The 104,063-nt window shown below is 34.6% G+C and overlaps 9 protein-coding genes and 2 pseudogenes across 13 annotated transcripts; 5 read left to right on the forward strand and 6 right to left on the reverse strand.

Moving 5' to 3' along the window:
- Positions 1–13,550: 13,550 nt before the first annotated feature.
- Positions 13,551–23,640, forward strand: LOC131801549 (uncharacterized). The gene is given in 13 exon segments (XM_059120321.1): positions 13,551–13,687; positions 13,690–13,740; positions 13,743–13,880; positions 13,883–14,241; positions 14,287–14,445; positions 14,448–15,129; positions 15,132–15,796; positions 15,799–16,488; positions 16,569–16,695; positions 16,773–18,036; positions 18,098–18,284; positions 18,354–21,471; positions 21,474–23,640. Coding segments are annotated over 13 exon segments (8,559 nt in total). The 5' UTR covers positions 13,551–13,557; the 3' UTR covers positions 22,463–23,640.
- A 2,288-nt stretch (positions 23,641–25,928) lies between these two features.
- Positions 25,929–28,366, forward strand: LOC131801540 (vesicular integral-membrane protein VIP36-like). The gene is given in 6 exon segments (XM_059120308.1): positions 25,929–26,438; positions 26,508–26,623; positions 26,687–26,747; positions 26,750–26,883; positions 27,365–27,694; positions 27,762–28,366. Coding segments are annotated over 6 exon segments (972 nt in total). The 5' UTR covers positions 25,929–26,314; the 3' UTR covers positions 27,969–28,366.
- Positions 28,367–30,115: 1,749 nt separating this feature from the next.
- Positions 30,116–31,487, forward strand: LOC131801541 (TBC1 domain family member 7-like). 2 transcript variants are annotated; one of them, XM_059120309.1, is made up of 3 exons: positions 30,116–30,814; positions 30,871–31,189; positions 31,313–31,487. In XM_059120309.1, exons 1-3 carry the CDS (start codon positions 30,264–30,266, stop codon positions 31,400–31,402), a joined length of 960 nt encoding a protein of 319 aa, XP_058976292.1. In that variant the 5' UTR covers positions 30,116–30,263; the 3' UTR covers positions 31,403–31,487. The 2 variants fall into 2 exon arrangements, with proteins under 2 accessions (XP_058976292.1, XP_058976293.1); XM_059120310.1 differs by having other exon boundaries at positions 30,871–31,099.
- On the reverse strand, positions 31,399–32,226 carry LOC101894771 (small ribosomal subunit protein uS3m). The gene is made up of 3 exons (XM_005188557.4): positions 32,083–32,226; positions 31,814–32,012; positions 31,399–31,752 (listed from the first exon to the last, which is right to left on the reverse strand). The coding sequence occupies exons 1-3, from the start codon at positions 32,098–32,100 to the stop codon at positions 31,463–31,465; spliced, it is 507 nt and encodes a 168-aa protein (XP_005188614.1). The 5' UTR covers positions 32,101–32,226; the 3' UTR covers positions 31,399–31,462.
- Positions 32,227–32,480: 254 nt separating this feature from the next.
- LOC101895391 (unconventional myosin-Ib-like) lies at positions 32,481–41,449 on the forward strand. Its single transcript, XM_059120312.1, is given in 18 exon segments — positions 32,481–32,587; positions 33,422–33,616; positions 33,697–33,812; positions 33,880–33,950; positions 34,175–35,271; positions 35,331–35,394; positions 35,784–35,797; positions 36,100–36,184; positions 36,237–36,331; positions 37,376–37,523; positions 37,581–37,679; positions 37,750–38,918; positions 38,975–39,324; positions 39,391–39,429; positions 39,431–39,524; positions 40,743–40,895; positions 40,968–41,095; positions 41,169–41,449. Coding segments are annotated over 17 exon segments (3,951 nt in total). The 5' UTR covers positions 32,481–32,587; positions 33,422–33,511; the 3' UTR covers positions 41,293–41,449.
- A 5,914-nt stretch (positions 41,450–47,363) lies between these two features.
- LOC101894054 (uncharacterized) lies at positions 47,364–54,122 on the reverse strand. Of its 2 annotated transcripts, none has more exons than XM_005188552.4 (5): positions 53,910–54,122; positions 50,888–51,024; positions 49,408–49,615; positions 49,016–49,343; positions 47,364–48,390 (listed from the first exon to the last, which is right to left on the reverse strand). In XM_005188552.4, the coding sequence occupies exons 2-5, from the start codon at positions 51,014–51,016 to the stop codon at positions 47,424–47,426; spliced, it is 1,632 nt and encodes a 543-aa protein (XP_005188609.1). In that variant the 5' UTR covers positions 51,017–51,024; positions 53,910–54,122; the 3' UTR covers positions 47,364–47,423. The 2 variants fall into 2 exon arrangements, with proteins under 2 accessions (XP_005188609.1, XP_058976294.1); XM_059120311.1 differs by lacking the exon at positions 53,910–54,122 and adding an exon at positions 53,865–53,909.
- On the reverse strand, positions 51,921–52,336 carry LOC101893880 (large ribosomal subunit protein P1-like; annotated as a pseudogene).
- A 1,479-nt stretch (positions 54,123–55,601) lies between the features above and the next one.
- LOC131801542 (splicing factor Cactin-like) lies at positions 55,602–57,698 on the reverse strand. Its single transcript, XM_059120313.1, has one exon. It carries the CDS (start codon positions 57,615–57,617, stop codon positions 55,686–55,688), a length of 1,932 nt encoding a protein of 643 aa, XP_058976296.1. The 5' UTR covers positions 57,618–57,698; the 3' UTR covers positions 55,602–55,685.
- Positions 57,699–58,725: 1,027 nt separating this feature from the next.
- Positions 58,726–62,573, forward strand: LOC131801543 (uncharacterized). Its single transcript, XM_059120314.1, has 6 exons — positions 58,726–58,938; positions 59,979–60,729; positions 60,794–61,252; positions 61,307–61,718; positions 61,781–61,940; positions 62,006–62,573. Exons 1-6 carry the CDS (start codon positions 58,880–58,882, stop codon positions 62,190–62,192), a joined length of 2,028 nt encoding a protein of 675 aa, XP_058976297.1. The 5' UTR covers positions 58,726–58,879; the 3' UTR covers positions 62,193–62,573.
- A 3,237-nt stretch (positions 62,574–65,810) lies between these two features.
- Positions 65,811–99,189, reverse strand: LOC131801544 (two pore potassium channel protein sup-9-like). 3 transcript variants are annotated; one of them, XM_059120315.1, is made up of 9 exons: positions 98,796–99,114; positions 85,706–86,704; positions 78,058–78,340; positions 76,352–76,542; positions 76,078–76,265; positions 73,173–73,205; positions 72,460–72,620; positions 69,878–69,913; positions 65,811–69,784 (listed from the first exon to the last, which is right to left on the reverse strand). In XM_059120315.1, exons 2-9 carry the CDS (start codon positions 85,830–85,832, stop codon positions 69,580–69,582), a joined length of 1,224 nt encoding a protein of 407 aa, XP_058976298.1. In that variant the 5' UTR covers positions 85,833–86,704; positions 98,796–99,114; the 3' UTR covers positions 65,811–69,579. The 3 variants fall into 3 exon arrangements, with proteins under 3 accessions (XP_058976298.1, XP_058976299.1, XP_058976300.1); XM_059120316.1 differs by lacking the exon at positions 73,173–73,205 and having other exon boundaries at positions 98,796–99,106; XM_059120317.1 differs by lacking the exons at positions 69,878–69,913; positions 73,173–73,205 and having other exon boundaries at positions 98,796–99,189.
- A 3,766-nt stretch (positions 99,190–102,955) lies between these two features.
- LOC131801550 (26S proteasome non-ATPase regulatory subunit 9-like) lies at positions 102,956–103,866 on the reverse strand (annotated as a pseudogene).
- Between the last annotated feature and the right edge of the window lie 197 nt (positions 103,867–104,063).

Below are 104,063 nucleotides of genomic sequence, written 5' to 3' on the forward strand. Positions count from 1 at the left end.
GTGTGTGATGAAATGGGACACAAATGTTAGCCTAATTTTATTCCGAAAAAAAAATTTTTTCATTTGAGAGAATTGCCAACATTTTAAACTTTAAATCCATCTGTAATACTCGCAGTTGTTAAGAGTCTAAAATGATTATTAAATTGAAATCCCTTCCCATAATATTTCTTAAACCCGTATCCATTTGCTCATTTCCCTTATCCCTTTGCTCATTTCCCGATCGCCGTCAATCGTGTCAAAAGACATCTCTTTAAATTCATTGTTTATTAAATCAGCTGTACTTGTAATTTTTACAAACCTTGAACAATGCCACTGTTTTTTTTTTGGGAGAAGAAAGAGATGTCATCGTTGCATGTTACTGCTCCATTGATTTTGTTTAACATGAATTGCAAATTATTGCCGTGTGCAGTTTTACCTCCTGCCTCTATCCTTTATTTTAGGAAGTTGCCAAAATTCGTCTATGACAAAACAAATTACTTTAATAAATAATTTGTACGGACAGAAAATAAAAAAAAAAAACAACTTTCTCAATGCTACTTACTACCCAGCTGCGGATGAAGTTATCAATTCCAAAAAACACACACACGTGCACAATGAATAGAGGAAAACTCCAAAAAGAAATGGTACGAAATGTTACGTTTCAGATTAACATAAATCGTAATGTTACCACTTGTAAACGATAATTTTTTTGCTTTTCTATTATTATATATTTTTTGTATTAAAACATGGGAATTTTACGGTCTCCATATTCAAGTCAAGAAACTCTTAATGTTTGTAAAAATTCAACACATGGAAATCGAGAGTTGCTCAAAGCTGGTTATGTGTAAAATACTTGGTAAGAATAAAGTTTTATCGACCTGAAAGATTCCAAACCACTGCCTGCCCAGCAAAAGAAACTCATTACCAAACAAGTAGAAAAACAATGAGTTCGGACGGGCCAAACTTAATACCTTCCACCATTGGTAAAGAAAACATATTTATGTAAAAGTATCTCAATTCAAACGTGTTCCACTATAAACTAATAAGACCGTTTGGATAATGCTGTTAACTTTTCAAAGAAAGCATAAAGTAGACGAGGCCGTTATGGGGCCCACCAAACAGGAACCTCCATAGACAATGTTATACTTCAAGGATTGTCATCTACTTAATCTTATTAAATATCAATTAGAAACTGTTTCGTGGGTAAATGTGACTAGGATTATCAAAATAGCGAATATCGGTGGTTATCGTTATATGTGCGCTATAGGAAAAAGTGAACCTAAATATTCAATGTTCGGCCACCGGAGCCAGAACCCATTATAAATTACAAATATTAATTTTCAGGCAAATACGTGGAAAAAGTTATGAATCACGAATATCGGGAGATACCGTTATGGGGGGGGGGGCTATAGCAAGACGTGGACCCATATATACTATGTTCCGCCACCGGAGATAGAACCCATTACAAACTACAAATAAATGTTTTAAACAAATCCGTGAAAAATGTGGCAAATATCATAAATATGGATATCGGGAGGTACCGTTATATGGGGGCTATACAAAATCGTGGACCTATACATACAATGTTACGACACCGGAGCTAGAACCCATTATGAACTACAAATATCAATTTTTAGACCCAAAGTGGAAAAAAGTGGCGGGAGGTACTATTTATGGCGGCTATACCAAAGCGTGAACTGATATATCTCATTTTCAATACAAACCATCCTAGACACCATACAAATTGTTCTGCCAAATTTTGAAGCTATACGTCAAATAATGTGGGCTGTATCGGGATTTCAACCACGGACAGACAGACGGACATCGTTAAATCGACTTAGAGTTTTATGCTGATCATACTATTTTTTTAAGCTAAAACAAGTAAAAGAATATAATTCGGCCGGGATGTACTTTCAATATCCTCCACCATTTAATGAAAACGTTATTAAATAAAAATATCCAATTTCAGACTTTTAACTGCAACTACCGGTGACATTATAATAAAGTTGGTGGATCCGTTATATTAGGGCTATATCAATTGGTGGACCTGAATCGAATATTTTTCAGAAGAAAAGAACAGACCTAACCCCAATGTAAGTTCCAGCTAATTTGTTGGAATTGTTGCAGAAACCTTCAAAATACAGAAAACCTGGAGGTATCGATTTATGGCAGCTACAGCATTTAGTGAACCTGTAGAGAATATTTTTCGCAGAAGAGGACAGACCCCAAAAACCCTAATTTTCAAATTTCAGCTAATTGGTTGGAAATTGTGGCAGAAATCTTCAAAATACCGAAAATCAGGAGTACCGTTGTAATGGGGGCTATACCAATTGATGGACCCGTAGTGGATATTTTTTCCAGGGAGAGAACGGGCATGCCAAAACCCCAAATGCATAGTTTCAGCTTATTTGGTTGGAAATTTGGGCAGAAAACTTCAAAGTAACAAAAATCTGGTGCTTTCTGATTTATGAGGCTATACCTAAACGTGGACCAATATAGTCCGTTTTAATACCAATCAGCCTGAATATAATATAACAAATTTCAAAGCTCTAGAATAAATAATGTGGACTCTATCGCGATTTCAACAGACAGACGGACATTGCTAAACATCGCTTATAAGTATAACCCCTCCACCATGGTATGGAGGCTATATTAAGTTTGTCATTCCGTTTGTAGCACTTCGAAATATACATTATAGACCCAACAAAGTATATATATTCTTGATCGATCTATATCAATTTAACAATGAAAGTCCGTCTGTCTGTCTGTGGAAATCACTCTAGCATCCGAACGAATTGAAGTAGGTTGATAAATTTTACTCAAATGTGTGTTTTGTCTGACTTTTGGTATTGGAAATGGGCTATATAGATCCACGTTTAGGTATAGCACCATATACTGTTCCTCCATATATTCGGACATTTTTCATCGGAATTTCATTCATTCAAACTTCGTATTTGCTCTTTGTAACGGGTAGTACAGCCTATGACGGAATATTGGCTATGTATAGCCCCCATATAGCGGTATCTCACTATTTTCGGTATTTTGAAGATTTTAGCGACAATTTTCACCGGAATTTCGTATTTGCACAAATTTCGTATTTGCACTTCGTAACGGGTACTACAGCCTGTGACAGAAAATTGCTTATTCAGGTTCAAATCTTCCTATAGCCCCCCTATATAAATGTACCTCCCTATATTCGGGTTTTATTTATTTTTTATTTTATTTTTCGTCTCCGTAATCGGATTTCAAGTAAAGTTTGTGAAAGCCAGCATATATTATATTCACTTACATTTAAGTCATGCCCTCAGTTTATTCAATTCTGTAGTACTTTTAACATTTTAACGAGGATTGTTCTATTATTTGACGTAGGTCAGAAAACCTACTGATAACACCAACTCTAAATCCAAGGTCGGTTCCACGACGTCATTTCTTTCAGTGTCTCTCTGTAATAGCTTTTTGCAACGGTATTCTACATTAGTTTTATATCACTTGAATAATAACTTTACTTATTTTACTTCTTTTTCTACTTTGCCTTTTTGTTTTTATTCCAATTTCACGTTTTATTTCGTGTCATGCACTGGAAACTCTCAAATCCAAACAAACAAACAAACGCACACTTGGATGAAAACAATCCAAGAAACTTTCTACAAAAAGAGTAAACACTAAACACGAATTTCCCGGCATTAGATGTTGTTGACTATGGGGTAGTTTAGTTGTAGAACTTTGAAGAAAAAAAATACTACATTACTATATTACACGTTATTTGAGGTATTCGAGTTGATTTGTGGAATTATTTGTTGGAAAAGAAAATGTCTAATGGAATTGTTGGTCATGGAATAAATATTTGTCATCATAAAGTAGATCCTGCCGTTTTTATACACACTTTACAACTGATTTCCCTTCAAATTCAGCTCTATTTCACATTTGTAGTTAAGCTAACTCTGTACCACCGCCTTACTCATTACTTGACAAAATAAATAATATTGTTTTCTATTGTAAATGTAATAGGAATAACTTATTATTTTATTAGCGTACTACAAATTCAGAGTATGTGTGTAGTTGTCATTATTTTTAGAATATTGGAATATTATCCAAATCTGAACCTATCTTGGTACCAAATATCATTCTTGTCGAATGCATATTACAAATGTCAGGGACTTAAACACCAAATCATATTAAACATATCTATGGGAGCTATAGCTATATCTGAACCGATCTTCACCAAATTTAATGTATTTACTTCTAGACTGAATTCGGTCGGGTATGCGAAATTCAGCACATTGGGCTGATATTAGCCATTGTGGTGCACAATTAACCCGAAATCGGTTGATATTATATATGGGAGCTTTCTAATCTAAATCTGATACACTTATTTTAAAATTTGTATCTGATATCTGGTACAAAAATCATTGTTTTGGAATGTATGTTATGAGTTTGAGGAACTTTCAACCCCAAACCGGATAAACATATATATGGGAGCTATATCTGAACCGATATACAAGAATTTTTTTATTCCATTTGCACTAATATTAGTCATTAGGTGCACAATAAACAATACAACATATATGGGAGCTATATCCTAATCTGAACCGATCTCGATAAAACTTGACAGAGATATTTTCGAGCAGTATCTGATGTCCGGTACCAAATATCATTCTTGTGGAGTGCATATTACGAATGTGAGGGACTTAAAACCCCCAATTCGGATGAAACATATATGAGAGCTATAGCTAATCTGAACAGATTTTCTCCAAATTGGATATACTTGCTTCTAGACTGAATTCGATCGGATGTACCAAAATTCTGGTCATTAGGGCATATATTGGACATTTGGTGCACAAATAACCCGAAATCGGTTGAAGGTATATGGAGCTACATCTAAATCTGATCCGATTATCATCAATTTCAATGGGTTCGTCCTTGGGCCAAACAAATATTGGTTGCAAAATTTCTTCTCAATCGGATATAAATGCGACCCTGCATTTTGTTCACAAGAATAAATGGATGGACGGACGATCGACTCAGAAAGTGATTCTATGAATATCATCAAAAGTAACTATACGTCTATCTCGCTTCCATCTCGCTGTTACAAACAAATGCACAAAAACATATTGCCCTTACCACTATGTGGTGTAGGGTATAAAAATCGCGTACTTTTTATTTGATTTAGCGACATTTCGTAGTTGAAGTTCGTAATGGGTACTACAATGTATGACAAAAAAGTGTCTTTGTAGGTCCACGTTTGGTATAACCCCACATAACGATACCTCCCAATATTCGGTTTTTTTAATGATTTTAGCGAAATTTTTTCCGGAATTGTTTAAAAGTTTGCATTTAAACTACGTGATGGGAACTACAGTCTATACCAGGTCGTGGTCTTCGTATAGGCTATATATGTTGGTACAATATTCACCGAAATTGTTTTATATACTCGTACCTTCCGTTATAAGCGTACCTCCCTATATTCGGTATTTCGATGATTTTAGCTACCTTATTCACCGGATTTTTTTCAAGTTTCGTATTTCAATATTGTAGTGGCTTATGACAAAAGTTGCCTATGAAGGTCTTCGTTATAGACTCAATATAACGGCTATATTCGGTATATTTTTTAATGTTAACAGAATTTTGAAAGGATTTATTTATTTATTTATTATTTTTAAATCCAAATTCGTTCCAAATGGTGGAGAGTATTCAAATTCGGCCTGGCCTTTTTTTAAATATTTTACCATTTATTTTTTTTTTTTTGCAATAAAGCTAAATTGTTGTACAAGTCATGTCGGTTTCTGTCTATTTTGAATTGAATTTAAAACATTTAAAAGAAAAAATTATAACAAATCTGAAACATAACTACATGTCCATACCAAACTTCTTCTGGGTATTTGTTCAGTTTTGACATCAATATTTTAATGCACTTCCCTACTCCAGACATCAGCCGACTTTTATTATTATTTTTTTTTAAAGCCGGTCATAGTAGTCATTGTACTACAACAATAAAGCAACAGTAATTATTGTTTATTGCCATTACCACCAGCACCACTACAACTACTACGACTACTCACTCAAGCAGTCTTTTTGAAGGGCAACACCATCATTGTATCATGAACGTAAAACTCTGAATGCTTGTAAAGCCAATATTTTACAGACTGATTATAATGACCTTGTTGTTATCTTTGCGTTTTACACACACACACAAACACATTTCAAGAAAACAATAATCATCGAAGCAGAAAGGAAAGATGAAAAGAAAATAAAGCAAAGCAAAAAATGGAAGTTGTGCAGAAAAAGTTAATAAACAAAAGAAATGAGTATTAAACACCGATTTTAAATGCATCAAAAAAAACTCTCATTAATGGTTATTGCAGTTACATCTGATAATGAGATCATGATTAAAAAATGGGAAAGATTCAGATACGTATGTTTACGGGGATAATTTGATGGGTGTGAAGTTTTTTTTAGAAAAAAATTTAGAGAAGTAAGGCTTTGCTAAACAACAACAATTTAAGCCTGTAGGAAAGGGAGCGAATTTGGGGTGGAGCCCACTATGCATTACCCTACACTTTTGTAGATAATTAGTGTACTTAACAAATTTCGGTATATGGAACAACTATAGTTTAGTAAAAACTCTTGATTTCAGCTGACCTCTTTGGCAAGTTTACATGATCATTTTGTTTACTTACAAACTGCTGGACAACGAATGTTTTGTCATCGGAGAAAACCAAATTCGGCAGTTCAATACTTTCGGCCAAGTGAAGCAATTTTCTAGCTCTTTTGAGTCTATTTTCTTTCTGTTCCGGTGTAAGTTCTTGCACTTTTAGGAATTTCATGGCTTTACCCCGAGTTCATTTTTTAATATTTGCCGAATGGAATATTGCGATATGTTCAGCTCACGAGCCATTTTTCGGTCACTGAGACGCGGGTTTCGATCAATTCGCTCCTTTACGTTTCGAACCATTTCTGTTGATGTTTGTTTTCTTCCGTCCACTTCGTTGGGCTAAGGTACCAGTATCACGGTAACCAGCGATGGTACAAGACACAAAAAAATATTCACATTTAAATACTGGAGTGCTCTAACGATATCCACTTTGAATTCCATCACGAATAACTTTTTTTTTCTGGAAAATTCTCACCAAAATGCTTCTGTACTCTTGTAAGCAATGTAATGAGCTGTCACTGGATAAATATTAACAGCTGTCGGACGTGTGGCTTAGAAATGACAGCAGTCTGAAGTTGGTTGCAGTTTTCCATCTCACCCTGTAAATCATTCAAGTTATCCCTTTTTCGGAAAAAAATAATAGGAAAATGTTTACTTTTTACACCAAAAAATCGCCAAATTTTCATTTGTTGATTTACCGAGGACGAGGATTAGCAAAACCATTGCACAATGGGCCCACATCCATAACAATATATGTAGTAGGAATTGAAGTGGCTAACAATTTAGCTCAAGGCGGATTCCAGTTGATTGATAAGACTGTTAAACAACCAATTAGCTTCTTCTTCAAAAAAGCTCTCATCGAAGAAGCTTGAAGACGATGGCACTTGGAGACCGTTGCAGGGTATCTAAGACCATCTGGCCGGTAATCTCAAAGAGAAGAACAAGCTCCCTTCTATCACTTAGTAGGTCTGATCTAGAAATAGTGTTGGGCATGCTGACTGGTCACTGTAATATTATATCTGACCTCAAGATGCGACAACAGTTTCCTGACTACTATAGACTATGTGAAGATAAAGAAAGATAGGGACGATTAAACATCTATTTTGCACATGTTCTATGTTATCCAAAAAAAAAAGGCATAGCCTCTTTGACGTTCTTCTCAGACATATATCCCATCATCATTTAAAAATTTATCAAAATCATTCCCTGCTAGGCAGGCCACACTCCTAACTACACTTTTCTCTGTAATTATTATACCCTCCACCATACTATGGAGGGTATATAATTTTGTCATTCCGTTTGTAACTCCTCGAAATATTCATGTCAGACCCAACAAAGTATATATATTCTTGATCAGCGTAAATTCTAAGACGATTTCGCCATGTCCGTCTGTGTGTCTGTCGGTCTGTCTGTCTGTCCGTCTGTCTGTCTGTTGTAATCACGCTATCTTTCGAACAAATTGAAATAGAAGGCTAAAATTTTGCACACATGTATTTTTTCCCAGTAGGCATTGCTTGAGGTGATCGACACTTTGGTATTTTAGTGCCATCCTTGCTTTACAAATGCTCCAGACGCAATAATCCAACGGATTGTATCCGGAGACTGTGGTAGCATTGTGCGCTGGAATAAAGCGAGGAACGTCATTTTATAACCATCTGTGTCGCGTGCTGAGTCCTATTGGAATGTCCAAGGTCTGCACCCTCCAGAATATTCCGCGATAATAGTCGCATTTATTCTGATGCCACGGTCCACTATCAGCTGTTATGGCGGCCCACACCATCACCATAGCGGTGCTTGAGTTCTGGTGGCCAACCAAAGGTGCACATTTTCAGCTGACCTCGTTGGCAAGTAAACCGTTCATTTTGTTTGTTTACAACTGTTGACAACGAATGTTTTCATCAGAGAAAACCAAATTCGGCAGTTCACCACTTCACTGGCCAAGCAAAGCAACCTTTTAGCTCTTTTGAGTCTATTTCCTCTCTGTTCCGGTGTAAGTTCTTGCACTTTTGGAATTTCATGGCTTACACCCGAGTCATTTTTTTTATATTTCCGAATGGTATTGCGATATGTTCAGCTTACGAGCCATTTCTCGGCCACTGCGACGCGGTTTCGATCAAGTCGCTTCTTACGTTTCGAACCATTTCTGTTGATGTTGTTGTTTTTTCCGTCACTTCCTTGTCGTTGGGCTAAGGTACAGTATCACGGTAACGAGCGATGGTACGAGACTCAAAAATGTATTTACATTAAATGCTGGAGTGCTCTACGTAGCCACATTGTGGTTTTCCAGCAAATAAAAAGAAATACGGCACTTTCACGCTTGAATTCCATCACGAATACTTTTTTTTTCTGGAAAATTCGACAAAATGCTTGTACGTCTGTTAGCAATAATGGAAAAATCCTCAAAATTGTTCATTTGTTGATTTACCGAGGACGAGGATTAGTAAAACCATTGTGCAATGGGCCCATATCTATAACAATATATGTAATAATTTAGCTTAAGGGGATTCCAGGCGATGATAAGACTGTTAAACAACCAATAAGCGATAAGTTAGCTTCGTCCAGAAGCTCTCATCGAAGAAGCTGAGACGATGGCACTTGGAACCGGTTGCAGGGTAATCTAAGACCATCTGGCCGGTAATCTCAGAGAAGAACAAGCCCTTCTATAACTTAGTAGGTCTGATCTAGGAATAGTGTTGGACATGCTGACTGGTCACTGCAATATTAGATATCTGACCTCAAGATGCGACAACAACAGTGTTATGACTATTATAGACTATGTGAGATAAAGAAAGATAGGGACGATTAAACAATATTTTGCACATATTCTATGTTATCCAAAAAAGGAAAGGCTCTTTGACGTTCTTCTCAGACATATATCCATCATCTTTAAAATTTCCAAAGTCATTCCCTGGCTAGGCAGGCCAAATTCTAACCACACTTTCCTCTGTAATTATTTTTATATGGGGGGTATAAAAAGGAAACATATTAGGCTATGCATTCAACAGCAAACGCTGTCCTTTGTTTTTTGAATGATAGCAAAAATGTAACATCTACTGTTATAGATTTCAAAAGAATCGCTATTCTAATAATCCGTTCTCTTTCATTAACGTTATGGTCATATCTTAAAATACGCACAGATACATGTACATACATACAATGCATTTCAAAGTGCCTCTGTATGCATTATTTTCCAATTATACCCCACTGGTCGTCCCTACTTCAATATTTGTGCTCTAATGTAGTAACATTTCTATTGTTGAGACTTTGGCACAGCACTCCCAATGAGTTTCCTTTGCTTTTCTTCATCCCCATCGTCATCATCATGTGGTGGCATTACTGAAAAATCTACGCACCCATTCGTCTATGGACTAAACACGTCTACACGAAAGCGGCTCGTTAACAGCAAATAATTGCAGCGTAAACACTTTAGTTTCTTTCTAATTTCGTTCGTTTTTCTGTTGCGGAGCATTGCAATTGTAAAATAATTGTATTTTGTTGTTGTATATGTAGCATGCACCAAGTCAGTCAGCCAGCTACCGACTTCGAATAACTCTGCTGCGCTGTCACTTCGTGCTGCGTACTTAGCCGACTTCTAAACATTTTCATTGTTTGCACCATTAGAAAGAGGAAAATTTAGTTCATTCTATAATATATATAGATATTGTAACGAGAGTGTGGAATGGTTCATTTCTTTCCCGGGTAAGTTGCAGGCTGCTATAGCTACCAACAGACATGACCCAGTACAATTGCCGATCACAAATCAAATCGAAATAGGCCGTCCCAAATAATGCCAAGATATTAGCATGCATGCAAAGAAAAATGGAGGAATATTGGTTTATTCACACGTAAGCTTCTTAAAATGGAAATTATGCACCTGGTTTTATTTTATTCAAGTCCATTTTTACACCCTCAGCCATATGGCTACAGAAAACAACAGCCATCACGGAAAAATACGTCTTTGACAATCATTTTCAAGACATTTGGAGCCGATCTAGGGGTGTGGTCTGTCTGGTTGAGTGGTGCGCTCGATACACTCTCAAACGTAGTATCCGATTAGATCCAAACTTCGTACATCGTAATATTATTTGCCAATTTAGAGCAAGTTCTAAGATGGGTATTATAGGCCATTCCTTCGAGACTCAAAGGGTCAACATTTCACAACTGATTTTCAAATTTCACAAAATCCCAATAGTTGTATCAGTGCTATGTCAGGTAGAAAAAATGGACAGTATCGACCCACTCCATCATGTACCTCCCCCACAAAGGGTCAATATTTTGAATAATATAACTCTATAACATAACGAATAAGCATCCGGGTTTCTTCAAAATCACACAGCTCCTAAAACGATTCAAACTTGATACATCGTAATATTATTGTCAAATTTAGATCGAGTTCGGAGATCGGTAATATAGTCCCACTCCTTCTGAGACTGTTGTTCAAGTTTCACAAATCAGTGAATTTGGTCAGTGCTTTGCCTGGTGCGAAAATGGACAGTATCGACCCACTTCATCATGTAACCTCCCACACAAAGGGTCGATATTTTGAATAATTATAACTCTTATAAATCCGAGGCATCCGATTTCTTCAAATTTCACACATCCCAATATTTTTATTAACAAAAGATTATTTAATGATTGCTCATCTCTTCAGGTACCACCCCTATAAAGGTGGTCAACATTTTGAGTAACCATGAAGCGCATAAAACGCAAGTTGAGCATCCGACTATTTTCAAACTGCACATTCCATAATTTCTATCAACAATAATCAGGTGTAAAGATGGTACCTCCCCCACAACCGGGTAAACGTTTAGATATATCTCTCATAAAATTCGTAGAAAGCATCCGATCTCTTCAAATTTCACACATCCTGGCACAGACTGAGGTCAGATACTTCTTTGAAACTCCCCTCATATAGAGTCAATATTTGAACAATCATAACACAAATCAAAATAATTAATTTAACGATGCAGTGACTGAGGATATACATCAGACAATGCTTTTAAACACAAATTACGTTCTTTCATAAAGCCTATGGAATCTGTGACCAAACTACAAACCTTTCAGGCATGTCTATGTCACTTCTCACTCTCCCACATTCCCAAAGCTGGGAATCCTAGTTATATGAGCGATTTAAGAAAACGTGGATCTATGCAGATTTATGCCACGGAAGGTAAAAAGCCAAAAAGCCACCCATAAAAAGGAATAGATACAGGGTGAAATAAAAAACTGCAACAAAGTCAAACACGCCATAATTTTTACATTTGTTAATTTTATTTATTAAATTTAGGAAAAACATCAAATTTTAGAATAATTTGAGATTTGTTCGAATTGGTCACCTTTGACACGAAGTATGGCCTTCAAATTGCCAATGAAACAGTCACACGCTGCCGAATGTTGCTCGGTGGTATTTTGGCCCATTCCCGGCGAAGCGCTTGCTTAAGGTGATCGACACTTTGGTATTTTTTAGTGCCAACCTTCCTCTTACTCCAGACACAATAGTACACAGATTGGTATCCGGAGGTTTCGGTGGCCATTGTGCGCTGGAAATGAAGCGAGGAACCTCATTTTTAAACATTCTTGGGTGGCCCGTGCTGAGTTCCTGTTGGAATGTCCAAGGTCTGCGGCCAAATGTTTGCGTGACCAATGCTTTAACACACCGCTCCAGAATAGTTTCCCGATAATATTCGGCATTGATTCTGATGCCACGGTCGATTAATACGAGCGGAGAGCGATCATCGGCTGTTATGGCGGCCCACATCATTACCATGGCCGGCGCTGAGTTCTGGTGGCCAAGCGAAGGTGCACTTTTTTAGCTGACCTCTTTTGCAAGTAAACACGATCATTTTGTTTGTTTACAAACTGCAGGACAACGAAACCAAATTCGGCAGTTCACCACTTTCGGCCAAGCGAAGCAACTCTTTAGCTCTTTTGAGTCTATTTTCTTTCTGATGCGGTGTAAGTTCTTGCACTTTTTGGAATTTCAATGGCTTTACCCCGAGCTCTTTTTTTCAATATTTACCGAATGGAATATTGCGATATGTTCAGCTCACGAGCCATTTTCGACCACTGAACCATTTCTATCTAATGTTGCTGTTTTCTTCCGTCCACTTCCTTGCCCGTCGGGCTAAGGTACCAGTATCACGGTAACCGAGCGATGGTACGAGACACAAAAGATTTATTCACATTAAATACTGGAGTGGTCTATCGATAGCACTTATGGTTTTCCAGCCAATATACAAGAAATCACAGTATCACGCTTGAATTCCATCACGAATAACTTTTTTCTAGGAAAATTCTCATCCAAAATAGCTTCTAGTACTCTTGTAAAGCAATATAATGAGCTGTCACTGGAATAATTTTAACAGCTTGTCGGACGAGTGGCTTAGAAATGACAGCAGTCTGAAGTTGTTTGCAGTTTTTTCATCTCACCCTGTATATAGCCTTTATGTTATGGTGGAGGGTATAAAAAAACAAGGTCATAGATCTATGTCTGAGAATCAGCCCCAGTGCCTTTTTAATCTTGAAACCGTCTGTGCTCCTTAAATATACTTAAACTGAGCAGAAAATTGAAGTGGCTGCAATAGCACACCATTCCTAAAATAAATTCTTATTCTTATTGCAAATATCAGCATCTCTGATTACTTTAACCTTTCGATACCTCTTCGGCAAAATGTCATCTATAGTTTTTGTTTCAATTTCCAACTATTCATTATTAATATTTTCTTTCATTTTCTTCTACTTGCAGAGTTCCAGCGTAAAATGAATATTTGCATTGTTCTGCATAGTGTGGCTTAATTTGGACTGCTGATAAAGGCAGACCCCATCTACACAACCACACCAGCACACAACAAATCCCTTTAGAGTGAAATTAATTGTCAGACACCGTCCTGGAAAACCTCCCCCAGAAAAACAAAAACAATAGAAAAATGTTTCGTTCATCGGCCGGTGAAAAGACTCAGTCACAAGCAACAACACCCGACTTGGATGACTCCATTAGTTTTTCCGATGATGCCAATCCTGATGTAGACGTTGTCGATGTCGATGTTGAATCGGTGGCCACCAAAAACCACATTTTTTAGACTATGATGCCATACCACCACCCGATTTTATAGAACACTTGACAGAGCCATGAATTTTGGCAATGCGACCAAATCCAGCAACACCACCAATCACCCTCAAAACACAAATAATTGCAGTGGTAGCGGCAGTGGTGAACAACTCAAAATGGATAAAAAATTTGAAAAGGATGGGAAATAAGTGATTACGAACTGGCTGCTAGTGGTTATACCAAGAAAGAATTTACCCAAGATGATAATACCCTGAATTTGAATATATCTATGCAAAGTTCATCGGCTTGTGGTAAACCACGTAAACATTTCTTAGATGAAAATCCCATACCTCCCGATTACATGATCAACGAACATCAGTTGCGCGAACATCGCAGTTTGGATAGAAACTTTGAACGTCACAATGAACAACGTTCTGCCCTGGATTTGCATGGCAACTTGCCAGGCTTCAGATCTTCCCGTGAACGTTACAAAGATGTACCGCCAATGGCACGATTACCCAAAGGCCTGGCATGGACTCAAAGTTTGACAGTCGCTATGAAGGCAATTTAAATGCTGGCAACAAATTAGATGATTTCGAGCCCAAAGTTGAATGTGTCTATTCTCTGCTGTCCATGTTTGGGTTCCAATGACCCGCTGGAAATGGCCAAGAAATTCCATGAGCTCTCCAAAAATCCTGAAACTTGTAATACCTTACGTAGATCAGGTTGTATACCATTGTTAGTGCAAATAATTCATGCCGACGGTGGACCGATGAACCGAGAAAATGGGCGGGCATGGCCCTGCATAATGTAGTACACTCACATCCAGATGAAAAGTCAGGACGCAGAGAGGCCAAAGTCTTACGGCTATTGGATCAAATAATGGATTATTGCAACTTTTTGCGTACGCTCTTGCAAAGTGGTGGCGAAGCCATTGCCGACGACGCGGACCGTCATCCTTTGGCTGCCATGTCCTCCCTCATGAAGGTTAGTTTCGATGAAGAACATCGTCATGCCATGTGCGAGTTAGGTGCTTTGCAAGCCATTCCCAGTTTAGTGCACTTGGATCATGCTGTGCATGGTCCAAAGCCAGAAAATCAATGCTGCAACTCGTTGAGACGGTTCGCCTTGATGGCCTTAACCAATCTCACATTTGGCGATGAAAACAATAAAGCCTTGCTCTGCAGTCAAAAGCTGTTTATGGAAGCGCTGGTCGCTCAACTGGACTGTGCACCCGATGATTTGCTACAAGTGACGGCAAGCGTATTGCGCAACCTATCCTGGAGGGCAGATGCTCAAATGAAGGCGGTACTAAATGAAATTGGAACTGTGACGGCTTTAGCCAAGGCAGCCATGAAGAATAAATGTGAGAATACCCTAAAAGCCATACTGTCGGCATTGTGGAATCTATCGGCGCATTGCAGCACAAACAAAGCAGAATTTTGTGCAGTCGAGGGGCATTATCCTTCATTGTGCGCATGCTAACCTACGAGGGTCCCAGTAAAACCTTGAAAATTATTGAAAATGCTGGTGGCATTTTGAGAAATGTCTCCTCGCACATTGCGGTGCGCGAGGATTACCGCCAAATCTTGAGGGAACACAATTGCCTGTCGATTCTGCTGCAGCAACTGAAATCGGAAAGTCTAACTGTGGTAAGCAATTCTTGTGGTACTCTGTGGAATTTGTCGGCACGTTGTCCCGAAGATCAGAGGTTTCTGTGGGATAATGGTGCGGTGCCCATGTTGAGGTCCCTAATACACTCCAAACATGCCATGATCTCTGAGGGCAGTGCCTGTGCTCTGAAAAATCTCTTGAATTTTCGTCCATCTGCACAGAATACCAACCATTTGGACCCAATTGCCAGATCATTAAATTTGAAAAAATTACCAACTCTCAATGTACGAAAGCAAAAGGCATTGGAGCAGGAGTTGGGAGCTGCTTCCAAGAAACACAGTGAAACCTGTGATAATCTAGATACAGTGAATCCAAAAGATCGGCCAACATATGATGCTACAGCTACTACCGGCTCAAGTGGTTCTTCATCGATGTTGCACAGACATCGTTTTCCTTTACATGCCGGGGCGCTGGGATCCATGGTAATGGGCGGTGGTGCTTCAAGTTCTGGTCGTTAACCCGCTCAGCTATGCTTACCAAGAGTGAAAGTCGTGATTCCGTCTTCTCTGCCAAATCAGATGGAGTTGTTTACGATCAACTTATGAGATCTCATTCGGCATCCGATGCCAATCGTAAATTGCACCATGCATCATCGGCAAGACCTCCTCCATCGGCCAGCGCCGTATATGCTCTACCCCGGGATGTTGAACCCGCCGAGGAACAGCCAATTGATTACGCCCAGAAATATACCGAACACATAAGTAAACATGGAAACTCCAGAGAGGATCCTGAAAATAATGCAGCTACATACCAGGAAACTGACTTAGACCAGCCAACAGATTTTAGTCTACGCTATGCTGAAAACCAATTGGAATCAGATATAGATTTGTCACCGCCATCTGGACAAAATGATAATGTACCGCAAGACGTTAACCCAGCTAATGCCGTCAACGGCCCAGCCCGTTCTAAAAACCAAACAGAAGGCAGCGAAATACTGCTTATATTGGAGGACAGTGTCAAATGCTATCAAACCGAAGATACTCCATATGTTATATCAAATGCAGCTTCCGTAACAGATTTAAGATCTGTTCAAACTTCTGATAAAAACGAGGAAAATGATTTACCCACAGGCCTGGAGAATCCGGAAACTCCAGCTTCAATGCAGGGGTGGGAGGTGTTGGTCATATGCCAACACGTAAATTAAGTAGAGGTCCTCACCAGCAACCGACTCACAACTCAAATCCATACGGATCAGGATCGTATACACCCGAAAAGCCAGTAAATTATTGTGAAGAAGGTACACCCGGATACTTCAGTCGTTATGAGTCGTTGAGCAGTTTAGATGAATCACCACCCCAGCCAGAGCACAATACAACAACCAAAGAAAGACATGAAGGATCGAGTGTTAAGAATACAGCTAGAGAAGAAGACACTGCTGTATGCGTTTTGAAACCCATAAGCAATGATGCTGATAATCAGATTCTCCACCAGAGCCACCATCGTCATCGACACTGGCTGGCCCAGCACAACCACAAATTAATTCCGCCTTAGAAACGCCACTTATGTTTTCACGGCGTTCATCAATGGATTCCCTGGCCGAGGAAGATGTTGGGCCCTTGGACGACAAAAGTTCAGTGGTTAGTGATTTCAGTCGTTTGGCTAGCGGTGTTATATCTCCATCGGAAATTCCCGATTCACCAACACAAAGTATGCCACAGTCACCTCGACGGAACTCAAATACCAGTAATAGTCAAGGGCAAGTCTGTTTCTCTGGCGGTGCTTCCCCCAATGTACAAAGAACTTCGCATAACCGCCCCGGCGATAATACCAGTAAACGTTGCCTGCGCAGTGTTTTTGAAGATGACATCAGCACATTTCATGTCGAAAATACACCTGCTCAATTCTCAACTGCCACGAGTTTGAGTAACCTCTCCATGATGGACGAAGAAGCATCATCCACCAACCTATCTCCACCCCAACCGCAACCAACAGCTGCCACAACAACCAATACCATATCAGAGGGTGAAGAGGAAGAGGATGGCAATACAAACAACAATGATGATTTATTATTGGCATCCTGCATCAACATGGGTATGAATAGAGCTGCAGCACCCTCAATGTATTCCCAACATAACGACAACAGCTCCTCGATAAATAATCCAGTTAGTGGTGGTATGATGGCTCAAGATGAACCTAAGCAATATTACACCGAGGATACACCAGCATTGTTGTCCAAAGTCGGCAGCAATACAAATCTTTCGGCCATATCACTCGGTTCCAGTAATAATGATGCCAAAGACGATACCGTCTACGAGACAATAGGTAATTCCGTTGCTAGAAATCATCACCAATCGATCAATAGGCGTTCTTTGAATTTATCCGATGACATGTCATCGAATGCCTCGGAAAGTGGTGCTGCTGGCATTGATATCCTCCAGCAATGCATTCGTGAAGGTATGCAAAAGTCTGCTTCAGCCAAAGAAAAACCTAAAATATCTGAGACACCAGCAGCCAGTCACCGATCATTGCCGCCCAGTGTCAATAATATCGATCCCATTGCCATGTTGAGACGTGGTGGTAATGTTTTGCCCCCCTATCTGACAGGCAACGATGAAATGAGCAAATACCGTGTTGAAGACAGTCCATGCAATTTTTCGGTAATGTCTGGTCTTTCCAATCTTACGGTTGGATCTAGTCTTGTCGGCCCGGCCTTACTTATACATGGCGGAAACTCAGGTGCAACGTAAGTGGGGACATTTTACCTTTATTAAATTTAAACATTAATGTCTTCTTTTACGTCACAGTTCCTCTGGCAATAACAACAACAGTGATAACTCCATGGCGCCCTTAAATGTAAGGACTTCCCAAAACTCCACGAAGCCACTATTAAGTGCCGTTGTAGAGGATGCTCGCAGAGAACCACAGTGGCAAGACGATTCGTTGAGTTCACTCTCAATCGAATCTGAAGATGATACCAACTTATTAAGTCAGGTAAGATTTTGTGGAATTTCAAATGTCTAAAAATTCTAATATATCCCATGTGAATTATTTCCTTGACAGGCTATTGCCGCTGGCTGCAGTAGACCCAAATCGAATTTGGGTTTTACCACCAATTTGACTTCTACGGGCAACCACAAGACCACCCCATCGTTATCGTCATCACAACCGATACCAATTAATGCCGCAACCTCAGCATCCTCTCTAACATCTCAAACAACGGCCCGTCAATTTGATAAGCCACAACCGCAGCCAAACGGTGCAAAACAACCAAACTATGGCCCCATTCTGGCCGGCAATGAATCATATAGTTCCGTAGACTCCAGTGATTCCAATGATAACCAATCGAAGTCCCTATTCGAGCTATGCATACTCACGGGAATGCATAAGAATCGAGAAAACAATATGGGTGGCGGCAGCAGTTCATCGTCGCGAAAACATACACGCAGTTCCCATTCACACCGGACTCATAAAAATGGTCATAACGATCAGAATACCACCCAATCGAATCCCAATTTGAAACAATTCGATTCATTGCCAATGCAAGGAAAGCAACTTACACCGAATCGTCATGTGAGGGAACGCGATCGAAGGGATGAGAAACTCTTAATGGAATGCATCAATACGGGTATTATGAAGAAGATTGGTGAATCCTGCAAACAACAAAATCCTCCCTCGTTACTGACCCGTGAAGCCTTGGTTTTGCATAACAACCAGCCAAAAAACGGGCAGGCTACGTCTGCAGCTGCTCAAATGGAGGAACTAATTCGCCCACAAAGTGCCAAATCCATGGACAACTCCAGTTTGTCCACAGCTACCAGCATCAACACCACCACCACCATCACAGCAGCTCCAGACGTAGAGAAGAACGACAACATTTCGAACAATCTGCAGCAAACGACCACCAGCAACATCATCAGTCACGACGAAGACATAAACGATCAAAGAAATCCCTTCAACTCGGAAGCGGCGCAGCACAGGAATCCAGCAGTTCCACCAGACGAAAATCTTCCAAGTCTCGCGAGCGATCCAGAGATAATGAACGGTATTGGGTGTAAATCTGATGAACCGGAAGATACTCAAAATGGTCAAAGTGATGAGTCTAATCAGTCATTTATAATGGAGACCACAGTGTCACTAGAATCACGAACAAATGATAATAGTCCAGAAAAACCTCAGGAAAATGAAAAGCACAAAGATCCGGACTTGATGTTGAAATCGGTGGAGAGGTTAACTCTAGAGTTTGTCTCCTCGGCCGAACAATTACGTACTAATAGCACTGGTCCAGCTATTATACATCATAACTTTATCAATGTCACTGTGGCCAATGACAGTGCTGGCGATTGTACAACAACAACAGCTTCGATTTCCAATGACACTTGGGATGAAGACACTTGCCCCAATGATGTAAGTTTTCCCAGTGTTAGCATATCGGCACCCAAGGTTATCTCAATCACCTATGACGAAGATGATGAAGATCAAGCCACCACAGCCGATTATAAGGAGCTAAACGATTTTGCCGAAAACACACCGAATATTGATGAATTACCACCTCCCGATTTATCTTTAGATTTCGACAATATTGGTGTAAATCAGGCCAATGGAAATGGTTACAATTATGATTCTCAGCCATCATCCATGGACTGTTATACTGACAAGACGTTGGTCAATGAAAACGTCTCGTCTACTAAAACAGACAATGGAGATGACGGTAAGAAAGACCGGAAAGATAACCCGGAATCCGAAATGGAAAACTCTTCGTGTGGCCTCAATTTTAAATTGGGTGGCATAGTGCAGACAGCTGCCGCTGCTCCATCTTTGTGCTTCAATGTGAATGCAATGACAAATTCGACTTTCATAGCCCAAGAAGCCAGAAAGCTTGCTAACAACTTGCAAGCGCCCGATACTGATGGAGAAGAGGAATTGACCTTTAGCATTAACAGTCTTGATCTGGATAATATTAGGCCGCCATCCGGAATGGATTCACTAAATATTTCTGGCTATTATCAGGATTCCCATACACAGCCAAATTCATTGCAAAACTCTCCGCAAATGTATTTCAAATCGCCTAAATTTCCACGAAAAACATTGCCTGCTGGTTTGGTAGCGCGAAGAGCATTGGGACAAATGCCTCCTCATCTAAGCGGAAGTGCCGAGTCGGTGAATTCTTCTTGTAATTTACTGCTGGATAACATAAAGCCGCCAAGTTTGATGGATGAGCTATTGGATTCGATGATAAGCGTTTCGAGTATACAATCTGAAATAGCTGATGACTGTGCGAGCATGGCCACAACAGTCACTGTATCGAATTATGAAACTGCTAATGGCGGTGTAACGTTGGGCTGTGAGGATGGTGATACCATTACTTTACGTAGCTACAGCGAAGATCAACTGCCCCGTGATGATGAACAGCATACCTATAATGATGGAACTATAACACCATTACCATCAGATTATGACTTCAGTTCAGCAGAAAGTACACCAAAAAAATCGTACTCGGCCTCTCCAAGTATGGGACTAAGAAATCTGACACCCAAACAAAAGCGACAAGTGGTAAAGGATCGCTATCGTACCTACACCATTGACGGAGAAATGAGTGAAGAGTTGAGAAGAAAAATCGAAGAATCACAAAAAGACGAGACCCTACAAATTGAAATAACAAGCTATGATGAGAGAAATGCGACAACCTCAGTGGAGAATGGAAAGTACGATGATGACGATGGACAGAAACAAGATAGTGATTTGCAAAATACACCACGTAGCCGAAGAAGATCCAGCCAAGAACGTTATAGAACTCAAACGATATCGTATTCCGATTTACAGGCTCATATAACTCAAGGAACCAATTATACGGACATAACCTCAAATTATACATTCACCAGTGATAATGTTGCAACATCAGACAATGAAACGAATACACGATTAGATCAAGATTTAACCAGTTTGGAATACGATCAAAATTCTGAAACCGAATCATGTCATAATTTTGAAACAAAACCACATGTATTGACCGATTGTGAGGAGGAACAAGAATTGGAAGATGCTGAAATGGAAATTGTCGAAAAACAAAGTGTGGTTAGGCCTAGAATTGTAATACCTGGTGAAAGTACGGCTATTAATGATGAGAGTACAGAAAACGGCGACGAAGAACATGCGTCTCCCGTCAAAACAATTAGAGGGGGTAAAAACCACAATATGTCTCTCCCTATAGTATGAAATTCCAAAAAACCATTGACACATCTAAGCCAACAAAAGCACAAGGGCCTACCACAGGCACAGCTACAAAACCTAATGGACAATTAAGAAAGCCTAATGGAGCCTCAGTGGCCTCAACAAATACAAAATTGGCCCAGAAAAAACCTCTCAAGGATGCTGCAAAAGATAAGGCCCAGGATGTAGCTGCACCTGTTCCACCTTTGGAACGTCAAGGCACATTTGTAAAAGATGAACCATCTGTGGATGCATCAACGGTGCCGGTAGTTGAAACTAGTCCAAAGAAATCGAAACTATCAAAGCTGCCAATGAAACGCCAATTGTCTTCCTCCAGCAACACATCGCCACAGAAGACAGCCAACACACGCAAGCTGCCAACATCAGCCAATTCTTCTTCTTCATCATTATCAGCCACAAACAAACGCAACTTTGGCGGTTCCATTACAAAACCTCAACGGGCAAATAGTAATGTCAACATAAGGGTAGCTACGAATGCTGCCCGCATAGCGGTATTATCAACAAGGGTTTCTACCACCACACCTCCATCGCGTAGCAATTCAACATTGAACTCAGCCAATGCTGCAGTTACAGCAGCTCAAAATGCTGCTGCAAAAATCAATCAAGCTCAATCACGTATTGCTGGCATTTGGCGTAGAGTGGATGAGGCAAAGAACAGACAACAAACAACGACAAAAATCAACAACAACAACACAAAAGGATCTCAGTTAAGTGGAAAGACAACAACTACGGCACAAGCCGCCTCATCGCCCCGGCCTGGTACGCTTGTACGTAGCACAACGTTTGATAACTCACCACCATTGACTACGGTAGTAGCGGCGAAACCCAAAGCTGGTGTGGGTAATGTTGCTGCTACTGGACCCGGTAAATCAAATGGTGGATCAGTGGCATCAACGAAAATTGCCATGGCACAAAGACAAATTTTGGGCATACGAAAATAATTTTTAACAAAGAAAGGTCACGAGGTGAGGGATTAACTTTGATTTGAAATCATTAATGGCTATTTTTTTAATGTGGAGTAGCATTAAATCAGTTTGTTTTAATCTCGTTAAGCATTTTTAACAATATCAATTGTGTTTTCTGAAATATTTATACGCAGGTTATTACAACCTTGTGATTCATATAAAAAAGTATTACTTGAATCCAAAGAATTTCACATAAATTGGAAGAAGCAAGCAAGAGCAATAAATAAAGTTAATGAATTTCTGGAAAAAATAACAATACGAATCATTTATCATTTGTGTAAAACAAAAGTAATTATTAAACTATAAACGTCTCTACATCCAAGCAACTAGCTGTCATAAAGATGTGGTTCAATGTATTTTGAAAAATTTTTTCACAGTCACATTGAAAGTATTTTAAAATTAAATTAAAATGCTGCTTAACATTTCCAACTGACTCTTGTATGCGACACAATTTTACAATTGTTTATAGTAAACACAAAAACTTTAGACCACCAACATTTCACTTACAGCTCCTCCACATAACAATAATCGTAAAATAAACCTGAAATTAAAACAAATTAAATCATTAAATGGTTACTAATTCAGTGTGGTAGTGAATATAAAACTTCTTATATACAAACTTATATCTATCTACAAACATACATATTATGCAACGCACATTTTATTAAGAGGTAACAATTACTCAAAGATGAAAAGACTTGGATTTTTGCATAGGAAATACTGAAGACAAAAATATATTAAAAAAAAAAACACAAGATAATGGCGGTAGGGTAGGATCTAACATGAAAATACAAACTTTTTAAACAATAAATATAAAATCAAAATATGTATATCTACTGGTCCCTCAGTCCACCCATTAAGGCCTTCAAATAAAATACAAAATGAATCAAATTTGATTGGTGAACTCCTAATACGAAAAAAACATGAAATGGAATCCTAACATAAACAAATTTAGAAGTATTATATTAATATATTTAAAAATAACAAGATGTAATTTGTAGAATATATATACGTAGAAACTGTGGATGATGGCCTCTATACTAGATCTTTGATGAGGCCCAAAAAATTATCCACATAAACAAAACAAAAAAGAAAACATTTATATATAACTTGAAACAATAAAGTCACATAGGAAGATATTTTTTCTTTGAAACTTCAGCCAAATGTATTTAAAATTTTTAATTATTAACGTTATTATTATATTGATTACATAAAACAACAACAAAAACTACTTAAATAAACAATATGAAAACGAAAGATTTATTATATCACATCCATCAATCACACACACACACAACATATGTAGGCAACATTACTAGTTTAAACATTAGTTTTTAAGAAACCCAATTTTCTATTCATAATCATTTTGATTTGTAAGTCTCACCAAAATATTTTAAAAGTCTGTTTACTGTTATTAATTTTTCTATACCAAAAAAAATCTACTTGTTTTTTATTTTATTTATGATTTAATTGCTGTTTTATGCGCTCATCTATATTCATTTAATTTGAAATGGTTTTTAATAATATTTTTTCTTTGGCTATTTATAAAATTGTTTGGCATTAAAAATAAAGTATTTTATTAATTACACACATATATCTATATATATTAAAATAGACTATAAAAAAGAGAAAATATTACAAAATAAATGAAAATGATTTGCTTATTATGAAATCTATTTGAAAAATATTGTTTTATTACAACATCTTTGTGGAATACATATTAAATAAAAGTGTGCGGTAAGTAAAAAATGTGATAATGCCAAGTGATCAGCAAATATTGCAAAGCTCTTAGTTTTCTTTTGAAAAACATTACTCTCTGTAAGAAATCAATAAAAAAAATATATAACATTAAAAGTTTGCGGCAAATATATAATATATCGGCTATTATGGTGGCCCACACCATCATCATGGCCGGCGCTGGAGTTCTTGTGGCCAAACCAAGGTGCACGTATTTACCTGGCCTCTTTGGCAAGGTAAATACTGGACAACGAATGTTTTCTCATCGGAGAAAACCAAATTCGTCAGTTTCATACTTTCGGACAATATAATGAGCTGTCACTGGAATAATTTTAACATCTGTCGGACGTATGGTAGAAGAATATAGGTAGATGCATCGACGCAGCTGCTGGGACAATGAACTGTCAAACCAATTTTGGAATATAAAATGTTGAATGAAAAATTGTTTAAACTTGTAAAAATTGTTGAAAAATGCGCATCTTTACAACCCACAATTTGTGTCGTATAAGAAAACATATAAAAATCTACTTATATTTGAAAAGAAATTTAAAAGTTCTTGACATATCAATGCTCCCAAGCGTTGATGCATCTACCTGTATTTTTTTACCATGGTCGGACGAGTTGCTTAGAAATGACAGCAGTCTTTTTTCCAGTTTTTTCATCTCACCCTGTATTATGAGTCATATGTATAAATTTGACATGCACACGGAATTACACATATATAATAAAAGTGACGGCGCATATGTAAAACCCATTCTGTCTGATAATGATTTAAAATATAGCTTAAGATTTGACTAACGTACCCTACTTGTATCATACTTCATTCTAACTGCTGTTATTAAAACGTGATAAACACATTATATCTTCAAAAATTAATCTTGAAAATTTCTTTTGTTTTAAAGAACAATAGATGCCAACAAAATGTTTATATATGTCGGTAAAAATTTAAATACATTAATTAGGAGATAGTTATATAAAACACATTTTTTAATGTAAAGTAAAAAAATACATTTTGTAGTCATCCCCTATATTATACACCTGTGTTTCCTTTATTCTAAATTCAATGGATTTCAACTGTCAATTCCATTGCATTTGCAGAGTCGACTTCATTTGACGTATACGCAATGGAATTGACAATTGATTTATTAAATGTAAACGTATTATTTGAAAGAAGTTCCTGCAGGAAATATAAAAAGACCATGCAATTTTTGGGACAAACATATCTTATTAAACAGTACATTTTTATTTTAAAATCTTAGTAGCAGGCATGTCTCTTATATACAAATACAGAATGGAGAATAAAAGATAAGAAACCATGGTAGAAAAATACAGGTAGATGCATCAACGCTTGGGAGCATTGATCTGTCAACATTTTTTAAATTTCTTTTCAAATATAAGTAGATTTTTATATGTTTTCTTATACGACGTCATTCGGAGGATATTATAATATATTGTTGAAAAACAATTTTTACAAATTTAAATAATTTTTCATTCAACATTTTCAATTGCAAATTTGGTTTGACAGTTCACTGTCCTAGCAGCTGTGTCGATGCGTAAGAAACTCTTAAAGTATAAATTCCAAATTTTGCAATATGTAACTGAACGCAGCCATCGTTGCCCCTCATATGACGGCGACGAATGACATACGTTGCTATTGAAGGGCGCCACTATCTTACATGCTAATAGTATTGCCATTTCTAACATTTTTCATCAAACATTTAAGACGTCAAATTGTTAACTTGATAAAATTTTAGAAAGACGGTCTATTTGCTACAGTTTCTGTTTTCAATAATTTTTGAGAAAAATATAAAGTACACCATTAATATTGTACCAAAGAACAGTTGCAATAACTTTAATTACGACAATAACTTAGTTTCATGTATCAAATTTAGTAACATTTGGCAAACAACCCTTACAGTACAACGGCAACTCTGTTTCATTTCAACAAGCCGACTCCATCATCAACATTCTCGAATATTTTCTCCAATGCAAACATTGATTTTGTGCGGCTAATTGTTATTTTGTGATAAGAGCAAAAGAATAGCAACAACACGCTTTTTTAATTAGTTACCAAATTGAATTGACTTCAAAATGTCTTTTGTGGAATGCATTAAAGCGACGCTTATATTTATTATCGGTGTGCTGGTGTGTGAGTGTGCAGTTAGCACCAATGAATACATGAAGAGGGAACACTCATTAGTTAGACCATTCCAAGGTAAGTTCCTCCCCAGATGCTATGTTTGAAATTTAAAAGTGAATTTGTCAATGCTACATGTTGTTTCAGGTGTTGGAGTTAATCTAGCCAATTGGGACTTCCTCGGACACACTGTGGTGACAAGCAACTACATACGGCTCACACCCGATTTACAATCAAAAAGTGGTGCGCTATGGAACTATTCGGTAAATATTATGACTCAGATGTCCAAAGTACAAATAATTTACAATGTATTTGGTTGTTTTTAGCCATGTTTGACCAAAAATTGGGAAGTTCATGTAACCTTCAAGGTACATGGCAAGGGCACAGAACTTTTGGTGATGGTTTTGCTATTTGGTATACTAAGGAACGTATGCAACCGGGTCCAGTTTTTGGCAGTAAAGATCACTTTTCTGGTCTAGCTGTTATATTGGATACCTACAGCAATCACAATGGTCCTCACAATGTAAGTATTGAAGAAAAATTAACATGTTAGTTTTAAGATTTGAGGGGTTTTGGGCCGATATTGTTTCCATTATTTTCAAAAGAAGACAGATATACATTTGTAAACGGTTCGTGAGAGATGTGTCTCTGACTCCCAAGTATATTAAAATTCCGTTTTCATTTCGTTAAAAGTCCTCATTGCCATATTATTTGGTTTTCCCGGATAAGTTGAAGTTCCCATTCCCACAATATATATTTGAATTAAAGTTTGGGTATTTTCTTACACTTACACTGGTGAAAAATAAATGTATTTTAAACGCCAAATTTAGATATCAGCTCTTGAGTAGTTTAAAATATTTCGAGGTTTATATTTTGTCTTAATTTTGTTAAGTATTCTTCGATAATACTAATCATCTATTATAAATAACAACTGTTGAATTTTAACATTTTCGGAAATAATTTTATCTACCAATAATACTAATGAATCATATTTTTTAAACTAGCATCAACATCCCTACTTGAGCGCAATGGTAAACAATGGCACATGGAGTTACGATCATGACCGTGACGGTACTCATACACAATTAGCCGGTTGCGAAGTGCGTTTCCGTAATGTTAATTTTGATACACATGTGGCGATCCGTTACGAAAACGATATTTTATCGGTATCGACAGATCTTGAAAATCGCAACGAATGGAAAAATTGCTTCGTTGTTAACAATGTTGAATTACCAACAGGTTACTTCTTTGGTCTTTCAGCAACAACAGGCGATTTGTCAGACAATCATGATATTTTGAGTTTTAAATTCTACGATTTGGACACAGATGTTACGGTAAGTTGAATTTCGCTCATTGAAATGTTACATTTGTAATAATGCTTAAATCTTTTTTTTTCAACAGCCCGATCAAATTATAGCCCGTGCCAACATAATTCCCAATGCCAAAACATTCGAGCCACCACGTGAGCATAAAGATGACCCCAAACCCAGCATGTCAAATACCAAGATCTTCTTCATTTTACTCTTCGGAATGTTGGCAGCTGTAGCTGTGGCTATTTTTGCCATTTCCTATTTCAAAGAGAAAAATGCCCGTAAACGCTTTTATTAGTTAATAGCATTTTTTCTTTAGATATTGAAGTCTTCGGCCGATCGACCTCCACCAAACACGACATCTTTTTGAGAGAAAAAGACATGAATATATTTTAAATAGCAACAAATTAAGGTTTTATAGTTTTTAATATCAGTCATTTTCTAACTAAAATATTTTTTCGATGTATTTTATATACCTACCGTGGTTATAGTTGATTTCATTTAATTATTTATTCGAGCAATTAGTATTTTCAAATATTTAAATTAGGTATAATTTCGCGTATATATACCCTACTCTGGCCCTCTCTATATTCATTTCTCAGTAGGTATTTGTGTTGAAAAATTATTAATTTGCAATTTTTCCAATGTGATATTACATCACAAAAATTTGTATAGCAAAATGTTAAGAGTGTTAAATTAATGAAAAAATGAAAATATTTAACAAAATATGCAAGCAAGCTATGCGGATTGGCAATGTGTGTAGATAAATTACAACAAATATTGTGGGGATATTGTAAATAAATAGTTTAATTATAAAAAACGTGTTGATGTCTTTTTATTTTAGTAGTATAATGTATTGTCGCTACATCCCACTGTATGTTGAATATTTGGGGTATCTACGAATAGATTTTTCCAGAATTTATCCAATATTTTCCAAAAACAAACTCCTGATTTACATTAAACTACTATAATTTCCGCAAGTGTAATTTTTTGGATGATAGATATGAGCATGGCACAATTACAGGTGGTAGAACAAAGCAACCGCCATGGTACAATGAAATAAAGGTAAACACATTTCATATTAGCATTCCCAGCTCTGCATTTTCTATAATTTACCTAGTCAAATTTCAATGCATAAAAAACAGTTCCTATCTCTGATTTTGTTTGTATACAATGGATTTATGAATATAGATTTTGACAATGAGATTTGAAAAAATTGTAAACATATGATTACATGACTACCTTCTTACCATGCTACCCCCCAAATACAATTTTTTTCTTTTGGTGTCCTTATTCTGTCAAAAAAACACATTTTGTTTATGTTTATGTATTGTTTTCAATAAAAAATTTGAAAATTTTTCAAATTCGGTTGCAAAACGAATGCCTATTTTCGACGTTAGTGGGCAACACATTGTAAAATTTTTTAATAAAACTATATTGTCCTACTATTTTAGATTAAATCTTGTGGAATAAACCCAAAATACCATTTTTGTTTCGCGGGTTTTTTCAATATAAGAATTTTGAAAAAATGAAAAATATACAAAACCAACAGTTTCATATTTTAAAGTCCATGGATATGAGGAAAATGGAGATATTTCTCAATAGCCTTTCTTCCTTTCAATTAAAGAAGTGGCATAAAAATCTTCATAACCAAGCACATTCCCTTTAAAGCTTAAAATCTACAAAAAGGCCTATATAAGGTCGGTCAGTAAGCGCAGCTAACTACCAAGTTTGCTGTTAAAAACACAATTAATTTAAATTTGAAATTTAAAAAGTCATATAGAGAAAAAAAGTAGTCTTCTTGGCCCACCTTATATAGGCCTTGATCTCCTACTTACTATCGGCAAAATTTGTAATTTCTAAGATTCTATCAAATGGTCTGCTCCAGAACTGCAAGAATGTAATAGTTTTTACTACGATAAACCATTATGATATTAAAAAAAGGCAACACTAGTAGATTATTGCAGGTACTGGAACGCAAAAAAGTTATTTCGTTTATTTAATATCATGGTAGAAGAATATATGTAGATGCATCAACACTCGCGAACATTGATATATTTTTTAAAAATAACTCCAAAAATAAATGGATTTTCTTATAAGACGCCAACCGGATGTTGTTGCGACATACCTTTTTCAACAATTTTTAAATATTTCGATATTTTTCATTCGAAAATTTCAATTCTGAAATTGGTTTGACAGCTCATTATACCAGCAGCTGTGTTGATGTGCCTACCTGTATCATTTTATCATGTTACATTTGTGAAAACTTTTAATTAAAATAATGTTCAATTACTTACCTTTTCGCCACTTATCTCACTCACAATTTTTATTTACGCTATACGTCTGTTTTACTGATTTTCCTTTCCAAAGAAAGTGAACGTATGAAATATAGATAAAAATGAACTAAATAACACAAAAATATGTGCATCTATTTCCTACAGTTCCTTTCAGTGAATATCTACAATAAACTTGTTTGATTAGAAACAAATAGGGCCCTACAAACCAAAACAACACAACCTCCAGAAGGGCCGGATCCACCCATATTTAGCTTAATGCAGTTTCCCTACATCGAATTATCTAAAATAATTAAAAAATGACTGCCGATGAACGAAATTTCCGGTCCAGTTATTATGAAAAAGTAGGCTGCCATAGTGTCGAGGAAAAGAAATCACTTAACAAATTGTTACAGGATAATATACGCAATCATGTCAAACTGAAACAATTCTGTTTGAGCTACACCGTTCCTACCACACATCGCAGCCTCTTGTGGAACATTATTTTGGGCGTTATGCCATTGCATAAGAACTCCACCGAATTCATTATGAATCAACGCAAAGCTGTCTATGATGATCTACTCAGAGCTGTAAATATAATGCAATATGGCTCTACAACAAAACCGAAAGTATTGCTAAGTATGTGGCAATTGGAACAAAATCGTCTTTTGCACTCAGGACCTGAGGATATAGCTGATCAGGTGTTTATGGAAATAGTTAAAGTGTTGCTACAGATATTCAACGATGATGTTGAGACATATTGGTTGGCAAAAGAATTCTATGCCTGTACTCTAGATATACAACAAGAATGTCCTAGACTGAAAGAGTTGACTCAGACACTACTTAAAAAAGACGATATGCAGTTGTATAGGTAATTTAAATAATATTAAAAGCGAATAATTAAATAAAACAAGTTGTATTTTACAGTCACTTGGAAAATTTGGATGTTTTCAAATCAGACCAATTATTAGATAGATGGTATATGACTTGTTTTGCCGGTGTCATCAATGAATCTACCTTAGTACGTGTATGGGACAAAATATGTGGCGGATCAAAGAAAATCGTCGTATTTATATTCCTAGAGATGGCCAAGGCTCTAAGCGATAAGGCAATGAAATGCAAAACCAGTAACGAGTTTAAAAATCTGATAGAGCAGGTGGGTGTGAGAGGTATTGATAACTTCATCTCTATTCCGAATGAGTTGTTTCCTAACGGGGAAACATTTATTCAAAATGGAATTGGGGTGGTGAGTTTGTAGTCATGGTCTATAAGAATTATATTCAAAATAGCTCTTAGACTGAATTTTCAGATTAATCTTCCGCCCATTTGGTATATGCCTTTTTGACTGGGTTTTGTCTTTTATTTTCAGGTCAAAGATCCGGATGCTCTAATTGTAAACAAAGCGATAAAAGCATGGCAAAACAGCAATCAACACAGTGAAAAAATAACTGTTCATTAAAGTAAAAATTACTCGTTTTATATTCATTAATAAACTAGCTTTACCAACAGAAATGTTAACTTAAATATACTTGAAAACAACATCATTTTTGTCTTGTACTGTTTGAAGTTCCAATGTGACCGGACATTGCATCCAATAGGACAAAAGTTCCTCAGTATAGCCAATTAGGAAATACATTTTACGTGCACTAATAGCCTGCCTCATAATGGCAGCTATACGAATCATATTATGCTGGCGCTTAATAATAACTTCCGAGCACACCAACGAATGCCAAGTGCCATTAATAAACTTGCGGATAAATAGATCTTCAATTGCAGTCTGGGAGGGACGTAGGCCATCCAACATTGTGGCTAAAATTGGGGGAAATAATTTAATATGCCAACGTTCTATTAATTTATCGATTTGACATACATGTATTCCACGAATTCCATGATTTCCGATGTGCAATATAATGTGGTGGATTGGCCATTTCGTAGGTGAGGGGTTTGTTACGTTTTGTGGTTATGCGGTATCGGCCCGATTGGGTTTTCTCGCACACAGACGTTGTGTGAATGAGAGCAGCAGCACATTTTGCATTTGCTATTGACTCCTTAAGTAGGGAGGATGATAACTGCAAATAAATTAAATAACTTCTATCAATTAATTCACAATTTCACTTCTTTTAAATGTTTTTTACAAACTTTTTGCAGGGCCGACATCGTTCCAAGACAAGAAACAAGAAATCACAGCTGTTAATGACATAACATTCAATGTTGTGTGTTCAGTCAAGCAATGCTCAGCGTTAAACCACAATCGTGAGAACGAACGCTTTGTACTCGATTACTAACAAAAGTAACATAATTTAAATTTTAATAATTCAAAAAGTTCTAAAAATAAGAAGATGCTGTAGAATTGTGATTTAAAAATGTTTCACCTCATTATATTTTTCATTGCTGTATTTATATTTTCCTTAACTACACAAATACCTTTGCATCTGAATCACCTTAGCAAAGCATAACGGTTATTTCGACGCCGTTGTTTATAAAAACTATTTGACTATGTCATATGTCAATTCTTCTTCTTCCTTCGAAGTCACTCACCGCGCTAGAATGTGTAGTATATATCAAGAAATAATAATATGTGTGAATAAAAATTAGAAACAAAAATAAGTAATGGGGAAAATCATTGTTTTTCCTTAAAATAATGGTACATAATGTTATATTGGAGTGAATAAATTGAAGATATTTACTGTGTTGATTAATATGTATATCAAATTTATGTAAAAACACACTCCTAACAGCAAAGAAAATCGATAAATTATCAATGAAAAGAAATAAAATCTCAAGTGTGTTGAGAACATTCATTGTCACACACGTTATTGTTGCTGTTGTATCTTGTTGCAGTGATCAGTGTAGTCTATTATGCGTATTTTATCACCGATGATAATAGATTTTAATTTTGTGAAAAAAAAAACTTTTTTTAAAAACCTAAATCTTTAACTTGCTCTGTATTCTGTAAGGAATATTTATGAAGAAATAATTAATATGAAAGCCTTTTATTCCAAAAATGAATTACAGAATGCAACGGTGAAGCTGAAGTATTTATCTTATAAATACACGAATAAACTAATAATTCGCATTTGTTCCCAATATTAGAAAAAGGGCTTCAAAATGAATATCAAAAATAAGATTATAGATCGACACAATAATTTTATGAATATTTTTGGTTTTTAAAATTTCATAGATTGAGGCTTATTTCGCTTTTTTAATATTTTAGTTTAATCAAGTTTTTGTTGTAACCGAAAATATTAAAACGAATTAATATCAATTTCCTGTAGTATGATATCTCTATTTTAAAACATTAAAAAAGGAAATCTAAGACATTTTACTAATTTAATTTTTTTCTGTTTCGGACCTTAACAGTGAAGTGTTTTTGTGACTATTTTTAACATAAAAATAATAATTATTAAATAATACAATTTTATTATATCTTCGTTATATTTTCTATAATATTTTTTTATATATTTTTTTTTCTTTACAGGTCTTTAAAATAAATAATTACAATACTAAGCATTCCATTTTGTAACCTGCAAGCCTTATATTATTGCCAAATTTTGTTATTTTTTCTACTATGGAACAAGAAATTGGTACTTGGGATTCTGTATTATTGGAAAATCTTTCTGAAGATAGTTTCATTAATAACATACATCAGCGTTACAAACGTGATCTCATTTATGTAAGTTGGATTGGATTTTGGATTTTTTTTTTTTGAGGAATTTTCGTGGAAATAATGGTGATTATTTTACAAATTTACAGACTTACATAGGCACTTCCGTGGTGGCTGTTAATCCATATCATCACATATCAGAAAATTCGTTGGACCTAATACATAACTATGGTAGTAAGGGCATATTTCAATTGCCTCCACACATGTAAGAAAATTGAGTAATAAATTCAAATTTATATCAATTTTATTAATTCAAAAATTCTTAATTTTAGTTATGGCCTTGCAAATTTATCATTTCAATCTCTTAAGGATAGAAATGAGGATCAATGCATAATTATGATGGGTAAATGAATTTGAATACATATCTACATTCAAAAATGAGGCATAGAGAACAATATTTATGTTGAAATAAAAAAAATAATTAAAATCAATTAATTCTTAGACATGGGATTATATTCAGAATGGGATTATATTCATGGGATTATATTCAAAATTGCACTCAGTGCTTCATGTAGCATTTTATTTTTTTGTGAATCTTTATTAATAAACGTTTTTTATTATTTACAGGTGAAAGTGGATCCGGTAAAACCGAATCTTTTAAAATGATTGTCAATTTCCTAACACATATTCAAGAAAAATCTAAAAGATCATCATCTCTGAGCAAACAATCTTCTGCTGGATCCAGTGGTACGCCAGCCACAGCAGCAGGAGCCGCTGGCTGTTCATCTTCCCACAGACATCGACGCACATCCAGTTCTTGTTCAATGGGGCCGACATTAAGCTATTTACAAAATAAAAACCCAATTACTGCCGCCAATTCAAATACATGTTTGGCAATGCAACAACAACAACGCAGACAGTCACCTTCTCCAGGACCACCAACACCAAAATACTGTGATGCAGCTGCCCAGCATAGAACGCGTGCCGAAAGCTCCGAACGGCAAGGGAAACGTAGTATGAAAGAGAAAATGGTCGACTTTGATTTTTCACATCACAAAAGTACGGAAAATATATCTACCCTAGATAGTTCAATATACACCACGGCCATGTCATCACATTGTGGCCAACAGTTGTCAACAACCTTTGGCATTACCTTATCACCTCATCCACCAAAATCCTGTTTCAAACATCATCAGTCAACACAAATTCCCCATAAATCTGCCTCAACCTCGAAATCTTCCTCCACCATCTATTTGCCTCGAAGCACATCGCCGAAATATTTGACATCTTCCGTTGGTGTTGGTGGCGGTGGTTGTCGCCAATGTGGCCACAGTAAATGTACTAGAGCTCAAAGTTTTGATAGAGATGATGGAGATATAAGTATATCCTCACAGCCGGGTAATTATAGCTTATCAACAATGTCCTCGTCACATTTACAACGTGGCAGTTGTTCAAATTTAACCAAGCAAAGTTTATCGGAATGCTGTAATCGCGATGAAAGCTCACATTTATCTGGTTCCATGCAACGCATTTCTTTATATGATGCTCATAAAATAAATCAATCGGCCATTAATGCGCTCAAATTGTGGCAATCATCTCCGGCAACGCCAAGAAGGCAAAAAAACCCTTTGAAGAGATTAAGAGAATGTGTTTCATTCGCTGATGTTTTCCTAGAGGCCATGGGAAATGCTGTAACGCTGAAAAACAATAATTCCAGTCGTTATGTATGCATGTATAATTTGACTTTTAAATCGTTTTGATTTTCAAATTTCATTCTTTTTTAGGGGAAACTTTTGATATAGAAATTGATTTTAAGGGCGATCCAATTGGTGTTCACATAACTCATTGTAAGTTGATGATCATATTTACTTGGTTTACAAGAGAGTTAATATTTTAACCATCAAAATACAGGAATTAAAAAAAAAATGCTGTAAGTTACCTTTAAGCATTAATGGAACTAAATCAAGCGACTTAGGACCTGTTTTTTATGACGATACACGAGTGATTTCGAACGAAAAATATTAATCCAAATATGATTTTCAAATTTTTGATTTAATTAATAGAAAATCAAAAAAAAAAAAAATGAAAAATTCATTTGAAATGCTTTTCGTATTGTCATAGAGAAACAGACCCTTACTTTGAAATTCCTGCATTTGATAACTATTTATATTAATGTTACAATATATCTGTATGTATTTTAATATATTAATATTCTTTTTATTTTCCCATGCCTCAGATATGCTGGAAAAGGTTTGACAACTATATGTGATGCTAAATATATGTGTGTCTTTTTCAAAAAAATCATGCATATTTTTTAAATATTTACATCCGAAAGGATACATAAGCAGCTTGACATCAGCGAGGCATGTTAATGTCAAATTATAAGAAAAAAACAACGGCAGGATTCTAGTGCATCTCTTGCGAAGACTTCAAGCTGCTTATGTGCCCACTGTTTAAATATTAACTTAAAAATATCCATCTATTTATACCTGCAAACATTTTAAAATTTAAACTACTCTAAAATTATTTAAATTTTGTGTTTACTTTTACAGACTCGTGTGACTGACGTTTCTTCCGGTGAAAGGAATTTCCATATATTTTATCAATTACTGTCTGGCGGGGATTTACAATTATTAAGTAACATGACATGTAATAAAAATAAACAAACATTTAAAACCTATCCTTTTAGAATCCTTAAAATTGTACCGTAATGTCGAGAAGTATGACATTTTAAAAAACACAACTGCCTTGGAGGAAGATCGGACAAATTTTCACTACACAAAAGTAAGTTGTACCATCAAAGAATCCCCTTTTTTATACCCTCCACCTTGAAAATGAGGGTACCTTAACTTTGTCATTCCGTATATAGTATGATCAGCAGGATCAGCATAAAATTCTAAGTCGATTTAACGATGTCCGTCCGTCTGTCTGTTGAAATCACGATACAGCCCTCATTATTTGACGTAGAGCTTCAAAATTTGGCAGAACTTCAAAACAGAACAGAACAAATGTTACCTCCCGGTATTCGTTATTTTGATGATTTTCGCCTGATTTTTTCACGGATTGGTCTAAAAATTAATATTTGTAACCCATAATGGATTCTAACTCCGATGGCGAAATATTGTATGTATAGGTCCACGATTTTGTATAGCCCCCATATAACAGCACCTCCTGATATTCCATATTTTGATGACTTCTGCCAAAATTTTTTACGGATTTGTCTAAAAAATGTTATTTCTAGTTTGTAATGGGTTCTAGCTCAGGTAGCGGAACATACTATATATTGGTCCACGTTTTGGTATAACCTCCATATAACGGTACCTTCCGATATTCAGTGTTTTCATGATTTTTGCCACATTTTTCCACGTATTTGTCTAAAAATTGGTATTTGTAGTTCATAATGGGTTCTGGCTCCAGTGGCCGAACATTGAATACTTAGGTCCACGTTTTCCTATAGCACACATATAATGATTGATAATCCTAGTCACATGTACCCACGAAACTGTTTCAAATTTGGTATTTAAGAAGACTTAGTAAATGACAATCCCTGAAGTATAAAATTCTCTATGGAGGTTCCCGTTTTGGTATGGCCCTCGTACAGCGGGCTCATCCACTTTATGGTTTCTTTGAAAAGTTTAATAGCATTATCTAAACGGTCTTACTGGTATTTGCAGTTTATGGTGGAACACGTTTGAATTCAGATACTTTTATATGAAAATGTTTTCTTTACCCAATGGTGTCTGGAGGGTATTAAAAGTTCGGCCCGACCGAACTTAACGTTTTTCTACTTGTTATTTTTAGTACTACTTGTTTAATTTTCTTTTATAGAAATCCTTAGATGTCCTTGGTCTATCTTGTGATGAAATAAATTCAATTTTTCGTATAATAGCAGTGGTATTGAAATTAGGCAATTTTGTATTTGTACCAATAACAAATATTGATGGCACCGAGGGTTGTCAAATATCGAATATTTACGGTAGGAGATTTTTATGCTTAAAAACCAATATATCTACATTAAAATTACTTTTCACAGAGGTTGAAGAAACTGCTCACCTACTCAATTTAGAAGCTCAAATTTTAATCAATTGCCTTACAAGAGCCTGCAGCTCAAGCAGCAGTTTGGAAGATGTCGGTAAGCATGCCATAAATTAAAATTAAAATGGAAACAAATTTGAAATTTCTAATGCAATTGTTTCCGTTAGGTTGCGAGCTAGATGCCCGCCAGGCATCAATGATACGAAACACATTGTGCCGCACTCTATACTCAAGACTTTTCACATGGTTGGTGAATAAAATCAATGATAGTCTTAAATCAACGCAGCGTGAAAAGAATTTAGCTCTGCTGGACTTTTATGGTTTTGAATCTATGGAATACAACTCATTCGAACAATTCGCCATAAACTATAGCTCCGAGAAAATTCATCAAAATTTTGTTCACAACATCCTTAGAGTGGAACAAGAACTGTATGTACGCGAAGGTTTGGAATGGTCTAGAATTGATTACTTTGACAACGAGTCGATATGTGAGCTGATTGACAAGCCCAACTATGGCATATTGAGTTTAATCAACGAACCACATTTGACCACCAACGAAGCCCTATTGACACGTATACAACAGTGTTGTGCGGGTCATCCATGCTTTATGATAGCTCAACCCAACTCGATGACATTTCGCATTCGACACTATGCCAATGTTGTGCAGTATTCTGTGCATAGATTTTTAGAAAAGAATTCCGATATGCTGCCAAAGTACTTAAGTTCAGGTTTATATCAAAGTAAACTGCCACTCGTACAAAGTCTCTTTCCCGAGGGCAATCCTCGGAGACAAGCCAATAAAAAGCCCACCACTTTAAGTTCCAATATACGCACTCAATTAAATACTTTATTAGCCATAATTAAGCCGCGATGTTCACGTTATATATTTTGCATAAAACCAAATGAATGTCGTCAATCGAGAACTTTTGATATGTCCTTGGTGCAACATCAAGTTCGCTACATGTCTCTGATGCCGCTGGTACATCTCTGCCGGCAGGGTCATTGCTTTCATATGCTTCATGCGAAATTTTTTTTACGCTACAAACTTTTAAGTGCCAAAACATGGCCGCACTATCGTGGCGGCAAATGTGTCGAGGGTATAGCTCTCATAATACGTAATCTTCCATTGCCATCAGCTGAATTTACGATTGGCACAAAAAATGTGTTCGTACGTAGTCCACGTACCGTTTACGAATTGGAACAATTTCGCAAAGGACGTATGCACGATTTGGCTACTCTGATACAGACCACGTTTCGTATGTATCGCGAAAGAAGTCGCTTTCTGAGACTGCGATCAAGTCAGATTGCAATTGCAAGGGCTTGGAGAGCGTGGAGGGTAAGTGAACCATAAAAGCAAAAAAAAAACAATAAAAAAAAAATGTTTCTTCCCAGTTTACATCATACTTCCATACACGTGAACAATGCGGTACCGTGAAATACAAACAAAGAGGCAATTGGGCAGTTGAAGTTATAACCCGAGCTTATATTCAATACAAAACTCGCCAATATCTTATGACCATACCTCAAAAATTACCACCAAATTCATTAAGTCCTCTGTCAATGGATTGGCCGGCAGCTCCATCATTTCTTGAAGAAACATCGCGTCTGTTGCGGGCCATCTATCATCGTTGGAAATGCTATTTATATCGTAGTTCCTTTGACCAGACATCGAGAAATCGTATGCGTGAAAAAGTTACAGCCAGCATTATATTTAAGGATCGCAAAGCTTCGTATGCTCGAAGGTATATACAAATGTAAGCCATATTGTAGTGGAGTAGTATTTTACATTTTCTGTTCTTCGTTGACAGTGTGGGACATCCTTTTATCGGAGATTATGTGAGATTAAGGCCAATGCCATGTGGAACGTATGTGTTCGGAAACAAATGATCAGTATGTTGTGTTTGCAGACATTATAAATAAGATAACAAGATCAAATGGTAAGGTAAGTAAGCGTATTGAAATGAGGGCCTATTTCTCTGTGACGACACGAAAGTGAATGTCATAGAAATGCACAATTCCAAATAATTTTTTCATATTTTTATACCCTCCACCTTGGATTTTCAATTAGTACAGAAACCTAGCCGACAGGGCCATGGACGGTTCAAAAAACTTCTATACATGACTACTCTAAACTTAACTTTGTCATTCCGCATAAAGTATGATCAGCATAAAATTCTAAGTCGATTTAACGATGTCAGTCTGTCCGCCTGTTGAAATCACGATACAGGTCACATTATTTGACGTAGAGCGTCAAAATTTAGCAGAACAATTTGTGTTGTGTTTGGGATGGTTGGTATTGAAATTGAGATATATCGGGCCCATACAACGTTGCCTCCATATTCGGTATTTTGTTGATTTTTGTCACAATATTCCACGGATTTGTCTTAAAATTGGTATTTGTTGGTCATAAAGGGTTCTAGCTCGGGTGGCGAAACATTGTATATATAGGTCCACGTTTTTGTATAGCCCCATATAACGGTACCTCCCGATATTCGATATTTTGATTATTTTTGCCATATTTTTTCACGGATTTGTCTAAAATCGATATTTGTAGGTCATAATGGGTTCTAGCTCGTGTGGCTTACCATTGTATGTATAGGTCCATGTTTTGGTATAGCCCATATATAACGATACCTCCCAAAATTTGGTATTTTGATTATTTTTGCCATATTTTTAACGGATTTGTCCAGAAAATGGTATTTGTAGTTCTTAATGGGTTGTAGCTCGTGTGGTGAAATATTGTATGTATAGGTCCACGTTTTGGTATAGCCCCCATATAACTGTACCTGGCGATATTCGATATTTTGATAAAAATTGGTATTTATTACTGGTATATGAAATTTAAAGTGAAACACGCTTGAATTCAGATACTAATATATAAAAATTTTTCCTTTAACATAAGGTGAAGGGTATTAAAAGTTCGGCCCGGCCGAACATATTGTTTTTTTACTTATTGAGTTTTGAGTTAAACTCAACATTTCTAAAACGCATTTGGAATGGAGGTTTTCTTTCGTTTTCGTCATACATAAGCAGGACCTTAAGTCTTGTAAAGTTGTACTTAAAACGGCTTTGGTTTTTCATAACCGCCGGACACAATGATTTTTGTTCAAAAAATTTGCATCCTTGATGTTTTTATATGTTGTTTTCAAATTTTCCTTAGATTGTGCCTATTTTGTTGGTCATATCCACTTCATCGTTATTACTACTGGATCAAAGAACTTTGCAAATAAAATATCGTGTGCCTGCTGCAGAAATCTATCGTATGTCACTAAGTCCATATCTGGATGACATTGCCGTATTTCATGTGAAAGCTGTAAGTTCTTAATTTTTCACATAAAACTCCCCAAAGTGTAACCAAATATGTCTATTTCTCTCATTTTGCTAGTCCGAATTTGGTCGCAAGAAAGGTGATATAGTTGTTCAAGCAGCACATATAATAGAAATAGTTACAAAAATGTTTTTAGTCATACAAAATGCCACAGGGAAACCACCTGAAATACACATTAGTACCGAGTAAGTATTAAAATTTACAAAAACATGTATGCCTTATTTATTTTTATTTAAATTATTATCTTCTTCTACCTAGCTTTGAAGCTAATTTTGGCCAACAAACAGTTATATTTAATTTTAAATATGGCGGTATGTCGGATCTTGCACAAGGACCACCAAAGGTTACTAGGAAAGCGAATCGTATGGAAATTATTGTATGATCCGCAACTAAAAGCTATCGTTGGACATCGTTGACATTTTTAAATGCCTATGAACTAGATGCAAGAGCCAATTAAAAATTGTCTCCTCAAATTCTTCCCGAATATTTTTCCACAAAACAAAACTCTAGAGTATCAGCATCTTAAAAAAAAAAAACAACACAACACAAAACCTGACAATCATACAAATTTAATTTCATCAATTATTTGATATAAATCTTTATATTGAAACATATTGCTTCAATTTTTGTCGCTAATTTAAGAATTCCAAAATATGGTGTATTGATATCGTGTGTGTATAGCTGTCAGTAAACACTGAGATCAGTTTTAGTATAAATTGTGTGAAAATGTCGAAACAGTTGTAGAGTTTTGATGGTAATTCTGAAGGACTTTAAAAATTTGGATTTAAATTACAGTGTGGAATATTTTTTTTTTTTTAGTTAAATTTAAAATTTGCAGAAAACATTTGTTTTTCCTTCGCGTTTTTAATATTACTGGCAATTAATTGTATTAATTTCACAAAAGGATACTTCTGCTCGATAATTATCATTTTAACATCAACATAATATGAAATCATTTATTCTTTTAAAATTGTTCTGCGACGCGTAATTTCTGTTCGGCCTTGCCTCCCTGCTACGCTTGTGCCTCCATTCTATAACTATTTTTATCACACTTTTCTTGTGCATTCAAATTGAATGAAGAAACCAATTCTTTTTTTGTCCGCTCTGCCATTGTTGATTTCAATTAAAATTACGTTTTATCAAATTATTTTGCATAGTATTCGAATACCTTTGATTAAAAGTGATTGAAGTGACATTTATCAGCAAGCCAAATGCATGATACGTGGGAATTGAAAAAATGTATTAATATGTTTAAAGAGATTTGCTTTTTATTGCTGTTTTTGCTTTTCCCTCCAAATACAGTTCTTACTTTGATAGCACTAGACATCGGATTACACAATTCCTCCCTTCACTGACGGCAACCCCGACTGATACTTTTTAATGTATCAATGCTTTTAAACACCCATTATTGAATTTCCATAACCATTGGGTTTTATTCATCCTAGAAGAATAAATCCGATCTATTAAATCTGAAATATCTTGACTTTGGCCTTCCGGTCTTTCATTTTGAGGAAATGAAAATTGTATTTTTTTCATTTGATAAATCAAAACTTCATTTTCAAAGGTATAATGATTAAAAAAAAATAAAAAATAATAAAAGTGCATTATTTTGGGATTTCACATCACTCTGCAACAACAACTGTACAAGTTATAATGCTTGAACGATTTCGAGCAACACTGGAATAGAGCCATGATGCCTCGTTACTAACACAGCTATGCAACCACTTTGTTTAATACACCTTTAGTATAAGGAAATAATGTTTTTTTTTTTTATTTTGACAAATTAATAACATAAATAACAACTTATCAAATTTATTACCAAAGAAGATGATTTATACATATTGTATAATACAAAATTAGAATTTTACATGTTAACATCTGCATTAGAAATCAGTTCGATAAGTTTAATATAAGAACTACTTATTTCATTTATTTATTAATTTGTATTTATTGCTATGACTATTTTTTGTATTCAACAGAAAACATTCTATATACATATTTAGATTTTTAGTTTTGGATCATATTTTTTTCTCCGATCGGTTTCAACAGATATACATATTTCAAGAGTCTATATCTATCTATATCAATAATCCAGTATGCTACAAAAATTGCAAATAAGGATATTATAATGATAATGTGGTGAAACAATATTACAAAATAATCAAACTTCATATTTAACAACAACCAACAAATTTCCAAAATTTTCTCTTTTCCACCACAATATTTTTATTGTACCCCCGGCTTCATAACAAACCTTTAATATTCAAATGTTTTTTCTACAGCCTCCTCGATCCCTCTTCCTCTTTACTAATGTACAGTCTAATATCGAATAATAAAATTACAATAATTGTAAACGGAACAATACATAAACAAATTTCAAAATTATATACAAACTGTTAATAATTTACCTTACAACCAAACAAAGAAATTAAGAAAAAAAATCTCTATTTATAAAAAGTTGAAATATTCACAAATGAAATATATTTATATAAATTAAAAAAGAAAGTTATTACACCAAATATATTAGCGAACCGAAACAAATGTGTTAATAAAACTAAAAAATTGTGTTGACATGAAAAGACAAGTAAAAATTTAAATAGGGACATTGATTTAAATTTTTCAATTCTAATAATTTTTATGGTATATAACCGAGCGGGTGCAAAAATTAAAAAAAAAACAATGTGAAAGTGCAATTGGTAGTTTTTTTACCCTCCACCATAGTATGGAGGGTATATTAAGTTTGTCATTCCGTTTGTAACACTCCGAAATATACATTTTAGACCCCATATAAAGTATATATTCTTGATCAGCATAAAATTCTATGTCGATTTAGCGATGTACGTCCGTCTGCGGAAATCGCACTAGCTTCAGAACGAAATGAAGTAGATTGATAAAATTTTACTCAAATGTATATTATGTCTACGGGACTTTTGGTATTGAAAATGAGTTATGTAGGTCCCCCGATATCCGGTATTTTGATGATTTTAGCAACATTATTCACCGAAATTGTTTAAAATTTGGTATTTGAAGTTGTATTGAATACTACAGCCTATGACAGAAAATTGTTTGTGCAGGTCCACGACATTATTCACCGAAATTGTTTTGAATTTGATATTTGAAGTTCGTATTCGTATTGTTTTGAAAAATAAAAACAAAATATCAAAATCAATGATTGGAAGAAACATAGATTGCGGGGTGCGCATTAATGATTTTAACCAGATTTGCCACGGAATTGAAAGATTGAACACTAAGGGTCATATTTTTGAGAGAACATCCAGGCATTTCATTCATCTTTCGCGCTATTTGACGCATTTTAAAAATGAACAAGAAATATAAAATAAATGAAAACAACTTATTGGATATAATTTGAAATAATTCTGACAGGAAGCGGGCATAGCTTCAGGGCTGTATTTCGTTAGTTTTACGAAGCTGTTCTTATTGTACCATGGGCATTATCCTTTTTATCTCGAGAGAATTCTGAATTGTTAAGAACTATCAAAGTCTTAAACCTCTAACAACCTTGCGATAATATCTTCTTCTATTCGGACTTTACACCTACCTTCATGCGAAATTTTGTTAGGATCGTTAGATAAATGCGACCTGTAGCGTGAATACAAATTACCATGGACAGACAGATGGACACATCCACACAGCTCGGTGAGATAGGAAGATCCATATGTAAAATCCTATGCCCAGGATATCCTCGGCTCAATCAAACTTATAATGCCCCCCAACTCATACGGGTATTGAAAAACAAAACTGCAAGACATGCAATTCTTTTTTCTAGATATTCTAGAATTATTGAATAAGCATTAAAACTTTAACTGAAGTGTTCATGTAAAATGCATTGTTATAGGTGGCACTCCTTCTCATTAGTCAGTCGATAACCTTTCGGTACACACTATAGCACTCCTTCTCATTAGTCAGTCGATAAACTTTAGGTACACAGACTGCAACTGGTTTCTGCAATTTCATTTAATATATTTATATGTTGCAATGAAAAGGCTATCAAATACCCAGCACAAATGCAAAACAGTATGCAAATTTTCGGTTGGGGTTTCGTTAGTTGTGATACTTATTGACCAAAAAGGCTTTTCAATTGCAACATACAGGGTGAGGAAAAAAAACGCAATACAGTCAAACATTTTTACATTTTTTTATTTTATTAAATAAAGTTTAGATTTGATTTCTTTTGGGACGAATTAGATTTTAGATTTTCCTTTGGGACGAATTATGACCTGGGACGGCCAATAAATTCGTCACAAGCTGCCCGAATGTTGCTCTGCGGTATTTTGGCCCATTCCCGGCGAAGCGTTTGCTTGAGCTGATCGACACTTTGGTATTTTTAGTGCCAACCTTGCTTTCCCAAATACTCCAGACACAATAGTCCAACGGATTGGTATCCGGAGATCCGGACTGCTTGTCAAAGAATGTTTTCTCATCGGAGAAAACCAAATTCGGCAGTTCACCACTTTCCGCCAAGAGAAGCAACTCTTTAGCTCTTTCGAGTCTATTTTCTTTCCGTTGCGGTGTAAGTTCTTTCACTTTTTGGAATTTCAATGACTTTACCCCGAGCTCATTTTTGCGGAATGGAATATTGCGATATGTTCAGCTCACGAACCATTTTTCGGTCACTGAGTTTCGATCAAGGCGCTTCTTTACATTTCGAACCAATTCTGCTGATGTTGCTGTTTTCTTCCGTCCACTTCCTTGACGTCGGGCTACGCTAACAGTATCAGGCTAACGAGCGATGGTACGACACACAAAAGATTTATTAACATTTAAATGCTGGAGTGCTCTAACGATAGCCACTTGTGGTTTTCCAGCCAAATATAAAGAAATCACACTACCACGCTTGAATTCCATCACGAATAACTTTTCTTCTTGAAAATTCTCACCAAAATGCTTTTGCACGCTTGTAAACAATATAATGAGCTGTCACTAATAATAATAATTTTAACAATTTTTAATAATTTTAACAGCTGTCAAACGAGTGGCTTGGAAATGACAGCAGTCTGAAGTTGGTTGTAGTTTTATCATACATAAATAATAAGAAATATATATTTTTGAATGATTAGAAGACTTTAAGAGCCATTTGACTGTCTTCATAGATATTCACTGTCGCGATATTTGTATTAATAGTTAATACATTTTCCTTGATTACACAGAAATTTCTATCCAGCCTAGTCTAGATTCATTTTTTTGATTTCCATGGCCCCTACCACAGTCTAAAAGGCTTCCTACATTGTTTTCAAATGTCGTACACAATACAATAACTTGGGCATTCTATAAAACACGAGCGGCTGCATTGTACCCGCTTCTTAGCTTTTGTCTACCTTGGTAATTTCTATCTTTAGATTTCAATTTATAAGAGATTTCAGGACAACCTTTTCCAGTTGAAACATTCCCTAAAGTTTCTTGATATTTCTTTAAATGTAGACAGAGCGGAGTTTTTAAAGCCTTCATCGTAACATATCCCATATTTAAGCAGTTTTCGATCATAAGCGATTATTTTCTTTTTACACATTAAATAATTCCCTGAAATTGATGTTTTATTGTTATTCCTTATTTGTATTTTAGAATAACAAATGCATAACTTCTACAATAATTCATTGAAAATTCGGTAATAATGGGTCAATTTTTTCATGTCACCAAGAACACAATTACTAAAGAATAAAAAAAAAACCAAAAAAACAAGAACGAACAAATGCTTCAATGTTATAACAATCGACGATCCTTTGGCGAAATGAAAGTAAAACGTTTTTTATTACAAATATGAAAAGAAAGAAAATTATACATACACACACATATATTATTTCCTGTAGGAAATTTCTGTTGTAACTATTTAGCAAAAAAATTAGATTAAATATTTAGTGCTAATTAAAAAAATATATTATATTGGTTAAAAAGTTGCAAAATACAACTAGAAAAATAATAGATTTATAATTCACAAAACACACACACGCAGCGTATTTATTACTTATATATATGTTTGTATGCATATTTCCATACAAACTCACGTTAACATTATCTTCATAGTTTAAAATCAAATAAAAGAACAGAAAATTATTAGATTTTATGTATTAACGAAGAGTGACGTCAAGAAAATGTACTAAATAAATGAAAACTTTAAATGAAACCTAAACAGACTATGTTTGAATGTATTGTTTTTTTTATCGAAAACACTTTTTAAAAGCAAATAAAAAGATTTTGACTTTGAACTTCCTGCGTATTAAGTTCCTACTCTCTTTTGAAATAAATAAAAATGCTTTTGTATTATTTTTTTTTAAAGTTACAAACTTTATTAAAAGAATTAAAATTTACCTATGGAAATTTAAGTTTAAAAATAAACCTTTCCATTCAGTTGTGTATTAGTTTATAATTTAAATTGCACCCTATTATTTAGCTAATCAGGTAAATTTCATTGAACCTTCCGTTTACTTTGGTTATCCATTTTGTTTTTGTTTTTTTTTTTAGAAAATATGTACACTTTTCAGAATTACGGCTATTAATTTACAATTTTGACTTGGGTTTCTTTTTGAGCATATCACGAAGAACACGTCTTAAAATCTTGCCACTAGGATTCTTGGGGATCTCATCAACAAAAATGACACCACCACGCAGTTTCTTGGCGGGAGATGCCCGTTCAGCCACAAAATCAATGACTTCCTTTTCACTTAAGTCAACATTGGCTTGCTTCACAACAAAAGCCAAAGGTAATTCTCCAGCTTCTTCGTCGGGCTTGCCAATGACTGCGGCATCTTTAATTTTTGGATGGGTTAACAACAAAGCTTCAATTTCAGCTGGTGGTACTTGGAAGCCTTTGTATTTAATCAATTCCTTGATGCGATCAACAATAAAGAATTCAAAATCATCATCAAAATAACCAATATCACCCGTGTGTAGCCAACCATCAATAATGGCGCTTTGAGTTGATTTGGTATCACCAATATAACCCTTCATAATACAATCACCCTTGAAACACAGCTCACCGCGTTGATTTGGTCCCAAAACTTTTCCGGTCTCCGTGTCAATTACCTTGGCATAAAGACCAACCTTCAATGCGCCAACACTGCCAGGCTTACAGGCATTGTCATTTTGTACAATCAAACTTAATGTAGACTCACTGAGGCCGTAACCTTGACGAATAATTGGCACACCAATGCGTTCTTTAATTTGATCTTCAGTTTCTTTACTGAGTGGAGCTGCACCGCACAACAGCACCATTAACGAAGACAAATCGTATTTCTCAACAATGGGATGTTTGGCAAGGAAGACCATTAATGGTGGCACCATAAAGGCCATCATGATGCGATACTTTTCAATGGCACTCAAGAAGAGATGATCCTCAAATTTGGGTAAGTAAACCAAAACAGCACCCATACAGCCAGTAGTAATCAATGTTAGGCAGCCGAAAGCATGGAACCATGGAATAACAGTTAACATTTTCATTTCTCCCAATGGCAGAGCAGTTGGTTCCCTGAAAAAAGAAAACATGGAAATATATTTTTTTTAATAAACAATTCTGATTTAGATATATTAATATTATTAAGAAAAATAAATGAATTACATAAGACATAAGAAGAAATTGTATTCAGTAGTGGGATTCTCTACCTCATTTTCGAGCTACCGACAAAAGTCGTTAAAATTTAAAAGCTTAAAATTGTTGTAATTGACGAAATTTTTGGGCAAGTTAGCGACCAAAATAAAGTAAGTTATCGGTCCCTCAAAAAATGAGTTAGAAAATCCCACTATAGGTGATTATTGTACCATGGTAAGGCGTATGTTTGTTTCGGTAAAAGGATTATAAATAAATTATTCATTTGAATTACTAATGCATAGTAAATAATACATAAATTTTTTAAACCTTTTAGGCATGTGTTATTCGACAGAAAAAGATTTCAAAATGTTTCAGAGAAACAGCTCATGTGTTATAATAACATAAAAATTAATGTGTAAAAGAGTAGAGTATAGGAGATTATTTTGCTTTTCGAATCGTTTTAAATATTTTAATTATTTCTAAGGTAGCTATTCGAATCTTCTAATTAGTTTTTAGGTATAAAACCTCGCCAAAAAACTATATTTTCTTTTCAATTTATACTTACAATTGAGAATCGATCGTGCTCAAAATATTTGATTGAGTTAACTGTACACCCTTGGGCAAGCCAGTAGTGCCAGACGAGCACACAATTAAGGCTACATCATCATCTTTATTGGCAATTTCACATTCGAATGTATCTTGCGAAGGAATTTTATCGCTTTTCATTAGTGCATCGAATGCAAGTACATGGGAGCTGGTGGAATCATTGCCGAAAACAACAAGTTTCTTAACAAAGGAATTATTTTTAGCCACCTTAGCAATACGATCGATTGTCATTTTTGAGGCGAACATTACTTTAGGTTTGGATAGATTAATGGCATGATGTACCTCACCTGAAAAGAAAAAATTATTTATTATTTAAATGAAATTTAATTTTAGAGGCAATTTTATACTTACGCTCAGAATATGTAACATTCAATGGAGCCACAGTAGCGTTTACAACAAAGGCAGCAAATAAAGTAATGGCATATTCCAAGCGATTTTCACTGGATAAACCGACAACATCATTGCTTTTAACACCAAGATATTTCATTACGTGGGCCAATCGTACAATCGATTTGTACATATATTCAGCCGAGTATTCTTGGCCTGTAACAGCATCGATCTGGAAAAGAAATCGATAAAAGGAGTCAAAAATATCAAGGTTTTGGGTATGATTTTCTGAGAAAAATAGTCTTTGCCTAGCCTATTAAAGCAGCATAATATGAAAACATTGTATTAGGTGGTCCTACCCTAAATCTTACAAGGAATATTTTTTAGTATAAATTGTAAATGTTTTAAGTTATTCCGTAAAAGATTCGTAATGACCATAAATCACATTGGCTGAAAAGGAAGTCAGATTTAAGAAAAATATAAATAAAACAAATACCACATAAAAAACATTATACAAGGTGAAATGAAAAAACTGCAACAAACTTCTAAGCCACTCGTCCGACAGCTGTTAAAATTATTCCAGTGACAGCATATTATATTGTTTACAAGCGTACAAAAGTCTTTTGGTGAGAATTTTCCAGAAAAAAGTTATTCGTGATAGAATTCAAGCGTGAAAGTGTGATTTCTTTATATTTGGCTGGAAAACTACAAGTGGCTATCGTTAAATCACTCCAGCATTTAAATGTGAATAAATCTTATGTGTCGCGTACCATCGCTCGTTACCGTGATACTGATAGCGTAGCCCGACGTCAAGGAAGTGGACGGAAGAAAACAGCAACAGCGTGTGAAGATTTCATTGGTCGTTTGATTTAAAAAAAAAAATGTAAATTGTAGTTTTTTTATCTCACCCTGTAAACCTACTTAAAATATAGGTATGGAACTAATATATTACGCAAACCTCCATCAAAAAATTACCCAAAACTTGAAAATTTTAATTGCATTTAAATTTGACGAATCTATTCTTCATTGCTTTAAAATACTAATTTTATGTCATATATATGTGTAACAAATTAATAAAAAGACTTTGATCCATACCTCAATAATTTATTGCATGTTAGTCCACCTGCATTTTGTTTATGCATATAATTGACATGACAATAATAAATATACACCCATACATAATTAAAATAGCACTAGCCAACTACCCCCATGAAATTATTAGAATTATCAAAACCATAGTTTAGTTGAAAGTACTTGCTTACAATGTTGCTCTTTGTTCATACTCTCAACTTTATCATCTTGTTGGTTATCATATCGCTCGGTTAGAAATTTTATACTTATTATCAGGTTCAAACTGCAAATGTTTTGATATTAACACATAAGGTCTTTCGTTATATGACTTGCAAATGTTTTCTTTCTTTCTTTATTCAATTCAGTCCAAATACTAAAGCCTCCAATGTATTCTAAAGTAAATATGTATGCATGCAAAATTAAATTAATTTACCAAAACGGTTTGGGTTCCAAAACTTTTATATTTTTCCATAGCATAGTGGCCCAATGACTTATATTGCTTGGTCTCTGTGCCAGTAACGGGTCCACCGTACAAAATATTTCCAGGTAATAGAGTTGCCATTTTTTGCACTGAAAGAAAAACAAAATTGTGTTAATAATATGAACCTGTTTCTGTGAGACGATACGAAGGCGGTATATTTGATGTATATTTGTGGTTAATGATTTTTCAAAATATTGACGGTTTTTGTGGACGTACCAAAAGAAGTGTACCGGTAATGTCCATATTTTAACTTAATCTAATTTTCGATAGAAAAGTTTCATTATACAAACTCCAGTATTTCAGGTCAAAATTATCTAGTTTTGATCCTTACCTTATAAAAATATAACGATGTGCCTGATATAGTTCAAACTTGGTACATCGCAATATTTATATAAGGCATAGATCGACTCTTAATCGACTTAGAATTTTACGCTGATCAAGAATATACATATATACTTTGCTGGGTCAGACATAAGTATTTCGAGGGGTTACAAATGGAATGACAAAGTTAAACAAGTAAAAAAGATGTAAGTTCGGCCGGGCCGAACTTTGTATACCCTCCAACATTTGAAACAAATTTGGCAATTTTCAAAAAAAAAAAAAAAAATAATAAACATAAAATCCGTTAAAAATGCTGTTATATTAAGTCTGTTATATTAGGGTCTACACGACGACGTGGAACTGCATGGGCAACGTTTGTCATAAGTCATTCCAATATTCAAATGCTAAAATTGCTGAATAATGTAGATAAAATCATCAATATAGGGAGGTACTATTATACGGGGGCTATACCAAAATGTGGACCTACACAGACAATTTTCTGCCTTAGGCTGCAGTATTCATTACGAATTTCAAATACAAAATTTGAAACAATTCCGGTTAATAATGTCGCTAAAATCATCAAATTACCGAATATTTTGAGGTACCGTTATGTGGGGGCTATACGAAGACGTAAATCTGCATAGGCAATTTTCTGTCTTAGGCATGTTGGTGGTAAAGAAAAACAAACAATTGTCCATCTAACCGAAGAGAGCGAAGCCCATATCATCATCGGACTCTTCGGGTTCTTCTTCCTTCTTATTTTCTTCCTTCTTGGCTTCAGCAGCGGGAGCAGCACCACCGGCGGCGGGAGAGCAGCAGCAGCTGGGGCAGCGCCAGCACCGGATCCAATGGCGGTGATCAAGTCCTTAACATTGACACCTTCCAAAGCCTTGGCGAACAAACCGGGCCAGTAAGGTTCAACTTCGACATTGGCGGCCTTCAAGACAGTCGAGATTTTTTCACCAGTGATGGCTACATCATCATCGACCAAGACAAGGGAAGCGTAGACGCAAGCGAGTTCAGCTTTGGTTGACATGTTTCTAGTTTGTTTTTATTTACCACCCCCAAGTATCAATTTCAAACTTCAAATACCAAATTTGAAAAAATTCCGGTAAATAATGTCGCTAAAATCCTTTTGGCTATACCAAAAGGGTGAGATACATGGCCAATTTTCAATACCAAAAGCCCTGCAGACCATAATATACATTTAAGTAAAATTTTATCAATCTACTTCATTTTGTTCGAAAGCAGACAGACAGACAAACGGACATCGCTAAATCGACATAGAATTTAATGCTGATCAAGAATATATATATAATTTGTGAGGTCTAAAATGTATATTTCGAGGTGTTACAAACGGAAAGACAAACTTAATATACCCTCCATACTATGGTGGAGGGTATAAAAATGAGCAATATTGGTCCACTCATTCATGTACATGTCCCACAAAAATCTTATTTTTAAATTATAATAACTCTCTTAATAATACCTCTCGATTTTCTTCAACTTTCACATGTCCTAACATTTCTGCCTATGTTAGATTATGTGTGAATAAATAATGGTACAATATTTCGGGTAATTCCCACCCCAAACTTCAGATTTTCATACAGATTACACAAAAGGCTTAAAGTACCCGATACAGTTCAAACTTGGTCCGCAGGCATATTTAAACCAAACTTAGGTCATGCGTGCGATAAGGGAAAATATTTGACCACTGATTCTCGATGAGGGTATATAACTGACGGAACACCGAATGAAATCTTCTAACTTGTTTAACTTAGACTTTATTTCAGGATAAAGTTACCAAATTGAACTCAATTCAAGTGTGTTTGGATCAATATATATACTATGAAGTCACGAAAACAGATCGGCAGTTCATTTTATTTTATACAAAGGCAGTTCAAAAGCCATAGGTAGCTGAAAGTATCATAGCTGAAAGAAACCATTTCACGTGCCATTCTTGACCATAATGGAGTCCAGGGATGTTGTAATATTCATACAATGTAGGTCTATTAAATATTTATATTACCATCAATTATGGGTGAGCTTTTGATAGCTTACAATGTTGGTCATAAACAACCTCATGGTATTTTGTGACACCCGATTTTATGTCATTGCGTTGTTTGACATTTAAGACACACGGACAATATTTTATTCTTTTGTATTACAATTCTGACCAAAATGGTATTCTCCGCATTTCCACTTAAAATACCCACATTAAGTCACATTTGCTTTTCTCCCAAGGGGAATTTCAAGTTCATCCAATAAAAATCAATTGTAACATGGAAATTAATATGCACATATAAAAATTTAATAAAACATATTAAAAACCAACAATGTTTACAATTAAATTAATTAACTTGCCAAAAATACACGATTTAAAGTCAAAACATTAAAACAGAATAATATTAAATGAAACCGGTTCAAAGTTCAAATTGCACTGATCACTTTGAAATTCGTTAATGAAATTTCTACATTAAACACCAAATTTGTTTTTTTTTTTTAAGAAAAAAAACCGAGATCTATTTCACCGGCCCATATTTTCCTAATAGCTATGTTTGAGAACATTAATTTTTTAATTCTTTTAAAAATATATTACTTTTATTACACATTACTCTTTTCTTCGTTTTGCTTTAACTTTTACTCTCCTTACCTTTACTATGATTAAACACTTAAAATAAAGTAAATGTTTACTTGGTTAATGGAACGAAGATAGCAAAGCGAACGCACCGACCGTCCCTCTTGGTTACTTGGCTTTCAAAAAACAACTGAACACTGAGATTAAAGTTGAAAATATTTTCTTCAACACCAATGCACCGTCGTCGTTTTTATTGGACTATTTGGACAATTTAGTATTGGTGATAATCTTGAGAAGGTGCTGCTATTTCCATAACGACAGATAAAGAAATTTTAAGTTGAAAGTTAACAAAAAAGATTAACAAACCATGATTATAATTTACTCTCTTTAGCAGTAAAAAGAGGGTGAGTGGAGGAGAAATCAGCTACCATTATCTCTGTGATCGACATTGGATTTGTTGTAGAAAACAAATTAGAAAGAGTGTTAGGTAAGGGGGTTGGAGAAAGTAAAAGGGGAGGTTTTGAAGAAAACAGCTGACCCGTAGTGTTTAGTTATAGAAACGTAACGTACACCCGTGACGTACAGTAGTTGTTCTTGTCAAACGTGATTTTTTTTAAATAATCCATCTTTTGTGGATTTTTGTCATTTTTATACCCTCCACCATAGTTTGTTTGTAACAACTCGAATTATAGATTTTAGACCCTACTTCTATGTAGATTTAGCGATGTCCGTCTGTCTATCCGTCTGTGGAAATCACTCTAGCTTCCGAACGAAATGAAGTAGATTGATAAAATGTTACTCAAATGTATATTATGTCTGCAGGACTTTTGGTATTGAAAATGGGGCATGTAAGTCCATGTCTTCGTATAGCCCCATATAACAATACCTCCCGATAATTTAAGAGAAAATTAATTTTCTGTTTTTCTTTATATTTTACGATTCCATTTGCCAAATTTGCCAAATTAATTTATAAAGCAGATGAATAAAAAATATTTGTATAAATAATGGCTTAAAACTGTTTTCTTCTTTATTTAAATAAGCAGAGAGAAATTTGTCTGGAAAGAGATATGTTTTCTTGAGCAGCGCTGTTCCAAATGGTGGAGGGTATTCAAAGTTCGGTCCGGCCGAACTTATAGCTTTTTTACTTGTTTCTTCCTAATTTTAGCAATATTTTTTTCAATGATGTATTTTTAAAAGCATTGTATCACTCGAACATTTTTTAATATTATTTATAAATTTTTTCTGCGTGGACTTTTTGAACACAGTTTTTTGATTGTAGATTTTCTTGAAATATTTTTTTTAACGGTCGTTGATTTTCTAGATATATTTTTATTAACCTGTTATTCGTGGATTTTTAAAATTATTTTTTCAATCATATGTTAATTTTTTTACATGTTTTTTGGACATCTTTTATCAAATAAACGCGGATTTTTTAAACTATTTTAAAATAAATCTGTTAGGAATCGAATTTCTTACAACCAGACTATCGTAGATTTTTTTAAATATTTGTGAAACTATTTTTCAAGACTGTACTTTTCTATACTACTATTTCAAATTCTTTAGTAAAATTGTCGTAGAGGAAATTTTAACAAAAAAGTTTCAATCGTGAATTTTATTTATTTATTTTTTTTAATGATGTCTTTAAGAAATACTTTTAAATGTGAAAATCGTATCCTCTTTTTAAAGGAAGTTTCTGAGTCAATTTTTAAAACTATTTTTCATTTCACTTAAAAGGTCTAGTGTCTTAAAAATAAATGGAAAACACTGTTACATTTAAAAATATTTTATTTGCATTTATACATTCAAATAAATTAAAAATAAACACTGAATAAAGTTGTTAAAACTGTAAACTTATCTGCGATATCTATAACGTTTGAAATGGAACCACAACTGAAATATATTGTTATGAAACTGGCAACGAAAACCACGTTTATAGCTGAACTCCCACTCACGGTGGACAATTTTAAAGGCAATATCCTCGTAAGGTGGGCCGGCACGAAATCGCAAAATTGCAAAATCCGGATTATCTTCACATTGTGTGAGGAAATATTGTGGAGTTTTCGATTTGTCAATCAAATCGGGGTAGAATATATTGAATTTATAACCTTGTACAATTTTGGGTGGCGGATTATCCATATCGTAATGTGTCTGATTGTATTTATTCCATTCGAATCCGGTGTGTACTCGATTGAAATATCGAGGCTTACGCGGTCGATACTTATCTGTTGCCAATTGTATGGCCAATGAGTTGTCGCATGGCATTTCAACAGAAAACTCAACTTCATCATTGGACATTCCCTTACGCGCCTCCTGCCGCATTTTTGCCAACTCTTGTGTCATGCTGGACTCTTGGTTTATTTCCAGTAGCTGTTGTCTTAATGTTTTCAAATTAATTTCATCTTCCTCTTCGTCGATAACATTAAGTGATCCTTGCGACTCAAATGGTATGTACGTAGGGCTATATCCACCTTCATCGTACAGTGCGAAACAATCACTTTCGAAAAGTTCTGGCGCAGTATCCTCATTTTCTTCATCTCTGACGTCTGTGTTGCGGGGAGACTCAGTTGAACTAAGTTCTTTCGCTTCTTCTTTGATCGATGTGGTTTTCAGCAGGTCCAGTTTCTCTCTCAATTTCTTTTGATGATGATCCCTAAGTCTTGCCCTGGCCATATGAGCTTTGAGTTGAGATAGAATATTTTCCCAATAACTTATATCAACGCCTTCAGTGCGGGAATCGATTTTGCTCTCAATTTTGGCCCTTAACTCATCTAGTTGGGTTATCGTCTTGTTGCGGAACGTGGCCGAGACGTCCTTAACCACACTCTCGTGTATTCCTTCCCTGCGCGAACTCACGGCCTCGTCATGCTCTGCTTGTTTCCTTTGCTTATGCAGTTCATCTTCAACTATGATGGTCATATCATTCCAAAAATCAATGTGTTCGCCCTTTTCCAGTTCAATGTAAACTTTTATGTCGACCAAGAGATCTTCTAAATCCTTTATGTTCAATCCATTGAGGATGAAGTAGGGTTCATGCATTTGCATCTCAATGGCATCTTCTAATTTTGAATCGTTGATATATTGAGCAAGCAGATCAATGGGCTTTGCCCGACCGTCTTGAATACGTATTTCGCTCCGCAAACGTGCTTGTTCCAAATGAAATTGATCTTCCTGCTTTTCCCATTCATGAAATTGGGCTGCCTCCTTTTCTCTTTGTTGTAAGATCATTTCCTCCTCCCGTTGTTGTCTTTCCCTTTCTCTTTCCAAGCGTCGCTTCTTTACTTTTTCCAGCTCAATTTTATTTTCCATTTGCTTTTGCCGGTTAATGGCTTCAACCGTTTGCAGGGGAGCATCTTTGAGACCTTGTTTCTGCAACTTTTTAGACCATACAAAAGTGGATGTCAGATTTGAATCACCAAAAGGATTGTCCTGGTCGGTGTATGTTTGATATTCATTGTCCCAGCCCATGCGTTGTTTACGTCTCAACTCCTTAGCTTCCTTTTCTCGTAAACGTCGTTCACGTTTCTGTTCGGGAGTTTCTTTTGCTTTCATTTCTTCCTTCATGCGTTTCTTCTCACGTTCTTCCATTAAGCGCCGCTCCTCCAAAGCTTTCAGGAGTTGAATGTTTTTAGGCATAGACTCGTCTTCTGACGAGGAAGATGAGGATGACGATGAAGAGGAGGAGCGGTATTTCTTTTTTGATTTGGATTTATGTTTCGATTTATGCTTATGGCTGCGATGTCGATCTCCATGGCTATCTTTCTTGTGCTTCTTTTCTTTCGGCATTATTCTTGTGTGAGTCCTGTGAAAATGTAAACGTTTCACCCACCCGCAAGTTCCAAACAATAATGATGGGCACAACTAAATTACAAAGCTCATATAAAAATTTCGCCGCCGTTGAAATAAGGACCAAAAGAGTAGTGATAAATACAAAACTCAAAACAAAAGTAACATGCCTTCAGAGATATAAAGATCGAAAAGACTGAAAGACGGCTGTGGCGTTCATTGAATGAGCGACAGAACTAGATAAAATTATTTTACTGACGGCGACGTAGGCAGTATATGCTGGTATTAGCAATTATGTAATGTAGACTACATGGTACAAGAATACAGGTAGTCGCATCGACACAGCTGCTGTACGGTTGGGAACATTGATATGTCAAAATTTTAAATGTTTTTGACTGGCTAGCTTCTCCATCGGCTAGCTTCTCCATCGGCTAGCTTCTCCATCGGCTAGCTTCTTCGTAGATCAACAAAAGAGTTTTAGGTTGATTAAGTTCGATTTTGGGCCTACTTTTTTGTTCTTTTCGAAGAAGCCAGCCGATGACTTAAGCTAGTCAAAAAAGCGTTTTATGTACTCTCACCTTAAACCAGAATAAATAAACGACTGTACTCTTTTACACTGACTTCTCGGTGACAATGCTTTTCTCAAGAGTATATCTTGAGCTTGGGCGTTAATTTTGCTTTGCCATTTAAAGCTTTCATAATAAGTTAAAAAATGTCTAAATGAAATCCCATTTCGAGGTTCGCAATAGTTACCAATACCAATTCTGTCGGTATCCCCCAAATAACAGCACCTAGCCCTATTAGGTATTTAATTCGGTTTGTATTCAGGATTTTTAATGGAATTGTCTCAAATTTGGTATTTGTATTTTACATCGTTTTCGACACACTTATAACATAATGTTAACCAAACAATAATATTTTGACAATTAAGGATCTGCTAGGGATATATTTTCTTAACTTAGACATCACATACTATAGCTATTGGTAAGTGTAAACTTAGCTTTAAGAAAATTGAGGAAATACCGCCATAATCTGTGTTGGATTTATTGTCAAAAATAAAACGGCGTCAATTCGCAGCCGGGTCAAATATCGACGAAAGTATCCCTATTATTAATATTCTTCCCGCGCACTTCTTCTGTTGACATCGTGGAGTTCTCAATATCAAAAGATTACAACTATACTTGTTGAATTATTTCAAGGAAACTAGTCGTTTGTTGCTTTGAGTAATTTCCTTCAAACAAAGCAAAAAAATTATTAATAAAATGAATAATAAATTAACAAAGCCAAAGGAAAACAACGAAAATTTGTGTCCAACAACGAGGTAAGAAAAAATAAAGTCGCAATAGAAAGAGTTTGTTCTCTTGAAACGTGTCATGTTAAGAGAGTGGGTATGTCAGTGAGATACGGGAGAGTAGACAAACAAACAAAAAATGCAATGTCAATTCGTGTGTTGCTGCAAAACAGTGTTGGTTAAAAAATAATTTATTAACAAAACAAATGAGTTTTTGTGCATAAATCGCGTTGCTAAGTGTCAAGTGCTACAAACCAATGAAGTGAAATTGTTTAGAACATGAATATTGTTCAAGAAGTATTGACGAATTAATATTGACTGAAATAAACTTCCCCCAATCTGCTGTTGCATGTATGTATGTACATATCATAGCTTGTTGTGTTTGAACAATTAATTTACGAGCTTTTAGTTAACATAAAAAGTATTTTCTCCCATATTTGTTGAATATATTTACGTTGAGGTCGCCGATTAAATAAAATAAATTCTTATGTGGCTTCATCATTTGGGGTCAACAAACGTACAAACAGTGGGTATGTGTGTGCAATTGTTAACGAGCAGCGGCATCGACATATAATGGGCGTGGATTGGGGGTTTGCATTTGTTTCCCTGCTCCAACAAAGTTCCTGGGTCATTGCCTTTTCACAGATTTCATAGTTACTTTAAAGCCGTAAACATCTTCGTTATCTGTTGAAAGTAAGTTACCTATATACATAAAATATATGTTCGACCACACACACATCTTTTTAGGAAACAATTTTTCATGAATCTGAAAAAATTAAGGAATATTAAAAGGAAAATATACCCAGTACACGAATACCACTTTAATCGGTTAGAATTTTTACAATAGACAAGCCTAATTGTTCTGATCAACACGATAAACAATTAACACATTAAAAGTGGGCTTTACTTTCGAATGGAATCTTAAACTCAGAGTTGAATTGTAGCTAGATCGCTATTTAAAAAAATGACACGTTTCCACACCTCTTGAATTCCTTTTTTACATTTTGTCAGCATTATTATTGTTTTATTACACAATGCACCTAGTTATTAATGAACTTTCTCTTTTGCAGAAAACGTTTATCTAGCAAAAGTGCGACACAAACCCCATCGTGGAAATTAGCAAAACTTGAAAGTACTTCATCGCCATCAGCTCTTACAAACGAATATTTAGAAGAGATGGGCATTGGAATGCTAGATTCAGAGGAGAGCTCCTCATCAGCGGCTTCCGCCATAGCATTAGCTGTGGCTAGTGCCGATGAAAATTCCAATGAAGCCACCCCAAATTTGGATGCACCAAAATTTTGTCATCAACAAAGGCAAATTTACCGAAATATGGACACATCCTTGCTAGATGCAACAAATGATAATGCTAGCAATCACAGCTTTTTGGATCCCAACGATACATCCACCTCTTTACAAAGTGGAAAATCTACAAATGGACAACATCAACATCAGCCACATCCTTTGAAACAACATCCGTTAAATATAAACAACAATTCAAATTCATCATCATCTTTTGACATATATACAGATGAACAAGGACAACATACAATACAGAAGACAAAGATCAATGATAAGTTTCACATGCCAAATAATACCGCACTTGCTGGTAGTCAACAAAAGAAAATTGCCATCTTGGGAATGGGAGCAGGAAATGTTGCGGCGTCAGGTGGGTCGGCCAACAGCAACTCACCCTCGTCAGCTGGAAAAAACACTAGAAGTCCTTTGGCCACCGTGGCTTGCAACAGTTTCCTCAGAAATGCCCAACTGCAGCAACAGCTTTTATTGCAACAACAACAGCAGCAAATGCAATTACAACAAGTATGTATTTTTGTATAATATAAAAATATTTACATTAAACGAAAATTTTATTGTCTTTTCTTAGAATACCTTTAATAATTCCATGCCACAGAGGTCACAGTCTCCCTCAATGATGCCGTCTACTAGTCAACAGGCAGCTATTTTAAAACAACAGCAACAATTGCAAAAACAATATATTCAACAACAAATGCAGCAACAGAGCGTTCATATGGTGGCCCAGACGCCACGATTCGCTCCCTCCGACACTTTCTTTCTATTTCGCAATCAAACCATGCGTGAACGCAATCCCGATGGCAAGGATCATTTCAATACACTTTCTGATGAGATTATATTGCAAATATTTAAATGGTTACCCAAAAAAACTTTGCTTCGTTGTGGCTATGTATGTCGCCGTTTCAATCGTTGTGCCAGCGACGAATCTCTGTGGACACGTTTGGATTTGGGCGGCCGTTCTATCAAAGCAGGTGCAATGGAAAATATTCTTAAAAGAGGCGTTGTCATACTGCGATTGGCTCAAGCAGAGGTAGGAAACGTTTATCAGTATAATTGAGAAAAAATAAAAACGTCTTTATTACAGCTCAATCATCCAGTTTTCGAATCTCGCTTTCTAGAAGCCGAAGCCAATTTTGAATCAAAACTACAGTATTTAGACTTAAGCATGATCACCATAACGAAGCCTTCGCTTAAAATGTTACTGTCACGTTGTCGGCAATTAAAGAAACTAAGTCTAGAGCATGTAGCTCTCAACGACGAAATATGTAATGAGATTGCCAAAAATACTGGTTTAGAGGCCTTAAATTTAGCCATGTGTTCGGGTCTGGAAGCCTGGAGTGTTAGGAAAATTATGGAGGCCTTGAAACAGTTGAACAGTTTAAATATATCATGGACGAATTTATCGGTTGATGCGGTTACATCTCTGGTAACAAATGTAACGCCAAATTTAATGAGACTCAATGTGGCTGGTTGCCGTAAAACTATGTTTGATTCACGTAAGTTGAAATGACAAATATTTGTTTTTACGTTGATATCAATCAAAATTTTATACTTCCAGATTTAGCTAGTTTAGCAAAACGTTGTACTCAACTGCTGGAATTAGATTTATCCGATTGTACTGGACTAACTGGAAATGCCATAAGTATTATATGTAAATTTAAAATGCTCGAATACTTATCATTATCAAGGTGTTATCTAATACCTGCCACTGCATATATGTATGTTTTGCTACGATGCTTAGTTACATTTGAATGCAACAATTAATCAATCTTTTTATTTACAGAGAATTGCGCAATATGCCCACACTAACTTATTTAGATATATTTGGAATGCTAACTGATTCAGCTTTGGAAATGCTGGAACATACATTTTCAAAAATTGGCATAAACAAATTCATTCATAGTTCTGTAGCACGCCCCACTGTTGGTACCCGGCGAACCTCCATTTGGGGACTACGTACACGAGATTAGTTTTATAATCTTTTGTATAAATAAAAAAAGAAACATTAAATATTTTATCGGTAATGTTCATTTCTTTCATATTAAAAAAGTTTAATTACATAAAAAAAAAAAATATTTTATTTCCACATATGTTTCAAGTATCTTTTTCCCTTTGAAAGAATTCATAATTATCTTCACAATCGATTCATTATAAAATTTTAACAAAACTAAATTGTGGAAATTTTATTATTTTTTATTATATACCGAAATCCCTTTTTTTATACAAACTAGAATAGTATACTAATGAAACCTACAGAGTAACGGCTTAGCTCTAAACAACTGTAATTCTTTATTTGTGAATGAAATCAAATTTTAGTTTAAGAATTGTGTAAATAAAACAGTTAAAAATGATTCTATGGTGAATTGTTATATTTGGATGCACATATCTCCTTGATAGGGAGAACTTGTCTTTTAGTATGTACCTTTAAGCATACATGACAGCGACACTTCCGCACACCATGGCGTTGACTACGAATTTATTTTTTTAATAACATATAAAATGTCTTCTTAACATGACGAATAAAAAGTTTAAACCAGATGAAATGTCAAAATGTTTGGCTTATCTCTAGTTTAGGAAAAACTCTTCAATTTTTCCCAGTGGTAGGCATTCCGGGAAACTATTTTGGGGGGACTGACCCGGGACCCCATATTTTCGACCGAAAATCCGGGAACCACTTACTCGATATAGACAATGTATCGTTTGAAGGCTTATGAAAATACCTGTCCAACAAGTGGTCCATGGTAATGGGGTTATTTTCAAGCGATTCGGAAGTTATAGTCAAATAATCGATTTTTTGGACCCGGAATTTTTATAAAACCTCCAAAAAGTCGAAAAAAGGCTCATAATGGCTGTCATCCAAATTGATGTCAAACTATTGCTGACAATATTACCTTTCCAATATGCAAGAAAAAATAGTTTCTTTAGTTTATCTATCTGTGATTGCAATCACAATAATGTATTTTGACATTGCATTTGGTAATCAGCTGTCTTGGCAGGGGGAACTTATATTTGGACCATAATTTTGAGGTTACGCTCCTTTGTTTTTTACGAAGAAACCAGCCGATGGCTTAAGCCACAAAAAAGCCTTTTAGGTATTCTCACCACGGTGCAATAACAAGGTGTTCCTGCAAATTTAAAAACCCAGACGTAGTGTCAATGTTTGTTTACACTTTGCTGGCAATTTCTTTATTTTGTTCTGTGATTTTTTTTAATTACAATAATACATTTTGGCATTAAATTTGGTAGGCAGCTGGCTTGGAAAGGGGGCCATGGTTCTCGCCATAATTGTTTTGTTGTAAGATTTGAATATTTTTGTTATTTTCTATTTTATATTTAATGAAATACAACATTTTTACATGGTTTGGTTTTTTAATGACAATTTGTTTGCCTTAAAAAATCAGATGATTGGTTGCAGTTTTAACAGGTGAACGTCTGTTTACTTTTAACGGTTTGCATTTAGATAGAATGTATACGGATTTATACACCTTATCAGTATTTATAGCTTAATTCGGATTTATTTAATCATATTACCCATATAAAAATAAGCTTCTGTTTTAGTATGACGAAAGGGAAGAAAAACTACATTCCGAATGTATTTTTTAAAATATGAATTTAAATAAAAAAAATTCATTCGGACAATAATATCCTCCCAAGACCCATGTTTAAACCAGTTCTATTAAGCCGAGTGGATTAATCTGTAATAGTATAAACGCACTATTACTCTCTGAGAAAGAAGATGCTGGATAATTTCTGCATTAATCTATATATAACATGATAGAAGAATATAGGAAGATGCAACAATGCTCGGGAACATTAATATGTCAAAAATTTTAAAGTGTTTAGTCAAAAATAAGAAGATCTTTATGTTTCTTTTTAGACGACGCAATTTTTAAGAATTTCAAAATATTTTCATTTAAGATTTTCAATTCCACAATCGGTTTGACAGTTTATTGTCCCAACAGCTGTGACGATGTGACTACCTGTATTCTTCTACCATGATATATAACAAGACATATAAAAATACTTGGCGAAAAACTTGAAATAAAACAATATTGTTTTTCTTTATTTATTATATAAATTTTTTTAATTATTTTTATTTTCATTCATTAGTTCATTGTTAATATATTACAAAGTCTTATTTAAATTCTTGTTTTTTAATTAAATTTTTAAAATTTTCCTGGTTTTGTTTTATATTTTGAAAAAATCTATAATAAAGTTGGTTTTATTTTATTCTTTAAAGTTTTGTTTGTGTTTGTTGTTGTTATTGTAATATATTTAAAACGTAACTATATAATTGTATTTCTTTTAACCTATCCAAACTTTTGGTTTGCATTAGCTGTTTTTTTAATTTTTGAAAATAAAATAAAATGTCGTTCTATTTAATTTATTTCTGGAATTTACAAATGGACTGAAACAATTGCAAAAGTTGAAGGAAAAAAATCAAAATAATAATAATATTATTATTAAATAATAATATAAAGGCATGATTGTTAAAGCATGTTTCCATATATAATGATAACAATTGTTAATTACATTGCGTATACACCATGGTAGAAGAATACAGGTGGTCGCGTCGACACAACTACTGGGACAATGAACTGTCAAACCAATTTTGAAATTGAAAATTTTAAATTAAAAATTTTTAAAATTGAAAAATTGTTTGGTTTCGTATAAGAAAAAACTTATTTTTAAAAAAAAATTTAAAAAAAACTTTGGCATATCAATGTCCCCAAGCGTTGATGCATCTACCTGTATTCTTCTATCATGACATCCAGATGGCATGAAATTATATCGCGTTTACATACAAAATTGTTAGCCGGGGTTACAGCAATGAGTGACCAATCACAATAAACTTGATATATATTTTCCATTGTCAAATTTATTGAATTGTTTATCACTGTTAACCCGGACAAAGATTTGTACGTAAAGGTACTTTTATAAAATGTAACTCAATGACCCGTACCTAGCCGCTTCATAAAGTACGTTTACATACAAAATCTCTACCCGGATTAATACTGGTAATTGACCAAACACAATATATTTAAGGTATGTTTTATGTGGTCAGATTCATTGTAATTAGTCAATAAACAAGGTTTACCCTGTTACAGTATTGTATGTAAAGGTACTTATACTCGGCAAAGATTCATGAAATCATATTTTCAGTCCAAATGTTAATTATTCAAATAAATATGTACATGTGTACTTTTTTGTCATTTCTCAGAACAATATTTCTTGTGTTTCTGTCTGTTTTTGGCTTAAACTAATTATAAATTGAAATTTATTTTATAATAACTACAATACGAAGAGGAAGAAAAAAGCATTTCTTTTATTTATATTTACAACTTTGTGTTTGTTTTGTTTGTCTTTATGTATAACAAAAACAATAATATAAATAATAAAAAAAAATTAAAAAAGTCAAATAATTTATATTTTTTTCATTCGCTGCGAGTTTTTAACGGAAGTTCGTCTTACATTCAGTTGTGTCTTTTTAGTATTTGTGACTCTGTTACTTTGGCTAATTAAAAGAATTCTTTAATATATGTATTTTTTAATTTATCATAAAGATATGGCTGTTCTACGATAGTACATTCTTTGTTTTTTTTTGTGTATGTTTGGGGAAGATTTCACAGTAACAGAATTTTTGATAGGGTTTTTAATGGCATTTTTGTCTGTTTTTTAATTTGGTAGGAAGAATGTTTTTTTTTATATTTTAATATATAAATGCTGGTTGTCTACTTAATAATGGAAGTTTTGTGCAAAGCTCTTCTATTTTAATTACACTATGCAACTGTTTCTTTTAACGGTTTGTGTCTGAAATAAATTTGGCAATTTTTTTTTTGGCTAAACTTTAAGTAAAATAAGGGTTTTGTCTCGGAAATGCAAAACAATTTTAAATATTGTTTCCAAATTTCTAAAAATAAAATTACATTTGCAAAAAATTTTTGACACTTTTCGGATTGAACACATAATTTTTATTATGCGTTCCTCTTTAAGCTCTTTATTTTGTTGGTTAATACTTTGTTTCTTAAATTTAACTTAAAATAAACAATTTACCCTCAGCATATGACCAGTTAATTAAGAATACCCATGGTGCAATGAGTAAAATTTACAATTTACATGACGTATACGCTATAGAATTGACATTTGAAATCGCATGGATTTAGTAATCTAAACGCGCTCTTAGTTCACACGGCAATATGATATAGGGGAATATAGGCATGATTCATCTGTCAAAACCATGGTAGAAGAATATAGGTAGACGCGTCGACACAGCTGCTGGGACAATGAACTGTCAAACCAATTTTGGAATTGAAAATGTTGAATGAAAAATTATTTAAATTTGTAAAAATTGTTGAAAAACGCGAATTATAATAGCCTCCGAATGACGTAGTATAAGAAAACATATAAAAATCTACTTATATTTGAAAAAACATTTAAAATTTTTTGACATATCAATGCTCCCAAGCGTTGATGCATCTACCTGTATTCTTCTGCCATGGTGCAATCGCTAAAATTTACAATTTACATGACGTATACGCTATAGAATTGACATTTGAAATCGCATGGATTTAGTAATCTAAACGCGCTCTTAGTTGACACGGCAATATGATATAGGGGAATATAGGCATGATTCATCTGTCAAAACTACCAATTTACTCCTTAATATATACGCATAATCCAAACACCATATTCTTTATAAATAGATCGTGAAAACAGTGTGTATCGTAGAATACAGAAAATTATAATTTTATAGCGCGTTTAGATACAAAATTTCATTCGGATGAATCTACATTATCAGGATTTATTACTTAAACCGGATTTATTTAACCAGATTTACCATACAAAAATAGACCTTCTCACGATCGGATCTATTTTGAATCCGATGTGGAATCTACATACTAATAGAAATCATCAATGGGTACAGCGGCAGTACTTTGGTACACTCCAAAGATGCAAATGTTTCTGCAAAGGCTTTGTTTAAATTTTGCATTCCATGTTAGAAGAATATAGGTAGACGCATCGACACAGCTGCTGGGACAATGAACTGTCAAACCAATTTTGGAATCGAAAATGTTGAATGAAAAATTATTTAAATTTGTAAAAATTGTTGAAAAACGCGAATTATAATAGCCTCCGAATGACGTAGATAAGAAAACATATAAAAATCTACTTATATTTGAAAAAAAAAACATTTAAATTTTTTTGGCATATCAATACTCCCAAGCGTTGATGCATCTACCTGTATTCTTCTGCCATGTTGCATTCTAACTATAACAAAAAAAAAAAATAAAATTGTAATTGGTCATGATAATACAGAATGTGAATAAGCACTTATTTTTCAGCATCAATTGTCTTCATGTTAGCTTTTTCGAAAAATAATTTTTGGCAAGTTTTCGTATACTCATTTAGTTTTGTTAACCCACTGGATCTATTAAACCCAGTGGGCTAATCCTCAAAAGTATGAATGCGTTATTAGGTAGTTTTATGCTCTTCTACAATGAAAAGAAAACAAACGGAATCCCGGCAAAAACTTGCAAGCAATCAGCTGATTTATCAAAACAATGCAATTTGTTCATTATAAAATGAAGTGCAGTTCGCAAAAGTAAAAAAATATATATTAGACTTTGGGTCATCGAAAAGCATTTTGAATAATTTGTACAAATTGTTGGGAGATTGTACACGCCTATTGCCCTTTTAATTTTTTTGCCCATTTTTGTGCCAAAGAGAAATATTTTTCTTACTATCCCAAAGAATTACCTGGTTAAGACTTACTGGCATGGTAGAGCCATGGCTCAATAAGAGAGGTTGCTCAACTTCAAAGAAACTAGAAAAATGCAACTCTGGGCTGGAGTCTTATAGTGTCAAATAGACTTTTAAATATGCAACAGTTGGCTTTGTTTACTTTTAATGTTTTTTAACAAAATTGTTTTTTTTTTTTGGAAAAACCTGCGAAACAATAATGGAATTCCGGGGTTATTTCACAAGATTGAATCTAAAATAGTAGGTCAATACAGTTTTATCACAAAATTGTATGTTTTGACAGAATAAGAGCACAAAAAGAAAAAAATTGTATTTAGGGGGTTGTTTTGTTCTGCCTTCTGTAATTATGCCATGGGTAGAACTAATGGTGTAGGTACAAAAGAAGCTTGAAGTCATGGCTAGGTATATTTTGTGATATTTCATAAAGGAATTACAGAGCCGCACTAAAATCTTGCCGTCGTTTTCCATTATAATTTGACATTAATATGCCTAGCCATATATAACATATAAAAATCTACTAATTTAAAAAAAAAACTTTAAATTATTATGTTTCCAAGCGTCGACGCGTCTACCTGTATTCTTCTACCATGGATATACCTAAAAGTACAAAGTTCATTAATAATAAAGATGTTTTTTCTTAATTATTTCAAAAGGATTTTATTAAAGGATTACTTCAAAATTCACCATGGCAGACCCATCCCGTTAAGCCTTTGCTTACTTGTTGTGCCCAGTCTGTTCTATTCTGGGAATTGAATAATCGAAGTTAAATGTGGGACCGTTGTTATCATATCTCTTTGATATTTCTAAGAGATGTTAAATTTTCAGAGCTTTTTTTCTTGGAATTATACATTTAATGTGGTATTGAGTGTTTAAATAGGTGTTGAGGACTCAATCATGGTATTTTTGAAAAAAAAATAAAGTAATAAATACTTGGCTTAGAAATGGGTTAAATAAATATAACAAACTGTATTCAAGTGAAATAAATGAATCGAATAGCAGTTTAAAATGTCCTTGAAGTGAAAAGCCGATTTTTAGCAGTAGCACCGTGTTATCTCACTTTTATGATAATATACATTTGAAAGGGTTTGTTTGTTTTTCATTTGTGTGAATGTGTTTTATTTCAGAGGGAATGGCAGTGGTTTATTTTCTTTGACAATAACAGAAATCCACAAAAATATGTATTGTTTTTTTGAAATTATAACATTTTTAATTCAACATTGCTTTAGTTTTGTAAGACTATTAAGAAAAAGAAAGCAGTTGAACATTCAGCATAAGTATGGCCTTTTTTTGTTTTTGTTTTTTAGTTATTCCATCTTGGAAAATAAAGTAAGTAATTTTGTAATTGTTTTAGAATAGTAATCGAATGTTTTCATTTTATTTTTTGTTTTGTTCCCTTGTATACAGTTTCATTTTGGATTTCTTTTTCTTTTGTTTAATAAATAGCTAGGAATAAACCTTTTGGGGGTTGGGGCATAATTAATTATTGAAAATTAAGAAAAAATACTAAATTAATGAAAACTATGTTAAATAAAACTCTACATTCAATAAAAACTAGCAAAACTTAGAGCTAATTAGATTCGTATATAAAAATGCAAATTAAATATTATATTGAAACGATAATAAAGAAACATTTCTTTTAAGTAATTGCGGCTGAGAACACGAACTCGTATCGACGACATCAACGCCGTCTAAAGGATGATTAAGACTATGTGAATCATAGCCTAAATCTTGCATTGGAACAACTTCGGGTAGCAGGTGTCGCATATGGGATGATGGAGAGCGTCGACCTTTCATTTGATGCCTAAAAAGGGAGAAAGGAAATATTTATGTTAATATGGTCAACATTTTGTACGTATTAAGTGTATATATTAAAAAATAGTGGAAAACAACTTACGTATTGTCTTGAAAGGAATTTAAAGAAGACTGTCGACTAGGTTGTCAAAACAAGTTGGGGGAGTGGAAAAAAAATAAAAGAACAATAGTTAATTAACTGGGTGTAAAAGAAAATAATCAATAAAAATAACATATGGTTTAAAAAGTGTTTGATCTATAGAACATTGTAATTCTTCATTTAAATTAGAACTGATAAACTACAAACAACTTCAGACTGCTGTCATTTCAAAGCCACTCGTCTGACAGCTGTTAAAATTGTTGCAGTGACAGCTCATTATATTAGGTGTGTCTGGTTACTTTTCCAGCAGGAATTGTCCAGCAACTTCTTTCTGAGAGAAAATATAGTTTTATTCTCTTTTGCAAGGAAAATGCGAAAAGTAAACAGACGGTATTCCTGCAGAAGCTTGCAACTAATCAGCTGATTTGTCAAAACAAACCAATTTGTTCTTTCTAAGGAGAATTAAAACAAAGGAAACAATACTAATTTTACAAGATTTTTAAATAAAAATGTTGGAAATAGTCTTTTATTTTCTTATTACATATTAACATTTACGTTTTTCCCATTTTGTAAAGTTTTTCTCCAAAAACTATTAGTCTTGCTAATTCCAAAAAAAATATTTAAAATTGAAAGCACAAAAATAAATAAACAAACAATAGAAAACATCTGATTGAATGTCGATGAATGAGAAGAAGAAGAGTTGCAAGTGATTGCAAGAAGAAATTTGTCCAGCAAAAATTTGCAAACTCTCACTGAAAGAACTGTCAAAATTTCTCTCTCCAACCGCTCTCTTTTGCAGAACTTTCGGGTTAACAGACGACTTCCAGTAACAATTTGTAACAATTGTTACAAAATTTAGGGTAACCAGACACACCTATTGTTTACAAACGTACAAAAGCATTTTGGTGACAATTTTCTAGAAAAAAGTTTTTTCTTGATGGAATTCAAGCGTGATAGTGTGATTTCTTTATATTTGGGTGGAAAACCAAAAGTGGCTATCGTTAGAGCACTCCAGAATTTAAATGTGAATAAATCTTTTATGTATCGTACCATTGCTCGTTACCGTGATACTGGTAGCGTAGCCCGACGTCAAGGAAGTGGACGGAAGAAAACGGCAACATCAGCATAAATGGTTCGAAAAGTAAAGAAGCGCCATGATCGAAACCCGCGTCGCAGTGGCCGAAGAATGGCTCGTGAGCTGAACATATTGCAATATTCTATTCGGCAAATATTGAAATATGAGCTCGAGGCAAAGCCATTGAAATTCCAAAAAGTGCAAAAACTTACACCGCAACAGAAAGAACAGAAAATAGACTCAAAAAAGCTAAAGAGTTGCGTCGCTTGGTCGAAAGTGGTGAACTGCCGAATTTGGTTTTCTCCGATGAGAAAACATTCGTTATCCAGCAGTTCAGTTCAAACAAAATCATCTTGTTTACTTGCCAAAGAGGTCAGCTGAAAATGTGGACCTTCGGTTGGCCACCAGAACTCAAGCGCCGGCCATGGTGGTGGCCGATGTCGTATTAATCGAATATAATCGCGAAAATATTCTAGTGTATTAAAGCCTTGGGCACGCAAACATTTTGGCCGCAGATCTTGGACATTTCAATAGGACTTAGCACCATCGCACTCGTGCCAAAGGTGACCAATTCGAACAAATCTAAACTTATTCTAAAATTTGCTTTTCTGACATGCTATTTCCGACATTTTTGCTTTCATTCAATGCAATTAAAACAATTTAAAAATTATGGCGTTTGACTTTGTTGCAGTTTTTTTATCTCCCCCTGTATTTATTACGTAAATCCTATTCATAAATACAGTAGATATTAGGTGTGTCTGGTTATTCTAAAATTTGTAACAATTGTTATTGGAAGTCGTCTTGTTAACACAAAAGTTCTGCCAAGGAGAGTGGTTCAAGGTAGCAATTTTGGTGCTTCTTTTAGTGGAGTTTGCAAACGCTTGCCGGACAAATTTCCTCTTGAAATCATTTGCAAATCTTCTTCTTCTCCTTTCGGTGATTTATACTTGGACAAGCAATTTAAAATGTTTCATATTTAGGAAATTTGAAACCTTGTTGTTTTTTCGCTCATTTTACATTTTTGCGTACTTCATTTCTATTTGTGGCAAATCAGCTGATTGCTTGCAAGTGTTTGCAGTGATCCCGTTTGTTTACTCTTTATAGTTTCATTGCATTGACGTTTGCAGTGTCTTTTCAATTTCTGCAGGAAAAGTCACAAAACAAACCTCTTGTTTGACGGTTACGCTATGGAATTGACGTTTGAAATGAAGTGTGCATTTCATAAATCTAAATGTACTTTCTAGTTAAATTTGATAAGGAAAACTGCAGAAACCTGAATATTTTTTATTTGAAATGACTTTGCCTTGATTTAATTATACCATGCTATTACTAGTAAAAGAGAGCAGTACTTTTTTAACCATAAGCTAAACAAATATTAAAAATGACTTATTTGCTAAATTCATAGAGCAAATCATAAGTGGTGGAAAATTACAGCTTTAATTGGTAGTAAGATTTATAAAATAAAACCTCGGAAACCTCAAAAGATTTTTGGACATTTTGCAACACTTACCTTTTATGCCGCTTTGCACTAAAACATGCACACCGACATGAACACATTGATGATATATTGGAACCACTGAACGATTGACCGTCATGACCTTCATAACCGCTCAGTATGGAACCATTTGCAGTGATTACGTCGCCTTCCAGCTTAACTGAACCCTGGAGAGCCTGGATTGTGGAAATATTTCGTTTTGATAAAGGAAGTGGCGATTAGTATATAATTATCTATACAAGGGGCATGCAAAGATTACACATATATTCTCACTTGAAAATAAATAATAAAAATTATTAAAATACACAAATACAACATGAATTTCTCCGTCATATACTTTCATAGTCAAAAATGGTTAAAACAGGAAACGGAAATGTGGGAAATGTGACTTTGACAGACATACTCAGCAAACAGATAGAGGGAAAGAGAGAGAGAGAGAAAGACAGAGTGTAAGGAAGTCAAAATTGTAGTGGTTTCTGTGATCTGTTTCATTTCTTTTTGTTGGTATTAAAGGGTCTTTCACTATAAAAAAATATAACCAGGTAAATAGATATTGTTGATTGGCTTAGAATGTGTTGGTTGGTTGTTAGGTGTTTCAGAGTTGTTTTTAGTTTGAAATAGAATTGAGAAAAAAACACATGTTTTACATACAAGAATCTAAAGTTCGTTTTTTGTTTTGTTAATAATTACAAGAAATATAATCTTTCAAATTTGAATCATAACTCTACCTCGCTTGTCCAAAAATTGGACTTGGTCATAAACTAGTTTTGTTTTGTATTTTGGTTTTGGGGTCCGATTTACAATATGATTATTTGACGAGAGGAAAAATAAGAAAAAACAACAACATGTTATGATAATTTCTTATAACTTTTCTTTGCAAAAATTTGATTTTCTTTAACAAAAACGTTATTATTATTTTTTTAAATTTGTCTAGTTTTAAGAATGAAGAAGAAAATTTAAATGTGCTGATATCAAGTAATGTGCAACTAACATTATTTGACTGAAGTTTGTGGAAAAAATTAAAATTTCGCTACAAAGCTGAAAAACAAGCAAACGAGAGCGCACTTGAACATAGATTTCGTTTAACTTTTTTGATTTTGTTTTTTTTTTTTTTTAGAAAAAAGCTGCTGAAATTTCATAAAAATCTGTACAAATGTATTTGAATTTACGTGCTAAAAAAATTTGTATGTAATGCATATTGTGCTATTAGATTTATATTTTTTAAATAAACATTTTCAAAATAATCATGGCATTGAGTTTGGAGTGAGAAATTTTCAATATCCGATATCTCAAACAAATAAAAACCGTTAATACCTTACACCATGCGAAAGTTCTAAGTATAAGGTCCCCCTGCCAAGCCAGCTGACTACTAAATCCAATGTCAAAATGCATTATTGTGATTGAAATCACAGAACGAACGATAAACAAATATCCAACATAATAATAATCTTAAAGAGATAACTAAAATATTAATCTGCTAAGTCATGTAAGACTTCATTATGGAATGGTTGAATTTGGCTTTAGCTGGAACTAGTATGAAGACGATTCTTGTCTTGTTTGCTATAATACTGGTAGAAGTTTGTCATCTCTCATTTTCAGTTTAATTGACATTAAATTAATTAAAGGAAATTGTCAGCGTAAATTTTCGTTTTAGTACAGAATCCATATAGCAGGTGTTGTGAAGAATTTGACAACATTTTTCTGCTGATACCTCTGGGGTTGTGGCCCTAAGGGTGGGAATACATAAAGCGCTTATTTGGCTGGCTTGAGTCATCGGCTAGCTTCTTTGTAGGGGAACAAAGGAGTTTTAGGTTGACTTAGTTCGATTTTGGCCCTAGGCTCCTTTGTTCTTTTCCGAAGAAGCCAACAAAATAAGCGCTTTATGTAATTTCACCTTAAGGAAATTTGGAGGAAAGTTTCCTTAAAGATTCCTCAAAATGAACGGAAAGCCGAAAATATTTATATAGTAACATATATTTTTTATTTTATTTTAGATATCAAAATAAATTTCATTGAAAAAAATGACAAGTTCGCCAGGGTTGCCATATTCGATGTAGCAAATGAATCTACCCATGGTAGAAGAATACAGGTAGTCACATCGACACAGCTGCAGGGACAACGAACTGTCAACCCGATTTTGGAATTGAAAAATTATTCAAATTTGTAAAAAATTGTTGAAAAATTCATATTACTATCGTTAGAGCACCCCAGCATTTAAATGTGAATAAATCTTTTGTGTCTCGTACCACATCAAGGAAGTGGACGGAAGAAGACAGCAACATCAGCAGAAATGGTTCGAAAAGTAAAGAAGCGATTTGATCGAAACCCGCGTCGCAGTGGCCGAAGAATGGCTCGTCAGCTGAACATATTGTAATATTCTATTCGGCAAATATTGAATTATGAGCTCGGGGTATAGCCATTGAAGTTCCAAAAAGTGCAAGAACTTACACCGCAACAGAAAGAAAATAGATGAAAGTGGTGAACTGCCGAATTTGGTTTCCTCTGATGAGAAAACATTCGTTGCCTAGCAGTTTGCAAACAAACAAAATGATCGTGTTTACTTGCCAAATGTGCACCTTCGGTTGGCCACCAGAAGTTGATGATGTGGGCCGCCATAACAGCCGATGGTCGCTTTCCGACTAAATGCCGAATATTGTCACGGAAAAATTCTGGAGGGTGTATTAAAGCCTTGAGCACGCAAACATTTTGCCCGCAGACCTTGGACATTCCAACAGGACTCAGCACCATCGCACTCAGAACGTGTCACCCAAGAATGGTTACGGAATGAGGTTCCTCGCTTTATTTCCAGCGCACAATAGCCATCAAAATATCCGGATACCAAGCCGTTGGACTATTGTGTCTGGAGCATGTATTTTAGAAAGCGAGGTTGGCACTAAAAAATACCAAAGTGTCGACCACCTCAAGCAAGCGCTTCGCCGGGAATGTGCCAAAATACCGCAGAGCAACATACGGGCAGCGTGTGATGGTTTCATTGGCCGTTTGAAGGTCATAATTCGTGCCAAAGATGACCAATTCGAACAAACCTAAACTTATTCTAAAATTTGATGCTATTTCCGACATTTTTGTTTTCATTCAATAAAATTTAAAAAAATTTAAAAATTATGGCGTTCTACTTGTTGCAGTTTGTTTTATTTCACCCTGTATATAGAATTCATTGAAACATTGTATTTGCATTAGCATTACCTATTCAAATAAAAGTTGTTTGGTCCGGAGGGATTAAAATGATTTAGTCTACAGATCTCTAGGAACAAAGTGTTTTATAGAACACTTTTAATACGAATAAATCAGGCGTCAATAAGAACTTGCGAAAATATATTCATATATCTGTTTTCAAGGCGTTGAGAAATATTTCAATGTAGTGTGTGGTATAAAAAATATAATTTTATAATTGGATAGCATAACTATTAAAAATTATATTTTAATTCTATTCTACACACTCTCACATACACACCACTCATACCAACATGCAGGACAAATCACACGACGCGCATTCGTTCTTCTTCAATTTACAAACCATTGACTACAAACCAATAACAAAAACAAAAAAATAAAAAACAAGAACAATCCAACGTAATAGTGTGTGTGTGCAATAGCAATATCCTGCCGTATTACCTGCATGGCTTGGGCCTCGTCCCGGCGTTCGTCCTCCGTATTCATAGTAACAAATCTAAGGACTAAAAGATTTAAAGAAGCAGCCACAATGGCCAAACCAAACAATATGAATATTAAAGCAAACATAACGTATTCGGGTTTAGTGTTAAGAGCATTATCTTTTTGTAAAGCTACCATATCTCCAAAACCTGCAAAAGAATGAAAAGATAAAAGGAACATGGGAAGATTTTAGTATATATTTATTTTCAAATAAAATGCATTTCGGCCCTCTCACCTATTGTAGTTAAAGTAATAAAACAGTAATATACTGAATCAAAATAGCTCCAGCCTTCAAATTTGGAAAATGCCGCTGCACCACCAGCTATCGTTAGGGAGCTAAGCGTTGTAACAACGCAAATTAAATCTACTTCAGAGGCGGCAGTTCGTTTGCAATGCAATGATTTTCTCACAGCTTGTATAACAAAACTGAAAACAAATAGAAAAAATATATATATCAGGAAGAGGAGTTAAATATTGGAAAATAAATAACAATAGAGAACAAGTAAGCTAAGGCTATGGTCGTGCGATCAAAAATATAAAAAAAATATTCACTTTTTATTAGCATATTTTCACGCGATTTTCTTATATTTATCCTTTTCTGGCAAGAGGTCATTCCGAATTTGTAGGAATCGTCAAAATCCATCCAGCCGTTCTTAAGTTATAAACAATCTAACTAACATTCCCTTCATTGATATATGAGATTGTATATATTTCGTTATACAGGGTGAGATTAAAGAACTGCAACCAATTTCAGACTGCTGTCAGTGGCGAGTGGTGATAGTGTGATTTCGTTATATTTGGCTGGAAAACCACAAGTGGCTATCGTTAGAGCACTCCAGCATTTAAATGTGAATAAATCTCTTGGGCCTCGTAACATCACTCGTTACCGTGATACTGGTAGCGTAGCCCGACGTCAAGGAAGTGGACGGAAGAAAACAGCAATATCAGCAGAAATGGTTTGAATAGTAAAGAAGCGACTTGATCGAAACCCGCGTCGCAGTGGCCGAAAAATGACTCGTAACCTGAACATATCGGCAAATATTGAAAAATGAGCTCGGGGTGAAGCCATTGAAATTCCAAAAAGTGCAGGAAATTACACCGCAACAGAAAGAGAGTTGCTTCGCTTGGCCGAAAGTGGTGAATTGCCGAATTTGGTTTTCTCCGATGAGAAAAGATCGTGTTTACTTGCCAAAGAGGTCAGCTGAATATGTGCACCTTCGGTTGGCCAACAGAACACAAACGCCGGCCATAGTGTCGATCACCTAAAGCAAGCGCTTCGCTGGGAATGGGTCAAATACCGCAGATCAACATTCGGGCAGCGTGTGACGGTTTCATTGGCTGTTTGAAGGCCATAAATCGTGCCACAGTTGACCAATTCGACATTTCTGACATTTTTTGCTTTCATTCAATAAAATTTCAAAATAATATATAAAAATTATGGCGTTTGACATTGTTGCAGTTTTTTTATCACACCCTGTATATACCTAAAATAAAATAAGAATTCCGAGGAATCTTAATATATTAAATTTCTACCAATTTGGAAGATATGGAAACCTGCCCTCTCTATTTAGACTATTTTTTTGATGTAAACCTTTTATAGGCGAGACTTTTACTTTTTGCTTCTAGCTCCTACTTTAATAATACAATGAGTTTTTCCTATAATTTTGAAAAAATAATAAACAAAACCAAGTAAAAAATATGTAAGTTCGGCCGGGCCTCCACCATTAAGAACATATTTGGCAATTTTCAAAAAATTTGTTAAAAATACGGTACCGAATAGCGGGAGGTACCGTCATATGAGGGCTATACAAAGACGGGACCTGCATACGATGTTTGTATGGTATTTTCAAGTTCCTTCCAAATGGTGGAGGGTATTCATAGTACAAATTGTAATAACGATATAAACATATTTGCATATAGTTACGCTCAATTTGAACTTACCTGCTCAGTCTATTAACTCTTTCTCCAATACTTTGAAACATAACCAGACCCAGTGGTATGCCTACAATTGCATAACACATGGTAAATAATTTGCCACCAATTGTGCTTGGGGTCGAATGACCGTAACCAATTGTGGTCAATACTGTGGTCGCATAGTAGAATGCACCTGTAAACTTCCACTGTTTTCCGGCTTTGTGTGGTTCAGATTTTAATACAACCGTTTCCATTACCTTAAAATCCTCCTCAGATATATTGTATTTTTCGATAATCATATTTTCGACAGCTGAAATGACAAAATCAACAAGAGGATAATTTGTGAAATAGTTTTACAAAAATTTAAACAAAGATAAATGAAGAATATTGGTAGCCGCATCGACATATGTAGCTGCTGGGACAATAAACTGTCAAACCAATTTTGGAATTGACATTTTTGAATGAAAATTTATTCAAATTTGTAAGAATTCTTAAAAAATGCATATCATAACAACCTTCAATTGGCGTCGTATAGGAAAACATATACAAGTCCACTTATTTTGTACCCAAGCGTTGATGCATCTACCTGTATTCATGGTACAATAAAAGGGAAGGTAGAGCTTATAATACCGACTTCTGCCAATTTTGTGTATTTTTTTTTAATAAAAACAAAATATTTTTAAAACCAATGATTGGAAGACACTTAGATTGCGGCTCGTGCATTAAAGCTATTAACCAATTTAGCCATGAAATTGAAAGATTGAAAAGTTTGAATCATATTTTTGAGCGAAAATCCAGACATTTCATTTATTTTCACGCTATTTTATTCATTTTAAAAATGAGGAAAAAATATGAAAAAAAAAAAAGAAATGAAAACTTGTTGCATATAATTTTGAATGAGTCTGACAGGAAGCGGGCTTAAAGCTGTTCTATCTTTTTATTGTACCATGTCTGTATTCTTCTACCATGAATGTATATCACCCCTACCCTAATATCAGATGTACGCCTTCGACGTTTTTAATCACAAGAGTTAAATTACATGTATTTATATAAACTACCGAAATACGTCGAGGGTACAGAATTTCAAAGTTGAAGAAATTCAACATTGACAGAATTAATTTCTTTGCTATTTTTGCATGTTTAAAATTACAACGAACATATATATATATATATATATATATATATATATATATATATATATATATATATATATTTGGAACTGGAAGAGACTACCTTTTGAAAAATTTAATTTTGTTTTATTTTGTTGACTTAAAGATATGGACCTTGCGTATTGGGGTTTAATTTACGAAACATTTCACCAAATTAGAGAAGGTAAGTATTTATGTACAGGGTTGCCCATATTCGACGGCCCCATCTGGCAACGCCATAACTTTTGACAGAGATGTCACATCGCTTAATGACATACCGCGTTTGAAGCGTCAGTCCAAGCAGATTTTTACCATGAACCAATTCACGCCACGCGAGCGCTCTGAAATTTACATTCAACAGAAGAAGTCAATTGTGAAAAAAAATGTGAGAAGTGCGCCTTCTAAGAACACCATTAAGCGTTTATACGAAGAATTTTCGACTGGTAAGGCTCTTTCTAATCCGAAGAGGCCATATAAAAGTCGACTAAGGCGATCGGCCGAGAATATCGCTGCCGTACGAGCCAGTGTTGAGAGGCCCCCAAGAACATCCCAAAAACGCCGTTCTCAGCAGTTGGGCATGGCTCGGTCCACTTTACAACGGATTATTCGCATTGATTTGCATTTGTTCCCGTACAAAATTCAATTGACGCAAAGAATGTTGCCTGCGGACAAGCCTCGTCGATTGGAATGGGCCCAAAGGCCCGTCGAATATGGGCAACCCTGTACGTTATTTCGGGTATTATTGTAATACTTTTGACATGGAAAATTATAAATAAAGTTTTAAAATAAATCAGCACTAACTCGCAAAGCCTACAGATTTATAGATCACAGTAGTGCGACTGTCTGTATGTCAATCTGTTTTATTTTGAATTACCGGAAAAAATTGTAAAATTAAAATGTTTACGATTTCTGCAATTAACTACTAAATCCACTCGATTTCAAGTGTCAATTTCAGGGCGTATACGTCACGTAAATCGTATTCATAAATCCAGTTGATAGTATTTGGCGTATACTCTATTTATTTGCCATCTGAGATCGAGTGAATAGCGTACTTCTTAACGTACTGTAAGTCCTAACCATAGCAACAGTGCTGTCAACTTTAATTTAGACTTTTCATTCATAATTCTGTGTTTTAACGCTACCGATTTTTCAGGAAAATCAAAAAAAAAAAAAAAAACAGTAAAGAAAGTCATAAAGTCGGGCGAAGCCGACTTCTTGATATCTTACACCACTTTAGATATTTAGTAGAGCTAAAAATGACAAATAAAAGGAATTTGCGAGAATTAAATCATACTATGATTATAGTTATAATTTTAAGTCAAAAGGAACTAATATATGAGAGGAATATCCTCCTCTGAACCAATTTCTACTAAATTTGCCGAGGCATTTGTGTCTTTTCAATTCGGACTTGTATTAGCCATTTGATGCTCAATTAACTTGAAATCGGATAAATATATATGGGAGCTATATCTAAATCTGAACCGATCTCGATATAATTTGGCAAAGGTATTTCTGAACTGCATTTGATATATTTCCCCGAATCGTTACTACGGAGTGTATATTACGGTTGTGCAGGAATACTTGTTTTTAGACGCAGTGTGGTCGTAAGTGCCAAATTCCATTCCATTTGGGCTAATATTACACGTTTGGTGCACAAATAAAGTCAAATCTAACGAATTTATATATGGGAGATATATCCAAATCTGAACCGATCTCTAGCAAAAGTATTTCTGAGCTGTATTTGATATATTTTCCCAAATATAGTTGTTACAGAGTGCATATTACGGCTGTGGAGGACAAAAATAACAAATCAGATGAACAATATATATAGGAGCTATAGCTATATCTGAACCGATTTCGATCAAATTCGGCATACTTTTTTAAGGAATAATTTTGTCGTATGTGCAAAATTCCATAATATTTGGGCTAATATTACACGTTTGGTGCACAATAATAAGCAAATCGGATGAAGGTATATGTGGGAGCCATATCTAAATTTTGACCGATTCTCTCCAATTTCAAAAGGGATCAAACAAATGATTTGTGCAAAATTTCATCTGGACGGCCAATAAATGCGACCTGTACTTTGTTTACGGACATGCATAAATCGACTCAGAACGTGATTCTATGCAGATAATCAAAAGGAACTATTGGTCTATCTCGTTTCCTTTTACCTGTTACAAATAAATTCACAAAGACATAAGGTGTGTCTGGTTACTTTTCCTGCAGGAATTGTCCAGCAACATCTTTCTGAGAGAGTAAGGTAGTTTTACTCTCTTTTACAAGGAAATTACGTAAAGTAAACAGACGGTATTCCTGCAGAAGCTTGCAACTAATCAGCTGATTTGTCAAAACAAACCAATTTGTCCCCCTTTAAAAGAATTAAACGAAAGGAACCACCACCAATTTCACAAGTTTTATAAATAAAAAGGAAATTGACAATAAAATAAAAATATGACCAATATAAGGAAGATAGATTTAATGTGTTCCGCGGAATCCTTTAAACCTGTTGCTAATGGCATTTGTCTAAAAATGTAAATGGAAATATTTATTTTTTTTCACATTTTGTAAAGTTGTTCTCCAAAAACAATTAGTCTTGCTAATTCCAAAACAATATTTTCAAATTAAAATCATAAAAAGAAATAAATAAACAATAGAAAACATCTGATTGAATGTCGATGAATGAGAAGAAGAGTTGCAAGAAAAAATTTGTCCAGCAAGAATTTGCAAACTCTCACTGAAATAACTGTCAAAATTTCTCTCTCCAACCGCTCTCTTTTGCAGAACTTTCGGGTTAACAGACGACATCCAGTAACAATTTGTAACAATTGTTACAAATTTTAGGGTAACCAGACACACCTATAATACCCTGACCACCTTGTTGTGTAGGGTATAAAAACGTTAGAGAGTCAAATTGCAGAGTTGATATTTTATAGTGACTAGAATGATCCTGATCGTGGTAAAAGAAAATAGGTAGATGCATCAACGTTCCCACTGATGTGTCAGATTTTTTAAAGTGTTTTGTCAAAAATAGGTAGTTTCTTATATGTTTTCTTATACGACGCAAAACGGAGGATGTAATGATATGTATTTTCAACAATTTTTAAAAATTTGAATAATTTTTCATTCATGATTTTTAACTTCAAAATTGGTTTGACAGTTCTTTGTTCCAGCAGCTGTGTCGATGAGACTACCTGTATTCTTCTACCATGATCCTGATTCAAAACTACGCCTGCGTTAGGTATGGTTATGGGTCACTGGAGCCATTAATAGTATACTTTTCATTGATAGAACGATTTTTCGACAACTCTGCAATTTAATTTTTTTCTTTAAGAAAAATTTAATTTATTAACTCTTCAATATTTTTTTTTTAAATTAAGACTTTTCAAAAAAAAACCGAATTTTAATGTTTTCTAAAATATAGGTATTTTAATTTTTTTTTATCAAAAAGTCACCAATTGAACACCATTCGATGATCAAAATCATCAGTTGTAGTGTATCTACAGAAATGCTACCAATCGGTTACTTTTTAAGAGAAAAATCTCCAATTGTAGACCTCAAGTTTTCAAAAATAAAATTCTTCAAATGTGAAATTTCTGTTATGAAAGTCTCCAATTCTAAAGTAATAAACTTTTTTTTATAATCGAAAACCTTCATTTATAAACTTTTCTATTTTAAAAAGTCTACCATTTTAAAGGAATGTCTCCAATCTGTAAGAAATGTCTCCAATTATCAAGTTTTCTATTAGAAAAATCCTGAATTTCAAACTTTCCCATACGAAAACTCCAAAACTCTAAACATTTCTATAAGTATCAAATTGTAGACTGGAGACTTATGCCACAACAATTGTCTAATTTACAACTAACCCTATCAGACGAAACGTTTTTTAATAATATTATGTTTAATTTTCTATATGTAGAAGTTGCACATATCGTTTGAAACATAGACGTATTTGAAACATAGACTACATTTCAGTTGTTAAATACACAAGTAAAGCACATACCATGGTAGAAGAATACAGGCAGATGAATCAACGTTTGGGAACATTGATATGTCACTTTTTTGTTTTTTGAAAAATGTAGATTTTTATATGTTTCAAATACGACGACAAACGAAGATTTTTATGATATGCACTTTTTTAAATTTTTATAAATGAGAAAAACTATTTTAAATGAAAAATTCTATTCATTTTCGATACAAAATATCGAAAAAAAAAATGCAAAACAAGTAAATCCTTGCAGGTTCTGAAACAGAGTAAAAATTTGCAAAATTTGCTCCTTCCTACTGCTGACGACTCAAATAATAGGGATACGTAAGTCGACTTTTGAGTAATCGGTTATTGAAAAGTAGAAGAATGGTACAAGGTAGAAGAATACATGTAATCGCATCGACACAGCTGCTGGAACAATGAACTGTCAAACCAATTTTGAAATTGAAATTATTGATGAAAAATTATTCAAATTTGTAAATTAAAAAACCCATATCATACAACCTCCGATTGGCGTCGTATTTTTTGTACATATACAAATCTATTTATTTTTGAAAAAACATTTAAGCATTTTTGACACGTCAATGTTCTCAAGCGTTGATGCACCTACTTGTGTTCTTATACCATGTATTGGTTAAAATCATGGTAGAAGAATTCAGGTAGATGCATCAACGTTTGGGAACATCGATACGCCAAAAGTTTTAAATTGTTTTTTTTTTCCTTTTACACGATAATGCAGTTTCATTACTTTAAAACTGTAATTAACTGAGTGAGTGGGAATTTTGTGGTGGGCGTTTCCATATTCCTCGGACGTAAAAACTGCAAAACGGCTAGTATGGAAATATACAGGGTTAGGGGAAAAAACTACAACCAATTTCCGACTGCTGTCATTTCTAAGCCACTCGTCCGTATTCCAGTAACAGCTCATTATATTGTCTACAAGCGTACATAAGAAAAATAATTTTCCAGAAAAAAGTTATTCGTGATTGAATTCAAGCGTGGTAGTGTGCTATCTTTATATTTGGCTGGAAAACCACAAGTGGCTATCGTAAGAGCACTCCAGCATTTAAATGTGAATAAATCTTTTGTGTCTCGTACCATCGCTCATTACCGTGATACTAGTATCGTAGCCTGACTTTAAGGAAGTGGACGGAAGAAAACAGCAACATCAGTAGAAATGGTTCGCAAAAGTAAAGAAGCGACTTGATCGAAACCCGCATTGCAGTGGGCGAAAAATGGCTCGTGAGCTGAACATATCGCAATATTCCATTCGGCAAATATTGAAAAATGAGCTGAGCTCCAAAATGTGCAAGAACTTACACCACAACAGAAAGAAAATAGACTCAAAAGAGCTGAAGAGTTGCTTCGCTTGGCCGAAGGTGGTGAACTGCCAAATTTGGTTTTCTCCGATGAGAAAACATTCGTTGTCCAGCAGTTTGTAAACAAACAAAATGTTCGTGTTTACTTGCCAAAGAGGTCAGCTGAAAATGTGCACCTTCGGTTGGCCACCAGAACCCAAGTGCCTGCCATGTTAATGGTGTGAGCCGCCATAACAGCCGATGGTCGCTCTCCGCTCGTATAAAACGACCGTGGCATCAGAATAAATATCGAATATTATCGCGAAAATATTCTGGAGGGTTTATTAAAGCCTTGGGAACGCAAACATTTTGGCCGCAGACCTTGGACATTCCAATAGGACTCAGCACCGTCGCACTCAACACGCGCCAACCAAGAATGGTTACAGAATGAGGTTTCCAACGCAAAATGACCACCAAAATCTGCGGATACCAATCCGTTGGACTATTGTGTCTGAAGTATTTTGGAAAGCAAGGTTGGCACTAAAAAATGCCAATGTGTCAAGCAAGCGGTCACCTCAATGGGCCAAAATACCGCAGAGCAACATTCGGCCAGAGTGTGACGGTTTCATTGGCCGTTTGAAGGCCATAATTCGTGCCAAAGGTACCAACTTATTCTGAATTTTTATGCTATTTCCGACATTTTTTGATTTAAAAAAGTAAAAATGATGGCGTTTGACTTTGTTGCAGTTTTTTTATCTCACCCTGTAGAACTGCAAAAACGCTGGTATGAAAATATATATCCTTTAGATATTTAACCATAAAACATTACACCATAAACATGTAATGATCTTCATTTCATGCTAATCTGGGTGAAGACAAGTAAAAATGGCGCCCAATTGAACTAAATAATTACACAAGTTTGCATTGATTTTTTTTCTCTCATAAGCCATCGACAGACTTTAAAAAAAAACACAATTTAGGTTGGCTAAGTGCATTTTCGGCACATAATATAAACTTGGTCACCCTTAAGTCCTTTGTGCTTTTACGAAAAACAGAGCCGATGACTTATGCCAGGAAAAAATCCTCTTATGTATTCTCTCACCTTATTAAAGTTAAAAGTGAGATAAATGCTTTGATGAAGCTCTTATAAAACTGTCCCTCGTTACTGTGTGGAATGTAAAAATTGAATATAACTTTTATTTAAAAAACATTTCAAAATATCTAAATTCCGCGAAACTTACCTTGAAGTGCTTCACAACGTAGAGTTTCTGTTTCCGATTCGAGAGCATCAAATACAGCAGCTCCAACTAGTAAATAGGTAAATGTGCACACGATCAAAGATATCGTGCGAACATTTTGTTTCTTCATTCTTCATTGAGAAGAAGATTTTCAATATGTTCTCGGTATGGGATCAAAAAGAACTCTTCAATTTTTCCAACAGCTCTCAATGCGACGGCTGGACCAGCGTTGGCGGTAGATTGTGTTTTCAGGATCTGCTCTTTCAAACACAATGTGGCGGTTTGACGACAACAGTTATGGCGAGTTGATTGTTGCATAACTTCTTGGATTTTTTTCTCTTTGAATTGTTATTGGCAACGCTGACTTTGTTTTATGGGTATTACGATATTTTTATCTATATAGATTTTACACTCATTTCAATTGGGTCTTGAACTGTACTACTCCACATGCTCTTAGGTTTTATCACAACACGTAATCATCATCAGCATTGTAATCCACTCTTTTTTCTAATTTTATTTTATTTTGTTGATGGCACAATTTGGGATTATTTCAATTTGGCGGTTTTTGTTTTCTTTTTTTTCTTTGTTTGTTTTTGTTGTGTTTTGGCACAGTTTCAGGACAATAGGAAGATGTATTTGCTCGGTTTATGGTTTGTCATACTTATTTGTTTTGGGTTTCCGCATATAAAAATGACATTATAATTTTGTTTTATTACTTTGCGGAAGTTCAAATTGCAGTTGAAATTGGTTATTCGGGAAGCAGTGGTGATGTTGGTTTAATATTGGAAGAATTTTTCAAGTAGTCTGGACATAAACCTGGTATATTATGCACCGACATATTTTGGCTTGTGTTGGGCGTTGTTTTCTTTTTTTTTTTTTTAACTTTCTAAATTTCCACAATCACACTTTGGAGCAGTTCCAAAACACGGAGATTAATTCGTAACACACATATTTTAAATTAGCAATTTTAAATGCTCCGTGTTATTTGGATTATCTTTATTTCTAAATGAGAATTCATTATATAAATTAATGAAAATGTTTAAAATATAAATATACTCAACATACCAAAAATACAATACAGCTTGAGAATAAATATTATAAAAATAGTTTATCATAAGAATTTTTCAATAATGCTTGAGAAACACTTATGTTGCACAAACCTTACTCAAATCTGTCCTTTGTTGACAAATTAGTTTTGGTTTTTTGTAAAAATTGTCAGATAAAAATTGTATTCTTTGGTAAAAAGAAAAATAATGCGAATTTAGGACTCACTTCCGCACCGATTTCTTAAGGTAATGATGAATAGTAAATCTGGGAAACTGTGGTATATATTATTTCAATCTCATTTCAGACTAGTAGTCTTAGTGAAAGAGATGCAGAAGCTCAAATATAGGAGAAGTAATGGCCAGGATATCAAGGCCACAGGATACTATTACAAAAATAAACTTAATATAATATTACTTTCGTAAGTTTATTTTACAATTACAAGTATAAGCCTAACAAGTAAAAAATAAGCTAAGTTTGGCAGGGCCGAACATTTAATACCCTCCACCATTTCGAAAAAAAAATTAAAAAAAAAAATCCCGAAAACTACCACTTAAATGAAAACCGTTATATGGGGACTATGCTGTAGTGCCATTACGGACTTCAAATACGAAATTTGTTACAATTACGGTGTATAATGTTGCAAAAATCATGAAAATACGGTGTATCGGGAGGTACCGAAGACGTGGACCTGCACGACAATTTTCTGTCTTAGTTTGTAGTACCCAGAAGGATCTTCCAGTACGAAATTTAAACGATTCCGATGAATAATGTTGCTGAAATCGTCAAAATACCGACTATCGGAAGGTACCGTTATATGGGGGCTATACGAAGACGTGGATCTGCATATTAAAATTTTTGACATAGGCTGTAGTATCCATTTCGAACTTCAAATGCCAAATTTGAAATAATTCCGATGAACAAAATCACCAAAATACCGAATATCGGAAGGTGCCGTTATATGGGGGGTTATACGAAGGCGTGGACACGCACGGACAATTTTCTGTCATAGGCTTTAGTACCCATTACGAACTTCAAATACCAAATTCCAAACATATCCGGTGAATAATGTCGCTTAAATCATCAAAAGGTCGAATATCGGGAGATTATGTGGAGGCTATAACAAAACGTGGACTTACATGGCCCATTTTCAATACCAAAAGTCCTGCAGGCAGAACATACATTTGAGCAACATTTTATCAACCTACATTAATTCGTTCGGAAGTTAGAGTGATTTTCACAGACGGATAGACAGATATCGTTAAATCGATATAGAATTTTATGCTGATCAAGAATATATATATATACTTTGTGGGGTCTAAAATGTATACTTCGGGCTGTGAAAGGGGAGGGTACTGTCTGATTTTACATCAAATTCGAATAAAATGGCCACAATAAATTTGCAAAACCGCTATCCGTGTTATACCCTCCACCATGAAAAGGAGGGTATATTAACATTGTCAATCTGTTTGTTTCATCCCTAAATATTCGTCGTAGACTCCACAAGTCGGTTGGTATTGAAAATGAGATATATCGGTCCTCATTTTGGTAAAGCCGCCATATAACGGTAGTTTCCGATATTCGGTATTTGTATGATTTTCGCCGTATTTTTTTACGGATTTGTTATTTGTAAGTCATTATGGCTTCTAGTTCGATGATTTTCGCCATATTTTTTACAGGTTTGTTTTTTGTAAATCATAATGAGTTCTAGTTTCGGTGGCGAAACATTGTAACACCCCCATACAACGGTACCTCCCGATATTCGATAATTGTATGATTTTTGTCACATTTTCCCACGAATTTGTCTAAAAATTGGTATTTGTAGTTTGTAATGGATACTAGCTCCGGTGGCGGAACATAGTATAGCCCTCATTTACGGTACCTCCTGATATTCGGAGTTTTAATGATTTTTGCCACATGAATTTGTATTTGTAGTTCGCAATGGGTTCTAGCTGCTGTGGCAGAACAAAGTTAGCATAGGTCCACGTTTTTGTTCTGCCCCCAAATAATTGTACCTCCGTATATTCAGTATTTTGATGGATTTGTCTAAAAATTGGTATTTCTAGTTCGCAATGGGTTCTAGCTCCGGTGGCGGAACATTGAATATGTTCTGTCATCGATACCCACCGATATTCGGTACTGTGATAATCCTAGTCACATTTACCCACGAAATTGTTTCAAGTTTAGTATTTAAAAAGATTTGGTAAACGAAAATCCTTGAAGTATAACATTTTCTATAGAGGTTTCCGTTTTGGTATGGTCCCATATAACGGCTTCACCCCCGTTATGGTTTTTTAAAAAGTTTAAAAGCATTATCCAAACGGCCTTATTGGTATTTATAGTTTAAAGAGAAATTCGATTGAATTCAGATACTTTTATAGAAAAATGTTATATTTACTCAAAAGGTGGAGGGTATTAAAAATTCGGCCCGCCGAACTTAATGATTTTTTTATTATACAATAATGATAGCACTGTTACGCCAAATTACAATATTCATTAAAAAATGTTCTAGATGCATATGTGTGTATATGATGTCGTAACGAATATCGAAATTGGTCACCGAATTCCGTTTATATTACAAAAATAAATTACTGGATAATCCAAAACAGCTGATTGTCACAGGATAAAAATAAGTTGCAAGTGATCGCAAGACGTTATTTATCCGACAAGTAAAACAACTGTTAACATTTCGCACTCGAATTCCACTCTTTTGCAGAAATTTTATATTAACAGACAACTTCGTTCTGATTGTTGATGTGAGATGATGTAGATTTTCTCTTATTTTTGACCTTCATTTGTTCGTATCATTAAATTCAAATTTTATTGAAGGAATTTTTTATGTTAATAAGATTGTTGAATGTGTTCTACGGAATTTGATATTTTTTATTAATAAATAAATAAAAACATAAATATTTACTGCAACAAGTGGGCATAAATAAAAGAAGACTGTGTATGTCGCATGCACCTTGTATGTTATTACGAAAATCCCTCAAGGAAAGCTGTAAAATGTGTGTCCGGTCTCGAACCTAATAAAATTTATACTGGTTTATATGTAGATAACATCACTCATATAATTTATAGCTAATTGCCGGTAAATATATAAACACATACGTAAATATATGTACACATATACTAGCCATGAATGTTGGTATGCTATTTATGCATTTGTTTCCATTTATATCCTGCAGTATTCTCTCATTTTCAAGAATACATGGCCACATCTATAAATATGACAGCATTTTACGTCACTTGCACTCATTTTAGTATCAAACATAAAAAAATGTTTGTATGTATGTGTAGAAATGCATGTATGTAGTATATTTTCCGACATACATACATCGTACATATGTTTGTATATACATACATGTATTTGTATGCACTTTCTATTTCTAGCATAAGGAAAAGGACAGTATAACTATAAGATATATTCTCTTAATAAGGAAATACGAAAAAAAAACTCTTGAGAAATAAAATATGTTGATAGATGTTAAAATATAATGGATTTAAAAATTTTTGCACGTCTTTATTTCTGAAAATTGAATTGTTAATATTCGGAAATAGGATAGTTGAGATAAACTACTTATTAAAATTGGATACAATGATGAAGCGTAAACTTCAAAATTTTCTTTGTGGGTAAAAGAAGTTTGTGCTAAAAGACAAGTCGTGTATATGATGTCGTAACGAATGTCATGTATGTAACAATTTAAATAACAATATATTTTAGAGCATTATCGTGTGCTTTTACACATTTTAGTTTGAAAACAAGTAAGCACAGGCTACAGTCGTGCGGGCCGACCATGTGATACCCTACAACACTACAATATGTTAGAAGCCCCCTTATGTCCAAATCCATTTTGGAAGATTTCGCTTTTGAAATTATGTCACGGAGCACTGCACAAATATTACTAGCAGGGACATTTAACCAATATTTACGAACTTCGTCGTGCTGTTAGTTGTAGTGGTCCATTTTACAGCTAAATATAATCCAATGACCATATATAATGCTAGACTTCTTCCTTGTTGAATTTTGTGCGAGATTTCATGTCCATTAGTTTCTATTTGTGACCTTTATAACGGCTGCAAAATCAGGAACATTTTAGTTGTTGGTCCATTTTAACCCCTAAATATATTGCGGACATCTTTGAAAACAATAGGCCTGGCCCTTCTGAGCCTAACCCTACCCTTTTCGTGAGGATCGGACGATAATTGCAATCTGTATATAATATCCCAAACCTGTGTTGTAAGGTGGAAAAATATTACAAAATATATACCCTAATATTATACGTCAAAATGAAAAAATCGCATGCGATAAAAAATATGAAAAAATAAAAAAAATGTCACAAAATACTACAAAATCTATATTAACATCATTTTTGACTTATTTTTATGCGATTTTTTTAGATTTCATACTTTTATGTCAAGAGAGCGTTCTGAATTGGCAAAATTTGTCAAAATCGGTGCAGCCATTCTTGAGATATAAGCATTCCATCTAACATTCCTTTCCTTTGTATATACACATTGTAAATATATATTTCGCTATATATATCCGATATATTTACTATCGTAACGGTCAGAATTGATCTGTTCGTCTATTAGTGATTTCTCCGGCATTAAAAATATTCGCGGTTTAATGGAAATTTGACTTTAATTTAACACAAATGTATAGTCTTTTTCACCCACTAAATATTACCCGATGACCATCAAAATTGGAAGGCTTCTGCCCAGCCCGAAGCTCTGGCCCCATGCTAATTTCCGCGTCCATTGGTCCATAATTGCAACCTGTAGAGCAACTGTAAAATCAAGAAATTTTTCAGTTTTTGGTCCATTCCGACCCCTAGATATTATGCGATTATCTCCAAAAGAAATAGGGTTCTTTTCTGACCTTAACCCCACCTCCAATCTAAATTTCGTGAAGATCGGGCCATAAGTGCGACGTGTAGAGTGATTACAAATTAACATGGACAGACGGACGGACGGACATACATAGCTAGATCGACTCAGCTCGGCGAGTTAGGAAGATCAATATATACTTTCCTATGTGGAAAACCAATATTTCGAGGTGTTACATAATTTTTGGCCCAATCAAACTTATAATACCCCCCCAACACATAGTGTTGTAGGGTATAACAAATAAAGAAGAAGTAACTTCGGCAGGGACGAACTTTTGAATACCCACCACCATTTCAACCGAATTTGGAAATTGTCAAAAAATAAAATAAATAAAATCCGTTAGAAATTATGTTAAAATCTTAAAAATGACCGTTATATTGGGTTCTATACGAAGACGTGGACCTGCATAGGCAACTTTTGTCATAGGCCATTACAATATTCAAATACGAAACTTAAAAAAATCCAGTGAATAATGTCGCTAAAATAATCAATTACAGAATACAGTGTGAGATGAAAAAACTGCAACCAAATTCAGACTTCTGTCATTTCTAAGCCACTCCCCGACGTCAAGGAAGTAAACGGAAGAAAACATCAACATAAGCATAAATGGTTCGAAAAGTAAAGAAGCGACATGATCGAAACCCGCGTCGCAGTGGCCGAAAAATAGCTCGTGAGCTGAACATATCGCAATATTCCATTCGGCAAATATTGAAAAATGAGCTCGGGGTAATGCCATTGAAATTCCAAAAAGTGCAAGAACTTACACCGCAACGGAAAGAAAATAGACTCACAAGAGCTAAAAGGGCTAAGTACATAAGAAGCTTGAAGATATGGCTAGGCATATTAATGTCAAATTATAATGGAAAACTACGGATTTTAGTGCGGCTCTGAAATCCCTTTGTGAAATGTCGCAAAATATGGCTAGCCATGACTTCAAGCTTCTTATGTACTTAGCCCTAAAGAGTTGCTTCGCTTGACCGAAAGTGGTAAACTACCGAATTTGGTTTTCTCCGATGAGAAAACATTCGTTGTCCAGCAATTTGTAAACAAACAAAATGATCGTGTTTATTTGCCAAAGAGGTCAGCTGAAAATGTGCACCTTCGGTTGACCACCAGAACTCAAGCGCCGGCCATGGTGATGGTGTGGGCCGCCATAACAGCCGATGGTGCCTCTCCGCTCGTATTAATCGACCATGGCATCAGAATAAATGCCGATTATTATCGCGAAAATATTCTGCAGGGTGTATTAGGTGATCAATTCGAACAAATCTAAATTATTTAATTATTCTAAAATTTGATCCTAATTCCGTCATTTTTTGCTTTCATTTAATAAACTTTTTTAAAAAAAATGTAAAAATTATTGCGTTTGGCTTTGTTGCATTTTTTATCTCACCCTGTATTTTTTAAACTTTGTAGAAAATCGGAATATACTGTCAAAACACTGAATTATTGCCAATTGTCCGAATACTTTGCGTATGTCTTTTAATAAAAATCTTATCACTTCCTTAAAAATATTTCGAACACACACAAAAGGAATAATTCAATTTATGAATCGCGTGTATCAATAATTGAATTTCCCAATCTCTGAGGAATGAGTATGATTTTATGTGTGTGTGAGTTTTTTTTTTTTTTTGTTTTGTTGTTGTTTTGTTTATATCTTCTTTCACGGAGTAAATTATTGTTCAAAGTTTGAAATTTAATTTGTATGTGGCACAGTATAGCATCTGCATCAGAGGGCTGCAATGAGTATGATTGAGTGGGCTTGATCACACACAGTGGAAATACAATCAAACTCAATCAGTCGGTCAGATGCAACATGTTCATTCGAGTTACTCAAGCCAAACGAAAAAGTTGTGATCAAACATGTATTGATCGAAGTTTTGTGATCGCAATCAAACAGCTCACATGAGTTATTTGTTTACGAACTTATGTTGAATTGTTCATAACGGGTCGATCATCTATGAGGAGTCTTGTCGGTTTGATTCATCCCAGTTAAGTGAGTGATTTGATTTGATTAAAACACAAATGTTCGAAACTGAGCGAAATCATGATTGTAATTTTACAAAAGATTTCATAACTAAAAGCTGTCCCCATAAAAAAAATGGTGCAAATTATATTTAATAAACAGACAATGTTTTCATTTTATTTGGGTTTTTGGTATGTTAGACTTCAGTGACTTATTTGAAAAAAAAAAAAAACAAAATTAAATTTTTTAATAAAGAAAGACATCATTGCGATTTAGAAAACTAAAAATGTTTAATTTTTTTTTTTTTTATTTTACAATATTGGTCAAGATTTTTCACAAACTTCGACCTTTTCGTTTACCTACACCTGTGTAGTTTCTACTTGCTACAATTTCGGTCGCACTATCACAATATTATTCAATTTCAAATATTAAAAAAGTCAAAATAAACTGTAGCAACTTGATTAAATGGTTGAATAAACAATGACGCTGAACGAACTCGATTCAAAGAAGACAATCACGGTTGTGATTGCTCATTTACATTCATGTGTTCGATCAACTCATGTTGCTGAACACATCAAACCGTCTCGAACGCTCATGTTTGATTGTGAGTGAAGTGATTCAAACTGAGCGTTCGATTCGATCCGAAGCGAAAACGGTCATTTCATTCAGATCAAGCTAAACGACTGCATCAACAAAAATCAGGTAAGAAACCGAGTATGCTTGAATTTTTGTATACTCGTTGCAGCCCTCTGATCTGCATAAATTTTACAACAACGGCTCCTGTCCTTTTGTACATCAGCGGCAAACAACAGCATGACAGAAAACAGAATGTGAGCAAATATTTTGAAAATCACAACAGCAACAATAACACAAAAAGCAAGCCAAGATGTTGGGCGATGTGTTTTAATATTTTGTACGCAGCGATATGACTGAATAATTGATGCCAATGCCACTCTCCGCCAAGTCCAAGCAACCGAACATCTGACACACAAAAAAATACATTTGCTCAGTCATCAGACCTTTAAGGATATGTATATCTATGTGTGTACATATGTAAATACATATGTTTGAGGTACATAGTACAGTGAATCGGTCGAGTGTAACCAATAAACATGGTGGGTAAGTTAATGTTCAAATGGACTACAAATCCAGTCATTAAAAAAAGAAAACAAGTTAAAAAGCAGTAAGTTCGGCCGGGCCGAACTTTTAATACCCTCCACCATTTGCAACGAATTTGGAAATTTTCAAAAAATAAAATCCTTAAAAAATTCTGTTAAAATTTTAAAAATACCGAATATAGCCGTTATATTGGGGTCTATACGACGTGGACATACATATGCATTGTTTGTCATAAGCCATTGCCATATTCAAATTCGAAACTGGACCCGCACCGACAATACCAAATTTTAAACAATTCCGGCTAATAATGTCGCTAAAATCATCAAAATACCGAACATAGCGAGGTGCCGTTATATGGGGCTATACGAAGACGTAGACCTGCACAGACAAATTTCAGTCTTAGGGTGTAGTATTTGGAACTTTAAATACCAAATTTGAAACAATTCCAGTGAATAATGTCGCTGAAATCATCAAAATACCGAATATAGGGAGGTACCGTTATATTGGGGCTATACGAAGACGTGGACCTGCAAAGACAATTTTCTGGCTTAGGGTGTAGTATCCATTTGGAACTTCAAATACCAGATTTGAAACAATTCCCGTGAATAATGTCGCTAAAATCATCAAAATACCGAATATCGGGAGGTACCGTTATATGGGGGCTATACGAAGACATAGACTTGCACAGACAATTTTCTATCTTAGGGTGTAGTATCCATTTGGAACTTCAAATACCAAATTTGAAACAATTCCAGTGAATGACGTCGCTAAAATCATCAAAATACCGAATATAGGGGGGTTACCGTTATATGGGAGCTATATGAAAACGTGGACCTACATGGTCCATTTACGAACTTAACCTGCCTATTGGAAAAATAAACATGTGTGCCAAATTTTAGCCATCTATCTCAATTCATTCGAAAAATAGCGTGATAACAACAGACAGACGGACAGACAGACAGACGGACATCGCTAAATCGACTTAGAATTTTACGCTGATCAAGAATATATATACTTTGTTGGGTCTGACATGAGTATTTCGAGGAGTTACAAACGGAATGACAAAGTTAATATACCCTCCATAGTATGGTGGAGGGTATAAAAAAAAAACAAGATATGAGTATGAAAGAATTATGTTGGTAAAATTTCAACAGTCCAATGATTTGCGGATGACCCCTTCATGAGATTCCTATATCCTTTGTGTGAAATTGCAAATAATCAACTTAAAGTATATCTACAAAAGGGCGCTGTTTGTTTTTAATAAATCTTCTACACACTCTTGTCGACTATACGCTAGTGAGTTAAAAAACTAGTAGACTCGTTTATAGCGCATTTATACTATTGAAGATTACCCACTTGGTTTAATATATCCAGTGGGTAAACCTTGTATGTTTAGATACTCCCATAGGGGGATATAAATGCCGCTCAGCTGATGTTTGTTTATATTCAGGGTGAGATGAAAAAACTGCAACCAACTTCAGGCTGCTGTCATTTCTAAGCCACTTGTCCGACAGCTGTTAAAATTATTCAAGTGACAGCTTATTATATTGTTTACATGCGTACAAAAGCATTTTGGTGAGAATTTTCCAGAAAAAAAAGTTATTCGTGATGGAATTCAAGCGTGATAGTATGACTTTTTATTTTTGGCTGGAAAACCACACCACCACCACAATTTGAATAAATCTTTTGTGCCTCGTACAATCGCTCGTTACTGGTAGCGTTCAGCGTGACCTAAACATATCGCAATATTCCATTCGGCAAATATTGAAAAATGAGCTCCGGGTAAAGCCATTGAAATTCCAAAAAGTGTAAAAACTTACAACACAACAGAAAGAAAAAAAGAGCTTAAAAGTTGCTTCGAAAGTGGTGAACTGCCGAATGCCGAATTTGGTTTTCTCCGAAGAGAAAACATTCGTGGTCCAGCAGTTTGTAAACAAACAAAATGATCGTGTTTACTTGCCAAAGAGGTCAGCTGAAAATGTGCACCTTCGCTTGGCCACCAGAACTCAAGCGCCGGCCATGGTGATAGTGTGGGCCGCCATAACAGCCGATGGTCGCTCTCCGCTCGTATTAATCGACGTGGCATCAGAATAAATGCCAAATATTATTGCGAAAATATTCTGGAGGGTGTAATAAAGCCCTAGGCACGCAAACATTTTGCCCGCAGGCCTTGGACATTCCAACAGGACCCAGCACCATCGCACACAGCACGCGCCACCCAAGAATGGTTACAAAATGAGGTTCATCGCTTCATTTTCAACGCACAATGGCCACCAAAATCTCCTGATACCAATCCGTTAGACTATTGTGCCTGGAGTATTTTGGAAAGCAGGTTGGCACTAAAAAATACCAAAGTGTCAATCACCTCAAGCCCGCGCTACGCCTGGTATGAGCCAAAATACCGCAGAGCAACATTCGGGCAGCATGTGACGGTTTCATTGGCCGTTTGAAGGTCATAATTCGTGCCAAAGGTGACCAATTCGAACAAATCTAAATTTATTCTAAAATTTGATGCTATTTCCGACATTTTTTGCTTTCATTGAATACAATTAAAAAAAAATGTAAAAATTATGACGTTTGACTTTGTTGCAGTTTTTTATCTCACCCTGTATTTGTATTGTGCTTTCAATTTCATAAGGATGTTGTTCTTTCCTCGATCTCGTACCAAATTCCTTGTATATTGAGAAGAGGGACATAAAAGCGTTAAAATTAAGCAGTTTAGGAATATTTGTTCTGCATTTTAAATTCAATAATTCACATTCCAAATGTATACATTTTTGAAATAATTTATTAACAACTGTTTGTTTTATTAACATTTGTAAAATTTGTATGTGATTGTCGTTAGATTTCTTCTACAACAACACTTGCTCTTACCTATATTATTCTACAATGCCAACGGAACAAAAAATAACAAAAGAAAACTTATAAAGTTTATTGTCTACGAATATTTATTCGGCTGAGTGTATTCTGATCCGAACTTTCATCTGTTTTCCGCATTATTTGTAAATAAAAATCCATAACCATGGCTAACATTCTATATTTAGTTTCTTTTCGTGTTTGAGTAACCTTCAAGATTGGAACTCGTCCAAGAGACGTTGTGCCATTTTGAAAGGTACCCATGTGTTTTAAACAAAAAAGAGAATTAAATTGGAAAAGCCCTGTCCCAGAAGAAATGAAGTCACTCAAGAGCACGCATACATGCACAATGTGTGAACGTTAAAAACGAACAATTCCACCAAAATAATTAATATTCCTACAATGAAACGCACAAAAGTAGGCAACAACTTAAATTTTAATTGGTACAAAACTTTGTGGAAACCGTTCTCCAACTCATTAAGCGGAGGGCAAGAGTCGAAGAGTACAGAAAGGAATTCAAGGAAGAAAAGAAATTATTATTTTATATTTATCATTGTGACACTAATTCGAATGACATTGTTTTGCGAAAATAGAAAAGAAAAAAGAAGAAGACCGAACCAAGTAATAATGATGATGACACTGACAGTGGCCAAGAACCCTGTTCCTTACAAAAAGAGGAGACGGAAAGAGGAAAGCCACCACGTTCATGTACAGGCACACACTCACACACATATAGCCGACATGCATGCATGTGTGTATGTGCTTACTCCAGTTGACAAAATGCCTACAATTGCCCCACAATTCTGCCATGAGTACTACTTCTACTACTACGGCTACCGCTAATAACAAGTATTCCGACAAGCAATTTACTAAAACTGTGTCTGTTTAGTTGTCTGTCTGGTTTTGGCTCATTTCACACTAAACATACACACAGTTATGCACAAGCTGAGAAATGGAACTCAGACGCTTTTACAGGAAATATGTATGAAGAAAATGTCCATCCAACACACATCCATCCACAGCGAATAGCGAGCAACAGCAAAAATCATCGTTTAGTTGGGCACACGCAAGCACACTGACATATGTGTGTATGCATTTATATTTGTATGTGTGTGTAGTAGTCATTATGTAAAGACCACAAAGGATATAATTTTTTCACTTGCTTTGGTATTGGCTTCTCTTTGCAACATTCATTTTTTTCTTTTACATTTTATGCACCTTTTTCATTTCACATTCACTATTTTGAAATTTGAAATCCCGGATATTTTAATTCCTCCACGTATCCTTATATCTTTTACATCACATTTTATTAAGAGGATAGATTATATTTTAAGTTTTTTTCATCATTTTTCTTGAGGATTTGTTGCGAATTTCTTTTACGTTTGTTGCACGCGCTTTCCAATTTTAACAAAGCTTGATGACGACGACGGCAACGAGGATACTAACTGACAAAGTGCAAAGGAAAAAGAGAATACGAACGTGGAAAAACTAATACACACATATGTCCTGTGAGAGGGAGAGTGTTGCCAATTACTTTTAATTCGGGCAGTGAGTGTGACTTGGGAAATGTCCGTGTGTGTTAGAAAAGCTCGTTATTTTAAGGGGGGTTTAAATTAATTGAGCAATCAGATAGAAAAGCGTTCCATTGACACAGAAATCGTTTCGTTGTCAAACAAATGACAAAATTTAAAATTTAAAAACTGGATTTTAATGCCAGTTATTTTGTTGTTCTATATTAAAACCAAAATTTTAAATCTGTTCGTTTCACACTGACATACATGATGTTGCAGTGACACGATATCATGGTAAAAGAATATAGGTAGAGGCATCAACGCTTGGGAACATTGATGTGTCAACAATCTTAAAATATTTTTTTTAAATATAAGTAGATTTTTATATGTTTTCTTATACGACGTCAATCGGAAGTTATTGTAATATATTTTTCAATTCCAAAATCGGTTTGACAGTTAATGTCCCAGCAGCTGTGCCTATGTTACTACCTGTATTTTTCAATTTTATTACATATTAAACTAATGCCATGTTTACGTTAGAACTTTTTGTAGGGTTAACCTACTTTGAGAGGATTTATTTGAAGTATAAGTAATGGATATGACAATTTTAATCCAAATCCAGCCGGTTAACCCATTTATATATAAACGTACTGTAAACCACATATTATTGTAATAGGTGTGTCCGGTTACTTTTCCTGCAGGAATTGTCCAGCAACATCTTTCTGAGAGAGTAAGGTAGTTTTATTCTCTTTTGCAAGGAAAATGCGAAAAGTAAACAGACGATATTCCTACAAAAGCTTGCAACTAATCAGCTGATTTGTTAAAATAAACCTATTTGTTCCCCATTAAAAGAATTAATAGAAAGGAAGCACCACCAATTTTACAAGTTTTATAAATAAAAACGGAAATTAGCACTAGAACAAAAATATGAGCAATAAAAGAAAGATATATTTGATGTGTTGCCCAGAATCCTTTAAACGTGTTCCTAGAGGTGTTTGTCTAAAAATATTGGAAATAGTCTTTTATGTTCTAATTACATATTAATATTTGTGTTTTTCACATTTTGTAAAGTTGTTCTCCAAAAACAATTAGTCTTGCTAATTCCAAAACATGTCGATGAATGAGAAGAAGAAGAGTTGCAAGAGATTGCAAGAAAAAATTTGTCCAGCAAGAATTTGCAAACTCTCACTGAAAGAACTCTCAAAATTTCTCTCTCCAACTGCTCTCTTTTGCAGAACTTTCGGGTTAATGCTAGGAACACAATTGGAGCGAACGACGAATTTTTTCGCGGCGTATGTTCGTCGTCAAAAATAAAACACATATGTGTATATGGAAGTGCACACAATCACGGCACCGGCGAAAATTTCGTCGGTCGCCGCGAACTCAATTAGCTTTATTTCTATTTCATACGCCGGCGACCGGCGAACAAAACAGTACAAGGTGGCCATACTTGTACGAATTTTATGTGTTTTAGTAAATAAAGTTACTTTTTACTTTAAAATTTGTTATGGTCACTCTACTATCTGTTACTCGTATAAAAAAAACATAATTAATTTGTTTATTTATTTGTGTACTTGCGCCTGAGTGAAGATGGATATCAGTGAATTTATAATAGAGAAGATGGACATAAGTGAAATTATAATAGAGAACGTAAAGAATTATGTGTTCTTGTATAATTCATTGTAGTCAACAAATGAGCAAAAAGTAAACAACTTCATCAGCTGTTTTATAATTTCGTCGGTATTGTGTTCCATACGACGAATTTTCGCGGCTTATTTTGTCGCCGCGTAGGGCGAAATTCGTCGTTCGCTCCAATTGTGTTCCTAGCATAACAGACGACTTCCAGTAACAATTTGTAACAATTGTTACAAATTTTAGGGTAACCAGACACACCTAATATAAGATGTTGTTTTGTAAAAAAATTTAACCAAACTATTTTTTTAAGAAAAAAAGGGCTAAATTATTAACATTAACAAAAAATGGATAAATAAAACGTAAAGATTAAAAATAAATAAATTAAGAGCGGATGATGAGCTATTTTCTTCATTTAGCTGTCAAATCCAGCTTAAAAATTGTTCTTGCTCATGCCTGTATCAATTTGAGATGCTGGAATAATAAGTATTTGTTGTAGACGGTATCTTTGAGGATGGAAATAGTTTATGTTTTTACTATTAATTTTTTTTTTTTTTTTTGTAATGAAAATCTAAATATAAATAAACTGCATTTAAATATATACTGTTCAGATTTGCGCCAAAGTTGTTTTAATGAATCAGCTGTTATCTTACAAATCAAATAACTGTACCCCCGATATTCGATATTTGGCTGATTTGTGTAATATTTTCACCGGAATTGTATCAATTTTGGTATTAGCAATGAATACCACCTCCACTGACAGAAAATTGCTTATATAGGTCCATGTCTTCGTATAACCTCCATATAAGGCTACCTTTTATTCGGTATTTTAATAATTTTAGCTACACTTTTTACAGGAATTATTTCAAATTTGGAGTTCACAATGGGTACTACCATGGTAAAGTAAAAAGGTAAGGTAGAGCTACCGGCTTATTACAATTTTTTCTAAGTGTGTCCGACTTCTGCAAATTTTGTGTATGTATTTGTTGTTTTGAAAAATAAAAACGAAATATTTTCAAAATCAATGATTGCAAGAAACTTAAATTACCGGGATTACATTAATGATATTAACCAGATTTGATCATATATTTAAGGGAACATCCAGGCATTTCATTCACCTTTCGCGCTATTTGACTCATTTTAAGAACGAACAAAAAAATCAAATAAATGTAAACAACTTTTTTCCTGTAGTTCTGAAAGGGGCATAGCATCAGGGCTGTATACGAAGCTGTCCTAACTCCTTATGTACCATGGTACCACTACTTCCTATTACAGAATACTATCTGAGCAGATCCATGTCTTTTTAAGCCGACAAATAACGGCACCTCCCATTTTCCGGTATTTGGATGATTTGAGCTACATTTTCAACAGAATTATCTCAAACCCATATAACCGTAACACCTGATAATAGCGATTTTTAAGAAGTTAGCGGCTCTTTTCAACGGAATTTTTACAATTTGCAAATTTTTTCCAAATGGTAGAGTATATTAAAAGTTCGACCCATTCGAGCTTATTTACATGTTTAAATTAAAATTTTATAAGGGTCTGCCCAGAATTTGAATATTTAAAAAAAGTGCAATATTTTTCTCCAAGGAAAAATTCCGACAAAATTTATGAAGGATATTCAAAAAAAGTATATTGAATTCAAGAAAATGTTTGGGAACCTTATTATTGAAAATCTCTTAATATCAATTCCTATATAAAACGAATATCTGAAGCCTAAAGTGCACAATTATCCTGTTCGGATTAATTCCAGTAAATCAGAGCGAGGAAAGGGAGAGTAATTTCAACAGTTGAGTTACTTAAAATATTGCTGAAAAATTTAGTTTGAAAAAACTCAGTAAATAATTTAATTATTTTACAGATAATAAACATTGTATTATAACATAAAAAAACTAAGTGTACAATACAGAAATTGCAATTTGATTCGAATAACGCATAATTTTAAAAAAATGTTGTTTAGTTTGCTCAGTACAGGCTACTGAGCAATTTTTGCTGGACATATATACTGACATACATCTTTTCACAATGTACATACTTATTTTCACAACGACCATAAAATATTTGATTTTTAATCTGCTTGAAAGAACTTGCAAACTATCAGCAATGTAATAGTTAATTTTTATCTCTTAAGGCGCTCTCGTGTACTGGACTCTTGAACAAATTATTGGGCTATATTACACACCAATCATAATCAATTTATGAATTGAATAAAATTCTAAAAATCTCACCAAATTTCACTTCATTCATTTCCAAAAATATATATATTTTTTATTTATTAAATTCCCTTTGTATACATTTATAACAAAATGCTGATTTATTACATGCAAACGATTCATTCAGATAGAACAATATTACAACCCAACAAGCCATTGCCCGACCATCGTTGTGGTATTAAGACTATATCCAGAATTTCATTATTTCGCAAAACTTTTAATGGTATTCTTTGGTCGCGTTTATGGCTAACAATACTTCCAATTGTGGATAGCTGCTTATTAAAGTTATCAGCATTGACTGAACCGAATTCGGCTATGCGATCCTGGCTTCTCAGACCCTGGAAAAGTGATCAAACATGAATAAAAATAGGGCACAATTATCGTTATTTATCTTACTGCTCTTTCTGCCGGCGATCCAGCATCAACATGGGTTATTTTCACAATTGGTACTACTGGTCTCAAACCATTTACCGTTGCGTCCATTTCCTCCGAATTATCACTGGAACTGCCATTTATATTTAATTGGGACGTTTGTTGGGTTAAATTCTGCTGTTCCTCTTGTCTAGTCTCGGCATGCAATTTGTGCATTAGCTCCTCAATGGATTTCATTAGGGTCTTGTGATTGTTTTGCAAACAGATAATTGTTGCCTGGCCTGACGAACTTTATAAATAGCAATATCATTGCGTGGGAATCCTTCTGAATCGACTAATGGTCCATGCATGCCAACATTATCATTCTAAGATACAAAAAAATATATAAAATAAATCCATAATTGAAAAAAATGCACAGTCATTTCTTTGATGCTAAGTGGAAAGACAACTTTATACCTCTGCCAAAACGTTTCCGTAGGCATTTATTTGTATTTCCAAGTTTTCCTTTTCGGACATAAGTTTTAATAACTTATCTTTTGTGGTTGCTGGGCCTATCATTGCTGTTGTTTATTGATATAATTTAAAATTTAAGATTTTTTTGTTTATATAGTACGATGTTTACAATGTTTACTGTTTACGTTGTCATATGTTTAAATGCATCTTCTTAATTAAAGTGTATCAGAATGACTAACAAGTATGCCACATGACAAAAATTGGTCGAATTGGGGATCTTACTAAATGTTGCATTCATGTTT

Source organism: Musca domestica, unplaced genomic scaffold, assembly GCF_030504385.1.
Source record: "Musca domestica strain aabys unplaced genomic scaffold, Musca_domestica.polishedcontigs.V.1.1 167, whole genome shotgun sequence".
Taxonomy (NCBI): Eukaryota; Metazoa; Arthropoda; class Insecta; order Diptera; family Muscidae; genus Musca; species Musca domestica.

Excerpts from the sequence above, each read along its gene's own strand:
- LOC131801541 (XM_059120309.1), top strand. The coding sequence starts at position 30,264 with ATGACTGCCGATGAACGAAATTTCCGGTCCAGTTATTATGAAAAAGTA. Across the intron at positions 30,815-30,870 it reads GACGATATGCAGTTGTATAG|TCACTTGGAAAATTTGGATG; the intron begins GTAATTTAAATA and ends TGTATTTTACAG. Across the intron at positions 31,190-31,312 it reads TTCAAAATGGAATTGGGGTG|GTCAAAGATCCGGATGCTCT; the intron begins GTGAGTTTGTAG and ends TTTTATTTTCAG.
- LOC101894771 (XM_005188557.4), bottom strand. Across the intron at positions 31,753-31,813 it reads ATGGAATTCGTGGAATACAT|CCACAATGTTGGATGGCCTA; the intron begins GTATGTCAAATC and ends CCCCAATTTTAG.
- LOC101894054 (XM_059120311.1), bottom strand. Across the intron at positions 49,616-50,887 it reads TTGGAACCCAAACCGTTTTG|ATCGATGCTGTTACAGGCCA; the intron begins GTAAATTAATTT and ends TTTCTTTTCCAG. Across the intron at positions 48,391-49,015 it reads AGCACGATCGATTCTCAATT|GGAACCAACTGCTCTGCCAT; the intron begins GTAAGTATAAAT and ends TTCTTTTTTCAG.
- LOC131801542 (XM_059120313.1), bottom strand. The coding sequence starts at position 57,617 with ATGCCGAAAGAAAAGAAGCACAAGAAAGATAGCCATGGAGATCGACAT.
- LOC131801543 (XM_059120314.1), top strand. The coding sequence starts at position 58,880 with ATGAATAATAAATTAACAAAGCCAAAGGAAAACAACGAAAATTTGTGT. Across the intron at positions 58,939-59,978 it reads AATTTGTGTCCAACAACGAG|AAAACGTTTATCTAGCAAAA; the intron begins GTAAGAAAAAAT and ends TCTCTTTTGCAG. Across the intron at positions 61,719-61,780 it reads TAAAACTATGTTTGATTCAC|ATTTAGCTAGTTTAGCAAAA; the intron begins GTAAGTTGAAAT and ends TTATACTTCCAG.
- LOC131801544 (XM_059120315.1), bottom strand. The coding sequence starts at position 85,832 with ATGAAGAAACAAAATGTTCGCACGATATCTTTGATCGTGTGCACATTT. Across the intron at positions 76,266-76,351 it reads TATTACTTTAACTACAATAG|GTTTTGGAGATATGGTAGCT; the intron begins GTGAGAGGGCCG and ends ATTCTTTTGCAG. Across the intron at positions 73,206-76,077 it reads ACGAGGCCCAAGCCATGCAG|TTTATGACCAAGTCCAATTT; the intron begins GTAATACGGCAG and ends AAACAAAACTAG.